At 47.8% G+C, this 144179-nt stretch overlaps 2 protein-coding genes across 9 annotated transcripts in view; both read right to left on the reverse strand.

Moving 5' to 3' along the window:
• Window positions 1-11297: 11297 nt before the first annotated feature.
• On the reverse strand, window positions 11298-97547 carry LOC135904899 (uncharacterized). Of its 4 annotated transcripts, XM_070535922.1 has the most exons (8): window positions 97424-97539; window positions 78302-78462; window positions 35107-35255; window positions 25838-25905; window positions 25121-25299; window positions 21912-22089; window positions 15349-15410; window positions 11298-12485 (listed from the first exon to the last, which is right to left on the reverse strand). In XM_070535922.1, the coding sequence occupies exons 5-8, from the start codon at window positions 25262-25264 to the stop codon at window positions 11766-11768; spliced, it is 1104 nt and encodes a 367-aa protein (XP_070392023.1). In that variant the 5' UTR covers window positions 25265-25299; window positions 25838-25905; window positions 35107-35255; window positions 78302-78462; window positions 97424-97539; the 3' UTR covers window positions 11298-11765. The 4 variants fall into 4 exon arrangements, with proteins under 4 accessions (XP_070392023.1, XP_070392024.1, XP_065291968.1 ...); XM_070535923.1 differs by lacking the exon at window positions 78302-78462 and having other exon boundaries at window positions 97424-97547; XM_065435896.1 differs by lacking the exons at window positions 78302-78462; window positions 97424-97539 and adding an exon at window positions 55321-55608.
• A 10076-nt stretch (window positions 97548-107623) lies between these two features.
• The window catches only part of Tsp74F (Tetraspanin 74F), a 471288-nt gene continuing 434732 nt past the window's right edge, over window positions 107624-144179 (reverse strand). For 3 of the 5 annotated variants that reach the window (XM_065439231.2, XM_070535925.1, XM_065439230.2), the window contains 7 exons: window positions 121110-121180; window positions 115486-115677; window positions 113845-113919; window positions 113103-113198; window positions 112498-112668; window positions 111811-111894; window positions 107624-110657 (listed from right to left, as the gene is read on the reverse strand). In XM_065439231.2, coding sequence (XP_065295303.1) covers window positions 110610-110657; window positions 111811-111894; window positions 112498-112668; window positions 113103-113198; window positions 113845-113919; window positions 115486-115677; window positions 121110-121172 — 729 coding nt within the window. In that variant the 5' untranslated portion in view covers window positions 121173-121180 and the 3' untranslated portion in view covers window positions 107624-110609. Of the gene's footprint in view, window positions 110658-111810; window positions 111895-112497; window positions 112669-113102; window positions 113199-113844; window positions 113920-115485; window positions 115678-121109; window positions 121181-128429; window positions 129170-135519; window positions 135526-144179 lie in introns of those variants that run through there. The other 2 variants (XM_065439232.2, XM_065439229.2) reach the window with 2 other exon arrangements.

Genomic DNA, 144179 nt, shown 5'->3' on the forward strand with positions numbered 1-144179 from the left:
CGAAGGCCAATTACACGTACACCATGTCCGACAATGAGGCTCGTCCCTTTCGGCGCGAACTGTCTCGCATGCGACGGTGGCTGCAGCAGCTGAAGCAGCACGGGCGGTCGCGGCGCTGGCCGTTCGCCCGAGTGCACACAACGGCGCAGAAGCGAGAGGGGCGTCGGCTGAAGGCGGCTGGCGCGTTTTGCGAAACGTCGCGTCGAAGTTCTTTACGAGAAGGACGCGACGCGGAAAGACCGTTTCGCCGGGCCGAACACGCCCGTCCTTTAAACCGCGCCGAGGACCTGCAGCCTATTCGTGTGCCGCTCTTATTTGCTTAGCTGCTCGTTTCCTCGTATTCACTCGCGCCGACCCACACAGCCACGTGACGACTCCGCGATGGTCAGCTCTCACGCAAGAACCCCCCGCGTCGACATTGGTGTTCTCGCGCTGTGCGCGCGAGAAACGCGAACAACGAGTTCTTCGTGGAATCGCTCCTGCGAGAGCGTGTACTCTACCCAAACAGTAACCCCCCCCCCCCCAAAAAAAAAACAACCTTAGAGTATATACACAAGGTTAAAGACCCCTAACTGTGTTTTTACTATGCGCTTTCCCAACGTGGTGCGGCTCGTCCGCTTGACAGATATAATTGCTCGCTTCGATGTTTCTCTCCTCAATACCTCTCAATCGTGCAGGCGCCTTTTGACAGCTAGTAGAGATGTTTTGGCACATAGCATCGAAACTTGATGGCGTGCCCGTACGTAAACACTAGCGTACATTCAGCGGCGATGTCAAAAGCGGCTTTCCATGACATACAGACAAGCGCAGTTTTGCAACAGTCGTATGCTACCGAGAGTGAAATACGAAAACCGATACGTGGACTGCGTCCAAACATCTCTGTCGAAGCAACGCATGTTTCTGCCATTCAGTGCCGAAGTTTCGGCCAAATGGAATTAGCTGAGCGCAACTATTTTAACCACCTTTGCTCCATCGCCATCGCATTCAGCCAAATGAGGATCACTGAAAAACAAGGCCATCTTTCAATCGTTCTCCAAGTACCCATGCCCCCGTCAGTCGCGCCTTCCTATTACCTCTGAATATTTATGTCCCTCTACCAGCGTCTCCGGTGTTAATAACTATTCGTTTCTGTTCCCTACGTGCACATTTTCTTATTCTATGCACAGCCACAGTGCGTTTTCTATGCATAATACATGTCCATACCACTCTCATTTAAACTTTTTCACAACTTCTTAAAAACAGTTTAGTACGTTCATTTTGCAGTATTGAGCCTAACAAGGTTCAAGGTATCAAACACTGTACTAACCTCATGCCATAAGCACCTTCGCTGCTGCACTTAAGCGAACGTGAAGGAACGCCTTGCTGAGTTGGCAGAGCTTCTTACCGAATCTGAGCTGAAAACTTTAGCTCCTACGTAAATTATATTAACTGAGATAGCACAAGGGAAGCATAAATCTTAAGTTAACTCTGAACTAATATGAACTTAATTTTGTACATGCAACAAAAAAACAATAAATTTTAGTGTTTTGCTTTGGTGTAGTCTCTCAGAATTGGCCAAAAATGAAATTGCTGAAACACCTCGAATTGATAATGCAAGGGTGCAATTCTATAACATCACAGCTATAATATATTTCGCGACCTTGAGTATTGCATTTCATTAAGAATATAAACAGCATAGTTTTGAACAATTATTGCGTCATTGAAGCTTGTTTCTAGTTCACTAATGTACGTTTTGTAAAATTCAGCTTACCAAGGTGACAAATATAACTAAACCACGTTGTTACACCTCATTCTTGGAATGAATTTGGCAGTGTGAGGGAAGCTGATGAAATGAAAACGAGACACAATCACGAAATATTTAGTAGGGTTAACATTTCGGCCCCCACACGAGAGCCTTGTTCACAATTAAACATAGGCTCCCGTGTGAACAAGGCTCCCCTGTGGGAGCCGAAAACTTACTAAATGTTTCGTGGTCAATGCCTCGTTTTTATTTCTTCATGTCATTTTTGTTCCCATTAAATTTTCTGCCTGACGCTGTTTACTAGATTGCGATATCTATCTTGATCACACGAAAAACTATTAACGACCTGGATGGAGCACGAAACTGCAAAAGAACTCCGAACAGTTCTCTGGATTTCCGCAGAACTGATTTCTTGTATTATATTAAATTATTGGTTTTTTACGTCCCAAAACCACTTTCTGATTATGAGGCACGCCGTAGTGGAGGACTCCGGAAATTTCGACCATCCGGGGTTCTTTAATGTGCGCCTAAATCTAAGTACACGGAGGTTTTCGCATTTTCGCCCCCATCGACATGCGGGATCTCTTGTATAGAGTGTCTCTGTGTACTTCGAGTTGATGTTGATTTCTTTTCAACACGCCGATTTGCCGAATAATCTGGCAATCTATTAGCCAGCTCCTTTCCACGGGTGGTAGAGCAGCTGCCCCGCACAGACTCTCCCAGGTGTAATTACGCCACTGTAAATCATCAGGTGCCACACAATTTCATAGAGTGTGTGCAGTCTATATCGGATAAGTTCTCAGAATTTTTTAGACACATAGAGGGTGCTTGAGGAATATGAGAACGCAGCTTCGGATTGCCATAGACGCTAACATTCACTTTCTATGCGCCTGGCACTCAACTTCGTCTGCGACAACCCTTCTGTTAGCCATTTAGTGCATTCATTCCGGGTTACCAGCATCGCGTGTGACGGTGGCGATTAAATAGCATGCAGTCCTAGTCGCACTATAAACCTCTATCACAGAGACTTTGAGATCGCCGCATTCTTGAATGCGGCGAAACTATTCGGTTTCGGAATGGCGAAAAAGCTAGTCGCCAATTGGGAAGGGGGGGGGGGGGAGGCATGCAAAGCAAGTTTTGTATTAAAATGAAACGCTTCCAAGCAGCAGGAAAAGTGCTACACGTGACCAATCGATGGACCCGGAAGGACGCCTCTGCTTATCGAATTTAACGCAGCTCGCCGCGTTTTTGTAAAGCTCATTTAACGCCATCCCTTGCAAATGGTTAACCGGCGAGTTACACCACGCTGCACCGCGAGGCTCTGCCTATAAGCGAGAAAGCTGAAAATAAGCAGTCAATGTGAAAAGCGCGGCCGCCGCGGGCATACCGAAGAGTATGTAGCGTTGAATAAGGGGAGGTCGCGTTCTCGCATTTATTCAGCGTACTGCTCGCATAAGTGAAATGACTTCTCATGCCACAACTATCCGGTTGCTGGCAAACTGTATATATGAAGCCGTGATGCCAAACGACGCGGCATCACACCGGGGCCACCCATGCGCACGCGGGCAAGCCGACGGGGAGAGAAAAAAAAAAAAAGGTGCGAGCGCCTGAGAGCGGAACCATCATCGCCCCGGTGAACCGCGTGCCATTCCGAAGCCATTTACTCCCTCGAGCTGTTTTGCGAGAGCGCGTATACGACGCTCCACAAAGGGCGCCAAAGAGGAGACGAACAACGGCGCTCGCGCAAAAGCGCACCCCCCCCCCCCGAATGTGTGCGTGCGAGTGCGTCGAGTTGCGCCCGCGTACACACACGCGCAAGCGTATAGCGCAGAACGGGCCGGTGGAGGTGGGCCCTGCGACCATTGAGCTGAGCTGGCCAGCAGCAGCAGCAGCAGCAGCGACAGCGAGCGCGGCCACTTTTCTTTTTCTTTCTTTTGGCAGCACGCAAATTATCGAGCTCCCCAACGCGCGGCATGCGAAAGCAGCCAGGCGCGCAATGCTAGCTACGGCCGTCCTTACAAGCGCGGCTCGTACTCTCTCCAGTTAACTTGGCTCGCCTTTTTCGTTCTTTCTCGGAAGAGATCCGGAAACTCTCGCCGAGTGCCGAGACAGCAAGAACAGAAAGAAAGCAGCACCCCGCCGCTGGCTCGTCGACGCGAGAATCGCGCAGCACGCCTTTGGGGCCAACGTTGCGCGCTCGACGCAGAGGCGAGCGGCGACGGAGCGCACCCCGACGCAGGCGCGAGCACGCTGCAGGACGTCCCGTTCCCGCATAGCGGGGTGTGTTGCTCGTTTCTCGTTGCTTTTGTCTTTTGCTGCTGAGTAACGGCTCTCGGTGTAGCGGGGTGGAAAAAAAAAGTACTTACTTAAAGAAAGGGAGGGTGCAGGTGTTGTAGGATGTTGCGCAACTATGCAGGGCACCGAGGCAGTGGGACTCGCCAAACGGAAACCGCTTATTGCGATGTGTTTCATGACGACTATAACAGGTTGTAAGACAGAGATTTGGCACCAACCAAGAAGCAGGTATGGAATGCTTTGCCGCGCAAATGAGGCTCGCGATTGGCTCGTCTCCGTGCACCGACCAATCAAGGTAGCCAAAGAAGTTACAGCTACCTCAGTGCCAACCAATCGCGAGCGCTTTTTCTAAGAGCCAGCGGCTGCTTCGTGCTTCAAGAACCTGAACACGAATTCGAAAAGCTTTTAGTTTGTAACTGCCATTTTCCATTGGTCTGCTGCAATCACTGATATGTACAACTTATTGGCTACTATACCTCCTCTCGAAAATAATTCTTGCTTAAGAGGTCTTTTTTGTGTGTGCGTGAGTGAGGGTCCTAGCCGTATTCAAACAAAAAGATATTTATACGCTAGGTTTGTTCATAAGAGCGGGCGTCAGGTATTCGTTATAGTCAACTTACTAGGTTATTAGACAACGCTACCGACCGGTCAATGGGAAACAGCGCTTACACAGAAAAGCTTTGTTATTTGGTCCATTGTTGACTGGTGTACTGGCTCTGTCCATCGCAGCATTGCACCGTTTATCAGTCATCCGCATGCTTATGTCTATGCAACTAAGCCTACACAAAACTTGGATATTGTTGTTTAAGCGAGAGAACAACGTCGCCGCTTCGGTCTCGGTTTTTCAACCGTACAAAAAAGCACACCAGCGAGTCGCACGAGCGCCCGCCACCAGAGCCGGTCGAAGGCGAATATAAATAACTGCGTACGGCTGTGCAGAAGCGGCTACGCGGACGGCTTATTAATTCGACGCCGTGAGGAAACTTTCGGGCGCGCTTTCGCCGTCCGGCCGCCCACCGGTTTATTCTTGGTCACGTGCAAAACGAGTGCCTCCACGGCATCCGCCCTCACTGCACCAAGATCGAACGCCTCGCATTCGCGGCGCGACGCGGCGCGGATCGTTGGCGCAGCTGAACGACAGTGTTGCGAAACACTCCCTCCCTTCTTACGCTTTAGCCCGGCCACAGTTTCTGTACGTGGTCCCCCATCGCCCCCACTCCCGTATTCACTCCAGTTTGTTACTTTGCTGCGGTCTCGGCTTGTGCGCTAAATCAAAAGCGAACAAGGCACGAAGTCGAACAGAATGCTAAAAGAATTCCCATCCTGGCTCGCCTATATATTAACGGTTATGAATAGAACTGGCCACGTGTAAGCGAACGAGTTCCGTATATGTAACAGTTCCGGGCACCGAAACAGCTTGGAGGCGATGAATTAAAGATAGCCTCAGCTTGGAGGACGGAAAAAAACTTCACGAATGATGCGTTCCAGTGAACAGAAAAGTGGCAATGAAGAAAAGGATGGCCATCAAAACAATTAATGAACTTCTTGTTCTCGTTTTCCTTTTTTTCTTTTTTTAGTGCCGCAATAGTTGTGATGTATAAGATGTAGCAGATAAATCTTTTGTCAGAAAACTTGTGGCATCGTTGACAATATGCGATTTGGAGGAATCAGGTCGTCCGAAGCGAAAAATCGCCTCTCTCCGAACAAGGTGAACATCTTTTACTCGACATGAAGCATTCTTTTTTCTTTTTAATTTTGTTTTCTCGATAGAATGCAGTGAGAATAGGGTTCCGTGATCTGGGAAACCCCAAAAGGTAGTAAAATGCCTTCGCCGCCGTCACGGCACTGTATCAAGTTTAGTGCAAGCATGTTACTCGGGAGGAAGTGTGTGGAGATGGCACAGCGCACTTCGCTTTACGTTCAAACTGACAAACCACTCTTTTCCCAAAGCTTGAGGACGACGCAGATAAACATTTGTCGCAAGAGATTACTGAACGACGCATGCACGGGAGTATCCCAGCACAGCAGAAAGCCCTTTGGGCCACAAGGTATGGATACCGTCATTGTGGGCAGCGCAAGAGACTAAGATTAAGAAAGTGAGACGACAAACACGTCGCCGGAAACTGCAGCGTTTGTAGTCTCACTTCCTTCGTCTTAGTTCCTTGCTCTGCCCCCATCCATGAATCAAGCTTAACCAACTTGCCCAATTGTATTATCTGCTTTTCGAAGAATAGCGTGCTCCAGCACTGGAATGCCGTTGAATATTTACAAAATACACCACAGTTCTCGCATCATTGTATGCAGCAAGATTTAGTTGGTCATGCCACGTAGACACAGCATGGAGGTGCCCAACTAGCAATGCGACAAAGTGTACGTTTATGGAACGAAGATGAGCCCCACATTTGCGCTCTGTCTACAACTTTGGTTTTGAGGGCCCACGAGCACGTCAAATTAATGCCAGTGGTCGCGCGTTTCCGGGAACAAAACGCCTAACGACCGCCTAATGTTCCCTTAAATACACTATACCAGGTATCCAGGGCGGCAGGTTCAAGGTCTCGCTGTGCGGAGCCGTGCGAAACCCACTGCGCGAAAGTAAATCATGACGTCTAACACGTGTCATGTGATCCTAATGGTACCCAACTATATGCAGGGAGCTAAACTCTCGAGGGGCAGCCCCACAAGGAAGATGGACCGTAGGGGCAATTTCGAGATTCCTCGAGCGATACTCCTGCCCGTGTGCCCCGGTTATTAGTCCCGTCCAAATGTTCACTTTCGCATGTTCTCGGAAGGAAACGTGAACCCCGCTCGCACCCGGGCGTCTGGCAGAGGTGAACGTCACAGTGGCCGCATGTCGGGGCTTGGAACTTGGGAGAGGGAAGTTCCGGCTCGACCGCAGCTGCGAGTTGCCGGTGGAAAGTTTCCTTTCGAAAGAGCACGTGACCAGCGGCTTGTGAATGGTTCGGTGAGATCTGCCCACGGTACCCTGCTTCTGGACATATGAGGTTCACGGTCATCACGACGCGAGAAAAAGAAAATCGACCCTGAATTGCGAAGCCCCAAGCACGCTTGCCAGGAGGCAGTGCCTTTAGAATAGAGCTCCGTTCATTGCTACCCCTACGGTGGTCCGGCGCCTAGTCGAACCACTTCCTTGTGGTTGGCGTGTGGCCAAGTGTATTCTAGGCTCGTTTGCTGGCTGCACCTTTCAAGAGGCGGCTCATAAACGGCCGGCTTCCCAGTGACGTTAGCACTCGAAGCCATTAGCCGACCCGTTCTGACACCTGTAGTGCCGGCACCTTAGGCGTAAAAGTGGTCACAGCCATTGCCGGATCCCTTGGCCTAGCTATAGGCGCAAGGCAGAAGGCGTTAGCTTTTCATGTCAACAAATTGTTCTTTCATAATATCTATCGAGTTTATGTACGTTTGATCAAGCTGCAATCGTTTCGAATTATTAAAATGAAGTAGAAAGTGACGTCCGAACGTCGGTCATGGGGCATAGAAGATAGGATCTAATATCTTGTATACCGAATTAAATCAGAACATTAAACAAGCGATGAACTACTACTGTACAAGATATTACAACTACTGTACATGTAGTATCTCTTTGGTCAAATATTTTCAACGTCATCATCACTCCCTCCTTCACCTTCACCATCCGTTCATCGAGCTATACCTTCGCTCCATGCAGCCAGCTGTATACTGCCGCCGCGTCAAGACAATGTGATCCTGCAAGGGTCAGTCAAGAATGTTTCAGCGCTCTTTTCGTTTGCAAACTCCTGTTGGCTAATAGTGTCATATGCGCTTTCACCATACAAGGAGGCTATTTCCCATCACGGCTGCGCAGACCTGAACATGCTACATCTGTTTATCTGTAAGTGCGGCAAAAAAATGTAGAGGTAGTGTGAACTCCGATTTACCCGAAGAACAAAAAAATATGTCTGGTGATTACGATATATACTCCCTAATGCAAAATTTGAGCGCAGCTTTATTCGTGTCTTCATTTCGCGATATATTGAGGGAAAGAATTTGAGACTGAAACCCCGCACCGACTGGCTGTGGGCCAGCGCCGTCAGTGCTTTCGCAGAGGGAGGGGCAGTATGGGAATTAATGAATGAATTCTTTTTTTTAAGAAACGGTAGGACCGAAGGTCGCTGGTGGGGAAAGAGGGACAGAGGAAGGAAAGGTAGACACCCACTAAATCGCGCGAGCCCGGCCGCTAGCAACGCCAAAGTGGGCTTACTTTACTAGGTGATCGGGATTTTGGAGAATGTCGTTCTGTAAAACTTCAATATGGCAATTTAGAAAAATATTGCTGTCGTCACGACAATATTGAATGTAATAACCTGAGATGGTGCAATAACTACACTGAGATGGTACAAGTTGGCTTCGCCAACGGAGTAGCACAAGGTGCATATTCGGGGGGCCGAGGCGTCAATGCCTTTTTTTTCGGTCAATCAACGTTTGCCCTTTGTGAATTATGTCAGGGGTAGTGGCTGCGTTGGCAAGTACCTTATTTACGGATATTCTCTGGGATCAGCTGAGGGCGAAGTTCTTAAACATGTGAGGAAGAGTGAGATGTTTGAGTCTTTCCCTGTTAGTGTACTTTAGCAAGCTGCGTATTCATGCCATTTCGAAGTGAGAGTTCGGCGGTAAATCCGCATATAGGGTGGTCACCAAGGTCGCAAGACCCGCTTAAGAGAGGTTGGAGACGCTGGCATGATGAGCGGCATTGGAACCAGCTGTGCAAGACGACGACGACGAACGCGTGAGCAGTGGCACGGGCGTGTTCGTTCGCGTGCTTAGCCGACGCCCACGCTAAACCCAGTGGAAAAACAGTACCATGAAAATCCAATGAAGATCCCATGAGAAAACAACACAATGGAAATACAATGGGGACCCCATAGAAAAACAACACAATACTCCCATGGAAACACAATGGATTCACGGTGGCCACTTTCCCATAACTTCTCAACAAATCCTCCATAAAATATCAATGTTATTTCCAAAATTTTTCTGTTGATGGTACAATGCAATATCGACGGAAAATCAGTGGATTTCCAACAACATTTTTTGTAAGGGAACCCAGGAAGAAGCGCCTAAGAGCTTCGCTCTAAAAGAAATAGAAGCATCGTTTCTCTCCCTGTCTAACTGGCTTGTGTGCACGTGTTTAGTCGCGAACCGGTGCGCTACAGTTTGGAGAGAATTTCAACGATGGAGGAATAAGGTCAGCCACGAAGGAGCTAGAAAATGCATTATGGCAGACGAAATCATTGAGCGTCCACGTGAACTGACCCTTTCAGCTTTTGCACGTTCAAAAATATCGGAACTCTGGTGAAGACCCTTCGCACTTTGGTCGCAAGAATATGTATTGGTCTATATTCAAATTCTACCAAATAAGTCTGCGGTATAAATGTACAGAATTTTTATCCGCTTTTGTATTTTTGCGGAATCATCCAATTTCCATGGGTTCCGTCACCAGGCCCATAGAAGCGATGTTGTGCTTTTGTTACATAATGCAACACGCAGGCTAGTTATAGTTGCACGGTACACGCCTCACTCAAAAATCAAATGACTCGGGTATTCACGGAGCCCAAAGATCAGCAGTCTGCACAATACCACGTGCATAAAATCTGGGTTCCTGCTATAATCTAGTGATTTTAGGCCAAAGAGATATTATGAATATATGTTGGCGGAAGAATAAAACCATTCACAATAATTAATTCAATCGTTTATTCTTTTTTACATTGTCCTTCACTGGCTCACCAACTCCGAGAACACCATGGTAAACGACTGGATTCATTTTGTCGTAGCGAACATCAGGGAACGTGAGGCATCATAGTGTATTGTTCCCAAAAGAAAAAGACATGATTCGGCAGCTCGAGAGTTGGTACGGCTTACTCGATTTGACTAACTCGATGCGGCTGTGTACCGTCCCGGAAAGCAACTAGTCAACTTTAATTGCCGCTTACAATGTTAGGCACATATATCTAATTGTAAACGATACATCATCAAGTATGCTTCATGCATCAAGCACAGGAGATGTACAAGTATAGCATATAAAGCTTCATTGCTAACGAGATGTACCAGTCGACTTTAGTTGTCCATACAATAGTAAATGCAACACTTTGCCCTATTCAATGCACCGTGTAGTAGTGTGTGCATACTATGTGATTTGCAGATAAATGTGTATCGTTTTGGCCATTGCATTGGATGGGTCAATTAATATATTAGGTGCGTGTAAGGCTACATAAAAGTATTCAATAAATCGTATACAAGATACTCCATCACCAGGCAGTGCTCCCGAGCACAATGAACCTGTCTGACGCACCTGTTTTGCTAAGGAGGCCATTTTGCATGTTTGAAAATGAATGAATGAATGAATGAATGAATGAATGAATGAATGAATGAATGAATGAATGAATGAACGGAGCGAGCGAGCCAATTAATACTTGAAAACTCGTTTGCTACGTAATGTCGGCAAGTTTTCGACGAGTGGCAACAAAACCCTTTGTGTCCGCCGTTTTCACCGAGTAATATCCATGCTACTTCAGTAGTTTCGGAACGCATTTACTGAGATTTACTTGTAGTGGGTGCGATGGGGGGTGGTGGGGAGGGTGACTCCCTGGCTGCCCATATTCCTAAGGTCTCTTCATTTAGTAAGCAACATAATTAATTTACTCAAAACATTTGTTAACATTCAGTGCAGTCCTCCAGGGTTGACATTGTTACCTTAGATTGTATCCCTTGCTGTACCAAAGTTGTGGTCCATGACATTGTGAGCCGGTGATGCAATATAGTTACTTCAGGTACGCCGATAAAACGGAGTCTCCGTTTTGATATTGATCTGCGTCTGAGATACAAGTCCGAATAAAAAGATCGTCCCTTGAAATAAATGTTTTAAGAATGTGCCTTAATTTGTTGTACAAGACTCACATAGAGTAATGCTACAGAAGTGTTGCCGGTTGAAAACGAAATTACATAACGTGGTGTCTCTCGAGAACTTCGTGCATTTGTGCGTTTGTGTGCTGCAGAAAATAGAGAGAACTACAAGAGTTGCCCTGTGTCTTCCCACAAAAAGCTCACGCCACCTCATATGTGCGATGCAAAACATTGATCAACAATACCTATAACGACGGTAAGGCATACACGTGCTGTGCAAACACGTTTCTTTCTTTTTCGAATTTTCCTCCCGGGAAATGCTATTTATACCCGGTTTCACCCGCCAAGTAGCGCCACGAGCGAAGTTTGGGGAAAATACAAGCTGGCGAAAGACAAGTAGATTATTTATTGAAGAAACCGCGTGGCGTGCAATGTTTCCTCATTGTGTACGCATCGTTTCCACATGTGTTTCGACACAATGCCTGGAACGTCATTACATATTGAGCGAACAACTAATTCTCTAAAGCATGCACACAACACGCATGATGGCCGTCGGTTATAGGCTTTTGCAGTTACTCAAAAACAGAAGAGTAATCAGCGGGGTAATAACAGTGGTGGGAATTCACTAATTTATAGCAGTGAAAAAAACTTTTCGTCGTGTACTACTTCATTGCTTCACCTATATCCGCACCGAACGTATCCACGGCCACACGTATGAAGTTGCTACTTAATTGTCAGGCCAGGTCGTCCTTGGGGCGTTGGTGAACCGCTTGCATGACGAGATGATGACCGCGAAGACACCTCGCCGTTACTCATAGAGCGCCGCGACGAAGGCCTGGCGGACCTTTCTTGGTCACTGGACTGCTGGCTCAGTCAGCCCTTTTACGGTAGGCGACCGGCCCTTCTTGATGCCGCCGCTGGAGGGGTCCCGTGACGGCACGCTGGGGATCACAGCTCGATGAGCTCCGATGGCTTTCGGGAACCCGGATGTGCCGACGTTGGCAACAGCGCTGTTGGAACTGAGGGCAAGCCTCGACTGCCTGCTCCCGCCGATCTCTCTCTCGCCACTTGGGCTTGCGGCGCCGATGGCTTGCGCTGGACGTGGCCGCAGACGTCGGGAAGGGCTAGAAAGACCTAGTGGTCTGTGGCCTCCGTGTCCGCTCGACTTCTGCAACTGAACTGTGGGTCCCTTTCCTGGGATCGGCTTCGGTTGTAGAGGCGGGGGAAGCGATGATCCTGGTATTCTGTTGCCACCTGTCTCCCTGCTGAGAGCCGGGTGATCCGTGGACGCATATGAGGATGGGCACGCAGCCTCAAGTCTTCCCTGGCCAGCAGAGCCATTTAGCTTTTTTGGTGAGTTCCGAGCATCGGGATCCTTCGCGTTGGTGGCCGAGGAAAAAAACTGCGATGGCGCGGTGCCGTGCTCGGAATCATCGGAGCGCACCAGTTGCTTCTGGATGCCGATGACCACGACCATGGCGTCTAGCTCGGACTTCATGGTGTAGATGTAGCCCATGAAGGTAGCCAGCAGGATCCACTCGGCAATGATGGAGATGATCGTCCCCTCTGGATACTGCGAGGAGTGTGGAAATAGAAAAAAGAAACTATCTGTTTGTTTGCTCATGTGGGCGTATCACTATAGAGTATGGAATTTTGGGCATATGGTACTCGTTCGTGCGTTTGGCTGCCTGTAACACCACTGAACAATTCATGTATTACAAGTCCTGTCGACATGTTTGCCGACTACTACGCCTTCTTTTCCTGCTAAACCGCAACCACCGTAACAGGCGCTTTCAACTTGTACAGATACTGGTACCATATATGCAAGATTACGCCAAACGTTCTAACGCCTCACTCGGAGCACCGAGTACGTTGCTCTTCATTATCTTATTCTCTTCGTCTACGCTTAGTGCTGTCTCGCATGAAGTCTCAGTTGCAATCGCTTTGCAGAATTTTATCGTCAACATGCTTCATAGCCACTTTACAGCGACTTCGATGTAGCTACGAAGCTATTAATATCACTAAGACTGTACGTGCTCGTGTATATCTATTGTGCGTAGTCGTCAAACCATGCAAAATCATGACATTTGTTCAGCCGATACTCGAGTATCCCATATGCACATGTGCAAATGACTTCACTCATTTGTTGAGCGTGCTCACACAGGTGGCCCCAACTGCGCAACCACATCGGCTTCACGTGTTCATTCGTTAACGAGCAGGTGAAGTGTGAACATCAACTGCTCCATCATGCTTTGACTGAAACCCCATCTTCGGACATCAGTGACTCCCATAAACATGCAGGCAGATCTTTCGTAACCGTTTGTGCCACTTTTCTTTTACTCGGCAGTGATGTTTCCTATGCTTTTTTTTCTTGCTTTTGATACAATGTCGCCATTTTCTGCTTCGTTGTCCAAGAAAAATCTACTAATAGAACATGCCACACATTTTCATTAAGCTATAGGGATAGTTTCTATACCTAGCTGATAGTTTGAAGTATAACCACGATTCAATCCCAGCGATTCAGCCTCGATGCAACAAAAAAAGAAAACAAGCAATTTACCTGCACCAACAGCAGGCCTGATAGGATTCAGTTCTCATCTGAGCAATTGCAGTCGACCTAATCAGAAATTCATGTCTAATGAGAAATCTAAGGCACTGCAAAGCCGCTATAGTTCGGCCCGAAAGGCAGGTAGTTCGGCCCGAAAGGATTGCTGCCAAGGCGCAGACGCCTTGGCAGCAATCTCTCGATTGAAGTTATTAATAAATGTCACAGTTATAATTGAATTCTTTTACCCCACCAAAAATGTTACGTGGCAAAAATGAACTTGCCCTGCTCGCATTGATAATACCCTTTCCTTGTGCTTTTAGTTTTCGTACGAACCCCATTGCTGAAGTCAAAATTACAGTTCTGGTTTGCACAATCTTTCTATGCGTTGGGATTCGCCAGGGTAGCGTGGCACAAGGGCCTAGAATTTTGCTTTGTAGTCTAAGCAATACAGATGTAGTAAAAAGTTGGCCCGCTCGAGGTCATCATGCCATGCATGAAGTTATAAGGCAGTCGGACACACACGCTCACGGGAGTACTTGTAGTACAGAAACTGCGTTTATTCTTAGAGGTGGCTGCATCATAGAAGGGATGTAAAAAGCAGAACGAGCGTAGTGCTTTATAAACGGGACCACCGAAAACTCGCGACGAGTCGCTCAAGTGTTCGAATGGTAACCTGCACTCCAGAGTTGCATCGTGCACAGCAAATTCTTTTGTTTTGTTATGCAAGGTTAAAAGCATTTGTTGCTCAATTACTACCAGCTAAATAAGTGATATTCTGTGGTTTCAAGTGTAAAAAAACATGATACGATTATGAGCACGCCCGTAGTGTGGTACTCAGGATTACTTTTGACCACCCGGAGTTGTTTGACGTGCACCCCAATGCACGATGCACGACCGCTCCCGCCTTCCGCATCCACCAGAATGCAGCCGCTTCGGCAGGGACTGAACCCACTACCTCGTGCCGGTGATTACAATCTATGCTTCAATTTATTATAGTTCCTTTCGGAAGGCAAAGTAATGTATTGCCGCTGAGAACGTGGTTGCGGGTTCAGTTGCCGGTCGCGGCAGCCGCGTTCAGATGGAGGCGGAATGCAAAAAAAAGAAGTGTTCTCGCGTACAATATTTAGCTGCACGTCAATGATCCACAGGCTTTTCAAAATTATTCCGCAGCACTTCGTCACTGCGTATTTTATGCAATAAAAGCCTATAACAATCAGCGGACCAATAAACCATGAAAACGAAAAATTATGAAACACAACTTCGATAATAACGGCTAATAATTATGCAAGGTTATCCTCAGATAGGATGTTCTGTAGCTGTGTACATATTGCAATGATAATGGCATGGTTGTCTCGAAAGATTGGTTTGACGCAGTTCGCTCAGCGGAATTTCTTTTCCCTTTGAAACCACACTCAGGTGTTTCAGAATGGCAGTAGCGTGAAGTGTTTCCTCATTCATATTAAAGTTGCATAGAATACACGATATTTTCGTGCCGATACAAACATGATTTGTTATTGTGGTTATCCTAGCGCGGACAAACGCTGCCGTTAAATATCAATGGTTCCCTCCACAAACAGTATCGTGATTGTAATTTTAAATCAAATTTAGAACGAGAATCATTTTGTTTGGAAACAAAAGCAAAGTGTCTGCTATACCGACATACTCGCATGACTATTTTGACGCTAGCGTTTCGTCGTCTGAGTACCACGTGTTTACGTGGGATGCCAGGGAAGTTTAATGCGTACTTAACGATGTTTTACCCGATAACATGCCGTCAGAAAGCGCAGAAATCGTTTCTAACGCGACGATGGTCAGACAAATCATTTAGAATATGCAGGCACACAGCGAACCAGAAACGGTCTTGGTGTTGTTCAGAGTCTATACTTGCCTCTCTCGGGTTGGTCGGATGTGGCTTCATCGTTAGCAGATCCTTGGGGAATTTAGCCGCAGCTAAAGAGAGTCTGGTCAAGGTGAAGTCATCGAGTATTTTCGTTATCAAACATTATTCTCAGTGTTTAGAGGAAAAGCTCCAGTCAAGGAGAGAGAACGAAAATGTGCTCGCAAGGTATTTTCGAAGTCTTCGCCAGCAGGGTATACTGAAGCGGAACTCAACCGAAAACCGAAAAACACAAAACGTCATATCTGCAAAAAATATCTCAATGCAATGCAAACACAATATAGTACATGGCGCATGAACTTCAAAATTTCGAAACGCCATTCTACTGCTGATTATCTGATGGAAGGTATATGACTGAATGCTGGATCTAAACGCACATATCTAGCTGTAGTTCAGACATAAACCGTGCCCTGTCACGCTTACGTGAACTATGCGACAGCGAAGACCCAGCCGAGTAGTAAATTTCTTCCGAGGAAATTTTCGCCATGCGTCCAACAATTTGAAGGGAGCACTCTGTATGAGCAATGTGAACCCAATCTTTGAGTTCGCGTCTGTTGCTTGGTATCTGCTTGGTATCCGGTAACGAAACCATGTGCTGGAGTGGATAAAGTATTGAGCAGCTCAGTTGGTTTCGAGCAACTGCAATATCATGAAAGGGTATTCGCATGTGGTGAAGGCACTCGAATGGCCCTTTGCTTTTACAAAGAAGAAGCAATCTGCGGCTCTCACTGTTCTGCAATATTTCTAACAGAATTTGAATAAAAATGCAAGAATTCCTCTCAGATTCCATTTACGTGCCAAGACGAATGTATCGTGTTCTGAAGGGATGACAGCATAACTGCCGTATGTTTTCTCCCCCTGCCATACAGGAGCGGCATTCGTTAATGGAATGCATCGTCACTGTTCCATCTTCCTCCTTCTTTTTTTACACTTCTGCAAGAAAATGTGTTTCAATATGAAAGCTGATGGATCACCGGTGCAATGTCAAACAATATTGTTCATACGCCTCTCTTGAGCGCACTTAGTTTTGTATCTTATTCATATTGTTTCATTCTTACAATAATGCAGAATTTGGGTGCTGTATGTATTTGCTGAACTAAATAAATAAATAAATATTCTTTGGACGAACTGGAAATTCACCACAACATTACGACTTTTTCTTTCAGAACGGAGCCGCAACATTATGCAGTGGTCCTTGGCTAAGGTTGACAACCTTTCTGTGGAGCTTTTCATCTTTGCATTTCCAACACCTGTAGAACAACAATGTTACTCCATTCGTAAATGGTCCCGAGCTTGAGGCAGTGGCATAGCTAGGTCTTCTGGCACCCGGGGCCCATAGCTCTTCTGTCACCCCCCCCCCCCCCGGATGTAGCCGCCGGAAAGAGGGGTGTCGTCAGACGTATATGACACCCCCCCCCCCCACCCTCTGGCCCCTTGCACCCGGGGCCCATGGCCCCCCGGCCCCCCCTGTTGCTACGCCACTGGCTTGAGGTCATGGTCGAAGCGGCAGCTTTGTTAGTGCTGCTTTCGACGCATTACGTCCGATGAGAGGCAAGCGCGTTACTAATACACTCGTGAGCGTTTCAAATCGGCGACCGTTATAACGTTGTTTGATTGGGGTCTGTTGCTGGGCTGGTGGTGGGCGGTCCAATATTCATAGTATGCTAATTTTATTTTCATGAGAGCAGTTTGCCCGATACCACGTTCAGCTACATATATCTGTCAGGCAAAAGTATGTAAGCTGGTCTTCTCTGTATAACAAAAAGATGCTAGTGAAGCGTACGACGAATTTCTGCCCATATTCAGTCGCCTGTATCATATTCCTTCCACTGTGGGAAGGATGAGAAGTAAATGAACTTGTCTGGTCTTCGTGCTTGTGGATTCAGACGTTCTTGTGGATCAGTTTATGACGCTTTGTATGCCTGTAAATGGAAATTAAATCAGGGGCACCACAGGATAGCTGGGCCCGCTTTTGCTTAATATCCATGTAAACGATATTACTGAAATTGTGATGCATCCATTGTACTATACGCTGACCATACGAACCTGTTTGTCTCTGGCCTTGATCTTGATCTGTTACCGAGATCTTGCAGTATTCTTTGCAATTTGTTGGCTTGGTCTTGTAATAACGCGCTACCAATTAGTAGCTCCAAACTAAAGGCCATATTGTTCAAGGCAAGAGGCAGGCAGTCTTCTTTAAATGAAGGATAATTGGATGCTGCGCCCATTGAAACATTGAGCGAATACAAAGTATTGGGTGTTACGCTTTCGAGTGATATGAACTGAACATATCACAGTGAACAAGCCATGAAATCATTGTCATCTGCCGCAGGTGTATTGTCCTGTTGCCGTCATCTTTTTTTTCCGGAGAAAGTAAAGTTGCAGATATATTATGCCGTGTGTGAAACACATAGGCACTATTATGCGCTTGTGTGGGCTACCACCACGAAACGTAAACTTCGTGGACTTATTCAAATTCAGAAACGAGCACTTAGACATATATGGAATGTACCTTATTATCATTCTGCATCGCAATTTTTTGATAAATATAGCAGAATACGAGTAACTAATCTTTACGTATACCGGCTACTGTATTCTATTTCCTTCGGATGCGAAAATTTAGGACCTTTTTAAAACATACGTCACGACTCGAATGCGAAATAAGTGATGCGCGTACCCACAGCCCAGACATGGGGTTAGTACCATACATGCGCACAAGTTGTCTCATGCAGTCGCTCAGACACACCCTACCTTCACTGTTAAATAAATTTGGGGAATAAAATATTATCGCAAGTACCTTGACTCGAAAACAAATTAAAGTGTATTTTTGTAAACTAGACTGAATACACAATCCAGAGAAACGTCATTGATATTTCGCATTCTTTATTGTACGTAATATTCATTCGCACTCAGTGTTTCATGGTACAATGTACCATAATATTGTATATCTTAGACATGCTGACGGCAGTGCTTGCTTTTGAAATGTGATAGACATCTTTTGGTATGTATAATACACTACGCATCTTAGTTCTGTTACTCACGGAGTATGATCGATTTTTTTATAAATACCATATAATTGTTCGAAAAGATTAACGTTTCTTTACATGTTGCACATTTGTTTTGCTACATTTTAATTGTATATCCTAACAGGTGAGTGTTTCACATATTGTGCACGTGCCGATAGGAGTCTTGCTGCTACCATGTGAGGGCCTTCAGGCTCATTCATTCATTCATTCATTCATTCATTCATTCATTCATTCATTCATTCATTCATTCATTCATTCATTCATTCATTCAAGCCTGGAGTCCCTCCTACTAAGTATGTTGGAAATAAAAGTATTTCTGATTTCTGATTCTGACGACTCACGCAAAATCGCTGAAACAAAAAAGATAGGGCGGCTTCCTAGTTAAGCTGTCGCTTTTGAACATGCTGGTGTGTTAACTGAAGTATATGCCATATAAATGGGCGTATTCCTTTGGAGGTGCGCTTCCACATAGTCATGTTTTATAACTGTAGCATTGCGGCGGAACAAAGAGCACGCGTACTTCTTAAAGTCAAGCTCTCTTTGCGAATCTCTCCGGATTTTCCTGACCGTGGCAGCTGGCTAGGTGCTGCTGCTTGTTCTGTCTTATCGAATAGATCATACTTTAAAAAAAAAATGAAGCACGTGCCTGCTGCTGGAATTGAACGTCAGCCTCCGAGCACAGGAGCCTGATGCTGTAACCGATTAGGCCTCAATCGCACTTTTTTAAAATGTCTTTCGTACGTGTGGTTCTCCCGCGCCAACGCTATTAACGACCTCTCTGAAATGATGTGCGCGTGTTGACGATCATGATTTCCATGCTGTGGCACGTGCGCACAACGGGCGACTGGCCAAGATGCGGACGGTTACATTTAAAATATATCAGAATAAATGGAGAAATACAAGGAAAAGTTGTCACAATGCAGCACATGCGCGCGTGCCACGTAGATGGCTTCGCTTCACATAAATTCCAAGATGTGCGTTAGAAGTAGATAATAGTTTTTTTAAATCTTTTCGTTCAGCTCACGAGCACAGCATATAGTTAAATTAAAATTAAATTACTGGGTTTTACGTGCCAAAACCACTTTCTGATTGCGAGGCACGCCGTATTGGAGGACTCCGGAAATTTCGACCACCTCAGGTTTTTTTACGTGCACGTGAATCTAAGTACGCGGGTGTTTTCGCATTTCACCCCCATCGAAATGCGGCCGCCGCGGCCGGTATTCGATCTCGCGACCTCGTGCTCAGCAGCCCCGCCACAGCCACTAAGCAACCACGGCGGGTACACAGCATATAGTTGTACAGCACAAATTGATGGCGCTTCCCTGCAATTAATGTTAGGTTCGGCAAAAACGCTGATAATTCTTGTTGAAAGCGGTTTCATATGTCATTTTTCGCTCTGTAGGTGAACCGGAACTGAACCATTTTTGCAGAACCGGAACTGCAAGTGAAAGGGTAAAAAGTTTCGGCTCGAAACTGTTCGCGAGTGCAGTTCTTAATGACCTTGGCATTTTATATGATGTGTATAGTTTAGCCATAGAAGTAACATGGTAGTTCACTTGCGCAGAGAGCGTGTTGCTGGCCTAATCCACCGAATGGTTCAGGTCACGCATTGCTGGGTTCGAGAAACAAGTTTGCGTGATCTACGGCCGTTCTCGTCTCCCCAGACCAGCGTACTCCTTTGTTCCTGAGTTACGGAGGATGGAAGTCGTGGGAAAGAGGGTTTTAATGAGGGGGCGTCTCGGAGTGACAAATGAATGTTGTGGACAGAAGGCACTCGAGCCTTCACCGGTATCTGTGTGGTGTTGTCTGGAATACGGACGTGGTACAAGCGAGCACGGTTTGCTTAATTACCTGAATGGCTGCCCATCATATCGTGAAAGTTCGCCTTTAACAAATAAAGGTGCTCGTGTACATCAAACTAATGTGTTGTCTATGACGACAAAAAAAGGGGGGAGGGGGGGAAACTCACTGCAGGAAATGACCAATCTAAACAGGGTGACTATTGTAAACACTAGCGGCCTTCGCGGTGCTGTTTCAAGACAGAGACAGAGACAGATGCTCTTATGATGTGATCCGAATTACACTCGGTAGCAGTCGCACGTGAAAATACGCGTCAGTTTTATGGCGAACTTCCTCTGCTCTTGCCCTCTTTTTGGCAAAGTTAGACATTTTTTTGCGGCATCGTTACCAACACCGACGCTTCCCAACAGGTGAGAGGGAAAATAAAAGGGAATATTGTCATCCACCTGAATGTAGCAGGAAGCTACAAAGGAACCCCGTACCGGTTCATCAGAAGGAAAGATTCGCAATTTAGGAAAAATTCGTCCGGGTTCGAGATGAAATGTCGTTCGCATTAATCCAACATCAGCGGCCAGGAAGGCATCATGCTGTCTTGAGCTTCGACACAGCTATGACAAACTTATACTATAAAATCAGAACCCTATGAACACCAACGCCCAGAAATACCAGCCCATGATCAACTCTCTCTCTCTCTCTCTCTCCATCTCATTAAAGATATGCAGGGCCATATGCAAGGCAAATCTGCTTAACGACCTGTTTCCACACGCGAGAAGAATCGAGTTAAGTTAGGGGCTCAAGCAATCCTGTGAGTAGTGCTATGTTATCTGTTAGTAGAAGCAGAAAAGCTCACTATTACAGACAATGCCTCAGGTAGTACACAGCATACGAAGTTTGGCCGACTGCCTGCTCTCAAGACCAAAATTTCCGCATGCCGAATTGTGCCTGAGGTTTAGTGGATGCTGTACATTGGCCGGCACGCCCAAGCGTGACTGAAACGTCGTCGCTTGGCAAAATAGTGAACGAGTTGGAGTTTCTGCATCTCTGCAAACGCCTATGTCTCAATGCGCAGGCGTTATTCTTTAACAAATACATGTATTTAAGAAACAGCGTTTACGCCAGCCGAGCTCGAGCTATGACGACGAGAATGACACGGCCCGCGCTGATGATGATACGTACCCAGCTGGAAGATAAAATTCAAACCTTGCGAATGATGACGATATGCACAGATGAAGAAGATGAAATGTGTGTACTGTGTTCGCAGTATTAGGTGGTCACTGAAGTGACAAAATAAATTTAGAGCAGAATTACAACTATAGCTTAGCACCAGTGGTCACAAGCGCTGCCGCTATAGTAACTATGTTATTACCATGTTACACGTATTGTAGCCTAGGTAAAAAACTTGTTTCAGCGGTAACACAAGCTGTACTCTAAAAGCTTCTGAGGCAAAATTTTGTTTTGATTAATCAGAAATCTGTGTTTAGGGACGTTGTCATACTTAATAGAACGGCTTCGAGCACTGACGAGACGTTTTGGTTTCCGGAAAGTTAACTAAAATAAACTACTTCTTGCAACCTACAAGATAAAGATGGTGAGGCGGGAGACCTTCCCAACAGTTCGTATTATTAAAAAAACAAAGATGTCACTTCAGTGCAAGCGCTTGTCACAACAAAATGAAAACAGCGTACACCGAGTGAAGTGCATATGGCCACACAGTTTACCAAAGGATACTCAACGTGCAGGCTACCAGGTCGAAGGCGAAGATGACCACGCGAGCCTTGAACACGCCGTGGTTTCGGTACTGGTCGACCAGGCAGAACGTGAGCAGCGCGTTGACCAGCATGTAGCTCAGGCCTGACGCGAAGAGCACCGAGGCCCCAACCACGTGTGGAATAAAGATGGGATTCAGCTGCGCATGTGTTCACAGTTCCATCGTTAAATCCCCGCTGTATTCAAGCCTGGTTAACTAACAGTCTACTTTCGCTCGTTCTGCGAGGGCACGCGTTTCTGCCGAAATCATCCGGGCCATCGATCAGTTCCTTTTTCAGGACTTCCGCATGACCGCCACTGAAAATAGCCGGACCGGCAGCTCGACGATGGACTAGTGACCCGTCTTGCAACAGTTACGCTGCGGATATAGAGAGGTGGCGAGTTCATTCACCATGATGATCCGGCTTCGGTGCTAACACACACCGTCTCTGCATACGCTAATGCAGCCGATGCTATTGAGCTGCAGTGAGACCCAGGTTTAGTCATATAGCACTTTAGCGCCGGCCCGAAGATAAAAAAAAAACAAAGCGTGCATTCTGCACTCATTAATTCAGACCATAGCCTAGCCCTTATCTACCTACCTACCTTACCTTACCTAGCCAAGTGTCACTGACATAGAACTCATGAGATAATTTAATATCTTGAAGAAAAGCGGCACAGGCGCGCTGCATTGTCCTCTCATAGCAAAAATTACATTCCATAAAACCAAGCTAAACGTCCTTTCGAATAGTCGGAAGCTTAAGGGAACTGACTACAGCATTAGTGGGGACATTTTGTTCTCGACATGTTTACAAATTTGACGTAACTATACTGTTTAACATTTCTCGTTTAGTGTGCAGGACCTTGGCTGAGAAGACAATTGTGTAGAAAGCAGCGACGCTTATTGTCAATGTAACGAATATCCGAATGCTTCTTGAAAGCTAGTCGCTTCATTAAAAGGATCATACAACGAATTTCGGACATTGCTCTGCGGCCATCTGTTGAACTTCCCTGCAATGCACCGGCGTAAGTCCATGAACAGCATTTCTTAAAAACGGTATTTTAAATATCCGCTCGAATTTCAACAACTTTCATTCAACAACGTCGAAGGTCGTTAAATAATAGTAGGAAGTGTCTGTAACATTCGTATAACCGTGCTTGGGAACCATACGCTTCTGATAACCTGCGTACTTACGGTACTTGGCCCGTATTCGCAAAAACAACTTACGCTAAAATTCTTCGGGAGAGAAAATTTCAGCCAGTGCTTTTCCTGGAAATATTTTTAGTGAAGGCAGGCGGCCACCGCCAAAGAACACTTACGAACTAAATGAGTTGTGAATTCGGCCTCTTATTCGTAGCGTTCCTTCTGCTCCATAGGACTGTTTTCGTGCTGACCAACATTCCGCTATAACGCAGCAAGGACGTTACGACTAAGTGCCGTAAATGCGCGTGTTATTAAGACGGTGCGTCTCCTCAACGTTTCTAACTGAAGGCTGTCAAAATTTGGGTGGACTTCCAAAATATTATTTCTTTAAAGTTCTGCCCATTGAGTTAGGTTGGGACAGTGCAGTTGAGTTCAGCAGATATCCGACAGGGCAGCGTGCGAAATTCCTGGACGCAGATGCTCTTGAAGGCGTATATTTGTTGCAATGACAATACATTTAAGCAGCGTTTCTTGTTTCATTGCATAATTCCCCCGAGAACAGAGCCGTCAGCCGGCACATCTCCAGCCGTATAGTACATGTGGCTACACACACAATCCCATCTGCCATAATGCGCGTTGTCTCCAGTTGCAAGACCGCCGGCGGGGTAGGCGACTGCCATCCAGCTCTCCCACCTAAAGCCCCTTAAACTTCGTAAAGTAGTGACACTCTCCTCTTCCGCCTTCACTCCTCCTCGTTTCTCCTCTCTTTCACGCTTCCTCCTCGACCATGGCGCCGACTACACTGCTCGAGCGTAGCAACGGCCCCAACATGCGCTCCTCGCTACTCCGTAGACGCTTCTCGAGCAAAAATGGCGCTGATGCACGGCGCGAGGGCCCACGTGATGCTATTAGGCCAATAGCGACGCGGCGTCGGACTCGGCCAGAGCACGCGAGGAGGAGGCGGCATTCTTCAAAGCGTGGCACTACTTTACCAAGTTTAAGGGGTTTTACTCCCACCTATCCCAGCCCTCGCCAGCTGCGATGGTGTAGAGAGCTCCGGCGATGGAGAGGGCGCCGACTCCTACCCGAGTGCTCCCCCACCGCTTCTGAACCTTCACACGGCTCAAAGCTCAAGAGCTATGACAATTCAGGCACGGGGACGAACGCGCCCCATAATTCGATTCGAGTGCATGCGCCCTTTGCATTGGCGCCTTTTGTAGCGGCGACGAAAGTGCGACTATCACCGACCACCACGAAAAAACGGGCGAAAGTGCAAAGTAAAATGCAACAGCAGTCATGAATTTTCTGCTATTTTCCTACCTCTCTGCACACTTATGTTGAACTCGGCAATTGTTATTTTTCTCATTCCGTGCGAATTCAATCGCAGGGTTCACAACCCGCAACCTGTGTTCTGCAGTCGTTACACATTTGGCGACAGCTACGCGCAGCGCCCGTTTCGATCGTCTTGCGCAAGCATCACGAGCGTTTAATAATTTAGCGACGTCGGCCAGGCCGCGGCGCTCCTTTATAGATTATCAATTTCGTGGGCTCATTGCCATATCGTGAGAATCGGCCTAACTAATCCCGCTTATAAGAAAAACGGGCGGGAAAGATTTCCTAATGGTTTTGCCTTACATCAGCCGATCACAGACTACACTCGCATATTTCCTCATCTCATCACTTTATTCATGTTTCCCTTGCGGCTACGACTACGTTTCCTTTGTTTTCTTCTGTTTTCTTTTTCTTTGTTCTTGAAAGTGACCACTTAACAGATACATCCGGTGGCGTAATAAACGTATGCCGTCGTTTATCTGCCAAATCTATACGTCACTTGCAAAACTCCCTTTCTTCCTCTTATCTTCAAAAGGAATATGAGCTACTCACATTTAATTTCTAGAACCCCTCCTGATGTACAGTGATACAGGCCTCGCGTAACTAACATTTTCTGTTCCCATTCCGTCCAGGTACGGCAGGTGCTTCTTATGATTCTTTATTCTATGACTCACTCGCAGCACTTATGCAAAGTATAAGGAGCAATAGTTCCTACCCAAGTGCCATCCCTACGCAGATGGCCGGTAGGGTTCATAGCAACAAGGAGCAGACCGAAGAAGATGCCAATGCCAGCCAGGAAGTTGAAGTAGTTAAGCAGCAGGATGTACCCGGGCATGTTCTTCGCCTTGGAGATGTCCATGACGGTGACGTACCGCAGGGAAAACGTAACAATCGCTGCAGCAGAGCAAAAGGCGGCGCGTTGGACGAACATTTTCCATCTTTCATCTGGGACAGACTGCATCAACTACGAACGACACTACGTGCGTTCATTCTTGCTCACCTTGACGCTGTGAACCACGACGCTTTGTGGCTTACATCGGCAACTGGCATTTCTTACTCGCGGCAGCACCGACAGCATTTCGATTGGGCGAAAATAGTACTACGTCGCTACAGCTCTGTAGCCCCGCATTTGGCAGTATTTGGTCCAGCAGAATTTTGGCGCTAGTGTTTTGCGTTGAGTTCTTCGATCATGAAAGCCCTGTGAACTTCCCGAATTTTCAACGCAGGCGTATCATTTTTTTTCCACATTGTCTTACATCAGTGCATCGTGTCGAGGGCCCGCCTAGTCACTTTAACTTGTTAGTCCTTATAACCATTGTGCTATCTCCAGCGTTCTACCTTATAGCTTAAGTCTTGCGACACTGGTTGCAGACACTGCAGCATGCATACGCACATAACACTCACAGCACGGTTCACCTGTTTGAAAGCGTACCCGCAATTGCCCCTGTAGTCAGACCGAACCCGAACACTCCGCTCTGAGGAGGGTCACCTCCGGAGTCGCTGCACAGAAAGGGTTCACCGTTTTTTATGCACAGTGAAAGCTGTGCCATCTGCACAAACTTTACAATTGGTACACTTGAAATGCTTCAGCCGTGCAATGCGACAAGCCACAACGCTCCTCAATATACGCGAAAATTCAGACCTGTAGCCTAGCTAATGATACTATGTATGCGGTATCCTAAATGTGCCAATATACGACAGTATTTTTAGACGTATCTTTTCTCGCACTACTTGTTGCTGAAAAATCTCAGAAATAGCCAAAACGAAAAAACATATTTTAGCTGTCTATTGGACTAGTTGGTTCTCTTACATGGTAGAACGCAGAACACTGCGCTGCAAAGCATTGCTGTGAATAATGACGTGATGAAGGGTCTCGGTTCATCATGTCTTTGCCTTTAGCCGTGCTGCGCAGTGCAGCGTTCCACCACTTACAAGACGCCAGTTATTATAAACAAATATGTTTATGCACTGCATGTCATGGAATAAATAAGAAAACAAGCACCGCACAGAAGTATAATTCCAGTTAGCTGCTGTCCAGGGTCGGAATAACGTAACGGCTTTATTCATATGCCTTGTCAGTTTACGTGCTTTACCCACTCTAACACCAGAATTGGCGAGCCCAGAAGGGTTGAATAAAGACTATAGGCTTATTGCGATGGAGCTGGGCCGTTTAGCTTGTTTAGGGGAGGTCGTTGAGGGGAACTGAATAAACTATGTCACTGAACCTTCACCACTGTCACATGACTATAGTCTCTGTATGAATGAGGCCACTCTCCCTGGCGAACGCCAAGCAGGAGTCGAGCACGGGTCATCGGTTCCGAGCCGCTGTTGTGATAGAGCTTTCGTAGTCCATGATCGTGGCTACGTCGACACGTTTGGCTAGTACCGCTGCGTGTGCCGGACAATGCTAAATTAGGTGTCGGGCCGTCAGGCGGCATCGCAGCATTCGGCAGTCGAGACACTCGTGAGTATTTGGCTCGTCGTTAGTTGGCTGCTCTGCGTCATCTGTTGTCGCGGGGGCCTGCGAGTCCGTTTTCGTTGTCATTTGTAGCTGTTGTTTGTTTTCTTACTGGTGTAGCAGCTACGTGGTTCGATCTCGTCCGGCGTCGAGGCAAAGCCCGAGTGGAGACGTTGGAGCAAGACCTGACCATCTCTTTAAACCCCTGTGGTAACGAGTGTTCATTGGGTGGTATGCTCGCTTTTATCGCTGACTCGCGTTGCTTGCCTGTGTCGCTTATGGCGTTGCATGGATCGCACAGTGATGATAAAAGAGGAATGGAGTCGAGTGAAACGAATTGTCGAGTTATACTGGCCCAGGTTACATTTCGTCGACAAAACAGAACCCATCTTGTCGTAAAGCAGTTTTGTAACAATCACGCGCCAGCAGGTCCACCTTAGGAGAATAAGTCGGAATAAAAAGAAAGTTTGTTGTGTACCGGTGAGTGGAAAAACACCGAAAACTTCGTAGCACTCTGTGCATGATTTATGAAGGGATTACTGAATGAATTCTGGGGTTTTACGTGCCCAAATCACGACTTGCTCATGAAGCACGCCGAAGTGGGGTACTCCGGAATAATTTCCACCCCAGCGAATGCATAACGTGCCCCCAATGCACGGGACAAGAGCGCTTTTGCATTTCGTCCCCCACCTAAATGCAGCTCCCGCGGCCGGTATTTGATCCCACGACCTCGTGTTTAGCAGCACAACACCATCATCGCTAAGCCGCCGCGGCAGGTGCATGATTTGTGTGTGAACCATAATGGCAAGTGATGCAGCTTATTATAACCAGTGACGTCGCTGCATATTTATTTATAAGAAAATACTTTATAATTATAAAGAACTAGCCAAAGCAATGCTGTAGTCTACATGTTTTTAATACATCTGAGGACACTTATAGGGCTTGTTCTTTAATATTGGTTATTGTTCGCGCAGTGGATGTTCGAAAAAGATATCGCTGAAAAATTGCCGTCCGAGCGCCCTCAGACGCTTTCTTTAAAGTGATAATGCAGTCATGGGAGCTTCTGAACTGACAGCATTTCCAAGCCCACTACATGTGAAGCAGTTCATCTACACTCCTTTAAAGAGATGAACCAGTGTTCCTAGTTAACGCTTGGAGAAGACGTTTATGGATAGAATCTTTAGCTCATTGTGACGCTTGCTTTAGTGCTTCTCATCATGCTAAACTTGCTTCTCGATAAGAAAAGAGCATTACCTATCAAGAAAGAAGTCAGGCAAGTCGAAACAATCTCTCCAATTCCTGCTATAGAAAAAGTGTTCAATCTATTACACTTGGTAGGTTTAGGAGCGGGGGTCAATGGCGAATATCTCAGCAACCTCCGGCTTGCTGACAATGTCATGTTCAGCCCCACTGGGGCCCAATTGCAACAAATGATGGATGACCTTAAACGAGAAAGTGTAAGAGTAGAGTTTTAGATTAATATGCAGAAGACAAAGGTAATGTTCAATTACCTGGCAAGGCAATCAGAGTTCATGATCACCATTCAACCTCTAAAATCTGTGCAGGAGTACGTTTATCTAGTTCAGTTACTCACAGGAGACCCTGATCATGACAAGGAACTTTACAGAAAAATAAAGATGGCAACAAATCCTGACGTAGGAGCTGACCACTGTCGAAGAAAAGAAAAGTGTACAATCATTGCATTCTACCGGTGCTAACATGTGTGGCAGTAACTTGGGAGTTAACAAAGGTGCTCGAGAACAAGTTTAGGACCACACAAAGAGTGATGGAACAAGAAATGTCTTTAAATACCGAAAGAGAACGGTGTGAATCAGAGAGCAAATGGTAATAGTCGATATTGTGGTTAACAACACGATAAAAGAATGGACCTGAGCAGGCCATATAATGTGCATGGCGGATAAACTATGTAATGTTAGATTACAAAATGGGTTCCAAGGGAAGTAAAGGGCAGTCTAGGACGGCAGGAAACGAGATTAGGAAATTTGCAGGCGCAAGGTGGAATCCGCAAGGCAGGGGCAATTGGAGATCGCTGGGGGCGGCCTTCATCCTGCAGTGTACATAAATATAGGTTGTTGATGATGATGATAATGGTGATGATAAATGAAGATTGCAAGAATTCAATAGGGCTGAATATTTGGCACACAGTTTTTCTAAACGGCTTAAGACATGACGGCCGCTTTCGCGAAGCCACAGCATTCAAACCAGATGCCCATTCCTATCGCGCTCAGCGCCATTCGATTCTCCGATAAGAGCGGACCCCATAGACGCCCATCGCAACCAGCGTGCATACATTAAGTGAATTCCGGCATCCCGCTTCCTCTGAATCAAGAATTGCGCAGCCACGCGCAAGGCGACGGCGGTGGGATCATGCATATACGTGCCCCCGGCTGGGTTCTTCGGGAAAGTGTAACATCAAAATTCCGTCTCAGCGGTGAAGCGCGGCTCGAATAAAGAATGACGACGCTTGCAACTGGAGGACGGGTGCCTCGTACGGAGCACGTGCGTTTGCCGCGGCTGCACCGTGCTGTCTCGAACGCGTGACGCAATTAATGGAACCCCCGGCCTTGGAGAAAGCCCCCCCGTCCCTGCTCACCCGGGGCGTGTTCTTCCTCCTCCTGCACGGGGCGTGCACGCATGCCTTTTGCTGATGCAACGCTGGCCTTGCAAGGATGAGCTTTTGCGAGCTCCGGCATCCGTGGCTATAATGCCCTGTTGTCTGCCCAACCCCCTTCCCGAGCTCTCTTACATAAATACGTGCAGTTCAATGGAACCTGTGTGGCTCCGCGCTTGCAGATCAGGGGCCCTGATTCCCTTTTCGTTCTTGTGTGTTAATTAGCATTGGCTAACCGTTTTCACTAATGAGTTATGCATCACAATGAGGCGACTCCTGTTATTAGGAGCCCTTTCAGCGTACACAGGTGTGCTTTGTGATAGAGGCCTAGGGGTCGTTTAACAAGACTGGCGGCAAGTGGTAACGCTAAGTAAACGACTGTAGCAGCTACAGGATGGGCATTAATTGAATTCTAAATGCGGCTTTACCTCTGACACTAAAGCTATTTTAATCAATGCGTTTTATAAGACTAATGTGGAGTATTCAACACAAGTCACTAGGTACGATTTAGGTTCCAATCGAAGCCGTTTTCAGCAATGAAGTTCGGGAAAAGGGAGGCGAGTAAGGATGGTGACCTCTTGTTTAAACGACATATACAACTGCAACATCTTCATTTACTTTTATGTATGAATGTTAAGATGGTGCTGCCGTTTTTCTCTTGAGCAGGCGAGATATATTGTCGCATATGTTTCAGTGTCCGCAAAACGTGTAAATGACAGCAGCAGGAGATCACTGCGACCTACAAAGAGGATTAATTCCATATTCAAAGCCACAATATTCCCGCATGTATTCGTGCCCAAAGTCCCAATCACTAGTCGTACGACAGACTTTACTGAGCCTAATTGAAATAACTATGTAACACTTATGTGAGAGCAAGGGCGGAAACAGTGACGTTAATAACCTTCCTTCATTCTGCAACTTCCCAAAATGACCTTGAAATCCCCAAGAATGACCTTGAAATCATATAGACCGTTTAGACACCGTTGTTTCATCACGTGCAGTGCTGTAAAACTGTGCATGTTTCTGTTGCCACGGGGCGCAGTTAACTTCTCTCTCCCAGTGCCTCATTGGAGCATTCGGCATTCCGTCGTTAGATGTCTATCGTGGTTCCACAGACTAAAGTCACCAGCAAACTGCAACTTTTCCTGCCCATGAATAAATGTCTGAACTCTTCACTCCGGTTGGCTAATCCCAGCTCTCGTAGAAATTAACCCATATTCAATCTGTTTGTGTGCTACAATGGTTGAAATAGACTCCACATGAATTACTTTCTCTGCCGATGCTATTGTTTTTACCCATAATATCCAAACCTACTGTCAACAACAAAAGCTGACTGCAGAATCAGAAAAAAGGCACATAAGATTGTGCGACTCAAGATAGCTGTGCAGATCGCGTAACTGCCCAATTGTGGCAACACAAATTAATAGTTTAATGAATTGTGACAACATAAATGAATGAATTGGAAGTTCGCGAGATCCTCCTATACACCGGCATGTTAATTTAAGGGAAGCGAATTTACGTCACTGCACCATTTTAGCTGGGCAGGTAAAACGTCAGGCCACCTTTTATTTTTCCTGCTGCCAGCAATATGCCCGGTTACGACATGGTCGTTAAAATTACATTGTTCAGGGCACATTCGAAGGCTGTCGTTACCTTGGTGTTGCATCCAAATTATTCCCTTCCAGTGCAACCACCACAGCCAACTGCAGCTGTAACATGAATCGAAGTAGCGCAACATTGGCCGCATGTAGCTGAGATTTTTTTTATTGCTTTATTGGCTTCGTAATCACTTACATCACCGCCATTCAGCGTACTGCCCATGCGCATGATTTCGTTGTCGGCGCTCTACCACTACTTTCACGAAGCGCCCGATTCACGGTTGCGTCACGCTGAATCCCAGAGAGGCAACGACAGCTGCTATAGATGGTGGTCTTCCAGGAAAAGCCATAAAATGGCTGGCCTTTGTATAGGAACGTCATTATTTCGTAGATACAGAGGTTCGTAAATCTCTGCCGGAACTTTCTGTGATGGACAATATAATATACTTCGACGAGAGAATTTGCTGAAACGTCTATACCGCGGCGAAAAATTACACGAGCATTAGTGCTCATTGTACAGATAAGACGCACCTTGCTCACTTGATTTATTTTTCCTCAAAGCAAACTACTTCGCACAATGAGGGTATGACATGTTAAGGAACGTTCAAATGCTTGCGATCCGATAGCTTTAAATTAAGGCCCATATTCCCAAATCATTTCCCAGCTTGCAGCGGCTCACAATAACGGCATTTGGTTAATCGTCATGTTCAACATGTAAGCAGCGATTATTACCGAGATGCTTGCGAAAGAAAGCATCGTAGGTTGGGTCGCTGTTCTTTTGTGACTGCGCATAGGGTGGCCAGATGTCATTGGGCTGTTTTTGATAAATATTTAGGCCATGTATTATACCGATAAAACAGTCCGAAAGGCATATTTTTGTTTGGTGATGCGGTCACAAGTGGGCAGAAAATTTAGCTGAATTTTCTTTTCTACTAAGTGGCACCAGCATAATGAAGTGAATGCACTTGTGCTACACATGGAATCTCCATGTGTTCAACTAGCCTATTTCTTGCCAGGTGGTAAGAGTTCGAACCGTGCTCTGACATTGAATCGTGCTGCTCATAGCACGCTTGGCAGGACGACGCCTTCTAGGCAACCGCCGAACTCACATGTCACGTGGCATTATCTTGGAAAGTGGGCAGCACGTATATTGACGCGTGACGGGGGAAACGCCCAGCCCAACCATCTTTCTCACTTTACGTTTTTTTCTTTTCTCCAAATTACTAGTTATGATAGTAAGCGGAACTGTCGGACATTCTAGGCAGCAAAGTCTAAGCTGACGTGAAAGCCTAGAGTTGCCTAAAAGTCGTTGAGCTTCGATGCAACAGCGACATTTATGCGTTCATTTGCGTCTAAAATAGACAGCATGCCCACTATTGAAACCTTACTCCAGATTTTATTTGGATTAAGGATTACCACAGTATGACATCTTACTGAAATCGTGCTGACATGGAAACGCTCAGAAACTCGCACTGAAGAAACACTAATGCCTCTCTTTATTTGAATTACGACTATTATGGTTACATAAAGGTTACAATGACATTTGTAAACAGCGCCTATTGCGAAAACGCCTGCTCTTTGCGGTTCGAATGAAATTTTAACACTGGAATCTTGAAGACCGACTGCTCCCATTAACATTGCGATATATATATAACTTCATTTTTAGCAGCGGCCAATAGGTGGTGTTCAACAACCCATGCAATGGCTCCCTCGCCATTAACAACGGAAGCCACTCTCGGAGCCTCATATTTTCTTGCACTGCAAGCGCCGGAAGGAATTGTGAGAGCCGGAATATGTCACCGCCCCATGTCTGGTCCTCATGAATGGCGACAGTTTATCCACGGGGTGTTGTTACTGCAACAACTTAAATGTGGGTACCACAATGAATTAGGCGGATGACCCATTTTCATGCATTGAGGTGCCGCTATCACGGAGCATCTGGCGCTTACGTGGCTCATACCACTTTCACCGGTCTGTTCCCTGCCGCAGTTCTGGTTTACCTCCAGCAGCCGTGGCAGAGGCTTTGTAGGACAGCCTCGAAAATGCGGTACGAGAGAACGTGCCAGGAAACCTCTGTAGGGCTCCTTTTGAGATGAGAAGCCCGGTGATCAGCCAAGAACCACACTGCCGCACATATCTACCGATTAAATAAATAGGTCAGTTCCCACCGGTACCTAGCTTCGAAAGCTGTACCTCCAACCAACAAGGCGCATGCTCTAGCCGTACCGTCGCTGCGAGGCTTATGGTGTAGTGCTACAGTGGTGTCCGTGTCCATAGTTGTGACGGCATATACAGTGGACTCTCGTTAAACGGAACCTCAAGGGACCGGGAAAACATGTTCCGTTTATCAGGAGTTTCGTTTAGAGAGAGAATGTTCAAGATTTCGCAATCCGTTCAAGATTTCGCAATCCGTTCCGGACTGCTTGGTCCCGACGAGGCAGGCGTGCGCGCAATTGGCAGTCTCCGCTGAAGCGGATCTCAGATGCAAAATCTAGGTATTAAAGAGGACGGTACGCTATGGGCACAAACTTTATTGCACAAAAGCGGTAAGCAATGAACTTTTTTTCAGAGCACTACTAAAATTTAAAAAAAAAATCTCAGTAGTCCACTTATTCCGCGGAGATCAGTGGGAACTGCGATTTATTGGCTTGTTAAAAAGGACTTTATGTTTGCTTGTTTGAGCTCTCGCAACCGTTTTCTTTGAATGGCACCACTCATACTAGACAGGCTGCTCAAAAACAGTTCAGAACCTTCTTCTCGTTGGAAGAAACTCTTCAGCATTTGGACTGCCGGTTCCGCCTGCGCAGGTGTCACCACAGGATCAGAGTCGGCAGTCTCGTGTTCGACTTCTTCATAGTCGTCTTCGCTTTCATCGGGGGGGACAGACATCAGCTACAATGCTGATGTCTGCTACAACACTTGGCGACGAAATGTCGCAGACGACGCTAAACAGAGGATGTAAGGCTGAAGCCTAACAACAGCAAGCGCACCGTGACAGAGAGCAAGCGATGCGGTTACAGTGTGCGAGAAAGAAGGGGAGACAGTGATGCGTACCACGATGGGGCTCTGCGTGAACGTCAAGTTGTGGTTTCGAGTCTATTTTCGGTTCCGTTTATGCGGTGGTCTGAAAATTCGAGTTCCGATTAACGGGATTTTTTTTACATTGCCTTAATACAAAACCAACCAACTGCGAGGCGTTTGTTCCGTTTAAGCGTTGATTCCGTTTAACCGATTTCCGTTTATCGAGATTCTACTGTACGTGTAGAATGTGCCAAGGTGTAAAACAAAGGTTGTCAGAGATGGCTCGTCAAATCAAAAGTACCTGCCGCAGTAGCCCAGTGGCTATGACATTGAGATGGCGAGGTCGCAGGTTCAATTCTAACTGCGGCGGCCGCATTCCGATGGAGTGGAATGCAAAAACGCTCATGTACTGGTGCGATGAGTGCATTTTAAGGAACCACAGGTGGTCAAAATTAATCTGGAGCCTCTCCTACCCCTTCCCACACGCATATTATGGCGCGCTTTATAATCAGATCGTGGATTCGGCACGTAAACTAGTTCACAGAATTTATCAAAAGTATCCTGATACCAAAGCGTCCAATGGCTCACTGAGCAGTAAAGGCGGTGTCTGTAGTAGTGAAACGGCACCTAAATTCCCATTGGCTGCGACACCAAATCGCGAGCGTGCCTCGACGGAGTTCGCATTGGCTGCGACGCCACTGCACGGGCATGCCTCGGCGGAGCAGAGGGGGCGAAACGAAACACCTGCTGCCGCGACAGCTCGCCAGGTGTTACGTGAGGGGAGAGGGTATCGCCGCGTCGGTGGCATGCGGCGTTGGCACCGCAGGCTGCTGCTCCTCGATGGCTTGCTCAGCACGTACCGCTATGATGCATTACTCGAGGCGCACAACTCGAAGGACCGCTCAGCGGCATTCAATTGGACATCAATGCTTTCGCATTCAAAATTCATAAGAAGTGCTTAGGTGCCCTCCGGGATTTTTTTTTTTGCGTACCTTATATACGGCAGGAAGAAAGTGACGTCCGCGTTGCCTACGGCCCACACGTGGGAGATGGCAATACTGGAGACAACGGGAACGATGACGAAGTACACTATGACGCCGACCCTGACGTACTTTTTCGCTATCCTCAAGGACTGCGACCCCTGCGAAAAAAAGATGCGAGAGATAAAACATGGTAAAGGAAAGGTATCTTGACACGCAATTTCCGATCTGGATCGAAACTTCTACGCGCTTCGTCAAGCAGGAAAATTTCGCGCATGCACCTCGCGCTCACAAAAGAACGGGTGGTGCGTTTGCGAAATAGGCTTCATCGTCCAGTTGTATGCAAATGTATCGCGTAAAACAAAACAAAAAATAGAAAAATAAGAAGTGCGTGTCCGCTCGAGCGGTGGCGCATCCGAGACACTCATTCTCGCGAGTTTGGCGACCCAAGTTTCCTTTTTTTTAATTGGTTTCCTATTGACGCAACGATGCTATAGCGTGTGCCCGGAAAGGTCACATGCTAATCAGGCGCCGCCATTAGTAATTCATAACGCGTGCATCGAGACGTCGCCTATTGATTTATTCTGTTCGGAAGGATCGCCAGAGATAAGAAGTGAAAAACACCGCGATATAGATAAGCATCACCATCCTTCGCCTTGCCATGGGGTAAGTGATTTTTTTTTCATTTGGTTTGAGTTCCAAGCTATCGCAAGAATGCGCCACTGGTTCTTGGTTGTACCAGCTTTCGAATTCCACATGCTTGCTTTTGCAGGGAACTTGGCCAAGTGAACACGACTGCTCTTTTTGGCTCATTGGCTGTATTGTACACGTGCGATTTATGGCTAGCGTGTCTGACGATGTTCTGTTCCTAGTTTCAGCTCACTATCCCTCCGAATACGACCATACAACAACATGGTGCCTACGGTGTGTCTAAAGAACCTGCAGGTGAATTGTAGCCCGTGCAAGATCGTACAACTTTCACACGACACCAACGTTAACCGATAAGTCAATACTATTACCAGTAGAAAAAAACGAATCATGTAATAATGATTGTTTTCTTTCTATTATAATCATTTCTTACCATCCCTCGTGCTGAGTGGCTGTTCTAGATGGTATAATGAGCACACGCGTTTTCGCGCGAGCAATATAATGACTCGGGGCAAGCAAGACTTTATATGAAGGACCGTACTGACAAAAACCTCTTACGCTAGAATTGTTCGCATGAGAAAATTCCAACCAACCCTTCTTTTGGACATACTATTAGTGTAGGCGGACGGCCAATGGCAAATAACACTTACGAACGAAACAAAAATCACCGATGAATACAATACTCCTTAATGCGAAATATGAGCGCAGCTCTATACGTGTTTTGATTTCGCTATATATTGGCTGGCGCGGACAATCTGTCTCATGCGGCACGTTGCAAATGGAGCGAAGTGTGGCGCGACTGCCTCACTAATTGGGATATCGCTAGAGAAAGCGCGTGGGTGACGCCCGGGTGTGATTCACGGCAGCCGCCACAGACAACTGCCGCTCATGCAGCGCTTTGTTTCCGTGCAGACGACGTGTGAGTCTCTGGCGCCATCTCGTAGCCATCGTCGCCGCTATGCCCCTCGTGCGCAGCACTACGCTTTCGCCATACGTTCCTCCTCCGCTTTTCTCCTCGCGCTCTTTTCGCCCTCGCCGCTTTTTTCATCCCCCGCGGCGCTCTGCGTTTGCTCGTATCTTTCGCTGTGCTGGTTAGCTCGGTTACGAGGCAGGACGCCTACGCCGACGCTCGCCGCAGGAACGGGCGCCTAAGAGATACGCTCTATAGCTTTGTGAATGCGGCCCCAGAAGCGTAGTTACGATGTACAATCCAGGGTCGGGATAATGTAACGATTTTACACAAATTCTATTTCCAACACGTTGTCGCCTGGAACATGGTGACTGTGAATTACTGTCGATAACAACGGAATAAAATCGGAGTGAAAGAAATCGATGCATTATGTTGGCCCAGCTCAGGGCCCGTATTATGTAATAATTCTTTTCCCCTTCGGTTCTTATTGCCGTTCGTCATGGTTCGCACGAAACCACACCCTCGCTGTCATTCAGATCGGACACTCAGTGGGACGGATGATAAGATAGTAATAGGATCGGATGAAAAAGCTTTTGCAGGCGCACTTAACGCAACTTACGTGTGGAAATGCGTAAGCATTATACCGTTTGTAGACCTCGCAAGGCCATGAACGCGCTCATGAACGCACGCACTAGGCATACCTTTAGTCAGTAGATTTGTGGAGTCACCGTGGCGTCGGCTAAGTGTGCTCGTCTTGCATCGCGGATAACCTGGGATCTTTCCCACTCAGACCGAAATGTACCACGTTTTCTTTTCAAAGACATTAATTAATTTGCTTAGAGAAACCTCCCTGACAAATTTGTTGTCAATCAGAGCATTCCCTTGGTGTGTTTTTACTCTTTGCGCCTTGGGCCATTTTTGGTACCATTTCTCGGTTACGCCGATGGCGACAGATCCTCGCGTACTGGGGCATATAATGCTTTCGCATTTATTATCATCATCATCATCAGCAGCAGCAGCAGCAGCAGCAGCAGCAGTAGCCGCAGCAGCCGCAGAAGCCTGGTCACGCCTACTGCAGGGCAAAGGCCTCTCCCATACTGCTCCAACTACACCGGTCGTGTACTAATTATGGCCATGTTGTCCCTGCAAACTTCTTAATCTCATCCGCCCACTTAAGTTTCGGCCGCCCCCTGCTACGCTTCCCTTTCCTTGGAATCCAGTCCGTACCCCTTAATGACCATCGGTTATCTTCCCTCCTCATTACATGTCCTGCCCGTGCCCATTTCTTTTTATTGATTTCAACTAAGATGTCTTTAACTCGCGTTTGTTCCCTCACCCAATCTGCTCTTATCCCTTAACGTTACACCCATCATTCTTCTTTCCGTAGCTCGTTGCGTCGTCCTCAATTTGAGTAGAACCCTTTTCGCAAGCCTCCAGGTTTCCGCGCCATACGTGAGTACTGGTAAGACACAGCTGTTATACACTTTTCTCTTGAGGGATAGTGGCAACGTGCTGTTTATAATTTTAGAATGCCTGCCAAATGCACCCCAGCCTATTCTCATCCTTATGATTCCTTAAATATTACAGCCCCAGGAATCACTCCAAGATGGAAGGTAACGCACCTAGAAAATATAGAAGGCGCTTGTTCGTGCCGCGCGTTCAATTTTTATCGGGGCTCGTATTCATAAAAGAAGCTTTTTATGCAAAAATATTTCGTAGGAAAAGGCGTCAGTCAATTACGATGCAGGACATGTTAGCATACACGAAAACAAAGAGCACGTAGGGACGAAAAACTCTGGGAAATAGGCGTCTTGATTCCTGCAGAGGCATCGCTAGCGATGAAGGGCCTGGAATCCCAGGTCACAACCTCGTGTTAGCACAGCCGCCGACACGTATACGCAAGAGCTGCAGACCGAGAAAGACGAAGCAAATTTAGCAACCACATGCCAAGGACGAAGTTTCTCAACCAAGTATTATACGAGGTTAATAAAGGAACATTTGTTGGCTAAGCTATAGCCTAAGATTGATCGGCTTGGAACGGCCCTTGAGTTTTCCTTGCTTTTTTCTTTCGTGTGGTTGCCTTCTCCAAGATTATTCTTCATTACGATGATTCTTCACATCGCAATGATCTGCGTTATTATCCTATCAATTTCAGCCACTCAATTACTTTGAGAACAAACAAAGGAGACATATTACGATCATGACGAAATTGCGAAGAACAGAAGGGCCAAGAAAAAATACCAAGCGAATGCGTACTCCGAGCTAATTTTATTGAAGAAGATGCTCACATTTGTATATGGTATTCCAGCTAACATGAAGCAAGGTTTTAAAACAAATGTCAAATGCTCTTCAGAAGGAACTAAAAAGTCCTTTGTTAGCAACCACAGAAAGAAGCCTACTGCATTTTCTGTCTTCTCCATAACTTAAACAAATAGTACTATCTTATAAGTCAACTTGAAATTAATATCTCTAAATTGGCAATATAAATACTACAGTTTCAGAGGAATTCGAAGACGTCACACAATTACTTATGGCTCGGTGTGCCCCTAGTGTGACTTCATTACGCGTTTAGAAAAAAAAAGTTTCGGGAAATTGCAAAACTAAAGACCTGACCCCACGCATACGTGTCACATCAGTACATTAAAACATATCCAACGATCTAATCCTGTCAGAAAAATGTCCAGACTTGCCCACAAATGCAGTTACAACTAACTACAATTAAAGGCGGAAATCTGCACAATTTATAAGAGAGCGAAGGATAAAAGAAATGAGAAGGCAGAGATGGTAACCAGAAAAGCATCTGGTTGGCTACCCTAAGCTGGGGGAATGGTTGAGGACAATGTTTAAAATGAGAGTGAGAGCGAGAGAGAGATATGACGCGGTGAATGGGATATGTGCATGGACGGCACTATGCAGTCACATGCGTGGCGCCGTAGACTATATATATATATATATATATATATATATATATATATATATATATATATATATATATATATATATATATATATATATATATATATATATATATATACCGCGCAAACAACCTCATCCTCGGCTTCCAGCGTTACTAGCGCGCGGCATTACCCCTCCCTCTCCCCCCGCCCCAAGAAAAAGTATAGAGACTTCGTCTCAGTGCAACTACACGAAACTTAAGCCAAAAAAAAAAGTTGGGGGCATGTTAAATACCACAGGGATAAAATTTTAACAAATGACAAAGACAACGGGCATGAGAACAGCGACCGCACAACAGAGTTTGTAGATGGGAGTCAGCGCGAGTGCTAGGGCTTTATCCATGGGGGCGTGAACAATGTCAGACAAACGTGGTCTACGAAAGTGGTGCCATGTTTCGTCTAGGACAACATCGTAGTTGACAGGACTTAGGCGAAACTATGTAAGGTCCAGAGTAACATCACAGTAATTTTTCTGAGCGGCCTCGCTGGCGTATAGGGGTCCAAACCCATACGAGATCTCCAGGGTTTTATTTTACGTCTCGGTGGCGTATGTTTTATCGACGAGCTTCTTGACTTGTCGAGATAGAATTTCTTGCCGTTCAAGGTGCCATGCTTCTTCGGCACGCTGAACAAAAGCGTCTGTACCTGGTGTGGTCGAATCAGAGGTGCTGGTAGGAGCATCACGTCGAGCATAGTGGTGACGTCACTCCCATAGAGCAGACAAAAAGGAGGAAACCCGGTGGTTTCTTGAAAGGCAGTGTTATACGCAAATGTCACGGAAGCAGTTCGTCCCAATTTTTATGATCCGTGGCGTTATACATGGAAAGCATATCTGCAATTGTTTTGTTGAGACGCTCAGTTAACCCGTTGGCCTGCGGGTGATACGCAGTCGCCGTAGGGTGCGTTGTTCCACTAAGCTGCAGAATATTTTGGACCAACTGGGTGGTGAAGGCCTTACCACGCTCTGTGATGACGACAGCGGGGAGCACCATGTCGAAGGAAGATAGTCTTGACAAAGATGTTGGCTACATTTGAAGCAGTGGCTAGCTGAATGGCTTGGGTTTCGCAGTATCGAGTGAGGTAATCGCTGGCGACAGCGATCTAGAGGTTATCAGCAGAAAACTTGGGAAACGGGCCGAGTAAATCAATCCCGACTCATTCAAAACGTCAGCAAGGAGGTCGTACAGGCTGATGCAGATCGGCTGGTTTCATTGGTGGAACTGTGCAACGTTGGCAATCTCGACAACTTCTGGCGTACTGCTTCACGGTGTTTGAGTTTTCACCAGTAGTACTTCTGCTTGGTCCTTGCCACAATACGCGTGAAACCAAGATGCGGTTCGTCATGGCATGCACGTAAAATGCCGTCACGGAGGGAAGCGGGAACAACGAGTAGGAAAACGGTTTCCGTATGATTAAAGTTCCGCCTGTTCAGGATGTCGCTGCGCAGGCAGAAAGATGACAAGTGACGCGCAAACTGCCGCGGCGGTTGTTGGCGGCGTCCTTCAAGGTATTCAATCAAGGGTGGCAGCTCAGAATCTTGGCGTTGCTCTTGAGCTAGGTTTAACGAAGGAAGCGTTCAAACAAAACCACAGTCCTTGTCGGCATCTAGGGGTGCGGGTTTGACGGGGGCGAGAGAGAGACAGTCGGCGTCGGTGCGTTTCTGACCAGACTTATACACAATTGTCACGTCAAATTCCTGCAACCAAAGGCTTCATCTTGCGAGACGGCCTGAAGGATTCTTGATATTCGCCAGCAAGCGGGAAGAGTGGTGGTCGGTGACGTCCGTATACGTCCGTACAAATATGGCCGGAACTTCTGGATAGCCCACACGACCACCAGACATCTCATTTCCAGTTGCTGAGTAGTCTTTTTTTTTTCAGCAGCAGACAAGGTAAGACTGACATAGGCAATAACGCGTTCAACACCAGCTTGAAATTGCACGAATGTCGCTCCGAGACCAACGTTACTAGCATCAGTGTGCACTTCTGTGTCGGCGTCTGTGTCAAAGGGACCAAGGATTGGTGGTGTCTGTACACGTCGCTGAAGGTTGGACAAAGCGTCGGATTGTGTCGTGCCCCAAACAAATCTGGCTTCGTCTCGACGAGTCGGTGCAAAGATTCGGCGGTCTCAGAAAAATTGAGCACAAAACGGCGGTAGTACGCAAAAATCCTAAAAATCGGCACACATCATGCCTTGTCTTCGGTATCGGGAACAAAGCGACTGCCAAGGCTTTGCCACGGTCATGGCGAACACCGGTTCTGCTGACAATATGACTCCGAAATTTATTTAAGCTCCTCATATCCAAAGTGACATTTTTCAGGCTTCAGAGACAGGCCGGCGGTGCTGGTGACCTGAAGAACCGCCTCAAACCGCTTGACGTGCTTTTCAAACGTGGTGGAAAAGACAACTGCATTGTTCAAGTAGACTAAACACGAGTGCCACTTGAGGTCAGATAAAATTATCCATCATGCGATGAAATATGGCCGGAGCGGAACAATACAAACGCGAGTACCTTAAATTCATAGAGACCGTCAGGTGTTATAAACGCCGTTTTTTCCCTCCGCTCGTCCCGCTCGTCAACTTCAACCGTCCAGTATCCGCTACGTAGAGAGGAAAAGGCAAGCAGTCAGTTCCAAGTGAAAAGTCGTGTAATGTTCGGTTCTGCAGCAGCTACCACACACTTCTGCGTCCTCAGCTTCCAGCGTAACTAGCGCGTAGTATATATATATATATATATATATATATATATATATATATATATATATATATATATATATATATATATATATATATATATATATATATGCGTGTGCGTGTGTGCGTGTGCGTGTGTGTGTGTGTGTGTGTGTGTGTGCGTGTGCGTGTGTGTGAGAGAGAGAGAGAGATTGGACACTCAATCGAGCCGGCGTAACGCGCGTTACGAAGCCAATCCGAATGCGATAGCTCCTCAAGAAAAAAAATGCTTCTTAGGCGAAATTGGTATGAGCATCGATGAGCTTGTGAACTCGATCGTTCGTTCATCTATTGTGACTGCGACTCGTAGAGTGGAAGTGCGGGCTGTCTTCGAAAAAAATAGTTGTTGGAAGTAAGCACTGTGAGCGAACCTTTGTCCTTTGTCTGAGCTTGCGCTCTGCAGGTATTTACGCTGAGACACCACCATCATGGAGTAACCAGTAGTTACCGCGTATTCTCTCTGTAGAAGAAACGACAAAGCATGAAAGTGTCTAACTAGAGAGATCAGACAGAATTCACTGAACTGTCAAAGCGGATCAACAAGGACAAGAACAACGTGTTTGGCGCAGCATAGCCTTAGCTGCTTTTGCGCCATTAAACCCCATTTAAATAACTAACTAACAAGAACAAAGTAAGGAGTATTCGAAATTATAACGTGGGAAGATTGAGGAAGTAGCAAAAACAATTGCCGCAGTTTGAAATCAGTGAGAAAAAACTTGGTACAGGATAAGGTAAACTGTATGCACTGAATGATAAGCAGGGTAATGAAATCAGCAATTTCGATGATACAGTAAAAGCAGCAGAAAAATTCTATACTGACCGGTACTCTGCCTAGAGCAGCCACGAAACCTAGCTTTGTCGGAAGTAGCAAAGAACAGGATGCAGAGGCTCTTTATATGACTAGCGATGAAGTTAAAAGGGCCTTGCAAGACATGTCCCGGGGAAAAGTGGCCGATGAAGATAGAATAACAGTCGATTTAATCAGAAAGATGGAGGAGATATTATGCTTGAAAAGCTTGCAGCTGTTTACACGCAATGCCTCACGACCTCCGTTGTATAAGAGAGCTAGAGAGATGACAGCTATATACTAATCCATAAGAACGGAGACGTTAAAGAATTCAACAATTATAGGCCCATTATCTTGCTTTCAGTATAATATGAAATATTGGCGAACATAATTTCCAATAGAATCAGAGCAACACTTGACTTCAATCAACCAAGAGAGCAGGCTGGCTTCAGGAAGTGATATTCCACAATGGATCACATCCTTATCATCAATCAGGTAATTGAGAAATCTGCGGAGCACAATCAACCTTTCTATATAAATTTTATAGATTATGAAAAGGCATTTCATTCAGTAGGGATACCACAAGTCATAGATGCATTGCTTAATCAAGGAGTATAGGAGGCATACGTGAATATCTTGGGAAAGTTGCGGAAAATCTAGAAACATTCCACAGTGACCTTGTTCCTCCGCAAGAAAAGTAGAAAGCTACCTATTAAGAAAGAAGTCAGACAAGCATAGAGAATCTCTCCAATGCTACTCACTCCATGTTTAGAAGAAATATGCAAGCTATTAGACTGGGAAGGCTTGATAATGAGGTTAAACAGCGGATATCTCAATAACCAGCGGATCATTAGAGTTTCGGAATGGGTGGCAAGCGAAGGGAAGTGCAGTCGAGGGCGGCAGAAAACCAGGTGGGGTGATGAAATGAAGAAATTTGCAGGCGCAGGTTAGAATCAACTGGCGCGGTTACAAGGGTAATTGTATATCGCAGGGAAAGGCCTTCGCCCTGCAGTGGACATAAAGATAGGTTTATGATGATGACGATGATTTTTTTTTGTGGCAGCAATCACGTGCAACCGCAAGTGAATTAAATACAAACTGGAAAAAAATAGAATCGAAGCAGATGGTACGAGAGGCCGCTTAAGGCACGGGTAATAAAAAAGCGCCCGAATTTGTAAAGCTAGCTTTCTTTCGAGGCGTTTTGTCAAAGTAATCGCGGCGTAGTGCTTGTCGCAGCCGGCGCGGAGCGCAGTTTTTCATGGTGTGGAAAACGGCGTGGCTCACGTGATGAAAGAACGCGTAAGAGACAGGACCCATCATGTGTGACTAGCACTACGTCTTCATCTGAACAATGACAGGCGCCATCACTGGCTGGGAAAATGTGCATTGCAGAGAAGCGCTATCGTGAATTAGAAAAAATAAAAGTGTATGTTACAAACCCGTTTCTCAGCCCACCATTTCTTTCTCCACAGGACTCCTCGCAAGCTATAGTTATCTTTCGCGGGAGTGCTCTGTGTCCGTGACAAACGCCCGACGCCATTTGGATGGTGACTCGAATGCTTAGCAGCTAGTTTTGCACCTTTCGTAAATGGCTGGCCACGCTTATCTGTATTCCGGTGTGGCTGTAGGTCCTAAAACGGCCTTGAAACACTACCGTTCACGTTTCCCTGAGTGCCAGTCCAGCAGGAAATCTTGTGCTATATAGTGAAGTCACGGTGTCCGCTATTACTATGAAAATAACCAGTGGTGGGATTGAATGGTTGAGCAGTGCTGTTGTCACCGGGCAAGTGGTGAATAATGAGATGCGATATGAATTATCCGGCGCTGCTTCTGCGACTCTAGACGAATTCATCCTAGTGAGCTTAAAGTAAGAGCTACTAAGGGTTTATGAAACAAAGAAACAGCAAACCCCCGTACCACATGGTGTATCATAATACACATGTAACTTCTTCATCCTTATAGAATCGAAGAGAAATGAGAATATTGCATAGTTACCCCGAATCTGCGTACTGTCTGGTAATCAGTTCGCATAGCTCGCATGTGTCGCATAGCGACCGCAGGTCAGAAAACAATTATTTGCTTTTTTTTTCATCAATGTGCGACAGCAGGTAATCACACAACACGTAGAAAGTTTGTAAATACACAGGTTATTTTCACAATTTTTTTACGCGTGTAATATGTATACAAGAAATAACCAAGTGTTGGTTCGCTATTTATTGACCTGCTGTATTTTTTTTAATAACGGAACACATTCGAGTGGTTCTGTGAGGCAAGCATTTGTTACTGCGTTATATAAGATGCAACATTGCGTCCTGAGCTGTTTTGTGCAGAACAGCAGAGATTAGTTTCCTTGCGAAAGAACTAGCCTTGTAGCAAAATATGATGCATTTACAATCTATACTGCTCCTTATCAGCGTAATAGTGATGAGCACATCAGAACATGGAAATGCTAGCAGTGTTGTTATTCGAATAGTGCGAGACGCCGCGTTCCAAGGTCTCGTGACAACAGCAACAACAAAGAACTCGCTGTAAAAGAGGAAGAAGGCATTCTTTTGTCTCCTATCAGTCTCTTAAAGAGTAAGCTAAGCCGAAATTCACATTAAAGGAAGTGCCCTAAAGGTTGCGGCTTAGATATCAGGGTTACTTATTAGACAATCAAGGACGACGTCATCAAATAAAACAAAATACTTGTACTCGATGAAACTGCGAGAAACTCGCCTCATTTCTTACAGTAACGCAAAGCTTTTTCGCCTCAAATACTTTTGCCGTAAATCTAATGCCTTACTGCGCCATAAAATGTAGCAGTAACTGCATGGTGTATCATATAGGATGCGCCACAGCGTTAGCCCATAAAGTTGTAGCTACGCGTTTACCTAGAAAATTGAGGTTAGTTTGAGTATATCTAGGCTAAACACAGGCTCGTACACTTCTTTTCACAAGAAAACAAGACTTCAGCTAGCAATGAGTCAAGGGAGTGAAGATTACCGCCGGGCCTCTTAAAGAGCGCCACTCCGGAAATAAATGACACACCTGAAATTTAGTTGCGCAGAATGTTTAGAGCAATAATGTCAACTCATTTAAACGACGAAGGCGTTTTCCTGTGAGGTTAGGTCTGATGGTTGAAATGTAGTACGGTATCGCTTTGCCAATTAGCTAGTCCGTAAAGCGTGCTTCACTTCATTTAATGTTATAAATACAATGATTACGTAAGCAGTACACTTACTTACAAGCTTTGACCATCACTTTCATGGCACGCGCGCAGCATGAACCATGCCAGCCCTTGTATTCATGTTCAAGAAGTCCGGCATGCGAAACGCGACTCATAGTGTTACGAACTTGTACCGCTGCACCACTATTACGACTTTGTGGTCCCGTAGCGCTCGTCACCCGTTTCGTGACAGAGCGTTGGTAGCGAAGACTCCGAGCCTGGCGTCGATGAGAATAACAAAAGGGACTTTATACATTATATACAGGTTATCATACAGGACATGAACGGGTCGGCACTGGGGCCGAGTGCTCACAACAAACGCGACTGTTCTCGCACGGCGACGTCCGGCGAAAACGCGTGACACATCTCACCCCAGTCGGGAGCGACACTGTCTCCCGGTGGGTCGGCGGATCCTGTTTTTCAGGCAGCGCGTTGCTGCTTTTATAATCCCCGAGGAACCATTGTCACTCAAACGGCCCAATACAAAGTCAGCACACGACGGTCGTCCGAGGGGTCCAACCAGCGACCGCGCTGGCCACCCGGTTCAAAGTTCGCGCGCGCGGTGACCTCCAGGCAAAGGGAGGTGCGGCGCCGGGCTGTCTGGCACACGCGGACACGTCCAAACATGCGGATCGTTGAGGCTTCTCCCGCAGGAGGACACCGCTGCCCGACGGCTCAGCATCTTGACTTGTGAAGGGAGAATTAGGGCGCTCGCAGGATAGATTCTGCATCTTGCAGATTCGGAATCCGGGCTTGTGGTAATGGCACAACAGCATCCCCGCCCTCAGATGAGGCGCCGGGAAGACGAGCTGCCTCCACGTGGCTCGGATGCCAGGCGCGCACGTTCGTCAGGCTCGTCCAAGTTCACGTCCAGTGTCGGGACGCCAGGTAACTTCACGTGCCCAGGTCCGACTCGCCAGGACAGGAGCTCTGCTCACCGCGTCGTCGCCAAGGCACCTTGACCAGCTCCGCTCGGGTCGTTCCTAAGACCTTGCTTCTCGCCACTGGTCCCGCTTGGTCGTTCTGCAGCTTGCAAAACCGACCGGCAAAAGGCAACACCCAACACGAACAAGTGCCCTCTGTCTCCCGTCAAACACCAGACAAGGCCATAATTCAAATCAACCTAACTAAATTGCTATCCCTCTTTTTGCTCCCGCTGCAACAAGAGGCAGGTGTACGATCTAGCACACAAGGCTCAAACAATCAGTTTTCAAATCAACAACACAACAAAATAGAAACAATTAATAATCAGCAATAATAATGACAAATAGAATGGTCCCCTTGAAATCGCTTTGGACCGAAAACATACTACTGAGGAAGCAAATGAGGTCATTCATTTTTACCCCGATCTCCCTGTGAACAGGACAGGTCGTCGCGAAGTAAGAGAAGGCAAGTAACGAGCAGGAACGAGTAGGCCACTGAAAGAAGCGAGGCCTAGAATGCACGACTTAGAGCATCAGCGTTCGCGTTCAACCTTCCCTTCTTATAACGGACAACGAGGCTGTGCTGCTGTAGGGTCATGCTCCATCTCAGCAAACGGCCGCTTTTAGAGGACATGCTACTTAACCAAGTTAGAGGGCAATGGTCTGTTTCCACAACAAACTTAGAACCGGAGACATAACAAGCCAGCTTCTGAACGGCCCACACAACGCAGGCGCACTCTTTCTCAGAGGTGCTGTATGCCTCTTCTCTACAACTTAGTTTGCGACTTAAATACAAAATTGGTCGTTCATGACCACTAGCATCTTCCTGGCATAGTACCGCTCCCATGCCGCGATCACTCGCGTCGCATTGAATGACGAAACCTTTCGAAAAGTCTGGTGCCGTCAGAACCGGCTTATGGCTTAATGCTCGCTTCAGCATTTGGAACGCATTTTCTTTCTTTGAGTCCCACGTCACCTTAACGGGCTCCGACTTCCGAAGTGCGTCGGTTAGCGGGCTGGCAAGGTCAGAGTAGTCTCTCACATAGTGTTGGTAATATCCAGCTAAACCTAAAAAGGCCCGTATATCCGTCTTCGTGGTTGGCCGGGGATAGTTCAAAATAGCAGCTACTTTGATGTCGGACGGTCTACGCCGGCCGCGCCCCACCACATGGCCCAAATAAGTCACTTCACCGCAACCTAGGTGACATTTAGCTGGTTTCACAGTAAGACCTGTCTCTTTCAACCGGCTCAACACGACTCGCAAGTGCTCCAGATGTGATTCCCAAGTGTCCGAAAATATGGCAACATCATCGAGGTACGGCAATGCGAACTCGCCTAAACCATGAAGCACTCTGTCCATCAGGCTAGAGAAACAATACGGCGCGTTTTTGAGGCCGAAGCTCAACATGAGTGGCCGGAATGTTCCAAGCGGGGAAACGAAGGCGGCATAGCGGCTAGCCCGTTCGGTAAGGGGTACTTGCCAATAGCCTCTCACGAGATCCAGGGTAGAGATATAATTTGCCTTCGACACTGTCTCTACCCTTTCTTCCAGGTTCGGTATAGGATATGTCTGATCTCGGGTTATCGCGTTCAGACGCCGATAATCGACACATGGCCTCGGATCTTTTCCTGGAGCCTGGACTAGTATCAAGGGCGACGTGTAGTCGCTCTCACTTGGTACTATAACCCCCAAGTCACGCATGCGCTGAATCTCCTCAGCCATGATTTTTTTCTGCACGGGCGAACAACGGTACGGTTTACTGCGGATCGGTTGATCAGAGGTTAACTCGATGTCATGCTCTAGGATCGTTGTTCTTCCGGGACGGCTCGAAAAAACCTCCCTAAACTCTGAAACGATTCTCTTTAAATCCTCCTTTTGGGCGGCACTTAGACGCGCTTCCAACGTCAGCTGTTCCACCATTAGCTCTATACCATATCCCTTCATATCAGCCGTCGTCAGGATTTCGGCCCCTTCCTCATCGTCAGCATTTATCGTCATGCTTATAATCGCGCGACGCTGAATGTAGGGTTTCATCAAGTTACTGTGGTAAATTTTGTTGGGCCGTTTCCCTAATTTAACTTCGTAGTTGGTATCGGAAAGCTTAGTTACAACCTTTGCGGGCCCCTCCCAATGAACCTCGAGCTTGTTTTTTTTCGACGGTCGCAGCAACATCACTTGGCTACCTTCTTCGAAGGTGCGTTTTTTTGCTGACTTGTCGTAGTATTCTTTTGACAAGGTTTTCGCCGCCTTCATGTGGCTCTCTACAAGATCTTTGGTTTTCCCGAGCCTCTGGAGGAGGTCGAGGACATACGAGACTACATTTGGGTCGTCGTCACTGCCTTCCCAAGACTCTCGCAGCATGCGCAACGGAGTTCTTAGGCTCCGGCCATATACAAGCTCCGCGGGGCTAAAGCCGGTGCTCTCATGAGGAGCCGATCTCAAGGCGAACATAGCGGCGGGAATGCAGGCCTCCCAGTCACAGTGACGCTCAAAGCACAGGGCTCTCAATATTCGCTTCAGCACCGAGTGCATCCGCTCTACTGGGTTAGATTGCGGGTGATAGATGGAACTGTGCACTACTTTAATGCCGCATCTTTCCAAAAAAGTAGAAGTTAGGCAGCTGGTAAAGACGCTGCCATTGTCGCACTGAATCTCGGAAGGGAACCCGACGCGTGCGAACATTGAGAGCAGAGCGTCCACGACCTGGGAGGAATTTAGCTCCTTAAGAGGTACTGCCTCGGGGAACTTGGTCGCGACACACAGGGCGGTCAGAACATACCTACAACCGTTCGTTGATTCTGGCAGAGGGCCTACAATATCGATTACTAGTCGCCGAAAAGGTTCGGATATGACTGGCACCAACTTCATCGGTGCCTTCCACTTGTCAGTGGATTTGCCGATTCTCTGGCAGGTGTCGCAAGAGCGCACGAATTGTTCGACATCCTTCCAACAATACGGCCAATAAAACTCCTGAGCCATTCTAGCCTTGGTCTTTTTCAAGCCAAGATGCCCTGCCCACGCATTTTCGTGCGCGAGTTCCAGTAACTGTCGGCGATATTTCCGAGGAATCAGAAGCTGTTCATATTTGCGACCCTGCTTATCTGTGTAGCGGCGGTACAATAAGCCAGATTCCTCGTAAAATGAAACCCTCTTTTTTTTCACTCCCAGTTTGACGCTCTTCATCAGATCGGCTATTGAACAATCTTCTTTTTGCTCGCGAATCAGAGTTTCTCTTTGAACTGCAGCCAGCTCCTGCCAGCTGGCGGAAACCGGAGCGAGTAGGGATCCTGCGTCGCCTAACTGCGGCGTCGTGTCCTTATCGCGGCTAGCACGGGACGCGTCACTCCCAGTCACTTCCAGGACACGCTCGACCAGGCCAGCCTCCGAGCTCTGCCTCTCCCGTGCCTGCTCGCCACTCAAGTTACCCTGATCAGTCCGTGTGCCGCACCGTTGTTCGCTCACCGACTCAAAGTCAAGTTCCCTCGACAGCTGGCGCGCTTTGGATCGCGTGAGGGCCATGTACGCCACGTCGGCAAAGAATGATTTGCCCTGATCCTTCAGCAGCTGCTCCGAGCTATTTGAGAAGAGGTAGGGAAAGTGCTCCGGGAGGGCGGCAGACACAGCGGCTTCTGTGTTAAGTTTCCCAAACTCTCCTTCAATGGTAACCGTTGCGATCGGTAAACAGACACTCTCCTCCTCGGCCACTTGCCGTATCCACGCGCACTCTCCCGTAAAATCACTCGAGGAGACGAAAGACGGGTGAACAACGTCCATAGTTGCTGCAGAGTCTCGAAGTGCTCGGCACTTCTTGCCGTTTACCTTAATTTCCCGCATATATGGCTCCAATAGTCGTATGTTTTTGTTAGTTTCCCGTATTGTCGCAAAAGCAATTTTCTCTGGGCAGCTCGCTGCGATGTGCCCTTGCTTTTTGCAATTGTAGCAAGTTAACGGCTTCCGTTTTTCAAAAGAACGCGTCGTATCGTTTCGCTGCTTGGGACCATCGTTAGCATTCTGAGATGCATTCTGTCCTTCCCTTACAGTTTCTTTGGTAAGAGACTCATCTTTCCGAAACTCGCGACGCGTGATTTGCTTCCGTTCGTCGGACTTCCCGGAAAACCCATCTCTTCTATCAGCTTTTTCTACGCGCACTGCCTTGCTGTGCAAGCTGCGGCGGGTGTAATACTCTTCCGCTAACTCTGCTGCCTTGTTTAGCTTAACCTCCTTTAGCCTATCTTGCAGCCAGAGCCGGACATCCTCATCAATGCAACGGTAGAACTGCTCCAACGCGATGCATTCGACAATTTTGTCGCGGTCGTCGTAAACCTCTTCGCCCTTCAGCCATTCCACCAGGTCGGCTTTTAGACGAAACGCGAAGTCAACATTCGACTCCTTACCCTTTTTTGCATACCGGAACCTCTGCCGGAAAGCTTCGGGCGACAATTTGTACTTCCGCAGTAGCGCTTCCTTCACATCACTGTAGCTCTCAAACGCCTCTTTCGATAAGCAAGTTATTACGTCTGATGCCTCCCCAGGAAGCAACGCTAACAGATTCTGTGCCCAAAGGGATCGCTCAATGCTATTCCGTTCGCACACGTGCTCAAATTTCACGAGGTATTTGGCCATATCCTCTCCGACGACAAAGGGTGGAAGTTGATCGCGTATTCTTGGAACGTTAGAAGTGAGACTAGGCGCCGGCGAGTTATTTCGGATCTCCAACTCTCATTTTAAGCTCGTGCTCACGTCGCTCCCTCTCTCTCCTTTCCTCCTTTTCCTCCTCGCGAAGTTCCTTTTCTCTCCTTTCCTCCCTTTCCCGACGTTCATTTTCTTTCCTTTCCTGCTCGCAACGTTCCTTCTCCTCCCTTTCCCGACGTTCATTGATATCCGCCCAGGCCTCAGCGGCTTCCTCAGCCGTTACGTCCCCAGTCCTCATGACCTCAAGGATCGCATTCTTTCTTTTGGTTGAGCCCAACTCAATGCCCAACTCCTCACAAATTTCGAGAAGTTCCTTCACCTTGTACTTCTCCATCGTTCACACTGTCCTCCTGCTGTTTACCCTTTTTGAATATACCTGCCGTACGCTACTATAATGCTACTAGTAAGACATATGCAAGTATTTCACACACTGCCCTGTCTACCCCCTCAGCATCCCCTGGTTTTCAAAACACTCTTACTAGGCTTGAAACACACAAGGTTATCACAATGCAACACCAAATCCTTCCCTAAGCTACTATAACCTGTGTCAGAGAAAGTCTGGTGTTTGAGGTAAACTTCAGGCACTCACCGCGCCGAGGTAGCTGATGCCGGTCAATCCCGTAGCTGCCATCCAGTGTTACGAACTTGTACCGCTGCACCACTATTACGACTTTGTGGTCCCGTAGCGCTCGTCACCCGTTTCGTGACAGAGCGTTGGTAGCGAAGACTCCGAGCCTGGCGTCGATGAGAATAACAAAAGGGACTTTATACATTATATACAGGTTATCATACAGGACATGAACGGGTCGGCACTGGGGCCGAGTGCTCACAACAAACGCGACTGTTCTCGCACGGCGACGTCCGGCGAAAACGCGTGACACATCTCACCCCAGTCGGGAGCGACACTGTCTCCCGGTGGGTCGGCGGATCCTGTTTTTCAGGCAGCGCGTTGCTGCTTTTATAATCCCCGAGGAACCATTGTCACTCAAACGGCCCAATACAAAGTCAGCACACGACGGTCGTCCGAGGGGTCCAACCAGCGACCGCGCTGGCCACCCGGTTCAAAGTTCGCGCGCGCGGTGACCTCCAGGCAAAGGGAGGTGCGGCGCCGGGCTGTCTGGCACACGCGGACACGTCCAAACATGCGGATCGTTGAGGCTTCTCCCGCAGGAGGACACCGCTGCCCGACGGCTCAGCATCTTGACTTGTGAAGGGAGAATTAGGGCGCTCGCAGGATAGATTCTGCATCTTGCAGATTCGGAATCCGGGCTTGTGGTAATGGCACAACAATAGCCACTTCATTTCGCCTTGTGTATTTCACGCCCGAATTTCACATCGGAGGGGTTAGATTGAAGCTTGAAATTTGCGCAATATGTTCTCACTCTTCTCTTGTAACATCCTGTCTAAACCGATATCGCCGTTCAATATCACAGCTCGCAAGAGGACCATATTTATCATCACCACATTTTATCTCTTTCTAGCGGAAATGTCAGGCTCAGGGTGGGGCACAGACTAGAAGCTGCAGCACGAGGCGTTCGCAGCTTTCTGACGCATCCAAGGCGCGCGTTGACCGAAAAGTCAAAGCAAAAGGCCAGAGTGACTCCGTCGCGACGACCTGCGTAGTTCGCTTTTATATCGTGACCCTCGTGCAAACAGCGACCATGCGCCTTCATTCTTCGTGTACATAGTACATCAACAGGCGGCGACCACAATACCCCTTCGTAGAAGAACTCCTCAAGAAAACGCTAGCGAACCGCGAATAGGGCTTCCCTTTGTGTTCTTCATGCCACAAAAGAAAGCGGCGTTTGCCCAAAGGATTGGGTCGCTTCTTTTCTCAGCGCAGACAAAGGAGCTCGTAGGTGCGTGCGACTCTTGAGCTGGGTCGCGCTCGTCATGAGCGCCACCCTCGTGGTCGTGTGTATGGTGCTCACAGTGAAGGCGCCCCGCTTGATGCGTTAGCATACGAAAGGCGTGCGTGATAGCGGGGACATAGCCTACGCTCCATGTATTCAACTTGGAATGCAGGTCAATGCACACTGTTGTCGGTTGAGGGCACGAAACAGCGTTTCAACATGGACTGCAGTTGCGCTGGGCATGGAAAATGCGTTTATAACTTCAAAGCCAACGGCAACATGAAAAAGAAAAACCTCTAGCGGCCTCGTTAAAACGAATGTCATGATGACAAAATTGTGCCGGGTGACGTAATTGTCGTTCTATGTTACTCTTCCCTGAGTCTGCCCATCTCTATCAGTAACCCAACGCGAAAGGAAGAAATCTCCTTGGAATAAGTTGGAAATATAATCGCATTTTTCTGTGTTTGGTTTTCTTATACCCTCGGAGAACATTATTACGGCAGTGAAATTACCCTTGCGTGCTCTTCCCTTTCATTTTCTTCTCTATAAGCAGTTACAGCTGCCCCTATATGATTACCAGTTCGCCTGAAATCCATTTACCCCGTCGCCGTTTTCTGCAGAGCGAGAGAGGTTTTCTCCTCCGTCCTGTCATTTTCCATCAGCAGAGATTCTTTTGTCCCAACACCGCAGGTGCTCATTGTACACTGTTTCTGCTTTCGTTATACGCAGAGCGCTCAGACCAGGAACAGGGAACTCACGGACAAACGAATTGCTCCCTGCAACCGTGTTCGTGGCACCGCGCATGCTCGAAGGCAAAGAATAAGCACAGCCACCAGCTAGCCCCTTTCATCGCTTTCGTGATGCAGCAAGGCCTGCAATGAAATGTGCTCATTTTCCGCGCTCGTAAAATTCTTTCTTTTAAGAAAATTCGTTACTGGGCTAGTTGGTTCATGCTGACAAATGAATACTGGTAAGCGCAGCTTCAAGACGGGACAAGAGAAACAAACCGAGGCGCATGACTAGCGCTTCTCCTGTGCTTCGGTGTCTTTCTCTTGCCCCGTCTTGAAACGGCGCATACCGGTATTCATTTATACGCACGCTTTCTTTTATTCAAGCAGCATGTTCAGCGGGCCCGATAGTGGACAGACATTTCCTATTGCAACACTGGGCCAACACTGGTCCCTTCAAATGAGCGTTGTCTAGCAGGACGGTGTCTCGCCTGAGCGACAAAACAGCGATCGGAGTATAAAGAGCCGGGGGGGGTATAACGGCTGCCCTGCAGCTCTTCCGCCGAGCCTGCATCCCAAAGTGGCGCGAAGAGCGGCCGCACGCGGGCATGACTTCACGGAAACCCGCGCACAAAGACTCGTGTCCAAACACGTCTCGCGGCACGTTCACGCTTCGGGGACCGACTTTGTGCGCTGCACCGTCGTCCCAAAGCGGGCTGCTGCTACCGCTCTGGCTCGCCGCCTCCTTCCTGCCCGCTGGCCCGCCCGCCTTTCCCAAAGGTACCGTACCTGCTGGGTGACCGACTGCATGGCGAGGGACCGTCACGGCTGCACTGTCGTGACGAGGAGGAGACGGGCGAGTCCCGAAAGGAAACCGGCGAGCAGCCCGCGGGTAGGCGGAGAGTCGTGGAGGACGAAGGTCGCTTCCACCGGCGTGAACCAGGAATGGCTCGGAGCGACGCGGTTGCTGGGCCCGCGCAGAAGCCAAGCAGGCTCGCCTCGGCTCGTGACAAAGGATGACACGCGGCGATGCGCTCGTGTCTACTTGTTTGTTGTCTTTGTTCTCTATCGCCTCTCATGGCTTATACCCAGTATGAGGTATGGCTGCTGGGCTCGTCCATCTGCTTGTATGTTTGTTTATTGGTCCCGCAGTACACTTGACCGCGTTTATTGTGCATTGTGTGGTTCATAAACTTGCAGACTTGAAAGCTTTTCTTTCTCTTTCGCGTTGGGTTTGGGCAGGCCTGGTCAAAGGCGCAATCATGACCTGTTCTTTCCCGTAAACGTTTGTCCCAGGCACTCCTATTCGCCGCTTCTAGCTCCGGCCAAGAAAATGCATATTGCTGTTTTCTTTTTCACAAATATGACAGCGTTTGTGGCATAACGTGGATGCTTTCTTAATGAGTGGCTCCAAAACAGAAGCTGAAGGTCTAGGACCTCATCATCATTAGCAAAAAAATGCTATCACCTGCAACGTGTACTTTCTTGTAAGCCTTGAGCTGTGTGCTTGTCTTTAATTTTTTTAATTTCATTTAATGTTTCTCTCCTATTATACTAAATTTGTCACAGCTGCTTTTTTTTACATTGCTACTGGCCTGGCATGTTGCCACATTTTCTGGTCGTTATTCTTTACTAAGCTTTAGGGGCATGTACTGTAGAACTGAACTAGATTAGATTCTTAGGTTTTACGTGCCAAAACCAGGATTTGATTATGACGGACGCCGTAGTGGGGGACTCCGAATTAATTTTCACCACCCGGGCATCTTTAACCTATATTTGAACTAAGCGCAAGACACGAACGTTGAATTGAGCATGAGTAGTAAAGTCCGACTGACTCAAGCCACAGGAGCAAAGACGGAACCGGGACAGCTATCTGCGTTGGTAGCAGAAGTCTGCATACGCAATAACTTCCTGCTCACATCAATACATGACATGAGCGAGGCTCGCTCCATTCGGTTTACTGATCAAAGCTAATGACCGGCAAGAAACGCTGAAAGACAAACGACACTGTAAGCAAAGCGACTAAAGTGCTGAGAGGTAAACAGCTGAAGACAATCTAAAACGCTAAAAGCAGGAAACCATTGAAGTGATGGGACGATATGCACGCAGGATGTTACACTGAAACATCCCTACTAGGACAACCCATGGTTGAAGCTTGCGGCGCTTGCGGGCATCCAGCATGGCGGGCCTTGCTGACAGTTCATGGTGGTTTATACATGCATACCGCACTCTCTAGCAGGTCACATGAATGCGCGAATCGACACACAGTATCCAGGTTGCAGGCAACCTGAATGCGCACATCAAGTGTATTTGAATCTTCCTCTCACGGAAGCATCACTGCTGAAGACACTTTCATGGAAAACGCCGCGCAGTTTCGAGGCCAAGCAGTTCCGCGGTGCCTCCGTTGATCAGTTCGCGTTTGCTATGGGCTGTGATTTCTACGACAGCTATGTTTCCAGTAAGCGCAGCGGGTGCATTCCCCAGGAGGCAGCATTTTAAGAGGGAGGCGTGGCTCCACCGCAGCCTTGCTTCCTTCCATCTTTCTTATTGCGACCTATTTCTGATCGTTCTTCCTCGGTCGGCACGTGCAGACATGTTGCAAACATAACGCGAAAGCAAAGTTCGCGCCCAACAAGGTCGGCGGTTGGTTTGCTCAATCCATCGCAGCCAGCTGCTGCCGCCCGACTCCTGACAAACCGTGCTGACGTGCTCTGAGAGACTACGCAACTTGCAGTCTTCACTGCGCGGTCACCATCACCAACAACATTAATGTCAGTCTATTCCTGTCTGCTCCGAAGGATCAAGTCCTCTCCAAGCAGTCGTCTCCAAATATCAGATGATTCTATGATATGCATGCAAAGGTTTCGTTCCCATCGAACTACATTACCCTCTGCTACTTTCGGTTGCTTTTATTTAACCTCGCCACCTTTTCTACTGTGATAATAGACCAACGACTATCCTCTCCACGCGTTATATGACTGGCTCAACACCATTTCTTTAGAAGGGGGGTTTTCTGGGTGAGCTGCGTTCTGTTCTGGAGGTAAGCAAGAAAAATAACAAAATCCTCTTTATCACCGTAATCTAGACCGAAGCGTCATCTAGTCGTTCGGGACCTATAATCAACACTACCATCTTTCTATTAACGTTTCGCCTAGTTCAAGAGCATCCGAATTGAGTTATGCCCAAGGAGCACCGTCAGCCCCTTCGAGGCCACCGCCTTTGACGGACTTTGTAAGCAGGCTACAGTGACTTCAGTGACTCCGTGCTCTTCTACAGCGACAGCAGCCAGACCCGTATGCGCTGCGATCCCTGATCTTTGTGCAAAAGTCCTGCAATCTTGAGTAAACCCCCTGCGATGATAGCACACGACAACAGCAATGGCGTTAACGGTATGACAGCGAGACAAGAATGGATATTGTAACTATGGGACAGGATGACGACGATATCTTGACGACAATACCATGGCGATTACCACAGTATGACAATTACAATGACATGGTGGAGACATAATGACGACTACAATTCTATGACGACCACTACGATATGACGAGGACGATGGTATATGACAGTGTCGCACGACAGTGCGAACAATGGTATGGCGACAACAGCCAGTGTAAGGTGACGGCAGTGACGACAACGACAAGATGACGGTACAATGAAGGCGGCCTGACAATTTAACTAAAATGTTACACGTGGCATTCATTATCTATAAAAAATAAAGGAATCATGCCACAGCGACGACTGCCACAGCGTAACCAAACATGCCTACACGAACAGAGCAAATCCTGTAACGACCAATGTGACTGCTATCGCATGGAAAGAAATGCATGATCAAGGAGCAATAACAAGCTCAAACAGAGATACGTTGGTAGTACAGGCAAAGTCTAGTTGACAGTTTTCTTTCAATCATGCCACATTTGTGGTCGAATCGCAGGAGCACGGGATACGCAGAAAATCTTCAGCCGGTGGTACAGCGACACATCCGCAGTCGTTTCTCGTCACGCCCTAGCTGGTTCCCAAGTATTCCAGCGCAGTGGTGGGGCATGGTGAGTAAAAATGTCAAAGAGAAACACGTGTGGCATAGATGTAAATTTCCGCGGCGCTCTAGTAAGAGGACGACACTTCTGACCAACTTCTCTTCCACCGCCCGAAGAGCTCGCGGATGCCTTCCCGCCAGAAAGCGCGTCCGCGCAGGCGACTCCTCATCCGCATTCCACTCGGCGAGTGCTTCTCCAGAAGCGCGATGCTCTCAGTCGCTCTTTTTGGGGTTTTCTCGCGCCGACGCTGCCTTCCTGAATAAACCAGGTCATATACGTAGTCGCGCATAGTAAGTCGTCGTCACTGTCACTGCCGCGTTCCAGGGCGGTGGCGGCGCGGTGGCGGAATTGTCTCAAGAGCAACACGCCCGTCTTTTGTGTTTCCTTCTCTTCTTTCACTCGGTGTGTTGTTTCCCGTTGTCATCGTTTTATAGGAAGTCTTTGAAAGAAAACAATAATGCCTTACTTCTGAGCGTTTGTCTACCTCAGGAAGAGTGGCGAAGAAACGATGTCGCAAGTAGAGGCAGGAGTCAGCGAACCTAAACCAATCGGACTATTATGGTCGAGGGGAAGAGCGCACGTAGAAAAAAGGAGCTTACGACACGAAAAATGCACGCAAAGTGATAGTTCCAGCTGCGTTCTTTATTTTTCAGGGGTGCCGTACTTATACCATTACGTATACACGTTTCCGAGTCAACTATGCCTCGAAGACGTACAGACCTCGAAGCTGTTAACGCGCAATAACGACCCCAGTCGTTGTTAACAAGTCTGAAATTTTCTGGTCTAGCCAAAGCCCCTAGCTCGTACAACGCAAATGAGAAAGAAATGACATTTCTCAACTTTATTGAGAACATTACAACTCTTTTTAGACGCATACCCCTGCAGTGCAAGTAATTTTGTTTTGTTGTTAGCGGCAATGTTTACTGCTCGGTAAACATAAGAGCGGTCGGATGTAGCCTGCATGTGCTGCAGCCTAATCTTCCTAGCGTGCTTTAGTGTAGTTAGTGAAGAGTGCGGTCACATTTTCACAACGGGCAGAGACGAAGAGGTGAACGCGATAATCGCTGCTGTACATATATGATAGTATGAGCGGCGGTAACATGACTTAAAGCCTATGTGATTATAGAGCAGGATCTGCTGGACTATGCATCTTGCTGTCTAATGTTTTTCTCGCCGCTTCCATGAAATTGTTACATGGCAGTTTAACTCAGCATCTACACGTTTGCGTGTGTGCATATTGCATCGTTTTAATGCTGAGCTATATGTTGTCGAAATAAGCGCTCCTTTGAACGTTTTTATCACATTACCTGTGCTCACGCAGCCTTCATCGAATCGGCACTGGCGAATGCACAAAGCCCGACACTTGACTGAAGGTGTTGGGAGCTTGGTATAGGCGGAGGCAAGGAATACACGTTTGGACAGCTTGAGAACAGAGTCGACTGGCTTTATTCAAAAGTAAAAGCACATTTGCCGAGTAGCAGTGGTGGCGTCCCAGTCGGGCAGCTGCTTAAGTTCGAGCAGGGGGCAATGGCCCCCGCGGTGAGGCAAACTGGATTCCCGTATTAAGAGGCACTCAGCCCCACGGTGGTGACAACGAAGTGACGGATGGTCACTACAATGATATCTCATTAATCTGCCAAGAAACGCAGTAAAAAATTGTCTTTCTCTTTCTCTCTCCCTCCTTGTGTAAACGCGCAGTTGGTTATAGCTGCATGGTTAACCATTTGATTCGAGTACGTTTCGCTCTCCCAGCAGAAAACGCTTCACAGAGCATACGCACGTCACGCTCTGCCGGCTCGCAGCACCGTCGCTTTCGCCAGGTCAGCGTCGACGATCACAAGTCCGTCGAAGCGTTTGATTCCGATTTCTCACCACCCGATTCCGGCTCACCGAGCGAGCGCCGTACGGCGACCTCGCATCCCCAAAGCGCAAAACAAACGCGCACGCGCACTTTCGTACGGATTCGTTCTAACAATAGAAACCATCGTTACGCCTGCACGTTACCGAGATAAGCAAATCACATTTCCAGTTTGGCCACGAACCAGGAAATGAACTCGGGGCCACGCACGGAATCGTCACGGCACGTTCGGTTCAGACGCGCGCACGAGCCAATACCGCGCGTCAATCGGCGGGACCACTCGAGTGTCCACCGGGAGACCGCGCGATGGTCACGGATGAGTTGACCGTGGGAGCCTCCTCCTGTCCTTTTGTGCAGCGGCGGACGGACGCGGTGCGAAATTGCCTCAAATTGCCTCCCGCGGCGATGTCCATTTGCGTCGTTCAAACAACGGTCGTCCCGCAGTAATTTGTGTCACGCGCGCGGAGAAGCGTAAAGGAAATACATAAAGCGAAAAGGAAAAAATGAAAGTGCGCCGCGCGTTTTCGCTTCAGCAAGACGAGTTCTATATGTGTGAGTCTCTCTCTCTCTCTCTCTCTCTCTCTCTCTCTCTCTCTCTCGTCTCTTTTTTTCTCTCTCATGGTTCCTTTCGCATACAGCGAGGTTACGCGTGGAGGAAGCGAGTGAAAGCCGTTAAATCGTCGAGTTCGCCGGTCGCTGAACCTATCGCGCCATTAGTAGTGTGGTGTGAACTTGCCGGTGGTATAAGGGCGCCTTCAAAACGATGCCGTTGTGAGGTGATGCAACAGCGCCTTGCTGTTGGCTTCGTGAATGGCGCGTTGGGCAGCCGTGACCATTTTGGCGCCCGTCATTTATGCGCTCGCGCGCCCAGCGCTCTAACTTTGATTAGGTTTGTTCAGTGATAAACTATGGTCCTTTAAAATGTTCAGTCATGGTGTTGCACTTAATCACATAACTAGTATAAGCGGGCATTATAACGGGCTTGTTACTTTAAGATTATTTTCTGGGCATTTGTTCTTATAATGCTGGGTTCGCCTTCCAGTCATCGCCATTTGATAAGTACACTCGTACTGCTCGTACTGCATACACTCGTACACTCGTACACTCGTACACGTACACGTACACTGTACACGTACACTCGTACGTGTACACTCGTACACGCATACACTCGTACTGCATGCAACCAGGAATTTCAGTGGTGCGCATCTATACACGCCCTTTAACACAATAAATTCCAGTGGAGCATAAAGCTGTACACGTCTGAAAAGAAGGACATGAACTAATCAAAACACAGCGGAGGCTACAATTATCTTTCTTTCTTTAGTTCTAATCAGTACAGACGCTTTGGTGCTGCAGTGGCTTATAGTAAATTTCTCTAAATGAGAATTCTTGCTTGCAAGCTCATCGTTCGAGCCCGGAAAGCAGAGTTTTCGTGAACGCACATATTGCTTTTGAGGCGTGAATGTGCGAGGATCGCCTTGCGACAGAATGACTTCAAACGGTTTTTTTTTTTCCATCTCCACCATAGTTGTTACAGCGCACGCGGCTTGAGAGTGTCATTCAGATGAAGAGATTACGCTTCGTTGTGCTATTGAACGTTATTCCTGCACAGTAAGTTCTTTCATTCGACTTTCATGAGCTATTTGGTGGTCTGTAGAAGTCCTCAGGCTCCTTTTTTTTTCTTTTAGTTCGCTTTTTTCGAAGCAGGGCACGCATGATGCGTGCCTGGTTATCTGCGATCCGGTCGCTAAACTGTTTACTTGGCTCGAACAATCTGGCATGTTCAATCAGCACGGGACATCTCTCACGTCTCACTCCTGATCAGATCCAAGTGTCGTCGATGCCCAAAGTCAAAGCTCCACAGCTGCCCTTTTTTGTAAATTGTAAAGCCGGTTGGCGTTACGTGCGTCTGCAATGCGATCAAAATGCACGCGCTGCGCCAGTCCATCAGCGTTCTTTCTTTGGTTCTTTAGCGCTGCACATGCAAAACCTCGAGGTCTATGCAGCCAACGGAGGGCACTACCAGACAAAAGTGGTCCCTTCCATCGTGTTTTCATGCGTACTTGCTTACATGGTCCTCATGTTTTTTTTTTTTTTACCTATGTGCTGTCAAAAAAAAAACTGCAAACTCGAGGTATTTGTTCCAATTAGCCCACGCTTGATCCCTGTTGCTCAATAAATATCGTGTTTCCTTACGCGGAAATATTTTATGAGCGACAGCACCTTTTGCGACTGTCCAGGAAAAAAAATTACCGACGATTACGTTACTTCCTAATGCGAAATTTGAGCGCAGCAAATAAGCTGTTTCACCTTTTCGATAGATTGAGGCAAAGAAATCGAGCAACACATGTATGCGCTATCACAGAATTTTTTTTTTATTTTTCACACGTATTCCTTTAACAAAGACTCCACTAACAGTTCTTGACAGTCATGAAGGAAGCTTTGTGGTCGGAGAAATAGACTGATATATGTTCGACTTGGTACACCAAGGCTTGATTCTCAAAGACGTTCACAAAGACGTTCACAACTGGGACCTTAATGCCATATTGGCCTCCGCCGTGCATCAGTCGTCGCACTTGCATGAATGGGATTCGCGGAGATACGAGTCTTACACTCACCGCATTAAGTTGTGGAAGGTGCGCTGGCCTTGAGGGATATTTGTAACCGTTTGTTGTCGAAATAACAACCAAAACAAGCGCGAACGAGACCGACCCAACAGAACCAAACAGGCGCGGGCGAGAGCTGTGGCGCGAGCAGACGATAGTACGAAACGAGCGGATCGGCTGAGACCAGACACGAGTGCGCATCGAGCCGTAAGGAGGGTCCGCATGACACCAGCATCGCGCGCGCACGTCACTGAAGGGGCCGCTCTCATTGGTCTCCGCCATTCGCGGCTCGCGTCCTTCGTCTCCCACTCCAGCGAAGGGGGGCGGAGCTGGTTACGAGGCCGACGACAACGCCGACGACGACGCCGACGCGAAACCCAGGAACGGACGCCAAAGAGCTGCGCTCTAAAAGTGTCGCGATGTCTCTCGCTAGCACGGCAGAGCCGTGCGCTCTGTCGTCCAAGCGCCTCCGGGCTGGTCACGTGTTTATACGCAACAGCTTGCTTCGACCTTCTGCAAACGCCGGGCACTGATAATGCGCTCACGTAACTGAGCATTCCTTGGTGGCAGATGAACATAAGGAAGCTTACGCCCGGGGCGACACAGATTTATCTATGCAGATGCACGTGAAACCGAGAAATTGTCTCGTTAGACTACTGGCAGAACCGCTCAGACTGCAAATGTGTGTGCTTTTTTTTTTAACAAAAGGTTAGGTTCTTTTGACCGTTTCAGGCTGACGTTATGTATATACATTTAAGTGTTCAAAGGAGTACTGAGATAGCATTCTCTCCTTGTCATTTTTTCGACGTCAGAGACCACTATACCAATTGTTTCTACGTCGGGACGGTTTCCGTTTCCGAACCCAGTAGGCGGATGACGTCCGCATACATTGGCTCGCTGCTTTACTGTGGTCGCTGCTGCGGCCACACGCACAGGCCTAGTCGTTCAATAAACGACTCTTCCTAGTCGTTTATTGAGCAAGCTCATCATGCATACGTAGCCCTATTGCGACACGACGTCAGTAAATTCAGCGCTGTCATGACGTCCAGATAATGTGGATATTCTTATGTCGAGGATGTTGAGGCAAGCTTTAGTAACAAATTAAATCATCATTGAAGCGTTTCCCAGCCTTCTTACTTCATAATTGCAGGTGGGGAACGAGCATGGTAGAGTTTCTACGGTTTCGAAAATATGCTTGGATGCTCTCCTTCAAAGTTCTTGTGGATGTTTTGCGAAGTCAGTCAGTTTGAACAAATAGTCACCTGCAAAGTTTCAGATCCCGTAACTTTGTAAAAAAAGCGGACACTGACGCTTGAAAATTGAAACGTCTAAAGAAAACCAGTCCGATATACTTACTTTACACTTTACATTAAATAGTTACCGCACTTTCGTCGGTTCTGCAAGACGTTTCCTTCCAAACCTATTACAATATTTTGTTTCAGTTGAAATATTTTTATGCTTTAGATATGTCTATATATTGGATGCAGCTTGCGTAAATTCATGTATCTTCTATTTATTTATTTATTTATTTATTTATTTATTTATTTATTTATTTATTTATTTATTTAATTATTTCAAGTAAGAGAGTAGCCAAGATGAGGCTCAAGTTTTATTTTAAAAAAATGCTCAACCAATCTTTATTATAAGGATACGGAGAACTAAGATGAATAAAATATTCCAGCACACCATGAACCCTGCGACGTACGTCTGGCGTCATAAAAATCTTAGTCTGAAAAGGAAAGCTTAGCGCTAAATTTCTCTGCTAATAACGAGAACCTTTTTCGCCAACAAAATGAAACTTGACTTACAGCAAAGGTTTGTCAACAGCCCAACATGTTTTATTGGTTTTCTTCAGCGTACCGTTGTGAAAGCGACTTCGGCTCTCGCATATAGGATCGCGCTGTACACTTGGGAGGACGTTTCCGTGGTGGCTTTCGAGATTCCTGGCGAGAACGTTTGTTGCGACAGTTCCTGCTGGTGCGCGTACGCCTCGCAGTCGACTTCAATGGCGGCCAAGTGCACGTGCTGCCGCCTGGCGACGAGCAGCATCGGACGCAAGTAAACAAGCGCGACACCAGCATCTTGCGCACGAGGCTCGGGGAGCCTTGTGCTAGAAGCGCGCTTGCAGCAAGCAACCCGACCTTAGTTGAGCAATGCGGCTTGCCTTGCCGGCTACCGCCGTGGTTTCCTGGCTTCTCGCTGTATAATTAAGACACAATCTGAAAATCCAGCCGCAATCATATTACACAGGGTAGTCACAATTAATCTATCGGTTATTTTAAAACAAGGGCTCGACTAGCTACTTGAATCCTGCGTACAGACTCTCGCCTCTGAATACGTAATTAGAGACGAGTTGAGTGACAAAATGTCACTCAGAACGTTTCGGAACACGTGCGCTTTAGAGGTGCCAAGTTAGGCTGAGGTGTCTTCGAATGTAACTGTCCTCAATTCTCCACCAGAAACATACGCCATAATCGCAAACATCAGGAAAAAAAGTGCTACTTGTAAATTATGCACATGCTGGCTATACTTGTGATCGAAACTTCTGTCCGCCGAAGCGCCTAATGCTCCTGCGCAAGCAGCATTTGTGTACCTGTAGCATAGCGTTCTTATTGAAATTACTCATAATCTTTACGACCCTGTATATTTCAATTTGCGATTTAGATTGAAATTTGCCCTCGTTCTGAATAAAGGTAAGCACTGTCGCGAAACTATATGTCTCATCGCGATTACTGATGCTACACTCTAAGAAAAATCCCGGGGAAAACGGGAGTAACTGCGCCGTTAGTCCTAAAAAGGGCGCTTTCGTCCCTCAAAGGACTAACTGCATGAATGTGCGTGCCGTGTGCAAATTTCGGAGAGTAAGTGTTTAGTCCCTGCTCGAAAAGAGAGCAATGGGAGGACGAACGGCAACAGTTACTCCCCAGGCACTTCGCTGTTTTCGTCCGTGTCGTGGAGCGATGCGGCGAAAACGGTATTGTCTATAAATCGTGAATGGTTCGAAGTTCGTGCATTCTCTATTGAACTACATGCAAAGCAGCACCTTGCCTCTTCGTGAGAAAATTACCTTAAACTTAAAATTGGAATGTGAAGAGGCGTGCCCTTCGTGCGCATCCCATAAGTGAGCGAGACACATTAAACGCGCAAGTCATTGATAGACGGCTAGATTTTCTTGGTCAATAGTACCTAAGTTCCTTCCGTTCCAAGGAGGTTGCGAACTGAAGCGATGTGTAGCTCAAGCTAAGCGACAGAGAAACTGCCCTTCTCTGTCGTCTTCGGTGCCCCGTTTGAGCTCGCTACACGTATACATGGCGTAGTGCCTCAGTTTAAATCACCCTAAGAATACTCGGGCGAATTTCTTTTCAGTCACTTATGGTTGCAAGTACACTCAACGTTAGACCCTCACTGCATAGCTTGCACCAAATACGGAGTCACTTCTATATATTGCCGCACTTGTGTTCCCATGCTTAACCTTGTCTAAGTATCTCATCTTGTCAACCAAGCGCCGTGGTCAACGGCGCTTGGTTGACAAGATGAGATACTTAGACAAGGTTAAGCATGGGAACACAAGTGCGGCAATATAGAAGTGACTCCGTATTGGTCAATGGAAGAAGAAGAAGAGGCTTGTTCGAACGGCCACGTTTGCGATGAGCTCCGCTGGAAACAGCGCATCGGCCCTTGGCCGAGGATCACACCCACCGTCATCTACCGATTCCGGTAATTATAAAGTCGTTCTTCCTCGTCTACCGACTGGCAACACCGTCCTCAATTCAGTTTTCCTGCATGCTGACCTGGCAGGGCGGCCGTATCGAGCCCCGGACTTTCGCGATGCTCTCCTGTCAGTGCTAAATGCAACTGACATACTCGGCGCTGGACAATACCAGATGAGCCATTTGTGGTTGGTGACATGCGTTAATAGCATCGCGAAACAGAAACTTGTCGACAAAGGCGAGTTGTTGGTGAAGGGCCTCAAGTGCCTTGTCATTGACCCTGAATGCAAGAATATCAAGATGAAGCTTCTTTGGCTTCCCCCACACCTCGAACAGAGACGGATTGTTGAAGCGCTAGAGCCATATGGCACAGTGCCGTCCATCACGAGAGAAATGTGGCGGTGTGACGGCATGGAGGGCTGGCAAATGACTAACCGAGACGTGGCGTTCACATTGAAAGATGGCGTTTCTGCCAGTAATCTGCCACATCTGTTGAGCATATATGGCCACTAGTGCCTTATCTTGGTACCTGGCCGACCACCACCTTGCCTCCGGTGCAACAGAGTTGGGCATATCCGGCGACAATGTCGAACACCACGCTGCAGTAACTGTCACCGCTACGGTCACCCTGTAGATGCATGCGTCGGAACCTACGCTGACAAGCTTCGTGGAAATAGACCAGCTGAGGATGATACCATCACCGATCATCTCATGGACGTGACCGAAGTTGTGGATGCAACTGGAGAAACACTCCCTGAGACTCATCGACAAGAACAGATTAAGCCGTCATCGGCTGACATTAGCCTCAGCCAGAAGCCTGCGAGCGAGGATGAGACTAAGGTGCCTGACGACGAACCATCTGTGTCATGGGCAGAATCGCCACCACTTCAAGATCGCCCACCGTCAGTGGAATCTGGATCGATGTGCGAGGCCGCTAAGAAGCGTCCAGCGCCATCTGACAATTCATCGCCCTCGGGAAAAGAGGCTCGCGTTCCCAAGGTGTCAAAGTTGACAAAACCGCTCCGGGGAACGCCTACTCCTGCAGATGTCCCTTGTGTTAACGTGCACCATAAGGCCCATTGTGCATCACCTCATCAAGAAGGGAGTGGTGCACCTCTGGAGCAGTGTTTAGACGCTGCACCTCCATAGGTAATCATGGCGGGCGCTCTTCCCTTCCATTTTGGCACTTTAAATGTCCGTGGCTTACGCAGTAAGCGACGGCAAGTACAGCTTCTTAATTTGTTACGCAATAGAAAATTAGACATTGCTGCTATCCAAGAAACAAAGATTGAATCCGATGAAAACACAGAAGCAGCTCTATCTCCATTCCTATCTGACTATAATGTTTGTGTCAGCCATGCAGTCGGCGTTTCCGCGGGCTGTATGTTATTTGTTAGAAAACATTTACCATGTGATTTGCTACATTTGTTTCCAGATAGGGAAGGGCGCCTAATCTGTTGCGATATGGATATCAGTGGTATGAGCTTTAGATTTGTGTGTGTTTATGCTCCGAACAAGTTACGTGAACGCGAGTGCTTCTTCTTATCTCTAGAACATCATTTCTGTACTGATCGCGCATTGGTCCTCTTTGGAGACTTTAATTGTGTATGTAACGCGCAAGATCGTACGTCACTGAAGCTGAGACATGATCCAAGTAGTGATGCATTGCAACGCCTGATGGGTGATTATCAGCTTGTGGACATTGGGGAAAATGAAAAGGCAGGATGTCGATATACGCACTTCCAGGGCACCTCGCATGCAAGGCTTGATCGAATTTACGTTCCACTTAGCGCACTACCTCTTATATATGGTTACACTGTGCACCCTATATTCTTTAGTGACCATTGCCTAGTCTCAGCATCGTTTGGCAGCCGTCGGTATCAAAGTCGGCGTATGTGCTGGGAGCTGTGGGAGTTTAATAACCAATTACTTTCGCGTGAGTGTTTCTTAAATCGTGTTACTGAGCTTATAGCTCATGCATCATGCCGCAAGGACTTGCCACTATTTGCTGTGTGGGAATTATTCAAACAGGAAGTTAAAATGATAGCTATCGAAGAATCATCAATATTGGCCTTTGAAAAAAAGAATAATTACAAAACATTGTATAAACTTCTGAGTGAACTGCATGAGCTTGAATGCCTACATCCGGGTCAATATATTGATGATATTTATAAGGTCAAGGCACAGTTACAAACTTTGAACGCAGAAAAATACAGAGGTGCACTAGTGCGTACGCGAGAGCAACGTTTCCTGGAAGAACAGCCTTGCAGTAGGGCCCTTGGTGATGAACGCCGACACGCGCTGTCGAAACAAATACTACATATAGAGTATGGTGGAATCATTGTTAATGACCCTACTCTAATAACTAAAGCGTTTTTCGAGCGTTATCAAAAACTATTTCGAGACCACAAGCCATTGGATACAGATGCTGCCAAAAAAATTGTATCGTTGCTGCCCCAGTTAAATCAGGATGATTACAATTACACAAATGAAAACATTGATATCAATGAGGTAACTTCATGCATCGATTCGTTAGCGAAGGGCAAGACGCCCGGCCCCGATGGCCTTACTGCCGAATTTTATCAGTGTTTCCGTTCCCTCTTATCACCATTATTACTTCAGGTGTACCGTGAGGCCTTGGAAGTAGGTTACCTAACCGCCACAATGTACGAAGGACACACCGTCCTTATAGCCAAAAGCGATGATGAGACTAAATTGCAAAAAGTTGACGGATATCGGCCTATCTCCTTATGCAATGTTGATTATAAAATTTTTGCTAAGGTATTAGCTAACCGTTTGCAAGTTGTAATAAGATCTGTGGTCGGTGATCATCAAACATGTGGCATCAGGGGCCGGTCCATTCAGACGAACATTCATGTTGCGAGATCGGTGCTCGAGTGTGTAGCTGAGGGGTTTGGACAGGTGGCAATGGTGCAGCTAGATCTGGCTAAGGCGTTCGACAGGGTAAATCACTCATTCCTGTTTACTGTACTAGAGCATATAAATATCGGGTCCCTGCTCCTTAGAGGCGTCAGGATATGTTATGCTAATGGTTCAACGAGGCTGATAGTGAATGGATCTCTCTCCGATTCGATTAGGCTTGCATCATCAGTACGACAAGGATGCCCTTTGTCACCGCTCCTGTTCTGCTTGTATTTAGAACCACTTTGTATGAGCATTGTTAAAGAACAAAATTTCCAAGGGTTTAAATTACTGACTAATGAGGTTCGGGTTCTTGCGTATGCAGACGATGTGGCCTTTTTTTGTACAGATAAAGATAGTGTGATGACTGCTCTTGCAATTACAGAAGAATATTGTGCGGCTTCTGGTGCAAGCGTTAACTTTGAAAAAAGTTCAGGTTTTTGGTTTGGATTATGGGCCACAATGCCATCACATTACGCAGGCATTCAATGGAAAGAAGATCTGCGTTATTTAGGTGTGCCTCTCTCACAGTATAGAAATAGCAACGCTCATTGGTCGGGAGAAGTTGGCAAAATTCAACGTAAAGTGAATTCATGGCGAGGGCGGAATTTGTCAATGTTCTTTCGTGCTGAAGTGTGTAACGTTTTCTTAGCTTCCCGTCTTATGTATGTGCTGCAAGTACTGCACTGCTCACGGCTTCGCCTTCAGGCACTGCATCGCGTATTTGCAACATTTATTTGGAGTTCCAGTTGTGAATCGATGCGGCGCGACAATCTGTTCCTCCCTCTTGAACGTGGTGGTCTAGGATTAGTCCACCTCTTCATCAGGCAAATTGTTTCACGCCTGTTTTTCTTTCGAGACAATGACCATCCATTTTTGCGTGAAATGTTGCAACTCCGTTTAGTTCATTATATTCCTAATATAGTAGTGTCATCAAATGCCAAAGATGTGCCACAGGCCCCTTGGGGCTTTCTTAAGGAGGTTGTTGACACATTTCTTTTCTTGAAAGTTAGATTCAGCCTGGAGTACGTGTTCACTGCGAGTCGAAAAGCAATTTCTGCGGCACTGGTCGACTCTATTTTCCCAGATCCTTTGTATCGTGCACCTTATTTAAAACGACCTTATCAGGATGTACTTAAGCGCGTCCGAAAAATGTGTGTACATTTTTCTTTAAATTACATTCGGAAACACTCCCTGTTAAGACTTGGTTGAATTCGAGGGGTTGCTTTATGCCGTGGTCAACAAACTGTCGGCTCTGTCCACGTGCCGAAACCATAGATCACTGCTTCATAGACTGTAGGGACGCTGTATTCTTTTGGGACATTCTCCAACGGACGCTCAAAAAGGACATTGACATGACTCCATATACAATTAGGTTTCTACCGTTTAAGGTTACGGGTGGTCCTCCCTATGACATGTTCATAGTACTTGGTTTACATAGCCTATGGAGAAGTAGACTGTGTGACCGCCATGCCGAAAGCCCGCGATCTACAAAGTCCTTCTTTCGCGAAAGTGCTGCTTATGTAAGAAGTGTCTGCGCTGCGCAGGAACCTCCGCCAGACTGGATGCACTTGTTGGATGCATGTGTGTCTTTGCCTGAGTTTTAAGTGTGTAGTGGTGTCCACTTTGTAATACACCTTCAGTTTTCTTTTCCTTGTAATAAAGAAAAAAAAGCGCCGTGGTCAAGTGGTTAGAGTATCTGACTTGTGAGCGAGAGGACGTAAGTTCGAATCCCGCTCTCGGGCACGTTTTTTTTTCTGCTCATTAATTTTTTTTATTAGGGTATATATGCGTAATTTAATTAATTCCACCTTTGCGGAGCATCGGAACGAATTACCGTTACTCCTTTGAGGACCATCGGGCAGGGGCAACTGTTAGTCCCCAAAGGAGTAAGCGCATGGGGAGTAACAGTTCATCCCATGTCAGTTCGTCCCCAAAAGGACTAATGGTTGTGGCAAATCAGTTAGTCCCCAAAAGGACTAACCTCCCTGCCCCTTTTAGTCCTTTTTTTTTTAGAGTGTAGCCAGAAAGCGCTCTCAGTGCTAGCGCATCCCTATATACATAACATATCCTGCATTATGCGTGATGCAGTAGTTTATACGCACATACCACAGCGCTGTGTATTACTGAGCCTTAATTTCTAATGCTCAGTATTTGTACATGCGTGTACTATACTGCGTATATGCGTATACTGTATATGCGTATACAACTATACTATATGCAATACTCGCGTTACTACGGTTCGATCGTCAGCAGGGCAGCACACAGTACTAAGAGCTAAACTTTGTTTTCTCTCACGACATGTATTGATTTCCCGTTTCAGAAACACAATTGCATTTCGAATATATCCCATAGCTTCTTACACGCTGCTAATACACTCTTCTGCATATATATATCATTTCATATGAGGCCGTAAGTAAAAACAAATGATCACCGGGCCGTGTTTCTGGGTAATTCCATGCGTAATATAAGAAGAAACATCAACGTATCAACGTTATTTCGCATGTATGTACATGTTCGTGTTCTACAATTCCCAAATATGGATGAAGCGGTAAGGTGCGTGTCAGTCTTGATTCGCGTATATATGCATGTATTCTGTGAAGTCGAGGGCTTTGGGAAAACTCGTCTGGTCGGGGATGATCACGGTAAAGAATAGCGGACACGGGCCCTGACATAAAACTTTAAAAGAAAACCGACCAGACGTTTCGACACCCTCACGGGAGTCTGGTCTGCTCCCATGCAGGAACCGATAGGTACCGTTTGCATTAATTCGTGATCGTTGACCGGTTTTCCTTACAACGTATTCTATGATGAACATATATGGGTGAAGCGGCAAGGTATGCTGACGGGACTCTCTGAAGCCCCGACTATGTCGAAAGCATCTGTCACGCAATTTCGGCGAAGCAAAGCGCATCGCCCGCTCGTCCACGGAGTCGCCGCGGCTGAAGACGCACTTCACATTCGCTTCCGAAAGTTATTTTTTTGCACCCGAGTACAGCACGGTGGTAGCCCGTCGACCTCGAGTCACCTGACATCGCAGCACTCACAGAGACCACACGTTAGCATCGCACTAATTCGCAATCACACCGCAACCGTTCTATATTGGCCTCGAGCTCCACCACTGGAAAAGCTGGCGCCACCGTCGGCGTGACGTGCTAGGAGGGATCACGTGGGCGTAGCGGCCGCGTCGTCTGCTTCGGGCGCGCCGAAGCGAGCTGAAAACGAGTTTAAATTCCTCGTACGCTGTGGTTTTCATTTAGTGACGAAATTTTCACGCTTCGAGTGTCTCCTCTACAACGCTTGAAAGCACTACAATAGGTAGTGGCTGCCTTTGAAGGCGCGCGACATGGTAGGCTACTGCTCGGTGCCGCAGAGCCGGACGCACGTAACGGAGGCCGGTGTCAGCCTTATTCGCACGTAGCCGCAGGACAAGAAGCTGTGTGAAGCTTGGCTCGCGAAACATAAAACCGGCAAACAGTCATCGGCTACAACTCGGGTATGCAGCAAGCACAGACGCGAGGAAGATTTCTGCTACGGCGCCGGGCCTGCGATGTTCTGGAAACGCGCACTGAGACGCTCGCCCGAGTCCGCTGCCCGACTAATGTCATGACGGTTTAGTCTATGAACTTGTCGATACTATAGATACTGGCAAGTTCAGTGGAGTGGAAAGGCAGCGGTAAGAAGCACATTTAAAGAAAGCATGGCATATGGTCATGTTTGTGTTATGAATTAATGCACTGGATTACAAAAAAAGGAGCAGCGGGAAATTGCACGCTGAGAACGCCGATAAACATACAGTGCGACGCAACTAGAGAAATAGTATTGAAAGGTCAAAGAATTTAGAAGAAAAAAAGATTGAATCGTCGCGACGGCACATCACAGTCCCGTAGGCGTCGAAGTCTCTACAATGAAATTATTTTTGAACAGCTCTGATAGCGCCCACGCAACAATGGTTGCTTGTATACTGTCAAATGCTCATATTCTGCGGCCTTAAGCTCATGGCACGGTGCGAAAACGCGCGCGCGCAGAAAGCGAAACAGTGCGCGGACAAGCATGCAGACGTGCAGTCGGTCGCTGCGAATCTGCGCGATCGCTGCATTGAGGCTTCATTCTATTACGCTCCATTTAGTTATACAAACACTATAAGAACATATTTCACATAGTTTGCTCTCAGCGTTTACCTACCTTTCACGCAAGAAGCCGGTTCGGGAGACTCCATCGCGGCGACCGCGCGCAGTGGCGTTCACTGTACGTATTCGGTAAAGAGATAGCGGCTGTAAACGATTGTGTGTTTTCAGTTTGCCCAAGATTATTATTTAGACAGTAAGAAACTTCTCTCGTTTCGAAAGTACTCACAGAAATGTTCGGGAGAGCTCACGCGTGGTGTTTTCAGTGAGCGCTGACAGCAAAATCTATGAGGAACGCGCCACGTGATCCCTCATACTACGCCAGCGAGGCGCTTCCGATAGAGGGCGACTCCGTAACTCCTCGCCGCCAATATGCTGCCGCTAGGGAAAACGGCGATCCGCACCTACCAGTGCGAGGGTGAAAGTGGCGCGGCGCGCTGGTTCGAGGCTATACATTACTCCTCGCCGATAAAATGGTCTATAAACTTCACGCGAAAACATGTCAAATTACATACGTCTACATAGATCATCTGCGAAAACGTCAATACAAAATGTCGTTATTAAATGTCCCTATAAACTGCTCAAATATTAAAGAAATTATGCAGCTCCTAGGCAATTTGGCAATCGATATTGTGCGAAGCGTTTTGCAGAAAGCTGGCTATCTAGCACTATCTATCTATCTATCTATCTATCTATCTATCTATCTATCTATCTATCTATCTATCTATCTATCTATCTATCTATCTATCTATCTATCTATCTATCTAGATTATCTGGCGTTCTGCAACGCGTTAAGGGTGGTCTAAGCTGTTTGTATAAGCCGAGTAAAGCGAGCGTGGCGCTTCACGGCATGTGCACAAGGGGCCGCTATTAGGAGGTGAAAGCAACTCAATACTGATTTGTTGTGCTGCGGCGAATAAATTTTATGATGTTTTTTCTCGGCCGCCTCAACATTAATCACATTTCATGTGTGATGTTCCCGCAGCACACTGCTCCCGACCAAGGAAGTTTATATGACAAAATAACAACGCGAAATCAGGCGGAATCACAGTGTGAGATGCCGACGCGTGGATGAAACGACGCCAAAGGCGATGTCTAGCGGAATATTTTTCTTTCTTTCCTTTTTTTTCTTTTTCACCAATACTCCAAACGTTTCTTGCTTACCTCGATGGTTAACTAGCTAACGCTCGAATCTGTCTAGGTTTACGCCGCCATGTATGGGATTGTATTTCGCTCATGACAGTTCACGGACGCGAAACGAGAGAACTTTGTATTTTATTTTTTTACACTTTTTGCCTTGAGCGAAATTGATGCGTAAGATCAGCCTTGACTGGTTATGACCTTGACTAGCACGTAACGCGAACCTACGCCAAACGAACTATCTCTCGCGTCGGTAAATTGAAATGCGTAATGCGCACCCGGACACGAGACTTACGTGTCACCATCACGAGAGTTGCACGTGATACAGAACCTCCGCTACGGTAAATTCCGCTAGCGGCTTGCTCTAACGGAAAGTCGCCCATACGCAACACGTGAGAGAAACATTAACATCAAAAACAAAAGCGTGCAGGAAGTGCCAGGGAAACCGTGGGCCGAAACAACAGTATTTCAAGATTCTCACCATCTTCTTTCCTTCTACCTTTACTTATTGTTCATTTCCTTCTTTCCTCTTCACTCTCTCGCTCAGGCGATTAAAATTCGAGCCAGCAGGAGTTAATTCGCTTTGCCTTTAGTACGCGTACTTAGAAACCTTAAGGAAATCGGTCACACCAGAGAGATGCCCCTGAGAAACGCAAGAGGAAAGAGGAAATGAGTAATGAAGTAACCTTTAGTAAGCTGTGCATACAAGCGCGTACGCTTACTCTCATTGGCGCTGCCGTCACTGCGTTGAATAAAGAATTCGAAAGAACACGTAACGGCAATAGCGACAACATCTTCATTAAACGCGTGGAAACGATGGTGCAAACATTAGTGACGAAGATGCTACGTCATTGTTGAGCTACGTGCTTCGCGGATTGCACAACCATAACGCATGTCCACCATCATTTGTATCAGGCGCGTCTACTCGTTGGAGCGCCAGCGCCATCCATGGACGAAGAAGGCATTTGTTGTTTCTTTCAAAGCGGAGCAGATGGAAGCACCATAGCAAGTACGGCTCCGCTACGATCAGCAGCTCTGCTACGACGAAGCAGACCCACAGAGTGGCAGACCTCGTAACCACGAACGTGTGTGCGGCATGCTGCTGCCATCTGTGAGGCGTTGCGAAAACCTTCTCGTCAGCGTTTCAAGTCACGCTCGCTGTTCGTCGCGCACGTCGCCGCGCCAAATTCGAGCTGCCGTATTCCCTTCTAAATAACGCTTCTAAGTCAGCTAGATGTAAGATGTTACATGCTCAAAACTGAAACGAGAATAATAATAACATTATATACGCCGTTTGTGCGTAAGAAGACAAACCACATTAATTTCTAGTGTTTTGAAGCGGCTTGCATTTGTTTTCTTTTGCGTCTGTCCGCTCGTCCTAAGGCGGTTATGCCTTTTTGCGAGGTCATGCAATGATCACCTATTTTTCGCTCAATGGCGTCCACAATGTCAGTCTTATTTTGTATATTAGTTAGTAATGGTGGTGGTGGAAGTACTAGTAGTAGTAGTAGTAGTAGTAGTAGTAGTAGTAGTAGTAGTAGTAGTAGTAGTAGTAGTAGTAGTAGTAGTAGTAGCAGCGGCGGCAGCAGCAGCAGCAGCAGAAGTAGTAGTAGCAGTATAGTAGCAATAGTAGCCGTGTTAGGAGTGATTCTCGTTGTTTCCGTTGTTGTCTTCCTTTAGCTGTCATTACCGATGTCTTTACTCCTGCTGCCTTTGTGTCCCCGTCCCCAGGACCGCCGTCGGGCAGAGATTAATGAGCTTATTTTCAAGAATGATCTGCAAATACTGAATGGCATCTTAGTTGCATGAATAATGACATCTTAGTTGAAATCAAGAAAGAGAAATGGGCATGGGCAGGACATGTAATGAGGAGGGAAGATAACGGATGGTCATTAAGGGTTACGGACTGGATTCCAAAGGAAGGGAAGCGTAGCAGGGGGCGGCAGAAAGTTAGGTGGGCGGATGAGATTAAGAAGTTTGCAGGCACGGCATGGCCACAATTAGTACATGACCGGGCTTGTTGGAGAAGTATGGGAGAGGCCTTTGCCCTGCAGTGGGCGTAACCAGGATGATGATGATGATGATGATGATGACGACTGAATGGTGGTTCACCTGCATTTATAGGCAGAGGAAAGGAGCATTGCCCTGTAGACCTTACGATATCAACGAGAGATGTCTGCTTGGCATGGTCATGCGAAGGTAACCCGTGGGGCTCAGACCACCCATGACCACCCAGTGAGAGAAACATTGCAGTGTGTTGGTCAACACCAACACACTGCGGGCCGCCAGACTGCCGTCTGTCGGTATAGTGACACACTGGGGCAAGTTCCGTCGGCTGATCTCAGTGGCGCATCTCAAGACAGTCTGTTCAAACTGAAGAGCGAGTGCTTACGACGGAGCTACAGCACAACGACGACGAAGTGTCGGCAATCCAAACCCCAATCTTAAGTGCCTGCAGCACCGCGCATGTCGATGCCCTCCCCTGTCCCATTTTTGCTAAATTTGATCTAGGTTGTCTTCACAGTTTTGTCTACTATTTTCATACCGAAGACATTTTCATAAAACACAGTATTATTAAGGTGAATTCTAGCACTTATAATTTGTGTCGCCAGTACAAATTTTGTGTAGTCAGCAATACTAACGGACTAGCAACGCTACCTGGGCTTGAAGCCAACATAACAAAATATGATACACATAAACCGGGGAAAATGACAAATAAAAAGATACCGCTCAAATTATGACAAGCACATGCTGCAGTTCTTGCTGCGCACATTATTAAATGCAATTAGAACAAACAGCTCTTTGACATCTCGCTAGCCCCATTCAAATAACTACAGGGAGTATTACTGAAAGTAACACCTTACTCATAAACTCATGCACGTTTGTGTGAAATTCTTGCTGATTGTTTATTTACTTGCATTTCTCGCCAGTACAAATTTTGTGTAGTCAGCAATACTAACGGACTAGCAACGCTACCTGGGCTTGAAGCCAACATAACAAAATATGATACACATAAACCGGGGAAAATGACAAATAAAAAGATACCGCTCAAATTATGACAAGCACATGCTGCAGTTCTTGCTGCGCACATTATTAAATGCAATTAGAACAAACAGCTCTTTGACATCTCGCTAGCCCCATTCAAATAACTACAGGGAGTATTACTGAAAGTAACACCTTACTCATAAACTCATGCACGTTTGTGTGAAATTCTTGCTGATTGTTTATTTACTTGCATTTCTCAAAGTGAAATGCGCCAGAAAATTCCTAAAGCACGACTTACACGCAACATATAGATACGATGCCGCCGGTTTGTAATTTGAATATACGAGAAAGCATAATGCTGTTACGCGAAAAGTCGAAAACAAACCCGTTTTCCAGCTGTCGTTTGCAGTCTGTCTTAGTAGGAGCGGCGCGCCCCCTCGGTTCCTTGCAACAACATCCAGATGGCGCTCGCCTTCACGCATGCTGGGTAGCGGCGGCAGCCACCGTGGGGAGGGGTAAAAAAGAAGAACCAGGAAGCTCACCTTCCTGCAAGCGTTCGCCGAGCGTTTCCAGGAAAACATTACGGTTACATTAGCTGCAGTTGACAGGAAGCGTGGGAAGCAGTCATGCATCCTTGAATGCTATCGCATTCCACTCTTAAAGGCGAAACTTAAGCGTTCTCCAAATTTTACTACACCAGGCAGTGCCAACGTTTTGCTGGCGGTTTCAGTATTACGCCACGCCTGAAGGTGGTGGCGGGTTGGGGATAATTTACCATGTCATAGACAGATGCCGTTTCAGTTGGTTTTACGCATGTCGCAGACCAACTAGTTAGATCAGCTTTCTGCAAACAACTAAAACTTATCTATCGGAGAGCAAAAAAAAGAAAAATGTCTGTGTCGAATAGTATGCGTCAAGTGCAGCAACACCGATTTTCTTTTGCGATTGGTAAGATAACTTCGAATATATAGAAATGTATACCAAACAACCACCGACCACTGCTGCATGTACAGTCGCGGACAAAATATTATGGACCATGAAATCTAAGAAAAAGCTGAATATCTCCGCAACCTCACAACGCAATCTGGTATTTGCATTTTGGACCTCGACTAGAATATGCTAACAACGTTGTCGTGGGCAGTTTTACTGGTTACTGCTACAGGCTGCTCGGGAATTGAACGTTTTCGGAGATCCCGTGGTCCATTTTATTCTGTCCGCGACTGTACGTGCTTTTACTTCTATTTCAAAAACTTATTCTGGTTCTTTGCACACATCAACACACATCCAGTATTTATGTTCATTATAATCTCGTCAAAGGAATACATGGCGCATGAGAGCCCACTTATTGTATACTGTTTGCTCACGGAAGCGCCGATGCCAGTATAGTGGCCTTGCAACATGTAGTACTCACACCTAGATTGGCAAAATGCAAATACCGTGCACCAGGGAAATTCAACATTGTCTTAGTTGTGTACACAGTGTACCAATCGACACGTCTGTGTATTCACATGTTTCAGTAAGAGAAGCGGCGGTGCAATGGCATACCAATTATTTATAGAGGGGGAGGGAAGGCTAACCGCTAACGATCTGACCTCTCTCTCTCTTTGTGTTTATATTGCCACCTGGTGTTTTGAGCCAGCGAACATTCAGCATTGCGTGCCCAGCAAAACGGCGAAGAAGACGACAAAGTCGGAGATCCGGCGCCAGCTGGAGAACCATCGCTCAGTGCTTGGCATTTTTCATCTCTGGCTGATCCTACTGTCACTTATTCTTGTGTTAGATCGTGACAAACTGGTGGAGGTGCGGGGTAATTTAATCTATGCACCACACCCCTCCGAGCAGTAGGAGCTCCAGCCCTGTACCGGTGGTTACGCCTGTACACCGCGCCAGCAGAAGGATCCGTGGACAAGCCCCTGAGTTTGGACTCCTCCCAGAGAAAATGGCAGCTCCGACCACGCCAACAGGTATGGAAGGCCCAACGCCGATTCATTGTACGCTGCTGAATCCGCGAACGCCAAATCCCTTCCACGGCGCCATACATGAGGATGTTGAAGACTGGCTGGTCCACTATGAACGTGTTGCCGCGTTCAACAAGTGGGATGACGCAGAGAAACTGAAAAACGTATATTTCAGCCTTAACGATGGTGCACGTGTTTGGTACGAGAACCGTGCAGATGCCCTAAATTCATGGGCAGAATTCAAACGCCGGATTCTTGAGACGTACGCGAGCCCTGATCGCCGGGAGCGAGCTGAGCGTGATCTTCAGTCCCGTATACAAATGCCGAACGAAGGTGTCGCAATGTATGTCGAGGACATGACGCGTCTCTTTCGCCGAGCCGACCCCAGCATGTCGGAAGAAAAGAAGGTGCGGTACCTGATGCGCGGAGTGAAAGAGCAGCTGTTCGGCGGTCTCGTGCGCAGTCCTCCCAAAACAGTGTCAGAATTTCTTTCCGAGGCCGTCACCATTGAACAGACGCTTCGGCAGCGGGCACCATCCTACGAACGCCAAGTGAACGCTGCCTCACCTACGGACTTCTCCGGAGCTCTCGGGGGCCACGTCGATTTCTTTCGAGAGCTCATTCGTTCCGTCATCCGCGAAGAACTCCAGAAGCTGTCGGTACCCTCACAGCTGACGCTCAACTCCTTGTCCAGCGTTCTCCGTGACGAAGGCCAGCAAGCGCTAAGAGAACCACCCTTCAACACCGAAGCTCGACCACTAAGCACTGAGAGCCCCCGCATGTCGTATGCGCAAGCTTTGAGGCAACCTGCCCCACCTCCCTCCCCGCTTCGCACCGCGTGCCCGGCCATGCTACAGCCCGTCCAAGCGGCCTCGTATTACCAGGACCACCGACAGGCCCCAAGGAAATCAGACGTGTGGCGGGCACCTGATCGCCGTCCCCTTTGCTTTCACTGTGGCGAAGCTGGGCACGTCTACCGACAGTGCTCCTATCGAGAGCTCGGACTACGCGGATTTTCAGCAAACTCGCCGCGACCTAGGTTCGGCCAGCGTCCTCCTGAAATTGAACAATACGTTGCCCAACAGTGCGGATCCCCATCAACTCGACACCAGTCACGCTCCCCTTCGCCGCGGCGGTTTTCTCCGACTCGCCGTACGTATTCGAGTGTGGTGCGGGGTCGGTCGCCCAGCCCGCGCCGGGAAAACTAACCACAGCGACCTTCGGGGGCGAGGCCGCTCAGTCTGGACGTGCTCAAGGACCCCTACTGACGCGTACGCGGACCGACGATACATCGACGACGACGGTACCTGCTGATTACAGAAAAAGAATTTCCTTGGACATTCCTGTACTCCTCGACGGTCGCGAATTGACTGCTTTAGTGGACACTGGAGCGGATTATTCTATAATCAGCGAAAAACTGGCCACCCTTCTGAAGAAAGTGACAACGCCTTGGAATCAAGCGCCAGTTCGTACAGCTGGCGGGCACATCGTCACCCCACTCGGCATGTGCACGGCAAGAATACAGATTCGCGGCTCTACGTTTGTTGCAAGCTTAAGCATTCTCCCTCAGTGTTCTCGAGACCTAATCATCGGCATGGACTTTCTCCGGGAGCACGGAGCTATCATCGACATTCGCCAACGCCTCGTCACTTTCTCGACAAAGAGCGCGGCAGCGACGACCAACACCATCCACCCTCGAGCACCTCTTCGTGTCGTCGACGACGCTGTCCTGTTACCACCACGTGCAAGTGTCGTGGTTCAGGTGGCATGTGACAGACTCTTACACGGTGAAGCGGTCGCAGAAAGCAATCACTCTCTGCTGCTTTCTCAAGGTGTTTGCGTAGCAAGAAGCCTTATTGATCTCCATGATGGCCACTGTGAGGTTCTTGTCACGAACTTCAGCTACGAACACCGGCACCTTTTCCCCGGTACTGTCATCGCCTACGCCGACCCGATCGCTGACGTCACGGAGTGTTTTGTTTCCGAGGCAATCGACAATGCTGAACCATCTATACGCAACGTCGACATTAGTCCTACGCTTCCTGAAGAGAACAAACAACACCTCCGTGAGCTGTTGCTCCAATTCCACTCTTGCTTTGCACGGTCGTCGAAGATACGTCAAACGTCGATTACGAAACACCGTATCATCACCTATGACGACGTGTCCCCCATACGGCGACTGCCTTATCGTGTTTCCCCGACCGAACGACATGCCATTCAAACGCAGGTGAAGGACATGCTTCAAGACGGCGTAATACAGCCTTCATGCAGTCCCTGGTCATCGCCAGTCGTTCTCGTTAAAAAGAAAGATGGCACGCTTCGGTTTTGTGTTGACTACCGGAAGCTAAACAACGTCACAAAGAAAGACGTGTACCCGTTGCCTCGTGTCGACGATTCTCTGGATAGATTGAGGCGCGCGAAGTATTTCTCCTCTATCGATCTGAAAAGTGGCTACTGGCAAATTGAAGTAGATGAGCGGGACCGTGAGAAAACTGCGTTTGTGACTCCGGACGGCCTTTACGAATTTAGAGTACTCCCTTTCGGCCTCTGTTCCGCGCCAGCCACATTCCAGCGAATGATGGATACAGTTCTCGCTGACCTCAAATGGAAAAGCTGCCTCGTCTATCTCGATGATGTCGTTATCTTTTCGGAGACTTTTGACGAGCACCTTCGACGGCTTCGGAATGTACTCGAAGCCATTCGATCGGCTGACCTTACACTCAAGCCAGAGAAATGCCATTTCGGTTACGAGGAACTGAAGTTCCTTGGTCACGTCGTGAGCGCGGCAGGTGTTCGGCCCGATCCCGAGAAGACTGATGCCGTAGCTGCTTTCCCCACTCCAACCGACAAGAAAAGTGTCCGACGGTTTTTGGGCTTGTGTGCCTACTATCGGCGCTTCATTGAAAATTTTTCGAAGATGGCAGAGCCGCTATTTCGCCTTACACGTGACGACGTACCATTCCTCTGGACTGATGAACAACAGACTGCCTTTGCGGAGCTACAACGTCGATTGTCTTCTCCTCCCGTGCTCGGTCATTTTGATGAGGATGCTGACACAGAAGTACGCACTGACGCCAGCAATATCGGTCTCAGAGCTATCCTGGTGCAACGGCAAGACGGAACTGCACGAGTTATCGCCTACGCGAGCCGCACTCTGTCACGGGCAGAGTCAAATTATTCCACCACAGAGAAGGAGTGCCTTGCGGTTATTTGGGCTACTACAAAGTTTAGGCCGTATCTCTACGGGCGGCCATTTAAAGTGGTGACCGATCATCACGCTTTGTGCTGGTTGACCAACCTCCGAGACCCTTCTGGACGATTGGCACGTTGGAGTCTGCGACTCCAGGAGTTTGACATCACCATCGTATACAAGTCTGGTAGGAAACATGAAGATGCTGACACGCTATCACGAGCACCTGTTGCATCTCAGAATCCTGACGAGGAAGACGACAGCGCCTTCCTGGGAGCCCTCAGCAGACCGGACCTACTCGCTAAACAACGATCGGACGCTGAGTTAAGGCCCATCATTGATCACTTAGAAGGCGGCATCGCGCCCATTCCTCGCCCACTTTCGCGACGGTTGTCGTCATTTTGCCTTCGAGAGGGTATCCTATACAAAAGAAACACAGGTGCCGGCGACAAGCCACATTTTCTAGTAGTGCCTCAAGCCCTTCGCGACGACATCCTATTAGCCTGCCACGACGAGCCGACATCTGGTCACTTGGGTTACTCAAGGACTCTGGACAGGGTACGGCAAATGTACTACTGGCCTGGCCTGACTGCTTGCGTCAAACGCTACGTGAAAGGATGCCGTGAATGCCAGCGCCGAAAGTCACCACCCTTCAAGCCTGCAGGCCTTCTGCGACCCATCGACCCTCCGCGTACGCCGTTTGATCAAGTTGGAATGGACCTTCTTGGACCATTTCCCTTGTCTTCCTCCGGCAATAAGTGGATCATTGTCGCAACTGATTACTTGGCGCGTTACGCTGAGACGAAGGCACTACCACGCGGGACAGCATCGGAAGTTGCCCAGTTCTTTATGCACCACATTGTGCTTCGGCATGGCGCACTATCATTCATCATCACTGACCGAGGGACGGCATTTACGGCGAAGCTTCTGGACGACATCTTGAAGTTGAGTTACACGACTCATCGAAAGACCACTGCATACCACCCTCAGACTAACGGCTTGACAGAAAGACTAAACAAAACACTGGCAGACATGCTCTCTATGTACGTCGATGTGCAGCACAAAACGTGGGACGAAATCCTGCCGTACGTAACGTTTGCGTACAACACTGCCACACAGGAAACTACACGATTTACGCCGTTTCACCTCGTTTATGGTCGAGATGTTCAAACTATGCTAGACGCCATGATTCCGTATGAAGACATTGATCAGCTCGACCAGTTAGCTCCTGGCGTCGAGGAGTACGTTCAGCGTGCCGAGGAAGCACGTCAACTGGCCCGTGTCCACATAAGACAGCAGCAGTGTACAGATGCCATAAGGTACAATCTTCACCATCGACAAGTTACCTATGAGCCTGGTGACCAAGTTTGGGTTTGGACCCCCATTAGACGGCGAGGCCTCAGCGAGAAACTCCTGAGCAAGTACTTTGGACCATACACAGTATTAAGGCGTGTAAGCGACGTGAACTATGACGTGATTCCAGACGGAGACCTACCATCGCCCAAGCGCCGTTTACCACGCGCAGAGACTGTACATGTCGTCCGCCTCAAGCCGTATTTTGCACGGTGATGTTAAGTCTACTGGTGAAACAAACTCTTGTTTTTTGCTGTCGTCGCGTCGTCCTCCAAAGAACTGCGAAGTGATTTTTCTTTTCTTTTTTTGCTCCCGCCGACAGAACCCCTTTTTTTCCCCTCGTGTGCATGCCCGTATGTGTGCTAGCGCGTTTTCCCCCCTTTTTTTTATGTCCTACCTAATGCGCGTACCTTTCGTGTACGTCTTGTGTTTGAGCATCGAGTCGATGCTTCATAGGGAGGGGGAATAATGCCACCTGGTGTTTTGAGCCAGCGAACATTCAGCATTGCGTGCCCAGCAAAACGGCGAAGAAGACGACAAAGTCGAAGATCCGGCGCCAGCTGGAGCTCCAGCCTACATGTCCCGACCTCTAATCCTCTTAGAAAGAGAAGCATTACGTCTGTGTTTAGGTCTTCCTAAATTTGTTGCAAATTCTATTCTTTATCTAGAATCCCGTGTTCCGGCACTTTCGTGCAGGTTCCGGCTTTTGACGGTGCAGACGTTCTTAAGGATTTACGAATCACCACTGCGTCATTCCCAAATAATCTTTATTTCACAACCTGCGTTGTTTTTCGGTGTCATCTGGCCGCGACTACATAACCCCCAAATTATATTCGTGCAAAAATTACTTGACTCTTTGGGCGTGCGCATATGCGATGTTCTTCCTATTACCGACAGAGCTGTTGCCACGGATATTCAATTTGATGACATCTTTCCTAATAATGCAAAATTACTTCCACACCGTATTCTAGACGGTATATTACAAGATCACCTGAAAAACCTTCAAACAAACGTTGTAATTGCCACAGATGCTTCAAAAAGTGAAGAAAAGTCAGGTGTAGGAATATTTTCCCCGATTCTCGATTGGACATTTTCTCTTCGGCTGCCAGATTTCATACCGATTTTTTTTAGCCGAATTCATGGCCGTGGTGCTGGCATTACGCAAATTAGGACCATCAATTACGTCAGCCGTGATAGTTACTGATTCTTTATCATTGTGCTCATCCCTTACTGCTTCTAGTGATTCTCGCGTGATGAGGACATTTCAATCATTGGTACCTGGTTACTTGAGAAGCGTGCGTTTGATTTGGGTGCCCGGCCATAAAGGACTAATCATTAATGAAATTGCAGACTCTCTAGCCAAGGCATCGATAAGTGGCCCGATTCTTCCTTGCTGCCCTTTGACTGCTTATGTAACTGCAGCTAGATTTAGCAGGAGTATCATTCTACAGTCAATATCAGGCTCCGCAATTACTAATTCTGTGGATTACGGACATCTCCTGCACCCTTGGAACAGAAATTTTTGCCGAACGCGGAAAATTGAAGTGTCCATCACGAAGCTGCGCTGCCGTATACCTGCATTGAACTTCTACCTTTACAGGTCTGGTCTGGTCCCCTCACCATTATGCTCATTATGTGGCGAAGCGGAGACAATCGATCATTTCTTGTTGTCTTGCAGACGTTTTTCTATTATAAGAAAACGACTACTCGAAATCCCGCTTCGCTCTATTGGTCTGACTTTATCAGTGCCTGTGATCCTATCTTTTGGAGCCTCCATTGTTGGGTTCAGCCACAGAAATGTTTGCTTGGCGATCCAAAATTACCTCATCGAAACTAATCGATTTCCATGTTAGATTGATCGTTCTCCCTCCCAACCATAGCTTTCTTTTGTTTCTTATCTTTTATTAATTATTATTGTTATTATTATTATTATCTTATACCCGGTTTTCATCTGATTATTTCCTTTTTTTCTCCAAACACAAAACGTTTACTTTTAAACTCACACGCCCAAATTGTTAACTCCCTTGTTATCATTGTTATTTTAGGCACCTAATTAAACCGCCCGATTCTTGGCCAATCCCCCACTGTGGGTATGTGCCACGGCCACTCAGGACAACAACAACAACAACAAGAACCATCGCTCAGTGCTTGGCATTTTTCATCTCTGGCTGATCCTACTGTCACTTATTCTTGTGTTAGATCGTGACAATATATATATATATATATATATATATATATATATATATATATATATATATATATATATATATATATATATATATATATATATATGTGTGTGTGTGTGTGTGTGTGTGTGTGTGTGTGTGTGTGTGTGTGTGTGTGTGTGTGTGTGTGTGTTTATATTACGAAGGCGATTCCGAAAGTAATCTCTGCAAGCCCACTGCTTTGCCACTAGTACTGCAGACATTTTGAACTTTAATCATGAATGCACTAAAGTTGAAGCGGTAGAATGTCACTTGCCTGACGTTCCTATCGTTTCTCGTTCCAGAGTAATCGAGAATCCATGGCATCCAATGGTGACATCCGGTTGAAACAGCCGGCGATTATTGAATTTTTGACTGCGGAAGGTTGTGCGCCGATTAACATTCGTCGCCATCTCACTGCAGTTTACTGGGATGCCTGTGTTGGCGTCAGCCCTGTGCTGATCTGGGCAAGGACTGTGCAAGACCAAAAGCCAGCCGCATCAAATCTCCAGGATCAGCGCTGAAGTGGACGGCCTGGAACAGCCTCTGATGAGGATCATTAACATCAGGTGGACGAATTGATTCAGGGCAATCGGATGATCCAGCAACACGAGATCGCAACAACACTGGCCCTGTCCATTGGTTCAGAGAAACACATCATTAAGGACCTCCTGCGTTACAAGATGTTTGCACTCGTTGGGCACGCTTCCTCGACCCTTTCATGTTAGTCGTCAATTAACGGAGTACCTACCCTCTACCTCATTTTGTACTCGTGTTTCCCTGTGCTCAACCACCTTTGGTCAGTATGTATCAACAAGCCTACATTGCCACCCTAGTGGAATGACATTCGCTATGGGCTTCAGCTCCCTAATGACTGTCATGTCTCGCTTCTCCCTGGCAGCTCACTCTTCTTGTCCGGCGGCCTTCAAGCGTAGCTGGCTGTGCTCCATGATGCAGCCCCACCCCATTCTTCGTGAAGTGCCGTCTTTTCTGCACACTCTAAAAACTAGGGAGGGTATCGCAGGAGTGAAGTGGCCGATTTACTCTTAAAAGCCTTGTTTTATTCTCGCAGAATGTCGAGTGGAGTGAAATGCATTGTTTACTCCATCATCAAGGAGAGAGTGAAATGCGCTTTTCGCTCTGCCCTTCTGAGAGAGAGTAGAATGCCCGTTTTAATCTTGCGGCAGTAGAGAACAAAACGTAGCGTAAGCTTCTACTTCAACTGTAGGAGGCAGGCCCTGAACATGGTCATGTATCACTCACGCACGCTGAGCAAAGAACACACCGTTTTGCTTCCAAGAGAATAGGCAGCCAAAGTTCAAAGGAACGCGGAGCGAGCGCTCTACTTGTTCACTCGGCATTGCTCCACCGCGCGCGCGCTCAACAACGCGGAACAGCACAGCGCCGGACAAAAGTGATCCGTTGTTGCGACGCCGTTTCTCGAACCTCGACCGGTGTTACTATTGGGTAGCGTGCCGTAATCGGTGAGCTGCAGGCGTCCGGTAGACCATGGCGACCAGGCAGGGACGAGACAATTTCTAGTCCAAAACTTGCACTGTTTATTCAATGGATGGTGAAGGATAAGAAGAAGAGAATGAATAAATTAAAGAGTACATTGCGGGTCCCCTTAAATAGGCCTACTAAAATCGTAGGCGGGATCTTGCTCACGTCAACGTCACGTGACATGCACTGAGTCTAGTCGGGGATGGCCGGCTGATCCTTTCACCCAAGGGACGTTGCACGAGCATGCCTCGTCTGGCGGCTACCCGCGGGTCCTGTTTGGTTTGCGGAAAGGGTCTCCCCTAGAGTCGGACACACAAAGGGGCCTGTAATCACTGTGGGGCGCCTGCCAGACCAGCAACCACTCGAGACAACCATAGCAAATTATGAATCCATCCTTCGTTTCGATTAGGCATGGTCTTTGAGCATCCTTTTTGCCCGGGGTGTTACACGCCAACGGTAACACCGTCCAGCGAGCAGCAACGAAGGCCCTCCATGGGAGATCGTGTGTCAGCCATCTCGCGTCACCGCGAAAACACGACAGTCGTTCTTCATTCGTTGGAAATAACAACAAATCCTCTACGGTAAGTGAACTCTAACTTAGGTGCACATTCTGCGTATATGACATGCTATCGCCAGGAAGTCGTCGCGGCGCTTAGCCAACGCGATTGACAACGGACTAGGCAAGCGCGCTGTGTCTCTCGTCGTCAACCGAAAAAGCCAGTCGTCGCGATAACTGCGAGTAACTTTATCACTTGCCGCTATCCTTAAAAGCTTTTAAAATCGCAAACACTGCCAGAACCATGGCATATTCTATCATTGTTGTGGGAGTCTTTGCACGCAAGCCATGCCTTTCATGCTGTGGTTCATCAAGCGTTAATAAATGCGCGTTTCTTGGCGGTGTGGCTCTGGGTTATTCTGTGCACCATGTCGAAGATTCGACGGAGTTAATTGTTAGCAAATCATCGTTTCATGCACTGAAGCACACAAGTAACTGGAACGCCAATGCATTTCACCGCAAAGTTCGGGAATTTATATCTCGATACTGGTGTCGTGCTGAGAATTCGATCCTAGTGGATCTGCCTTGCGAAGTCCACTGCTAGAATTTGTAAATTGCAATATGGGTCATAAGGTAATTAGCTAGAGAAGTTAATTAGTGAATTCTTGTTAATTTGTCAATTTCGCATTTATATATTTTTTTGCAGTATAGCGGCTAATAAACTAGAATTCAGTTAGCTGCCGCCGGCAACCTCTAAAAAATTTTGAGAGTTTTATACCACAGATGGCCACATCTAACACGGGGCAAATACAAAGGTATGACACCATTGTCAGAGTTGCTTTGATAAGTGCGGAGGCTCAGCGTACGGAGCAGCTTGCGAGGCAAAGATAGCATTTGCTGTTCTTCCTTATCTGTGAATTAGACCCATGCAGGATTAACAAATTTCACGAACACTATTTTTCCATCAAGCAACAGTCATCAGAGGCTTCGGCCCTCGAGCCAACAAGACTCCGTGGGAATTTGTTTGTTTGAAAAAGTGCTTATTACGTTTGTTAATGGATACGCCCACTCCTGACTATCCGTACTGCACCGGGATGGGACGGGGAGTAGGGTGTCAGGATGGGGTACCTTGGTGGTCAGAAAGCGATGCAGGAACGAGGCTTCTCTGCTGTGGCCATGATGGTGATGGAGCTATTTTTCCCACTGGATATCGCAAAATGATGCTCAGACAGAAATGAGGATCGTAGATACAACTTATGAGGGGCGGTCATGTCATCATAAGTTTTTTCAAAAAACTGTTCCTCAGTCATATTAGGCTGGCAGTCTCTCCTCCGCGTGAAGAAATATGCAAAAATGTCCAATTTTCATATGTGTTCAGCAGTTCTGCTAGTTCATCGAGGATACCGTAGAAACCTTCTACGAACATCGTATAACGAAAAAATAAGCGCCGGAAGGGAGAGTTCAGTAATTATTTGCAACGCTTCTAATGTAGCCCAGAAAGTAAATGTTTCGCCGCACATTGCACCGAACAGGACCCCCGTTTTCAGTCAGAATATAGCTGGTATAAAGTACAGTTATCCCGCGTTATTGGGAAGCGCATAGCTAATGACGACAGTATATGACACGTTTTAAGACACGCTTGATTTTTAAGCGAAAACGGTATTTATTTAACACGCATTTAATTTCGCGCAAAGATTTGTTGTAGCTTTGCCACCATTTTCGCTTAATTTAATCTCGATGGCATTTGTTGTACCACCAGGCAAACGGACTAAAATCTACGTTCTGGTAAAAACTCATAATGGTCCGAAACGCTTGTATACGCAATTTCTTGGAAAAGACGCAGTAATACAATTCTCTTTAAACTTTGCCTACAAATAGTTCATTCGTTACATGGCCATTTTACCCACCAGAAACAAGGTGCTTCGTTTAGTTGACCGATGGCACCGGGTGAGCGTCGTATAACGCAGGAAAATACCGAACAATTGAGCATTACATAATTGTTTGTCACGTTTCTAAGTAATCCACTAGCGTTAAAATTTATGTGCATATCCCGCTTAAGATGCCCCTTATTTCTTTGAATACAAATATTGCGTCAAGCAGAGCGCTTTCCAACACAGCGAAACAACGGTGATAACGGGAGCGTGACGCTTGCGCACACTAGATCAGGAATTTTTTTGCAGAAGCTGTATTTGATCCGCACGCATTGAACTTCAACAGATATGTCATAGAGGCCTGTCCGTTTTTGCTTAGCTTGATCTTGGTGGCATATGTAGCTATGTGATGGCAGCGTGCTAAGTTTTGCGTCGCTTTTAATGCACATTCGTAAAGCTTCGGAGGAGTTGTCTACATAGCTTATTGAAAAATGCGAAACTAACCCACATATATTGAGGTTTGCGTGCAGATTCGGCATAACCTGCCCATTATTCTAACTGAATATAAACAAGGTGCCATGCATAGAGTCGCGTACAACTTAGTAGGGCCGGAGAAACCCCGCCCAGATGACCCAAGTGCGGCAGCCAACTGCCTCCGCGACTATAGAAATAGTGTCGCTCAAAAGTCCCACCCAGTTGGAAGCGCGGGCGACTATGATCTCCGTCGGCGTGGTCAACGGCCGTCCGGCTCATGATGACAGTCTAGAGTGCGCGCCCTTTGGTGGAGGCTCGTGTGCATCCGCCTTTGAGAAGCAAATGCCACTGCCTTCTAAAGTTGCACCAGGCTATAATTGACTAAGGACACCGGAGAAACCAAGTGCTATATGATACATGAAAATAAAAAAATACAAGAAAATTGTGTTCAGTAATTTTTGCAACGCTTCTATTTACACCAGGAATACGAAAATTTCGCCACAGATTGCACTTGACGTACCCATTGGAAGCTAGTGTCTTCTGCACTTGCCTAATGACTTTGGGAAATAGGGCGAACAACGGTAGTATGACACTCTGAAATGCTTGATGAAGTAACTTTCAGCAATGGCTGCAATTAAGTTACAGATATTAACAGATATTAAACAGTAATCACTCGTCACTCACGACATGCGACGTGCTTGCGACTTCAATGAACGCTAGACGCCCTGCATATATATATATATATATATATATATATATATATATATATATATATATATATATATATGGGTTTTTTCTTTTACTAAAACGTAAATACTACAGAAAATGAATGGGAAAATGGAGCCGCGTTTGCTCAATTGGCAAAATCATTGCACGCGTAATTGAAAGACGTGGGTCCGTATACCACCTGCGGCCAGTTGATTTTTTCATCCACTTTCATTTCCGTTTATTTATCATTTCTTTAATTCGTTTAGTAAGCACAAGTAATTTCCCATATGTTGTCCTTGCTAGCTTCTTGTGATATATATATATATATATATATATATATATATATATATATATATATATATATATATATATATATATATATATATATATATATATATAAAGGAAAGATACACATTTTTTATTTGTTTGATCCACAATTATCAAATATGCTCTCGCGATAACGAAATCATCAAACAGCGTTAGTTGGTGCAATTGTTCTCGGTGCTGCGGCGTTTCGGCATTGCGGAAGCGTGAGCAAGCGATTTTTCGCTGTGCTTGATAGTGCAAAGATATTTGGCTCACATGTTCGCAGCCGTCTATACGACAGATCAGGAATGTTTTCATAATATGTTCAAGTAGTGTTTCAGGGTCCCTTTAAGCTAGGGTCCAGGGAATGTAGTCGCGCATGTCTGAAGTTTGGCTGGTGAAGTTTACACGATTGTCTGAAGAATAAACGACAAATATAAACAGCTTCGAAGTAACTTCATTGACACAATTAACAAGCTTGTCGTGAGCGTTAATGATTTAGAAAATCGTTCGCGCAGAAATAGCATCACCTTACATGGATTACTCGAAGTGCCATATGGTATAACGATCCTGATCTCAAACATGTCCTTGTGCTTCTCGGATATACTTAAGGTGCAGTGCCCGTGTTTTGAAAGGTTGCACAGAATTGGTAATAATTGCGGAACTAACGCATGTCCTGAGATAGCCAAATTATTAGATTTCTCCATAAATTACAAGTACTTAAGAATTCAGCCATACTCAAAGACGGCAATATTACTCGAACCGTGTCTACCCAATTCGTAAGAGACTGTGGGATTCCAGCACATTCTTTAATGTTTCATAAACGATTATTCTGTGCGGATACGCTTTAGCCATGCGTTTATTGATAATGTATGGTATAACTAACATGAATACACTAAGAAGCTTACCAAAGCAAGTGGGTTAGGTGTTTTCGCCCTTGTTCCACTCGTAACACTAGATGAAACCTTCTGACAGAAACATAAGAGAGAAAATACAGAGAGGTTAACCAGACGTACGTCTGGATTGCTACCCTGCGCTGGCAGAGTGGGGATACGGAGATCAAAAGAGAGAGGGGGGGAGATATATAGCGCAGTTTTGCGCACATTGGAAGGTGCGCACCGAGACTATAAATGGTCGCAAACACCTGTCGACTTAAGGTACTGCAATAACGCTTTCGAGGCTTTCTGTGCCATCGACACGCACAGCCATGGTTCAAAGATCTTCATTTCTGATAAGGGTCTACAGTCCAGCCGGTTCGATGCAGAGGTTGGCGCTCGACGTTGTACTGGGGCCACAGGCACAAAATTCGTTCAATAGTTTTGGTTGTTCACAAGAGTCCCACAAAGGCGTTTCTCCCATTCACATGTGCAACGAGTAGGCCTTTGTGAACGTCACCCGCAGCCATAGGATCAAGTGTACGAAGATGAAATTTCTGGAGGTTGGGTCAAGACCAATGTTTGTTTGTCGTCGCTTTAGCCACAAAACGAGTTTTTCTTGCAGCGTCGGTTCTGGATAAGGAGATCGCCACAGGTTGCGCTCTTATATGGGTGGACCGGACCGTTCCGTCGGCCGTCCGGTCCACCCATGTAGCAATGCCAATGTGCCCAGGCAGCAACGAAACCTTCTGAATTCACGTAGCACTGTACAGGTGCTCAATAATATTACGAGATGCCTGCTGAACAAGCTTACTGACGTCTTCATGCTCATTTCTTGTCACCCTCCTCATATTATATGAGTGACCGAGACATGACTACACGGTGAACTTCGCGATGAGTTAATAGCACCCTCCGGTTTTAACTTTGCAAGAGTTGACAGGAAACACTGCCGAGGAGGCACTGTGGCCCTCTTTCTGAAAGCTGACCTCATTATTCTCTGACTGATGCTCCGATCGAATTAGAGACACATTGACGCAAGATTTAACTCGAAAGGAAATCAAATCAGCAACAATCGGCGTCTTTTATCGTCCTCCAGGTTCGCCTCTTGCGCTATTATATAGAATACGCTCTTTCAAACGCGCATATTCTTCTCCTCAGTCATACTGATCATGGGACGTTCTAATGCTCCAGGTAGATCGTAGCCATCACTAGCATCGATTGGTTATGAAGTCTGCTAATCGAAGAAGCTTTTTAAGATTTCAAACTCTACTGACCTGAAACAGGTAGTAGAGGAATCAACCATAAGTCAGTCAGTTCGATATCTTTCTTAGCCCCTGCCTCGTAGTGGTTTTGGATGTGATTTTCCTGAAGGTATTTGGGATCATAAAACGGATCCAGTTTGTATTTCCTTTCCTGTACCTAAGCCGAGCATATCGCACACCATATTTCCCAGTTTTGCCCACACGGATGGTGATTCTATTATTGATGCACTGACTGACTCATATCGATATGTACGACTGAGTGCTGTCAATTATGATAATGACTTCCTTTTATTTCTCAAAAAGATCATTGGCTGTTTTGTTGAGCGGTTTGTCCCTGTTAAAATTATTAACAAATTGAAGCGGTCTGCGCTTGAGTACGGTCTTGAGAAGCGTCGCCTATCGTATTCTGCAGAACCGAAGCTGTTATCTCCTGCTGTTGCAGCTGTCATAACGCAAGGGTTGTGTATCGAGATCCGTATAGACATGTCCAGCTCAAAAGTCCAAGGACATTTGATGACCTTCTGAACTTTCTACAGACCTCAGCACCAAGAATTACATCGAGAAGACAGCCAGGTGGCAGAACAGAGCAGCTTGATTCTCGTAAGCTGAGTGAGCATCTAGAGTCGTTGCCGTCATCTGAATGTGACGATAGCTTCATATACAAGCCCTTGGGAACCGTCAATCATGACTGTGAGGATGGTGAAGAGCCAATTACCACTGTTCACGGCAACCTACTTCCGCATAATCTGACATCTGACTACCATGGATCACAAGTCCCAGAAAAAGAGCTTCAGTCAAACAGCGCATTTGGTGTCGTCAAGCTTATTGTATGCCCCCATTAAGGTAGGTGGCATTGAAGTGAAGGCTCTCGTTGACAGCGGAGCTTCGGTATCAATTAACAACAAGACTCGAGTGGATGGAGGTCGCCTGCACACTGGTAGAACATTGCGTGTCCAAACCTATGGTGGGTCAGTGACCAAGCATTTTGACCCGTTTTCAAATCTGGTGATGCCTCTAACCTGTCAAATTACAGAACAATTTCGCTAACCAACATCAGCTGCAAATTGCTAGAACACATAATCTCATCGGCCATCATGAGCTATTTGGCGAAGCATAACTTCCTTTTGCGAATCAGCACGGCTTCTTCCACGGTCGATCTTGCGAAACACAACTCTTCGAATTAATTACTGACCTTAATCGCACTGTTCATGCTCACTCTAAAATAGACGCCGTATTCCTAGATTTCGCCAAAGCGTTCGACAAAGTTCCACACAAACGTCTAATAAAAAAACGACAATCTGAACATTAATTTGAAGGTTTTTTGGATTAACAATTTCTTGGCCAATCACTACCAATCAGTCTTTGTTAATGGCCATTCATCAACCCTCTCCCACGTTAAATCTGGAGTACCACAAGGGTCTCTACTCGGACCTATATTATTCTTAGTTTATATTAATGACATAAGCAATAACCTGAGGGTTATGGTCAGATTGCTTGCAGATGATTGCGTGATATACAGGCAAATAATTCAACCTTCTGGTTCACTTCAGTTACAATCGGACTTAGACAAGATTAACAATTGGTGCACGCAATAGCAAATGCAAATTAATACCTCGAAAACAAAAGTCGTGACATTTACCACAAAAACTGACCCCGAACCTTGACATTCCATTCTAAACGGCATGACCATAGAATCGGTACCTGTCATAAAATATTTAGGAATCCATTTAGCATCCGACCTTTCCTGGAACATTCACATAGATACGGTCATTAACAAGGCTTCTAAAACACTCGGCTTTCTTAGACGCAATCTGCGTTTAGCTAATGAAGACACTAAGTATTTAGCACACATCACATTAGTGCGCTCGCAGTTGGATTACGCCTCTTTGATTTGGAACCCTTACCAAGCATACTTAATAACAAAATTGGAGTCTCTTCAACATAAACCCGTTCGATTCATATCGAAGAACTACTCGCGTACGGCAAGTGTGACTGAAATAAAGGAAGCTCTCAAGTCACCTCTTCTTGAAAGACGTAGAACGCTTTCCATACTGTCCTTTTTCCACAAATTATATCACAGCCACTCTTCCTTTGCTATATCCCGTCTCACGCCAGCGCATCGCATATTCCCACGCATTGACCACCAACTCAAAGGCAAACCCATCTTCGCTGGCACTAACCTCTTCTTTCATTCGCCGCTCATCCTATCCATCCGTCAATGGAATCTTCTGCCTAGCACCATTGCATCTGTCATTGATTACGAAGCGTTGGTAACCAGCCTGAAACGTCACCTTGAGCTGTAACCTTCATCCTTCCCCTCTCCCCACTTTATACATGTGTGTGTACATATAACGCTACTCTCTGTAACAATTGAATGTTTGTTGATCATTGTTGCTATTTGTCTTTATATATTGTTTTTCTCTTCAACATGCTGTTAACGGTCAGCGACTTCTGTACACATCATAGTACTGCGTTGCTTTGTACTTACTATTGTTCCCCCCCTATGTCATGCCTGCTGGGCCTTTAGGGTATGTGAAGAAATTGAGTAAATAGTGGATGGGTAACCCTGGCTATTGAATTTCAAGGACATACTATTACCAGTGACGTATTGACAATTCCCAACGTCACCTATAATTTTCTTTTGTCCCGCCCAGACATGAAAAAAACTTAAGATAAACCTCTACTCGGACGACAAAGTAATGGCCGAAGACACGAAAAGAACAGAAGATGCTGGTGAAGAACCTAGTGTATCAAGGGTAATTTTTTACCAGGAAGACATCAAGGCAAAGTACCCAGAGCTTACATCCATGGAGAGCTAGCCTCCAGCAGTGAAATCACATGTTGTTCCTTTCGAGCTCGCAGATAAAACAGTGGTTCGTAGACCCTCCTATAATTTGCCCAGAGGTAAAAATGTGTGGCTGAAAAAGGAGATGCAAGAAATGTTGGACGCAGGTATCATCCGGCCTTCTGTATCCCCATTTGCTTCTCCTACAACTATTGCACAAAAAAAAAGACGGGACATTTCGCCTCTGCACAGACTACAGGGCTCTCAATTTGTCAAACTGAATTGACACCTTATCCAATGCAGAGAATCGACATCACTGATAAAACTGGTGGTTGTCATTGTTTTTCACGAATAGATCTCTGCAAGGGCTTTGCATGGCAAATTCCACTGAGTGAAGAAACGAAAAAGTAGACCATGTTCATAACCCCATTTTACTGGTTTGAGTACAACCGCCTACTATTTGGTTGGAAAAACTCCCCTGAGTGGTTTAAGAAGATTATGACCGACATTCTGAAACCTTACCTGGGCACATTTTGCAATGTGTACATCGACGACGTCATCATCTACTCAAAGCCAAAGGAAGAACACCGTAGTCATCTTTCAAAAGTTCTTCACATAATCTCAGTGAGACAGGTGTCGTCCGCCATTTTATTTTAACTTCTTCGTTCTCACTTCTCGTCTGGCCCACTTCTTCATCTTCTTTCACACCCTGAAACCCACTGAAAGCAATTACTCTACCACAAAAAAAGGAAGCTCTGGCCGTCTTAAAAGCTGTGCAATACTTTCGTACTTACCTGGAAGGTGCAAATTCATACTTTTCACTGACCATCAAGCACTGACTCAACTTCTGAGCATGACCCAGCCAAGAGGCCTCCTTGCTAGATGGGTGAACTATCTACAACTATTTGATTTAGTAATTTCGCACCGTCCTGGCCCACTCTTTACTGATGCTGACGCACTATCAAGATTACTTGTACACGAATCAAGCAAGAATCCAGAGACAATCAATCATATTAAGCTGTTGGAAGGTACAGAAGAGCTCTAGTTTATCGATGGAAAGTACCACGTGCCACCAACTATGGTTCCAAGGATTCTTCATCTGTACCACGACACTCCTGGATTGGGCGGACATGATGGATTCTCATAAGAAATTGGCCATGAGATTCACCTGGCCGGGCATGAAAAACGACACCAGCCATTACATCCGCACCTGCCACCTCTGCCAGGTGAACAATGTTAAATGCAAGCAATCGACAGACGTTATGACAAACGCTGAATATTCAAGCGTCCCATTCGAAGTAATTCACTTGGACTTCGCGGAGCTCAAAAAGAAGGGGTAAGGAGTCAAGTGAACTCAAGCTTTCTTGTTCTCCATAGATGAGTGCAAGATATATATATAAAGAGGAAAGGCAAGGAGGTCAACCAGAAATCGGTCTCCGGTTTGCTACCTTACACTGGGGATGGGAGATAGGGGTTATAAAGAGGACAGAGAGGAAAACGTTAAAGAAAAGAAACACAGGCACACACGGAGGCACACACACACAAGAGGCGTTCCAGTTAAAGTCGTTCACATAGGCCGGTAGATCGCAAAAAGCGAAATAGTGCTTGCACGGCCTTCTGTGACGGTAGGTCCTTTTGGTGGTGTAAAATTCTTTTTTCTGATAGCGGTTGGTCGTCCAGCTGGTCAAGTTCGTGGCGAAGGCATTCCCTCTGTAGACTGTACTGCGGGCAGGCGCACAAAGCATGGTCAATTGATTCTTCGTGGCCGCAGTGGTCACAGGTAGCGGTGTCGCTCATCCCTATGCGGAATGCATAGGCTTTGGTAAAGGCAACGCCGAACCAAAGTCGATATAAAACCGTGGTGTCTCTACGGCGAAGCTGTGATGGCGCTCGAAGACTTAATGAGGAATCAAGTGAGTGCAGTCGTGTATTTCTTAAATGTGGCTCATTCCATTGCGACGCGGTGCACTGCTGAGCAAGTAGGTGGAGCTTCCGTGCTGCATCAGTTCTAGAAAGAGGAATTGGGACGTGGTGCTCCTCAGTATGGGCTGAGAGGGCAGCTTCTTCCGCCTGTTCATTGCCGATAATCCCGCAGTGACTTGGAAGCCACAGGAAGGTTATTTCATGGCCTGCATCACTTAGGTGGTGTAACGTCTATGTAATAAGGAATATTAGATGTTCGTGCGATCCGCGTCGTAAAGGTGACAGTAGAGACTGCAGTGCCGCCTTCGAAACGCAGAATATTGTCCACTTGTGTGGCGGTTCATCACCAAAGTGATGAAGGGCAGTAAAGAGCTCGGCGAGCTCTGCTGCCGTCGATGTTGTCGCGTGGGTCGTCTTAAATTTGATTGTTGTAGCTTTCGCTGGTATGACGATTGCCGCCGCGGAGCTGCTGGGAAGGACAGATCCATCAGTGTAAATATCCGTAGAGTCACGGTAGTTCTCGTACAAATATAGTAGCGTGAGCTGTTTAAGGGCTGATGATGATAGACCAGCTTTTTTCGAGATACCAGGTATTGTGAGGTTGATTTTTGGCTGGGCGAGGCACCATGGAGGAATCCAAGGTCTCGCAGCCGGAGTGAAACAAGCTGGCAATGATTCATCATATTCGGTTATTGTTTGGCTGAAAGATGTGTGTGGTCCGTCCGCTGGTAGAGAGGCTAAGTTGTGACGAGGAGTCCTGGCTGGATGCCTTATATAGGTCCTGAGTACTTCAATTTAAATGTGGATCTTGACAAGATGGTCTCTAGCGATTGCTATCGTAGCCACTGTTGAAGCACTCTGAGGTAGGCCCAGACAGATCCGGAGCACTTGAGCCTGAAGACTTTGAATTGTGCGTAGAGTCGTTTTACCTGTGTTGTTTATTGCTGGCAAGCTGTATCGCAGAAATCCTAGAAAAAGCACCCTGTACAGTTGTAACATGGCACTTGTCGACATTCCCCAGGTCTTGCCAGCAAAAAACTTGAACAGGTGGCAGATGCCTGTGAACCATTTTTTCACGTATGATACGTGAGGACTCCATGACAAGTCCCTGTCGATAATGACACCTAGAAACCTGTACGAACGGACGCGCCGTATTATCTGGCGATTTATAATTACCCTGTATATAGTTTGCCGTGCGTTTGCGCGTAAATGGCACTAGTGCGCACTTCTCAGAGTAAATTTCCAGGCCTCGATTACGGGGGTAGATAGCGGTTTGTGTGGCGGCTCTCTGAATTCTCGCTCGCAACTTTAGGCGTGTTACTGCAGACGTCCATATGCAGATGTCATCTGCGTACATTGATAGCGTGACTGTGGTTGGCATGTGCTCAAGGCGAGCAATTAGTGTAAGATTAAATAACACTGGGCTAAGTACATCGCCCTGGGGGACGCCGCGGTAGCTATAATGTAGAAAAGTATTGCTTTCCTCGGTGCTTACAAAAAGGATCGCATGGAGAGATAGCTCCGTACCATTGAAACATCCGAACACCCATTCCTACCTCTGCGACAGCAGAGAGGGTGGCTTCATGCTTAACGTTGTCATACGCCCCTTTAACGTCGAAGAATAAAGAAGCGCAGAGACGCTTACGGCATTTCTCATGCTGAATGTAGGTAACCAGGTCGACGACGTTATCGATCGATGATCGACCACGTCGGAAGCCCGCCATGGCATCTGGGTAGGTGTTGTGGTACTCCAAGTACCACTCCAGGCGTGCTAGGACCATCCTTTCCATTACTTTGCCCACACAGCTCGCCAAAGGGATCGGACGATATGATGAGAATTCCAACGGCGACTTGCCAGGCTTCAGCCGTGGAACAAGGCGACTTGTCTTCCAGGTTGTTGGTAGTGTGCCATCTCTCCAAGATTCATGGTACAACTCAAGGGGAACTCATCTCGCTCGCTCCCCCAGGTGACGCAGAGCTCGGTAGGAAATTCCGTCAGGTCCTAGTGCTGATGTGCGGGTACACAAAGCTAATGCTGCCTTAAGTTCGTGGATTGAGAATTGTAGATGCATGCGGTGATAACGTGGTGGCGGAAAGCTACTCGAAGGCGATGGAATGTTGGTAGCTGTGAGTTGGCTGGATAATCTGGCGCAGAAATCCTCTGCCACTTCAATCTCCGATCTCTTTTAAGAGAGGGCAAGCGCCTTGAATGGGAATCGCTGTACTGGGAGTGTCCAGAGACCGCGAACCGTTCTCCATAGTTGCGATAAAGGCTTGCGTGCATCTAGCGACTCACAGAAGGCAGTCCAACGTTGCGATTCGAGCTTGTCTAACCGTCGCTGAATCTTCTTTTGCGTGAGCCTGGCAGTCCGTAAATCGTCCATTGTCTTCGTACGTCAGTATCTTCGTTCAGCACGTCGTCTGATTGCTCGAAGTCGTTCTAGTTTCACATCAAATTCTGTCAGTTTCGAAGAGCATGTTAGAGTATGCATAGTGTCTTGCACCGCGCTCTTGATTGCCTCTTCCAAGCCGAAAGACGGATTGACGTCGCAGTGTTCTTCCATAATAGAATGAAATTTAGACCAGTCCACTCTTTGGATCGTATCCCGTATTTTGGAAGGGGACAATCCTCTGATCGTGATGTACAAGGGGATATGGTCGCTTTCGTACGTCTCTATGTCCGCAAACCACCCTGCACCTCTGACAAGGTTTCGTGAGAAGAAAGCCAAGTCAAGACAACTGCTGTACGTGGAGCCACGCAACAACGTAGGAGTTCCATTATGCAGCAGCCAAAGTTCATTACTGGAGGCGAAAGATACCAGAGCTCTGCCTCTTGCGTTGATCTTCGGACTTCCCCAGAGTGTATGATGGGCGTTGAAATCTCCAGTGATGACCCAGGGATTGGGAGTTGAGGAAAGGATGTCTCATAGTCTTTTTAGATCAAATCGACTTGACGGAGATAGGCGCCCACAAAAGTAAAGGCCAAATTCTTTTTCCTTAGGTTTAGCCATATATATTGATTATTGTCATTAGGTGGTACAGGCTGATGAATGTAGGTGAGGACACGGCGAATAGACACCAAAACCTTACTGTTTTCAAAAACAGTTGACGACATAAACGATTCATATTCATAAAGCGTGATCGTGTTTGATAAGTTCGGCTCGCAAATGACGATAATGGGAAACATATTGGCGTACACGAAGCAACGGAAATCCGAAAGACGCGCTCTGAGTCCGCGGGCATTCCACTGAAAAATAGCTGCTTGTCGGACCTCTTTTCTAAAAGACCGTGGCTGTGGAGCCAAGATCTACTCAATGGTTGCCAGCACCGGACTCAGAGCGTCCAGTACTTGGAGCGCACTTCTGGCAGACGGTGTGTGCATGTTGCTTAGCAACACGCGAATGGCATTCATTAAAGGTCTAATAAGAGCTATCACTTGCTCATCTGTTTTCCGCGACTCCTCGGATACAGCACCTTGCTGTACTGAGGGCGGCTTCTTCTGCGGCTCTTCTGGCGGTCGTGTACGCGGAAGTAGCGGCCATTCTTTTGTGGAGAGCGATCTGGCAGTTTTCTCCCTTCCAACATTGGTGTTCGGAGTGCTGGAAACTTCCGCTGATGAGGCTGCTTGACGAGTTGACTTTTCCTGAAAGCTTGATGTTTTCCGTCGTGAAGGCCTTCGATGGTGACGTCGTCTTCGCCGTGCTTTCACAGCGGCCCCTTTGTGGGCACAGTTGTCTCTCACCATTTGTTCAAGAATGGTGATCTCTTTCTTGATCTGGGGACAGTCTTTGGAAAAGGCGCAGTGATCACGCTGACAGTTAGGACACTTCAACGTGGTTGCGCTGCAGTTGTCTTCTGAGTGGGGTTCGGCACATCGAGGGCACACGGCCGAATTTCTGAAAACACCCTTCACATGGCCAACCTTCTGACAATTGAAGCATTGCATTGGTCTTAGAATAAATGGTCGAACCTGGTGGCGAAAGTGGCCGCTCTTCACGTAGGGTGGAAGGCAGTCGCCTTTGAAAGTTATCCTCGCACAACGTGTGTTGCCGAGGCGACCAACATGCACAATGACGTTGTGTGTTCACTTGCTGGTTTTATGAGAACTGGGGTGTCGGCATTGGGTATTTCATTGTCGATGTCATAGATGGCACGATGGCTCGGACCTTGATGTTTCCCAGCTGCGTTACATGTTGTAGTATGGTCAGCGCGTTCAGGTTCATCACATCGATTGCCAGGATGTTTCGCCTAGTGTTTGTCCTGAGATCCTTGGTCTCGTTCGGCACGGTGTGATCTAGATATACGGAGAGTACTTGCCTGTTGAGGACGCGCATGTTGTCGGTAGCTTTCTGTGGCACAAACAGGATGGAGTGAGGCCATCGTTGAGGCGCTGTTTTCACAGCGTTCGAGCTGAACGCCAAAGATGAGTTGATAATTCTTCGTTTGGCCTTGCGGTATTGGACAAGTGGAAAGCTGTTTTCCGAGGACTCGTCACCTGATGCGGAGTACAGCTCTGTGTCCTCGCTATCACTCGACGTATTTCCTCGCTTCCTCGAACTGATGTCCGTGGGTGAATGGGAACCGGGAGGGTCCTCGGGGTGTTGTACATCCATCACTGCGATGGAGGGGGTGGTAGACCCCACAGGTGCAGTGAGAAGTCCAGAAAAGCACAGAGACGGGAGAGATGTGTTCCGCAAGAGAAGCACTTCGTTTTCCTGCCAAATTATCAAAGTGGGCACAGGAGCACGGCATTTTGATCAAGTATTCTTCTCCGTACCACCCGGCAGCAAACGGCCTATTGGAACGTGCCATACGAGACGTCAAACAGTGTCTGAAGATGTATCCAGACGTTGCCGGTGGCGGGAAGTGCTGTCTCGAGGCCGCTGTGAAACATCACAACAGATAGTTCACCACTGAATTAGGCAGCAGCCCTCATTTTGCAACTTCGGGTACAGTGCCCATACTTCCTGCAGATCGCGAGCTAGGCCTCCTAAAGAAGATCGAACTCACTGAAGTAAGGAAAACTGTCAAAGAACAGGAGGCCTACAAGCGCCGCATGAAGAGAAACTGATAAAAGGCACAGTAGCGAGATACCGGACACACAACCTGGAGACTATGTCCTTGTAAGAGGAAAGGAGCTGTACCTTCAAATTCTAAATCTTGCGGACCTATTCAAGTGATTAAGGCTGCATCCCAGCATGGAATATTGAAGAATGTCTGGTACACAGGATCCTCGGGTCAAACGGAGTGCGCCTCTATTGGAAACATATTCAAGTATTACGCCAGGAGGTGTAATCAAAAGTAGTCCGGAAGAGTGAAGTGGTCTGCGCTGGATGCACGAAAAAAGACGAAGAAGTGGGCTAGGAGAGAAGTGAGAATGAAGAAGTTGGAATAAAATGGTGGACGAGAGCCGTCTCACTGAGATTATGTCATTTGTACTGCCGTTTTAGTTAGGAGCACTACACAAATAATTTGACGGAGGCGCTTCAGATTGCTTAAATGTAGGAATGCGGAAGCATTTAACCGTTTGTAGACCTCGGAACGACATGAACGCACTCATGTTATACACTCATGACGGGGCGCCACCTCCTCCCCATTGGCTGCACCGTCACATGCCCAATGATGGACGCACTAGACACACCTTTAGTCGTCTAAAACTGTGCAGCCGCCATGGCGTCGGTTGAATGTGTTCGTCTCGCTCCCCAGAGGCCTGGGTTCGATTTCCGCCCAGACCAAGATTTGCCGGAGTTCCTTCTTCAAAGCCATTAATTTACTTTGTTTACAGGAACCTCCCTGAGAAATACGACGTCTACCCGAGCATTTTGGACGTTGTTTTAGTCTTTGCGCTATCGGCCATTGTTGGTACCATCATTAGCTCACACCAACGGATTTTCGCGTAAGGGGCATATATTGCTTTCGCTTTAAAACCTTCGCGTAATTGTACGTGACAAGAGATGTTGTACATTTGTCACAGCGTGAGGAGACTAAACCACTACCAGCGAATTAGTGATCGCGTTACATCTGCTATTTCCAATAAAGTGAAGCAGGAATTTCGAGCTCGATTGAAATAGCGAAAGACCTCTATTTTTGGGTAAAATTACTTCAGCTTTCTAAAAGCTATGGTGAAGTCTTTGTGCAGTCAATCTTATCAATGGACCTAATAATACCACTTTTTAATTAATGAAGATTCGACTAATCAGTGGTACAATTGTACCCGTCTGTAACTCATATTGTCAGTCAGTTTTGCTTAAGATAACCTCCAACTTCCTCCATTCCTATATGGCGTAGCATCAGCAATTAATGATATATCTGTGTCGCTTGATGGTGTTGTAAACGCAGTGTTAAAACTGGATAGTAAGAAGTCAAGTGGTGCTGATGATATTTGCAGTACATTCCTTTTTCGTTGCTCCATTTGTACAATTTGTTATCTGACAGCTATATTTAAAATTAAATTCTGCGGTTTTACGTGCAAGAACCACGGTCTGATCATGAGGCACGCCATAGTGTGGGACTCCGGATTAATTTTGACCGCTTGGAGTTCTTTAATGTGCACCTATAAGTCTAAGTACACAGATGTTTTTGCATTTCGCCATCATCGAAATGTGGTCGCCGCCGCCGGGATTCGATCCCGCGACCTCGCGCTTAGCAGCGTAACACCGGAGCCACTAAGCAACCACGGCGAGTGAGACAGTTATATTTAATAAGTCATTGCAACTTTATATGCTGTTTCTTCTTGGCAATTTACCAGAATTATACCTTTATACAAGTCCGGTGACAAGCAGACATTCAATAACTACCGACTGACCTCTCTAACTTCTCACTCTTGCAAACTACAAGAAGATTTAATTTATAAATATAGACTGCCTAGACTGCCTGGAATCTAACAACGTGCTAAGCAAATGTCAACATTTTTTTCATCGTCGTCTCAGTGCCATAACTCAACTGGTTTAATTTGCGCTCGACATTGTTCAAGCATTAGATCTTGATGTACAGGTTGAGGCAATTTTCATAGATTTGTCCAAAGCAGTCGACACTGTGGTTCACCTTAAACTGCTGGGCAAACTCAGCCTTATCCTCGAAAATCCGAAGATTGTCGACTGGATAGACCGTTTCCTGTCTGATATCGCCCCCAATATGCGTATTATAAAGCTTTTAACTCTCGTTTTGCTCCCGCCTCGCCTGGTGTACCCCAGGTCACTCTCGTCTCCCCCCCCCCTACTTTTCTTTATACCTTACTTTATTAACTTGCCACAGAATATAACTGCTAATATACGTCTCCGCACTCCCGATTGCAGGCTATACCCTGAAATAACCCTCCTGGAGATCATGTTCTTAACGATGCATTCTCATTGTTTTGTTCAGGGTATGACAACGTAAGTATTAACTTTAGCAAAGTTACAATACTTCCTATACATCATTTACTAGATGTTCATCTCCTTCCCTTCTCTCGTACTCTTTCACTAATTCCTGCTAATTCCGTGCTACTAATTCCGTGCTACTAAAAGTACCCGAATATAAATACCTTAGACTTCACTCACAATTTGTCTACGAGCAAGCATATCGCAGTAATGGACCAAAATTTCCAAAGAGACCTGGCTACCTCCAATGCACTATTCGTGTGCCTCCTCAGGAAGCTAAACTGCTAACATAGGGATAACTGAATCCTCGAATATGCACCTACAGTCTCGAATCAATTTCAATAAAATAACACGAATAACATCAAGTCCGTACAAAAGCAAGCTGGACATTTTATCATCTGTAGATAGAACAGGGACTTTTTTCACCTTCATATGACCGATCTGAACCTAACACCTTTGTCAACGTATCGCCCCATTAAAAACTTAACATTTCTGCAAAGTCTAAATAACTCATCTGGCTGTATTTATTCATTAAGATAAATACATCAAGTTCACTGAACCTTCCCGTCCCGTAGCTCTCACAGCCTAAACGGTTTAACGTTTTAACCTAGAGCCGACGTGCACAAACACGGCTTTTTCTTTTTCTTTTAGCAACTTATCATTACAATTTTTTGCCTAAACAGTTGTTCGTTCATTGCCATTGACCGTATTTTTTTGTTTGCTTGGAATTAATATGTGACGTTATCTCTACTCCTACGAAATCCCCAGCGGGGCTATAGTGTGTAAAAATAAATTAATTAAAGTGCACGAGTATTCTTTTAAAGCACTTCACCGCCATATAATTGCTGCAGCCACAGCAGGCAATCATGTCGCCACATGCTCCGCAGCAAAACACCATAGCAGCTGCGTCACCGCCGAGGGTGAACGAAATTATCTGCGAGCTACAGTCTGAGCCAATTGAGATGGCAGGTCGCTTCTCAGATTCTGGAACCTTCCTTTAAGTTTCCAAGGGGTAATGCACAAGTCGACAGGAGGCTACAGCGCTTCTTGAACGCTGCGAGCGGCTGTTACACTGCCACAAGTCTTTTTCCCCTGCGGGTGTGTGCTCGCCGGCACTTTTACAACCTTACCTTTTTAGCCACATTTGTCCTTTAACAATTGTGGGCTAACCAACCGGGCACTACTTGTGGTAAACCCCTGCTTTTTTCCCTCCTTTTCTCCTTCTTTAGGCGACACCGCGGATTTGACTAAAGGCTTAAAAAGCCACATTACTGAGTGTTTGTAACCCGTCTGTACTCAACAACTTTCATCACTATTTCCTCCCTCTTTCGTTTTTACCCTATCATACCAGCAGGCATACCATCCGCATACTGAGCCTTGCCGAATTGTATCACATAGTGGACGGTAAGTGATCGCCCTCTGTTTCAGACAAAACAAGAAATCGCGCTTTCGAACTGTTTATTTCTGAAATAAATATTCAAAAGACAACGCAAGATAATTTACATTGCCAAGAAGTGACAGAGTGTCGAGAAGAAAAAAAAAACACAACAACATAGCGCTCTCGCGCCCTCTGACCAGTAGGTTCTGGGCATCATACATAGTACATCATTAATACAGACACAAGTTGGGCTATGGGAGAGCACAGCTACATATTTTACACTTGGAAACATCTAAATCTAGTACATTGCTTATAATGCTTATATAGACAGAGCAAATGGCACTTCTCAAGGAGCGCCTCAACAGTAAATGCTTGCTCAATTAAGGCAAACTACATTGATGGTGTAAAGCAACACTGCATTATCATTTAATGAAAGAGCATGACATGTGCACATACAATATTTGAAATAACAGTAGTGCGATAAGAAAAAAAAAACGAGGAATCCCTACACATCTCGCGAATAATATTCAAACCGAAAATGATGTAGCTTTTCAAAACACAAGGTAACAAATTGTACATTGCGACAGCCATCACACTTAACGTCAGCGGATGCACACTTATCCGCACCTTGGACACAATGAAAGATTTTAGGCAAGTGTATATAACATCAAAATTCACTTGTCTTTACACTTCGACAGCGACAGTGACACAGCAAATTACACGTTTGCGTTTGAGAAAGAACACTCGACTTCCATTTTCTGTCACGCGAGTACCTCTAATATTTTTCAAGGATCGTAGTGGCCAACGTAGACAACTGTGGTTATCAACAAGACTGCGATTTGGATAAAGCCACAACAGCTTTTACACGAGCAACCGAAAAATGAGACACACATACGTTTTATTCGCAGACTGTGATTATATTTGACGATAAGAGCACGAATGAGGACAGACATCGAGTTCGAGAAGGGTGAGCGCGATTGTGCGAGATTTTCTCTCTCGTCTCGCGACGTGACGTAACGAGATATTTGTGAGGACGTGCGCAAGTGCCGCGTCTCATAATTGGTCGACGAACGCGGATTTTTTTTTTCTTTGCACACGAGGAGGTTGTGGAGAATAACTGACGTTCAAATTCACATTATTCACATTTAGAGTCATACACGTACGTGCGTATTCCCCCATGACGTCATTCTCTGCCATGATTCCTCGATCATACAACGAAAATCACTTATAGTGAACCCGTTGCGCGGCTGGGTCAATGGCTCTTATGCGCTATGCTTCAGCCATAGGTAAAGGAGCGTGTGAGAACATATCACTTTTTTTCGGCATGGGAGCCCTGGTCGCTCAAGGGTAATGTCTACAATACAAACCGTCCCGGAAGATTTTAAACATTGCGGTATGTTTGTGTATTGCGCTTATCTATGTCCCATGTTTGCATGGGCCGTTCCAACTGCTTCCCGTGTTGTCAACACATTTGATACGTAACAATGAACTTGCGTAAATGTACAACACATTTTAACACCACCAGTGTTTAGGAGCGTTCAATGCGTAAGGCAGAGTACGGTACGGGTTATCGTGCATTGGTCCCAGTGTTTTGAAAGGCTGTTTTCATCCTCCTCTGGACTGTTATATAACTGCCAGATGACAAAATATGGCATATCACAAAACAAAAACTCATTCTTGTTTTCGTGTAAACGATATGTGCAGTGCCACTCGTACGTGGGCAAAAACGCACAAGCATAGATGAGATGTGTGCAAGCTGGCGAATAAACAACTAGACTAAGGCAGTGCAAAAGGTCTTGTTAAAACATGAAAACACTACAGACATGCCTCGAGTGATACAGAGAGGCAAGACTAGATGAGAAACACATTCAGTCAGATCTTAGCAGCGCAGTAAGTCTCTCAAAGCACTTTCGATAAGTACAAATATCGAACAAAATCGACCTCATTATGTTAACGTACAAATTCAATGAACACTGTTAATTGAGTTTCAGCTGATATGTTTTCTCTTGCCACATAGACTGGCTAACATTGTTAAAACTTACAGTCGTAGCATGCATTCAAATGATAAGAACGTGAGAAAATGAACAAGATGGCAACTGTAATGGTCTCCTAAAAAAAACAAAGGAAATAATGCGTGTATCGATGTATGACGTTGTGTTTTTCTTAAGGATTCGGATCCTTCAATGCAGCTTTATTGTCAGCGCAAGAAACGTAGCTGCGTAGAGAATCGCGCATGTGGTGTGGGGATTATTAATGCTTACGGTGTGCTGTAGTTCTCCATAGTACTGATTCTTCTGTCTATAACACGATTATAAATGCAAGTTATTATGTTCAGAAAAATAACCCTTGTCCACTAAACAGGCTCAGGGGCATGGTCTAAGAAAGCTGTACAAAAGTTAATAAATTACAGAAGGCTTGACAAGCAGGAACGGCGTGAAAAAACAACGCGAGTTGACGACACAGCGATACACACAACCAAACGCGCAATGCAGGAGATTCGAGGAAGTGTCTCCGCACTCCAGGCGCAACGAATGTAATAGTCCATACACAATTTAAAAAAAAATGGCGGGGTGGAGGGGGAGTAATAATTGCGCAACAAAAAACACCTTTAACAGAAACGGCGCACTTCTCACTGGAATGGCAAGAAAACAAAGCCCGCCTTGCTCGTTTAAAAATGTCCGTGCTCCAGCATTTTTCTCTTTTTTTGGTGAATTCCAGTATAGGCACTTCTAAAGCGGTGTCCACTCATTGTAAAGGCGGCTGTGGCTGCAGAAGCTTCCCTCCTGCCACCAGGAGTTCTTCCAGTCTTGCTCGTCTTCTTTGTCGTCGCGTGGCCGGACCGGGGGCAAACACTAAACAAAACTCAAGGGCGAAATCCGCTGTGAAACTCAACAACGCCAGCGACGTGGAGAGCCGTCGTTGGCACCTTTGGTTGAAGGAGGAGCGAGGCACGCGCGCACACACACACGCGCACGCGTGTGCACTGTAGCGAGGAGTAGGCACCAGGTCGCCTCCGGATATGACGTCATGGATAGGCTCCGCTCGTTGCTTAACGGATCATGAGGAACATGGCGCACGACAGGACCATCCCGACAACCTGCGAGAAGCAAAAGAAACGCCATAGCGTTACGAGCTGTTCTTTCAAGTGCGCAGCATACACCAGGCACGTAAAGAGAGAAGAAACGTGGGAACAATGTATTGTTCTGCAAAAGCCTGGGCGATGCAGTAAGAGGAATGACCAACTATTAGCGAACTAAACGATACTGAAACCGATACTAGAACATTATGAGCACCGGCCTTTTCAAGCAGACGTGTATCACACTTGTGGCATAGAGCGCAGCAGACGGTTAGTTCAACTAGAAGCAGCATAGCCTTACGCGTACAATACACCTAATAAAACAAGGAATGGACTAAAAGGGAACAAGGCAACAGCATTTTTCGCCCGTGTGGTTTTCTACCGCTGGTGTCGAACTTAATACCTATCAGGCCAGCAACAGATTCAGTTTCCAAAAGAGGTCGAAGTCGAAATTTGAGAGCAAAACGTTGGGTTCGCGCCTTGCCACGTATAAAATGAGCTTTCCCTTTTGTTCTTTACATTGATATCACTTCAACTGAGCCTTTCTGTGCTAAACTGACTATTCGAGAGCGTGTTCTTACAGGGTCGTTAGCAGAATATAACGAAGTAATTTAACACTCCCTTTGCAGCAAATCGGGTGAGATTGTTAGGAATACGCGTTCCTGCACCTGTGGGATTTAGCCTGGCTTAAGAGCTCTTCTGCCATGTAGAAACAAGTTCGAATAAAAAGAGCATTGATGAATTACATACGGTGTGTTGACATTTCTCTGCTTTCGTGAAGCATGAACATCGACGATTGAGCGAGCATTCACAAACGAGTACCGCTGTGTTAACTCCGTTAAACAAAATGTAATGTTTATTCTACATGTTTTAGAGTTGCTTTTGATGACTGTGCAACTTAAGTGAACATTAAACGTTTAATTCGATCACAAGCAAACTTTGGTGCTCATTTGGGTAATAAACAAAGGTATTCAGCTCTAAGGAATATTGCGTGTAGCGCAAGAAGAGGCCGCATGAAAAGTCGTCACCATGTTTCGTGCTGGACTATCAGTTGAATTATGATATGAGAAAGCCTTCTTAATCAAACCACAGCTTTTTCTTTTGCTCCATTTCATTTTCTTATTGCTGAAAAAGGAACAATGTGTTCGTCTGAACAAAATAAAGAAACACTTACTAAAAGGCAGGAGATGCCGATTCCTATTCCACCTACAATGACAGCGTGTCCCTTGACGAAGTCCCGGACTTTTTCGTGACAGCTCTGTAAAAGTCAAAGAGAGGTAAGTGGATGTGAGTTTTGGCATTGCAAAAAGAACTTTACCAATTATCTACCCGGTGCAAGAAAAATCTAAATAAAGTAGCTTGGAAGAGGGCCTCACAAGTAGCCATCTAAATGCAATAACTGACAGACAAGCTATCACTGGTTTCCAAGGTAGACGATGCTTGCGTCAGCGTTCGTGGCCCTGCTACCCATTTTGTCGTATCCACAATATCATGCGGTTTCTGAAAGCATTTCAAAGCTGTACTCTGTTTCTCAAGCACTGATCGGCAACTCTCGCCCCATGAGGGTTTATTTTGGAAGAAGTTGCACAACAGACGACGACACATAGGACTAGACAGCAGGACAGGTGCCAGCATTATCTGTCATCTTTCGAATAATCCCTTCAAACTCAACCATGAGAGTTTATTTTGAGAAATGCGATTCTAATACATCCGGAGCCTGCGAAAATAATCTCCTGTGCGACTGCTTGAAGATGCCACAACTAAAGAAGCACAGTCATGACATCTAGCATGCTCTAGAGGACTGACGTTATCTTATGCAAGATACTTGGTGCGATAAGTAAGCAATAGTGAAGACACTCACGTCCATGTAAGTGTCCCGGTCCGTGGGATTCTTGGAGCAAGCATGAAGCCACTCCTTTTTCATGCAGCACGACTCCGGCACTTGATGGTTCGCGTTGAAGTGCGAGTTCTTGAGCTGCCAGATTCGGTACGGTTCAGTTTTCGCTTGTAGTCGGACGCCACAGCATTGGAACTGCAGAAAGAGAAATCGATATAATGAGTTGACACCCTGAACTCGCCTTCAGATGGAAGCAGTTATGCTTGGCAAAAGTTATTTCGTTTGATGTTGAATTCAGAAATAGCCGTAAACACAACGAAATATCCTAGTCCTAATGTGTGCTCTGAATGCGACTCATGTTCTGATTACTATCTGGTCAAGTCGTCCGAGTTCTATATATTTCAATTTCAGACATATCGCCAATGATTCCATTGCTCCGGCGGGACCACGTGACCCCGTCGTTAGCCTGCCCTTGCAGGAAAGTATGTCATAGAAAGTGTAACTTTCGGCATCGCCTGCGAGCACAGATTCGCTGCTTTCTGTTCGTCTTATGCCTTTAATTCTTGATTCCTACACACCGAGATATTGGCGGTCACTTGGAAGGTACACGTTTCAAAATCTTAACTTACGTGCTGCTGCACTGCGTCCCATGCATCCGTGACGACGGAGTCGTTCTTGTAGGAGGGAATGGACATGACCATTTCTTGGTACATCCGGTCGTCCACCTGAAAAGTACCAAATTGAAGGAGAACACATGAAACTGCTGTAGCTGTAGAGGATTACGCAACCGTGAAAGCAATAAATGCTGCACGGCAGTACACGCTCGCTTATCTCAGTTCATTTGCGTATAAGAAGGAGCTGGTAACATTATGTTACTCGTGACATTGCTAATTATGCACCTACCTGGCACTATAATTTAGCGCTGGTATAAGGTCCCGAGATCACTATATCCAGCATGCATTCCCGGGTCAGAATTTAATTCCCTTGGATAACTATGGTAATTCTGCCTAAGCTTTGCACCAGTCCCTATGCCCGTCTGTCATCTGCCATATTTTGACATCCTCATCTTCGTGCTCACATACGTTTACCTGAGTAGGATTTAAATGTAGAATATTTGAGCAGCGCTTGCTCTTGTGAATAAAGTTCTCGAATAAAGTTCTCGAGTTGCTGGACTAAAACAAAAAAGACATTCTCGCTAGAATGAAGTTTGCCATTCATTAAAAGTGACCGTAATTCACTGCCAGATAAACAAAACGAGAAACTGTAATCATGTGCTCTTCTATGAAGGCTTCGCGTAAATAAACACACTATAATATTAATTACTACCTCTAAGTATGGCTCTTGCTTACGATAACCACTGATATTGCTTACCTCATTCCTGAAGACGTATCCTAATATGCCTCCGACGAGCATTGTGATGAATATCATGAAGAGTATTATGAAGTACTGGAAAGAAATGAAAAAGGAGACAATTAACAACGGTAGGCGACGGACACTGGGAAAGACCAAAAAAGCAAGAATGTGTTCATAAAGTGAATGGCTATAAAAAAGACTCTTTGTAGCATTTCAAATGCTATTTGTTAGCCACCGTACCCTTTTCTACACAGTCGTGCGGGACTGTGTGCTAATAAAAGCCACTCCGTGCACTCACACTAGGATTTACTAACACTGGTTCCCATTTCTTAAAGAAACGTACACGTTCTTGTGAATTTTTGCGCAATTCTACAAAACTATAGGCTGTTGATATCGTTGGACTTACCGATCTAACCAAACATTTCATGTTTACGATCGAGGCATGTTTGCTTATTCATTCACTGTAACATACTTTATTTCCCTCAAAGGCAGTGAGCATCAGGAATCGAAGTAACATGTTGTTGTTGTTGTTGTTGTTGTTGTTGTTGTTGTTGTTGTTGTTGTTGTTGTTGTTGTTGTTGTTGTTGTTGTTGTATTGCGGCACTGCCATTTTTCCTTCCTGTCAAACATACGCTTCGCATGCTATTCTCCATCCCCGAGGTTCCAATGTTCGTGGAGCATCGCGAACACACGTTCAGGGCGAATGACATTGCTCATTGTCCCCAATCCTGCCGGCGCCGCACGTAGCAGTTTACGGCGGCAGAGCATTTCGCTATAAGACAAGGGCGAGCAATTCAAGACTCGCTGCTCGAAAACAATAAGGCAGAAGGCGCTCGAGACAATAAAGAGGCATGCCCACTCGCGCTGGCCATTTGTTGACCGCGTCTCTCAGTTCGTTTCCATGTCGACAAAGGTACAACAAATAACTCGGCGTGCCTGCACGAGTTCGAGCACGCCACCCGCAGCCTACGGGCTCGGGCAGAACGAGTCGGGAGCATTCCCAGATCAATATGCGAGCACGATTCCGAGAAATTACCTCTCCGTGGGTGGGCGCGGGTCGATGCTACAGAAGCCGTTGAGGCCCGCGGATTTCGGACCGCGACCGCACGCTGCCATTGGTCGCTTGCGCCGCAAAGTGTTTCGGCCCGCGGCCTGCGATCGTTTCTCAAAGCGGCAGGACGAGGAGGAAGCGGGGGTCACCGAAGGACGATGCACTCATTTGCCGCGTCCCGACCGAGGCCATGTCGCAACGAACTTTCTCGGATACGCAGAACGCGCTCGTTCGATAATCGCTCGATTAAAGACCACTGGCCGCGGAACCGTCGAGAGTGCCGTGACGGCGTTTCACTCTCCTTGCAGAAGCGTTACACGCATCGGAGTTGTTTGAGGCAAAGCTAAGAATAGGTTGTTGTTTTTTTCTCGCTGCGCATGGTAACACTTATACACTCGATGCCCAATGGGGAGCCCTCGCTGACAAGGTCAAATATCGCTTACTGCAAAATGAAAAAAAAAAACGCAAGCTGGAGAAAAACGTTTCTTTTCTTAACCTTTATGATGGTATGTTCTGGATCAACACTGCCGGAGAGGTCGTTTGCGTGACTCCATGCATTCAGACACTATCTTTGGCGTACGGACATGTGGGTCGCAGGGAAAACTTACCGTGAGAAGCATGCACTTGATCTCCTTGAAGGCGCCGAGGCAGCCGAGGAAGGAGATTATAGTGACGACGACCCCGGTGGCGATGAGAATGGACGCCGAGCTGACGTACAGGTCCGTGCCCAGGAGCCGCTCCATGAAGGACCGGTCGGCCAGGGTCCAGATGCCCACCGCGAACACCACCACTCCGCCAACCTGGGTGTTTGCAAGGTGGTACATGAGCCAAGTGGTTACACACTTGAGCGCTGCGTCTCTCATTGCCCACATCTTTGCCTATGACTTTGGCTACGCAGTACTTTACAGGGAACATAGCTTTGCCACGGAAGATTCATTCGCTGGGAACATCGACAGCCCCTCCAAAATGCTTTCACGTCAGTTTTATTTCCTAGGGATTAGCGCAAACTAAAACAGAGCGAAGGGAAGACACACACCAGCAATTGTGCTGCATTTTATCCGTCTCCCATTGTGTATTTATCACCGAAGCTGGATTCCTCAGGACGGAATACTATAAAAACAATGAGTGGTGACCCTGCTGCAAACTTGTACTATGCATTTTGCTCGGTGCCTCGAAGGCCATGCTAGAAATCCGGGTGGGTGGCTTTCTACAGTGACCTACATGCTATGTGGGTCATGGCAGAATGCCATTCATGTTAATTGGCTTTATTTCTGTTGCGCTAAATAAGTGCAGGAAAAGCTCTCTTGTTTGTCAATACGAACCTAGTCAAGGCAACAAGCTGTTTAAGTTGTGAAACATTACCCGCAGCCATGGTGCCCTCTCCAGTAAGCTCGAGGAGCTTAGTAATGCTGTGCGGGCAACGTCCCTAATTTTTAGAATGAGCAACGTTGCGCCGATTGAAACAGAGCAGAATTGATTGTGCACAATTAGCGAATACCTTCCATTCCCCGGCCATTATGATCCCTTCAAACGACCTCGAGCTTTACAAAGCGCTGTACAAAAGACTTGCGTCTGCGTCGGCTTCGATGCTTCACATTCCCACTGCAGAATATACCACCCTGAAATAAATGCGTTTTTAATCGCTAGACGTTTATTTCGGCGTCATGTATTCCATTGTCAGGACAGTTCTTGCACCCTGGTGCTCGGGCAGTCTTTCCTTGCGTCTGACTCAGTGACCCAATTTACGCACCGGTGAACGGCGGCTACGGTCGACTTTTCGCTCGTGATTGTTTACCTGCCACGCATCAGTTCGTGTGTAAAATGACGCCAGTTTGGCCAAAATTAAATATGTAGTCTATTATTCATGCCACTTATATTACCCGTTAAACCGCACTGCCACAGTACTAATTTCGGGTTCAGGCAGTACCGTTATCATATTTATTATTGCGTCTTTGTATAATCTAACCAAGCGCGCAGACAAGCCGTCTACAAAGTATACGTTTACAGCTTGCAGTTGTGCCATTTCGCTTTCCCATAAACACCTCTACTTAGGTTCCTCTGCTTGAGTACAACCACGCTGACCTTTAGATCGCCGTATTGTTCTCAGCCACCACGAAGATCAGGCTCGCAGACATGTGGGACGCAATGCCACTACAACGCTCCCTTACTGTGCAAATGTTCCGACTTTGCGACGCGTGGACCATGGCCCCTCGCGTCACAGGCTTACAAAGCGACGCGGGCACTGCTATGTTTCATGAAATCGAGTAGCCTCAGCGACCGATTATAGGCGTGAAGTTATGGACAACCGCACATATTCACACTGATAGTACCTTCTTCTCTCCCTCTGCTTTCTTTTCTTCTCTTATACCCCTTCCCCTTTGTAGGGCAGCAAACCGGACGTGGGTCTGGTTGACCTCCCTACCTTTCTTTCCTTCTTTTCCTCCTCCTCCCACTTTGCCTCACACTATCTTTCAATTCCTCTTTCCCCACAAGAACCACTTCTCTCAATGGCGGCGCGCTGCCATCTGCCCGCCTCCCAAACTTCAATCCTAAAGATGTTCCCATCGCCCTGCCGAAGCTGTTCCTTCTTATTTTATTTCTCCTCTTGCACCTACTCGGCGCCTCTGCGGTGGGCATCGTCGCAATGTGCATCGACAGAGACCACGCGGCAGCAACTAGGAGAGGACAGACATCACTGAACGGGGCCCTGCAGTACACAGGCCCAGATAGTTGGCGTCTCATCGTCTGCTCCTTGGTCTATAAGAGCCGCCTCATCGAAAGAGCACGGGGGCGCCAGCAGGGAGGGACGAAGGCACAGGCATGCCCATCCCCGGGACCCCGATCACTCCATTTTTAATGTCGCTTGCCCGGGATCGCCGGGCCAGCCAGGTCGGCTCGGCTAGGGGACCACACCCAAAGTAAAAAAAAAAAGGAAAAGAAAAACGAAGCACACGACGTTGGGCCCACATCCACGAGTAGCACGCTCTCGCTCTCGCTCTCTCTCTCAAACCTCGTCATCGAATCTGCGCCGCTCGCTGTTACCCACGGCCCGCTCTGTCCCCCGCTCCGAAACCGCATGGCTCGCGTCCTCCTCCTACAGCTGGGCCCGGCCCGATTTCCCGGCGCGCAGGTACAGCCTCTCGCTTTCGCAAAGCCCTTCATTACGCCGGTGTCGTCCCAGCCTCGGCTCTCTTTCCTTCTTTCTCACCGCGTCTCGCTCTCCGGATTTGCCTTTCGACAAGCTGTGCGCGAACGCGTGTGCTGCGCTCCTTTTATAAGCCGTTTCAAAAGGGCACGTTCCTTCGGCGCTCCGCGTGGAAGATCGCGCCCGTGGCTGACCTTTATTAACTGGAGCGCTGTCGTGGTTTATTTATGCTTTGCCTGCACGCGGGCTCGAACGTGCAAAGTCGTAATCAGGACCCGGACGGTATCGCGGAGACGTATATCAATGGAACATGGGCCCTGTGAGGGACGCCAGATGCGCGCACACATGAAGACTTGGGCTAACGAATGTGCAGCGCTATTCTTTCGCTGCGACTGGGAGGGCGTGGGGAAAGGATTACGTCTGATTTTCCAATTTTTTTTTTTGTCTCGTGTGCATTCTAACGACATCGTGAAGCGAAGCGAACTGGTTCCCTCTACAAAATTAAATGCAAAGAAAAAAAAAACACGCTCCACATTAGGCGCGAAATGCTCGGCAATGACGACAGTCAACACCGCGCTGCAAATGGCCCACAGCCACTTACTTTTATCCCATCTTTATTTCTCTTCATTACACTTCTCTCGCATACCTCGCGTTCCGACCATGTCATATCCTTGGGTCAACAGTTCTCAGGGGCTTCGACTTTCATGTGCGCAATTTATACTGTTCCCAGCTCAGCGCTTTGACCAGACACGGCTCGAAGTGTTCACTTTATTTACCTCATGCAATAAACTGTTCTCAAGGGGCCTGATTTCTTTCCTGCATTTCTTTCGAATGCGTCACGGCACGTACGCCGGTGGTTTTTCTCTTTCGTTACGCTCCCTTGACTCAAAACCAGAGTCGAGCCAACGACCTCAGAACATCTCGTGATCCCCTATCGTCGCGGGGTTTACACTCGCTTCTTGATCGCAACCTCGACTGCCCCGTGCGGGGTAATCGAGCGTGCTAAAGCACCTGGGTGTCCCGAAGCAACATGTTTCATTAACGCTCTTCTATGGTACGCTGGCTTTGCGCAACCTTCGGCACGACAAAACGGTGATTTATAACCGAGTTTACGCGACGACAACGCGCCGACGTTTTGTACAGTCCATAACCTTCACCGATCCACGCGCCGAGCTCAAGGGGAAGGATACCAAAAAAAAAAAGATCCTAATAAATTTACGAAGGCCGGCCGCTTAAAAATTAATCCACATACACCCCGAAGACGCAGACGTTCCTCCAACGTATCGAAACATGCATATTTCCTTCGAATCGGGCTTTTTTTTTTTTTGCCTCATCAATTCTACGACGACATTTCGACACGTGTTTCTCTCTTCGAGCCGTTTTTCTCATTCTACTCGTGGCGATCGTACGCGGGCTATAGCAGAAGACCGCGGCCTCGTCGCACCAACAGCGATAACAGAAAGGTCGTTCCTCCTTTTGCAAGAAGAAAATAAATAAATCATTGTATCTGAACACCGACGATCATGTGTGATGCAAGAGGACCCCGCGCCATCGCATCACGCAGTCCCTCAAGCATCCTAATTGCTTCGAGCGTCGTCGAGCACGTCTTTCCACGGGGAGATTCAGTATAGTAATACCGGCAGAGGGGGTTAGCGCTCTCTCGCACCAGAGAAACGAGAGACAAACAGCGGGACCACGAAGGCAAAAAAAAAAAAAAAAAGTGGGGGAAAGAAACACACAAAGAAAAAAAACAACGAAAGAAAGAAATGGTAGGAGGAGACCTTAAAAAGAAACAAACAAACAAAAAACGCGATAGTTGGCGATACGGGGAAGCAAAAACAAGTCGGAAAAGAAGTTTCGCGTGTCGAAGGAAAGAAATAAACGTAGAAGGAGGATCCGTCGGCCTCTTGATTACGTGGGAGGGTGCCGAATAAAGTGCCGAGGTGCGCGCGTGCCTCTTTACCCTTGAGCGAAACGGAATCCAGCGCATATCGCCGATCTCTCTCGGCCAAGCGCATGCGAAGTTGAAGCGGCGTGAATGAGGAAGGGGGGGGGGGGGGGGGATAATGCAGCCGGCCAGTATTTCATTTTTTTTTTTCAAAAAAAGTCAAGGTCTCCAGACGCGTTCGCGGGTCGTCCTTCCGGTTGGCGGCGCAGCGAAAGCCTGTGCGTCGAAGAGACCCTTACAGGGGCGAAAAGCGGCCGCTCGCACTCATGCTTTCGTTTAGGCTTCCTCAAATTTTTAGAAGCTAAAGAGCCCCGGAGACTGAGAGGGCCAACGCTTTTTTATATCCTGCTCTTTTGGCGCCAGGATTTAAAAAGCGGATATATATAAAAGGATATATATACTGCAAGGGCACGTATATACCCTTGCAGTAGCTTTAGGGGACACCTACAACTCACAGAATGCCTTAGAGGATTATGACAAAAACTGCGCAGGCACTATTGAATTTAATAAAAAGGAGGCGGGCGGGGGAGATCACATTCATGATTTATCAACCCTTTAGCTTGGTTTTCTAGCACAGATGAAATTCCAAAAGCATGGCGACAATACATGTCAGCGCTAACAAGAAAGCTGAGTGTACTTTGTCTATACGACTTCAACCCAAAAGTAAAAGAAGAAATAACACACTGTGCAACGTAAGTAACCAATACTTCGACGTTGTGAGTTACAAGCATTGCGAGAAAGCCTCTTTACTTGGCGAAATGGTTCTGCACTGCAATCTGCGTGTCAGAGCCGCAAGGATTCTTTCAAATCTTTTCTGCTCACAGTGAGGGAAAGAATCCCGATGCTGCCTTTATTCCCCAATCTTTTCTGAGCAGGTAAACGACTCTATCGAGGGGCGGCACGGTCTCAAATTTGAAAAGCCGGTGTGCTGATAAAATTGGCATTCAAATAACTTTCCTAAGTCATTCCTGCAGACTACCTTGCGATCGTACTCAAGGGTATCTCAAGCGACTAACCGAACTGCACCTTACGCATGTTTTTTTTTTTTCAAAGAAAAACAAGGTGGCGCTCAAGATAAAATATAATGTTGCGGTCGTTACAGTAACAATGTCAAGGATCGGGTGAAGAGCAGTACTCACCATGATGATGAAGTTGGCCACGAAGAGTGCATACTTGACTACTTTCCCGCACCCCTCCAACATTCTGGTATCTGTGAGACAAGGCAAAAGAAAGAGGCAAGATTTACTCGGCACGAAGTCACCACACCCTCCACTCGCTCGAAATCGACTTACAAAACAGATCGCATTACTCTTGGCTGCGTAACTGCTTATAGAAACCCACGAAACATTTTGACAAAGCACAAAACAACACTTGCTCAAAACGTCTGGCAAATAATACGGGATTGGAACAACCCCGAAGATAATTTGTTTCCCCGTCCGAGTTTCCTTCAGGCTGAAATTGAAATGGACGGAGAAATTTGAGGGCACAAAAAAAAACACGACAAACAGAAACATATCCTTGAACAGCCTCAAACCGCACAACGCGGCAGGAGGTAAACAAAGGATGACACCGTCGCTGTTTCCGCGAGATAGAGAGTGACGTAAACAGCGGGACATATTAAAGCGAAGCAAAACGCAAGCGGAGGAAACGTAATCAGACCGATATCGTAATGCGATGGCCCGGTATTTTTAGCCGCACCGCTCGTCGCGGCACTCGGGCGTGGTCCTTTCCTGTGCGAGGAAGGAACAATCAGAAACGTCGGGGACCTCCGCAAGTCACAAAGATTGATGCCGGCTTCGTTCCCCCCCCCCCCCCCCACAGCCCCTTCGCCAAGCTCGACGGCCACTACAACCACCCTCCCACCCAGAATAGGAAATGCGGCCATCCCTGGAATGTACGCGTCGGCGGAGGCCTGCCTGCGACAAGGTCTCTCGTTCAAGGATCGTGCGCTGACAAGACCCCGTGCGCGGGAAGATCGATGTCGGTGAATTATGGCCACACCGTCCGAGATTAGCGCGGGGGCTCGGCGCGGAGCTTCTTGCGGAAGTGTCTCGAGCGAGCGGGATACAGGAGAGGTTCATTTGGTTTATTGGGCGACGGACGGTGATGAATGGAAGATGAGATACGTCTTCTTTGTCACTTGTTATCGGTGAGTTCTTGAGCCAAGCGACGGGGAGCGAGAGCCCGTATTTATCTAATTGTGTATATGAATCATTAGCGCACAGCTGTCAAAATTTCTCTTTCCAGTCTCTCGTGTTTGTAATGTCCGCGCTGCCATCAAGAATCAAATTCAACGTAACCCAGGCGGCGAGTTCTTATACTAGAAATGAACGAATATATTTCGTTGATTATACGAATTAAGAGAACAGACTGGCGTCGCAGGGCCAGCAAAAAAAAGAAAAAAAGAAATGAACCCGCTGAAAGCACTCAAATGTACTGAAGATTGGCAGTCTAAGATCACTTAGTCATGCAATGATCTGCATTCGGTTTTGGTTTGTTTAACAACTGCATTTATAACTGCACTTGGGGCATAAAAGAAAACACATAAGATAGAATAGACAGATATGCGCAGCTGCGCAAAGTGAGACTTGTATCCACTATTTCCAGGCGTCTTGTATTAACCGTAACACTCTTGCGTTTTCGTATTAGTGTTCTTTTCCCTGAATGTCAACAAAATGTATTTCAAAACTTCGGGGTTTCTTTAATTATTTTTATCGAATTCTAAATGTACGCGCTGTCGAAATCTAACGGTATGAAGGTAGGCGTCAAGTAATCACACGCCAAAACGTATACATCTCGTCAAACAAAATATGAATGCGAAAATATTTGGAAAAAGTGCCAGAGAAGAACTGCATTTTTTTTTATTTATGCCACCACCAGTACAACCAAACTGGTTTATTTAGCCGGCGTTCAAAAACGCCGCAAGTGACTGTCGCCGCCATTGCGACAGTAATGTGGCCTTAGCTGTGTACGACAAACGCGACAGCTAGGTTTCCCTCTTTCTATCTTTTTCGGTGCATAACGCAAATAAAATGGCACCGATATGTGCACTTGGTGTAGAGCTGAGACTTCTAGCGGCAGCAGGTACCGCATGAATTGTCTCACTCAAGTAGGGTGTGTTCCAATGGAACCGACCCCTGCCACTGAAAGGTTGGCTTCCTTCACTGAGGCCGAGTGCCGTGGCAGAGTCTTACTTACGGTCGCTTTACTCCCACCAGACTTACCGTATTAAAAGTTTAGTAAACGCTTTAATAGGGAGATGATATATCTGTCTTGCTAAAATACGGTGCTCAACGAAGGCTACCGTACATTTTCCTGCTGCAGCGTGCGAATCGTGCCAAGAGGCCTTGAACCCGGAAGAAGCCTTCGAAGGTCTCACTCTCGAAAACAACAGAAGTAGGTAGACGTCTGCACGCAGACGCTGTCACATCCTCCATTCTTTCACTGTTTTCTTGTTTGTCTTTAGAGACATTTAGCGACAGCTATTCCGCTCCTATTTTATCCCACCTTCTCTATTTCTCCCTCGCTAGTTTCTAAGAGACCCTTTCTCGAAATTTGAAGAGCGACGCTGTTTTAGGGTGCGACCGTCTTGAACCCCAGACGAACAAACACGTGTCCTGTCGTCGTATCGTCGGGATTTCTAGCAATAAATAACTAACCACTTAACGACTTTATGACTGCGTTAACTCGGCATCGCAAAGAACGCCTGTGCAACCAAGCTTTTCTAGATATTGCATGAGAAGTCTCTTCTCTCTTAACAACTTGCAGCTGAGATGATCATGCAATGTATTCAGCCGTAGGGCTAAAGATGGGAGAGGCAAAGGGTGATTGTACAATTAACTTAACGCTCACCCGTGGCAGAAGAGTAAACAGCGATAAGTATAGTGCGTACTCTAGCTCGAAAAACGCAACAGGTAAACACATCCACAGCAGAGACATCTGCGTGTGCTGGCGGTACACGTTCCCGGCGACGTCGTTCTTGGAGACCGTAGCAAAGAACCCAACTGGTACGCCCGTTCGCGCTCAGATGAAGGTGCGCGCTTTGTACTTGCAACAATTACTCAAAGCTTCACCACCGCCCCCCCCCCCCCCCTCTCAGTTAAAGGTGACTAATAACGCACCACTTTCGCCGAAGAAAAATAATTCCGCGAGAACGCGCACCCACGTGTGATGGTCGCTCTACGGGATATCAACTCACACTCCGCCCGACGGCGCTCAAATTACAGGTTTCGCAGGTCGCCGCCTGAATAAGTCAGGAGCCCGCAGAACTCTGCTCACGTGTTTCCTTTCCTCGTGGCGAAAGGCAGGGACCGAAAGCCGCAATTAACCTCACGCTCCTGCCCTCGCAGGTGCCGCAGAGGTTGCCAGTGTCGCATTGCTGAGGAAGTTCTTACGAAGTGTGCCAGTAACGCGAAGAAAAATGACCCCCCTTCAGCTAGCGAAGAAGCTCCAGACACGATGACGTCGCAAAAGAGCCATGCACTTACAAACGGCCATATTATAATGTGCGATATCCGTCCACCCTTAGCCCCCTCCCTCCCCCCTCCCACCACTAGTCAAAGAGGTAACTGTGTGGAGCAAATACCCAGAACGCAGACACGGCTGGTGTGCTATTGAGTCTAGCTTAAGACTGATATACATAGTTGGCTGTGTCTGGGTGCAATAGATCATCACCTATCGGCACAAGCTCCTGCCCCTTCCCTCTAACAAGTTGCCTATCGACTTGCTCAACGAAGGCTTTATGCAGGTTCCTGGCTACTACGAAACACTTGAAGACACACGCGCACCGAGGCAACATAATTGGGTTCTGATGACATGCTTATAGTCATTTTGCGAGAAATTTGCTCAGCGTATAACAACTCTGATGAAAGGCCACCAGATAAACACATGGCACAGATATCGGCGGCCCAACGCAAATAACACTTCTCGACTCACCCACATTCTCAACCATAGCATCGAGGAGAAGGTGGGCGGAACAGCCCAAGTCGACGCGACTTCCTCCGCCGGCCGAAGCGGTATCGCCGGCACGAGAGAAACGACAGCCACCAGCCAAGAAAACTTCGCGCGCACGCGCGCGCACTACGGGGGCGCAAGCTCGCCCAGCGCCGTCGAATCGACGAGCGACCAACCCGGTGTCGAAGCGCCCGCAGCACTGACCCCAACCGGACGCGACGGACTCTCGACGAACAAAGCGCCGAGGGACCGGCGACGGCGACGCAGTGCAACACGCCGGTGCGCGACGCGTCACCTTTGCGCCGTCGGCGGCGGGAGGGTCGCGAGGGGATGCGAAGACCGGAGCCCGAGCCCGAGACTAAAGCCGGAGCTGAACGCCGAGTGAAAGATGTCGGCGAGAGAGAGAAGGCGTCGCGAAAGAGACGGCGGGCATGTGGTACGTACGCGGTCGAATCTCGAGATCGACCCCGCCTCCGTCGACCCCGTCACCACCGCCGCGTTTATCGCTGTTGCCGCCCGCGCCGCCGATCGACCGGCGCGAGAGAGCAACACCTACCCAATCGCGTGCTAAGCGACCGGGACAGACTCGCGTTCGATGAGGGTGCGACTCCATTTGGCTGAAGCATGACCTCCGCCGGGAAAAAAAAAAGAAAAAGAAAAAAAAGGAAAGCTTTCAAACTCGAATGAACGAAACAAAGAACGAAAATGAAATGCTGTAAAAGGATGAAAGAAAGTGTATTTGCAAAGATATGCAGTTAGTTTCGCACACAGCTGTACCACGGCAAAACTTCGCCCTTTCCGCCTTCGGGAAAGCTTTCAGACGTACGGTCTGCCGACGACGGCCGATGCGGTATCGCTTCCTAACAACGCACGCGATAGACGGGAGTGCATAGCGCGCTCTCGAAACTGTGCACGTGTATCCAGGCTGTGAAACCGGTCGTAGACAGCTCGACATTGTATATTACACTGCAGCACGTGCAGCAGTCACCCTGGTACAATATCTACTGCGCCGCTCTGTGAATGCATTAAAAGCTTTGGCATGGAGCACGGTGTGGGTTTGTGCGTAGCGCGTCTCTGCTGTGTGTGCGGCCTTCGTCTCAGATAGAAGCCGCACGGGGAAAAGCTGCCGCAATACCGAATGCGCGAAGAAATGAAGATAAAGGGGGACTGTAGCAACCTGGATTCAACTTGACTTTTGCTGTTCTTTTCCGATAAGTTTGCATTGGGCGGCCTCAATGGAAGAGGAAACTGCAATGCCTCTTGGAAGGTTTCTTCCCGCAATTAAGAGAGTGGTGCGGACTGATTAGATTGCTAACCATCGAATGCTAACGCGTTCGCAACGGTTAAGAGGGCATCGTACGACCTGGATCTCGTACGGCGCAAAGAGCGAGGCTGCAGTGCTTTCCTAAGACCGTTCACCCGTCGCGTCGCGTTTTTCATCAGAAAGAGGAACGTCCCTCGGCGGCCACTGCACCAAGATAAGTGCGGGAGAAAGAACACGAGCACGTTGTGCGTTACTGGTCTGGAATCGCTGTCGTTGTGAGAACGAATGTTTTTTTTTTTTTTTTTTTTTTACCGATCAGTAATGGTCAACACCGAGCTTTGCGTCTGGAGGGAAACTGTTGTTTCAGAACAATATCTCTCTGTACGTGCCATTACCACGAAGTTTCGATCCGATTAGGCCTTCGGGATTGGCGAAGTGAAATTCGAAAAGTAATAACTGTTCGCTGCGAGACCAACCCACACTGAGTATGAGGGAGGTATTCATCATGGAGCTGTTCGTCGTACGGCACTAAAGTTTCATTTGTGGCCGTACATTTTTCCGGTCCCGTGGTGTCGGGATCTTAAAATTTACAGTCTTTTCTGAGAAGCATGCTTCGATCCACAACACCTGGAGTGTCAGTGTCACTAGTCAAAGGGGCCACTGTCACTTCAATGACGTATGTATGTAATCTTTCGTTAGTGCACCAAGATAGCTTGTAAATATGACAGAATTGAAGAATTCTCTGTCTCTCATCCACCCTGGCTGCGTCTAGGACATTAGGTTTCGATAGAAACAGTTTGGTCACGTTAGCTTCTCTTCTAATGCAAATATACCACAAGGCGAACACGATCCGGGGCAGAAAATTGCTTTTGGGCTTCTACAGGGCGCTTAGGGAAAGCCTGCCGGATGGGAGAAACAATATTCCGTGATATCGTCAAGAAACCTGATTCATCGTGAAGCACTCCAGGCACATGTGCCTGGAGTGCACATGTGCCTGGACCGCGGAACGACTGCAGTCCTTCCGCGGTAACTCTCATTAAGTTTCCTCCAAAAACTACAAGGTGGCTTGGAGACTACATTAGAGCAGTCCAATAGCGAAAACCTCTGCTCCTCCTACGTGACAAGGCTTAATGTAAGTTGCGACGAACTGCGGAAATCCGACGATCGCATTTCTTTTTTTTTTTTGTCAACTACGTGCGGACACGCTCCTCCGATGGCGTCCTACGACATCCGCCATCCCCGTGTTCAGTACACGAAACATTCTGTTAGCGGCGAAGCGCGGACAGGGGGGAATCCCGCATAGGACGAAGGGGCGCAATGTGCTAATCGGCCTCTCTTGACACTTGCCCCCCGCGTAACGCTCACCGGCGACGACGGCGCGGAGCGCTGATCACGTGCTACCGACGTGGCACGCCGCCATCACGGCTGATATGTGTCGCCCCCCCCGCATGAGGGGGGCATTTCCGCGTGCCAGACAACGCATACGCCTCCCTTTGATATCTCCATCGCTGAGCGCCGCTCCTGCCTATACAGCGACAGGTGGCTTCGAATTATGGGCTATCCTCCAAAAGCAATTGAAGCCTACATCCGTAATCGAGCCAGTGTGAAGTTTCAGGAGTGGCAATTATTGACCAATCGCCCGCCGGCATGTAAAGTATCGTTTCATTGTGTGCGCCGCGCCAAATTGCTTTTTCGATGCCGGCGCGAGATATTAATCTCGCTTCAGGAATGTGTGTGTGTAGGGGGGGGGGGGGGGGGGGGGCCTGTCGCCGATTGGAAAATACCATGCTCCTGAGGAACAGTTAAATCTGTCCTCTGAATTATGCCTTTAAAGGCGCACGCTGCACCGCGCACGTGCTACAGGGAGACGCCCTCTAACAATCATTACGCGCCTATATAAAGTGCAGGCTCAGACGTCGCCCCTTCTCTGGAAGCCTTCGAATAGGCCAGAATATTCACGCTATGCCCGGCGTTACGATTCACACAAAGCATGTATATGAGCTAGAGTGCCCAAAATGGCACCCTCTGGTGATTCAAGCGAGTGCTCCGGAGATGACATCAACGCAGCTCGGACAAGTACAGTTTATACGCCCTATAGAAACTTGGACATTGGCGCGAGTTAACGTTCGATCAATGCGCGACACACCGCATCACATCAAAAAGAACTGGTATGGTTTGAATCATGCACAGATGGAGAAAGTTGGGAACGGGGCACTCGAGTTGCCGCGATCACGGGGCCTACCCTTGCGACGCCTGTGCTCGTCCATCGGCGAGGAGGCAAACGTCTCGGAAGGATCGGCGAGCCGACAGACAGTTGGCGCAGCAGTGGCAACGTAGCCGAGAAGCCTGGCTCCTTTTAAAAGCGTTCGCGGAGGCAGACGTCGTCGTGAGAGCAGACGAAACGCGGAATGGAGCGTGCGGCGTCGAGTCTCCTGTTGACGTCTATAAGCTGCAGCAGCGTCCGTGTACGCGCCACGGAGAGAGGCGTTGCGACGCGAGCGTGCGTGGCGCCAGGTCGGGTGTTGCAACGTCTGCTTCGGAGTCTTCTTTCTCGTCCCGTGGCAAAGGGGTGGGAGGGCGTAGGTTTTTCTTGCCTTCTTTTCTCCGGGAAGAACAGACTTCTCTCGCTGCGGCCGACACGTGCGCGGCCCCAAGAGAAGCACACGACGACCGCGTTGACGGCGCCGACGGTCCGAGACGAAACAACAGTGCGGTCAGCTGTCCAGTTTGGAATACGACCGGGAGGTGGGGAAAAAAACCGGCCAACCGCGGTTGCCGTGCGAAACGAAAACAACCACCTAGGGTGCGCGGGGCGGGCGGCGAATGCAACGCTCCCGGATGACGACGATGCCGTGCACCGCTCGACGGCGACGTCTCGAGCTCCGTATATGATCTGCCAGCGGCACGGCGGTTCGTTCGGACTGGTAGGGGGGTGGCGGCTGCGGGAAGGGGACGGAGCGAGTCTCGGTTGCGTCTAACGCGGCCTCACGCGCGAAGCACCACTGCTATGGTGCGCACGGCAGGGCTTCTCCTCGCGTTGGCGGTTTGCGTCCCTGACGCGGAAAAAAAGAAAAGAAACGAAAAGAAAGAAAGAAAGAAAAAAGCGTTCGCGTGGCGCACGTCGAGGCTGTTGTACTGCCCGCCGCGTGCTGTACGGCCCTCGTCGTCTCGTTCACGAGTCGACGGCGGGCTGTACACCGTCGTTTCTTGAAGAGCCGCCGCTTGAAGGAATGACGACGCCGACGACCCCCAAACCGAAACGGTTGTGTGTAGCGGGCCTGCTGCAGAGTTCGGCTCTCTCCACATCCGCCGGCCTTGGCTTCCGAGGGCAACTGGCAATGCGTATACTTGCACACCTGAAAGTTTATGGTTTGGCCCTTCTAGCTAGTCGAAGTAAAGGCAGCAGGTGGGGGGGGGGGGGGGGAGGCAGGCTTGTGTGCTTGTACTTCCTCGCTTTTAAATTGTGCGCACAGACGGGCGTTGCATCACCGACAGCGGGGGAAAAGTCATTCACGAATTATGCGCGCGAGCGAAGGCAATCCACGTGACTGGATCAACACGACGACGTATGCGTGTACACCTACACGCAAGTAGTAGTGTGCAATCCTGGCAAGCCGCCTCCAAAACACGAAGCCTATGCTACGGCGAAATGAGCGAGAGAACGGGCGAGGAGAGGAGCGCATCTCGTCTGGAATTCGCGAGGGGAGACGCAATCCATATTCAGGTTACGAGCAAAGCGGAGTGACAGTTCCGCTTTGCCGTATATATATCTGTATACGAGAGAGAGATCGCGCGCGTATAAAGCGAAATACGCATAAACAAACCTCCGGTGCCATTTCTGAGCGACGCCGTCAAGGTTGGAAACAAACGCAGATAAGATAAGCATTAGCCGCTTACTTCAGTCACTTAGCATTTTATACGCGGTAACAAGCAGCCGCTGAAAAGTTCAGTCTGCGGCAAATTAAAAATCGCATTTCCTTTTTTTTTTTTGTGCAGAGCTGTCTTTAAATAAGTTAAGATTGGTGCGAATGTGGCCTTGGGGAAGAGAACGTAAAAAGGAGTATCTCTTTGAACGACGGAAAACCCAGTGGACTTCATAAAAAGAAGGCCAACGATAACTAAAAAGAGCGTAGATTTTAATGCGAGACAAGTTAAGTGCACGTATAATGAGAATAAGCCGAGTTCATTATCACGAGATACGGTGTTTCAACACGTATTCAGAAATCAGCTCTTAGAACTCACAACGGCAATATTTTTTTTGTCTTCGCAACAATGCGGTCGCACCTACGACAAAAATTTCTGGCGGCGACAAATCAGACTGTGTCGTAACGAAGACAAAGCGTTAGGTTGGAAAACACAGGGTTGTGCTGCTGCTGCGAGAATTTCATCAAAAAAAAAAGCAATATTGTTTCAGCGACCACAACAGAAACTTTCGTTGTCTCCGCTATGACTGCAATGATGCAGTTGAGATTATCCGGATTCGCTTGTTTGTGTTCTAAATCGAAGGTGAGAAAGGCCTGTCCAACTCAGCTGTGACCGACAAGTGTTCATGCATAACTCACTGCATCATACGGATGATGAATGCAATGCCGTCTAACATGCGTACGCTTCTTTCAAGCCTATTGCGTTGCTTGAGCAACGAGAATGCGCAATTTCTACTCACAATTGAAGACAAATGAACGCCCTCAATCCGCCTTCCTCGATCTATTTGTCTTCTTTCATGCCTGCGAGCAAGCCGGAACAACAAGTACAAGCGCGGCAAATGTGTGGAAATCGACCAGCAACGTACGGTATATCCTGCTTCGCGAAAATTTCCCCGGGTGGTCGCCGACGGTGTGGACAAGTTGAAAGGATTCGAACAGGCGCTCAAGCTTTCACCAAAACGCATTCTCGGCGAGCAATAATGTAACGCAATAAATTATAGTCTACGCTCGTATACGCGAAGTACGTCATTTAACCATGCAGTCTATCAATCTTGCCCGGTGAGACGCGAAGGATCTCCAGTGAAAGTCCCACAAGCTGCTTCGTGTTGCAGACATAGCAACTTTAAAGGCCCACATACTTCACCCGGTGACAGTGCTCGCGCCGTCTCATTTGTAAGTCTAGTGATCTATTGTTGGCACTGTCGAATGAATGAAGGCGTTAAACCGTCATAAATCCAACTACGTAACATATGCCTCGTACGAACACGTCCTCTGGCAGTCCTTCCAGTTGTCGAAACGCTATCGCGCTCTGATTCCCAACAGACACAAACCAACGTCTACGAACTGCAAAACTCCATTCGCGGCCACCACTTCTACGGAACTTGCCATATTGTAGTGAACGATTTCCATGCGCCATTGTAACAGTTCCACTGTTTAATGCACAGGCTCTGTTGTTGCTCCCGTGTAACGACCCTCTCGAGACAATCTCAAATTCTTTTCGTTTTGTTCATGACCTCCGAGATAGGGGGTACGTGCCGTTAGCGCGCCGCCCTATCTCAGAGGCCATGTCTCACAATTACACTGGATTCTTTCCTAACTTGCTACCATTTTTTAAACAAACCAACGGCACACATAGCCGTGAACCCCGCGTACATGTGACGACCAGGCTTGTGCCAAGCCCTATGATTACGCAATCACCCAAGCAACCAAGGCCTCCCCTTCGCTTTCTTCCTTTTATTGCTCGTGCGTTGCCTGCGAGAGACAATGGGTTGTGAGCGCCCTCCACGCGTGATCGCGGGCCATTGCTTTGCTCACGGACGGCCTGTCCGTCGCCGGGCGCACATACCGGCGACGAGAAAACTTATAGCACGGGCCTGACAGCGAGTGTCGTGCTCTTCTGACGCCTGCATGTATTAATACCGGCAGCCGCGTTTGCCTTTCTTTCTACATACATGGTGGAGGCGCGAGCGCCACGCTTTCTCAACGCAGCGAGCGCCTTTGAAGTCGCAAAATACAGGCGGCGGCCAACAACGAAGACGTCTTGCTCGTGCACGCGCCATAGTGAAACGGGACGCATCAAGTCTCGCGCCATGGAACAATGCGCCGTCGGCCGCGGCGTGACGTGGATTGCTTGCGCGCTGACCGACGGTGTGTTCGGCGCGCGGAGGGAAAGGGAACGAAGCGAGGAGGGGAGGGAACTAACGGCCGGAGAAACGGGCGAGCGACCGGAGGAACGACGTTTCGGCCGCACGACTGCTCTCCTGACCTCTGCGCCGCGCTGCTCTTGACAGGTGCTCCGCTAGGTAGCGACCAGGTGCCTCACGTCGCGGTACGCGCATATTATTATGGCACGCGGCTCCGCGTAGCAGCGCCTTCCACGACGAACGCGAGGAACAAACAGAGACCGATCGAGGGTATCCTTTGTTTCTTTTCTCATGCACTTTTTATTTCACTCTCGCGAAGCTCAGCGTAAGTCGTGAACGTCACTCAAGCGTTATGGTTACGACACGACGCGGCGCGGCATCGCACACGTACGCGCCTCAAGCTGGGTATAAGATGGAAGTATAAGATGAATTTTAGACCGTCTGGTACAGCGCGAAACGGGACAGGGAACACCGCTCTGCGCTGTACCAAACAGTCTAAAATGGAAAACCAACCAAGCCAAACCATTACCCTTATAAGATGAAGACTTCATCTACGCTTTTGGAGTTGCAGAGGAGAGGCGATGTAACTTAACGCCGGACTGTTACGTCACACGTTCTACATCCGCCGCCACGGCTGTGGGGGGCGCTGGCTAACACTCCAAAAGCTAACCTTTTACTGATAAATAAATGCTGAAGAAAATTCGGGTTCGGCTCCCACCTCCCAAGATTCGGGTTCGGCTCCCACCTGCGGCAAGTCATTTATTCGGCAAAACTTGATTTCCCTCTTCATTATTATTTATACCCCGCATTTCAATTGAACATAACAGTCAATTCCCGCTTTGCCTTCCCTGACTTCGATGTCTGTCTATGTACTGCGGTTGTAAATAGCAAATTATCGAGCCCCTTGATTGCGCGTATTCCTGCACAAGCCATTTCTGAGAAAAATATTACGCAACTGGGTGAATTCCCGGCGAGCGAAACTTCTGATCGCTGCCGAAGGCCGGATGAAACCGGCGTGAGACACCGCTCCTCTTCCTTGTCACTTGTGACCCCGACACTTGTGACACTTGTTCCGTTCATGCGGCGAACGTAATAGCCAGATCTGAACACGACTGGCGAGTCGTTTTCTATAGCGCCCCGCATTCGTTAGAGGGCGCGTCAGGCATTCCGGAATCCGCAATGCACACCGGTGTCTTCTTCAAATGGCGAGTACTGCATCTCGAATCCACCCTTTGCAGCGAAGCTCTGTGGCAAACAACTTGCCGACGTATTTCATCCCTGATTCCAGAAATATCCCAAGCTATCTGCGCGTTTTTGATGAAACGACTGTCGCATAAACCAACATGTTCTTTTCCAAAGCAAGATGTCGTTGACCCCTGTCGTTCGTACCGAAGCAAACATGTAGCGCAGAAAATCCGCGCTTGTACGCACCTCGAGATAAGTAGCGATGTGCAACCGCCTGCATGTACGACGCAATGAAACTAGATGCAAGTTCACCTGTCGTTTGCCTCAACACTGTGAATAAATTAGCCGTAGACCTTGCACAAGGCCAAAAAGTCAAAAACAAAGCTACTTCTCAAAGTCATTGCGTCCATTTCTCGTAATAAATCTCCCCCCCCCCCTCTTTTACAGCGTTACTCGCGAGTAGTAATAGAGTGGTCGTTTGTCGTGCTACATTGGTGAAATGACAGCAACACTCTTCATCGCACCCATAGCCTTGGCTTTGCCACCGGGGACTCGCACGGAGGCAGGCGCATGCATAACGGGGAGGCGGATTCCCGATGCTCTCGCAATCGAGGCAGCCCCACAAAGAAACGAAATAAGCGACGTCTCCAGCTGCCTCCCGCGAGGGCAGCGATATATAGTATGGGCGATCAAAGCGCGGTCAACCTCGTCGCGACGCCTATTACGGAACGATCAGCCTTGAGAGAAACCTGTCTCGGACGCGCTCTGAGTCCATATGTCTACGCGGGCATGCGAGCGCCGCGTGTCCCCATATAGACTCTCCGAGGGAAGGCCCCGCCGCGAGAAACAAAGAAACAAGAAGCAATCCAGAAACAACGGAAAGAAAGAAGGGGGGAAAGGGTGCCAGTTTCGCTTCGGGGAGACCCCATTCTACGCGAGTCACCGCGAAGCTATATCTCATCCTCAGGCCTTATTACGGTTCTACGTGGAGCGCGCCGCGGACTCGCATGTTCGCCCAAGTAACACGTCGTGCGCATACGTCATTCGGCGTAGTTCCGGGTGGCGCTGGTGACGTCGCGCTGTTGTCGAACAATAACGCCGGCCGGTGAGACGGACGCTCGGACGCCGTGACTTTCTTTCCTTTCTTTCATTCAATATTTCGCGGTTGCTTCTTTTTTTCCTCGTGACGTATATAGACGTACACACACCTGCGATGACTGGAAGTCCTTGCTCTCTCGCCATTTCGCATAATTTGGCCGACGGGTAACTCCCTGTTTTCAGCGCCGTCCACGAGGTAGCGGGGGCGTATGCAGGTAAGAATGGGAGACGAGTGGGGGAGGGGGGAGGGCAGCAGAAATGCTGGCGCGCCTCCGAGAAATTCCGTGATAGAGGAGAACGGGGCAGTAAGGCATTCCGCGCAGATCGCCCAGCGCTTGCGAATCCAGGGCGGTGGATGACTTACCCTTTCTGGCACGCTCGAGCAGGTGACGAAGACGCCTTCGCAAATACGAGGAGAGAGCCGTGTGCATGGTAGCATCTGTCTACGTCGGCGAAGTCGACGAAGTTCAAGGAACGGGATGATACGCTATGCCGGTTATTACGCAGGCTGCCTGTCCGCAGTGATCGTTGCAGACAGCGCGCTATTAGTGGTGGTTGCTCAATACGGACGGGTCGCTCAGTAGTACAGCTACTGACTCCAGATATGCGAGGTGCTTGCGTGGTTACTTAGTGCGACGTCATAAGATACGAACGGCAGTACACATTAAAGCGTTGAATAGTAATCACGCGATTACTGCACCGGCACAGCCCTGGAACAAATCGGGTGCATTTTAGGCCGAACGTGGCAACACGGCGCCAGCGGCTAGAGAGTTCTCTTAAAATTCAGAAGCTAGCACAGTGTAAGCGTTTTATTGTATGACTTATGCGGCCAGTTATAATAAGTCCAAGTGGCCCTCCCTACCACCACAACCGTTCTTTGTTTCTATCACTCAAGCCCAGTTCGTAGTATTAGAGCTGCTCATTTACATAGAACGGGCTGCTACACCGATGCCGCTTCTGCCAATGACCTAAGTAATGGCGAACCTGAGGTACAAGCAGCGAAAGCACGCAACCGCTAATTATGCACATTTTCATGGCCGACAGAGAAGCCTCCCGGATGGGTGCTGCTCCGCAAGCTCTCTGCGCACGGCCGAGTAGTGTCGTGACGCTACGCAGTACTATAGAGACCACGCAGTCAGCCCCCGCTGCGCTTAGCACACACCGCGTTATCGGTCAAGACGGGTATAACAATACCGGACAATACCGGAGTGGTGGCGGAACGCACGCGTTTTGTGCAGAACGGAGGCCAATGCCTCAGCTTATTTGCATATGAATGGTCGTGCATACCCACGGCATACTGCTTGCTACTACATCCTCAGGCATAAGAATGGCGTCGCAATCATCACCGGTGTCCCATATACGCTCATCAGCGATATCATCCGTATCACCGCAGCCTTGACGCTTGCCCTCGAAGGGTTTTGCAAATTTGCGTCCGGATGCAACACGCGCTGGCACGACCGACGCTTTGGCTGCGGTCCCAGTTTCTAAGTGGCGCATTAGTCACACGTCGGGTCGCCCATTGTGTTGTAGGAAACCCGAATCTGCGTGGCGCGTATATTCAAATGGACGAAGCGATTCCAGCACGGCCCTCGAGGAAAGCGAGCGATTGCCTCACGTATCATTATCTCAAACATCACGAAATGCACGAACCGGTCGACTTGTTTTACGGGGAAAGATGGCCGAAGAAAAAAACACGGCTGGCATGGAGGGACGCTTTGCCACCGAGGTCCGTGCCTCACGACTTCGGTCTTTCGTGGAAGTTACGAACGAGGTCTGACATGGCCCACCACTTCGGCTTAGAGCTGCCGATGTGGTTGTACACAAAGGGACCACTACCACGACGTGTAATGGAAGAGCGATTCAGAAAGATGGCTCGCAGATGCTGAGTGACCGCGGTTTCTCGGTCAACGCTTGGGCTTTGCTGCAATTACTCAGGCCAGTAAATACCGTTGCTTTCGACTCGGAATGAAGGAACTTGTGCGGTTGGCAGGCAGTTGTGGCACCTTGAGCAGAATCTTGTATTTTGGGCAGATACGAAGCAATCGCCAGCTGTGGTCAAACGCTGCGCGAAGTATATAAACGGCATAATTTTCTCACGATTAACACTAATGCATGGTATTTCCGTCTGGCAGGCGTTATCTGTGCGCTCCAATCAGAGGCTTGCGAAACATTTACGAGTCGCACGTATGTTATACAAGCTACGCAATAATAAACATTAATGAGGGAAACACTGGGCTTTTTTTTTTACTTCTGTTTCTTATCGTACGAAATGCCAGTCCGACGACGCAGAAACTTCCGACATTCCGCTCAGAATAGCGGTCTAATTCCTGCCCTTGAGATACGTTCTTCCCCTACAGCTGTCCGTAGAAAAAAGAAAAGAAAAGAAAAGAAAGAAGCGAGGCTCGCTTCTCAACGAGGAATCAAAAACAAAACAAAAAAAATATCGTAACCAGATGCCAGCAAACGACAACTCTGGCTACACGTCTTTCTCCCTTTCCCTCTTTATCTCCCTCTTATTTTGCCTGCATTCCTTTCCTTCAGCTGACACAAAAGTATAGCGAACAAATGCAATGTCATGATCATGTCTCATTAGCACGACGGCGTGGCGTGATGTAGAGAGAGCGTGCGCCTGTGACGCGCAAAAGGAAAGATGGAGAGAGAGATAAAATATGCCGCTTACGACCGAGCGACTGCGGTGGCTACAGAGCGAAGTCGTAGGTGAGAGGAGAGGGATAGGAAGGACAGGCCGCGGAGGACAGTCGTAGCTCGAAGCGAAGCTAAAAGCGGCCCGCTCATTTCCATGCAAATTGCTCTCTCCCCGCCGTGCGTCCACCCGCACTATAGCCGGCTCGCATGCGATCGCAACGAACGAGGCAGGACCGTCGGCGCGAGGGCAAATCTGTTGTAACGCATTACGCAAGCGCGGACGGAACAGAAATAACGGTAATTTGAGAATATAAGTTTATCCGTGCAAGGGGTGGGTGTGTGTGTATAGGAAATGGAGAAGGGGGAGGGGGTGGGAGGAATGCAGAACAGTCGAAAGAAGCATTTATTACGTGACAGGTTCGCAAGCGCCGTCGCACTGACAGATGACGCGGAAATGACACCGCGTTCATGTACGCGCGAACGTTATCGTCGCCGATGACGGACAGCTGACTTTCAAGGGCGCAAAAGGCCAGTGTGCATATGGTAAGGTCTTAAGCGTGGAGTGCGCATGCGTAGAGCACTCTATAAATGCGGGTACTGCAGCGGATACACAATATCGCCGCGCACACGCATGCGCTTGAGTGTCGCGCAATAAAGCGCATGCGCATACGTACCGCTGCATACTGCGGGCAGCCTTGCGTAAGAGAATTCACTCGTGCCGCGCCAGCTAATTTCGAATTAAGAGCGAGAGAGACCCAGGCGAAACTGTACCGCAGCATTTGCTGGAGGCGACCAGCGCACTGTCACCTCCCGCTGCGTTTCCCTTTGCGGCCGCCAGTCGCCGCCCCAAGCAGTGACCAGCGCGCACGGGAATCGCCACGGACCATGCCAATGTGCCAAACGAGCACCCACGGCTGCACAGAAGGCACAACGCGAACAATTCCCGACTCCATCCTTCTCTTAAGCGGGGCCGCCGCTTTCTCGTGCCAGAATTAGCTCCCTGCTGCATAAGCGACGACCGGATCTGTCTCGAAAAGTGTGACGCGCAGGAATGTCACCCGCCGTTGAATGAAACAAAGGGAAAGATGCAGTGCGCAGATTACAAAAGAAAGTGGGCACAGTCCTTGCCACACCCAGGCGAGCCTCGTGAGAGCTGCACCGTCGCGCGCGTGTATACCGAGCTTCACTACGCGTACTGCGAAACGCGATGCCCGTCTGGAGGAAAAGGACAAAAACGTGTTACGGCGGGGCGTATCAGAGACAAAACTAAAGGCTGCCCCTCCGCGCGGACTGTGTTGGACACAGTCCACCCGGTCCGCGATGCATCCAAGGCCGCGGCGCAGGGATAGAAAAGAAACGCCGCCAGAGCCGGCAGAGCGCACGCAGTCGCCAATGGCCTGGCAATCGGGCCACGTTATGCAAATCGTGCAGCGACTATGAAACCGACCGGCGAAGTTGCAGAAAGCGAGCCGACGGCACTTAGTGCCAGACGCCGGGCGGTCCATCTGAGGACAGCGCGTTTCGATGTCATGCAGAGAGCGACTCGCGCCTGCTTACACGCAGTTTAATCGCAGAATCCGCGTGTTGTGTTTTTATCTCTGCGAGAGCGACCTGCCCCCCCCCTCCCTCCTCCACCCCCACCCTTACAGCGCAAGCAAGCCCGTCGAAAGAAAGAGAAGTAGATACACTTCGCGAATTCGAATGCGGTGATTGCGAGCGTCGAGGGCTGGTAGTAAACGAGTCTCCAATCACGACACTATCTCGCCGAAGTGTGCATACACGTAGCTGCACGCCGCAGCACGATAACAACACGAAGAACTCCAGGCTTTTAGCCTTTCGCATTCTGCGCTGGCACAAGACGGGAAGTGTGTGTGCGTGTGGGATGCAGAAAGCGGGGGGAGGGAGGGGGGGCGGCAGTCGAGTTCACGCGGGCAGTCGAACACGTTTCGAGAGGGCTCTCCGACGCAGGAAAGTTGCATACCTGATTGGAAGACTAAGAACCGGGTCATCAGACTGTAGTATTCGTTCGGGGTTTAGTTAACTTTCCTCCCGTTGAGTGACTGCCGATGTCGATAAAGGCATTGCTCGTGGAGGTATACCTGATTGCTGCCAAGAGAGTGAAATTCGCGGAATTGTTTTTATTTATTTATTTTTTTGCTTGCACAACGATAACATGCCCGGTTTTCAACGTACACAAAAGTTTAGCTGAAACTTCAGAGCCTATAACTTGAGCAATGCACTAGCGATTCTCGTGCCGGCAAGTTCCGTTTCAAAAGAGTTCATAGGATATATATATATATATATATATATATCTTGGAAATTTGTTCCTGCAAGCGTGAATAAGACTAATCTTACGGGTTGATCTTGGCTGCTCTTAGACCAACCTAGGAACGGTAGACCGTTCCTAGGTTTATTTCCTAGGTTTTTTTTTTAATACTTATTTCTTCCTGTCTTTCTTTCATTTATATTGGCGCGTTCTCTTAAGGGTAAGTAGGCTACAGAACCACTTACAATGCCCAGCTCATGTGGTACCTTTCCCTGAGTAAAAATAACCTCGCTCCAAAGCTGTCTTAAACCGGCACATGCGGCGGCTGAAAGCCTTCACTTAATAAGGCGAATAGAAACGACTTCGCGGTATGTCACTTTACTTTGTAATTAAGGAAACGTTGGCCGGTGCGAGATAATCTGAAACAGGCTTACAGACATGATAGTCCAGGCACACGTCAGTGCAACTGTAAAAGCAAAAAACAAAAACAAAAAAAAAAACAAGCTATAGGGCACGCAGTGCCGGACACTACGGCGAACTATACCCGCGCCACCCTGCTCTCTTTGCTGTTTCGGAGTCGCGGACGAAGCAGCGCGCTCTTTAGTGAGATGACAGATCACGTAACCGGCGGCTTGTCTATAGTTGGCGGTCGACCTTCGAGAACCACAAATAGAGAGAGAGAGAGACGGCGGCTGACCGACTCACTTTGGTGTTCGGTTCTTTTAATAGCCCCAGCTCAATTCGGAACTGCTCTCCTTTTTTTTCCTTTCTTTTCTCCTGCTGATTGCCAGGGGCAGCGATTGCCGGCACGAGCAAGAACAGGCTCTCTCTCTCTCTCTCTCTCTCTCTCTCTCTCTCTCTCTCTCTATATATATATATATATATATATATATATATATATATATATATATATATATATATATATATATATATATATATATATACGTATGTACTGAGCACCTATACCACCGTCTCTCCTGCCCCCAAGGCAGAGGAAAAGATAAGCAACAACCACGAAAGAAAAAAAAAATGGCAAGTCAAGAAGAAAGGCGGGAGATTAGGGCATACGTGGCGAGAGCGCGGCTGGCTGCTGGCGGTCGGCGGCCTTGCACGCGCAAGAGGCTCGGCCTTGCGCAGCCGTTTCCGCCGCCGGCCCAGCGCGAGGGTCCGCCGTCCGCGCTGCCCGGCGGCTCCCTTCACCCAGCTGCCAAACCGTCCGGAACTGGACGCGTATTAACGCGAGGACGATATGCTTGCGCGCCACCACGTGCACTGCGCACGCTTCGGCGCCTTCGCTGCAGCGCCGGGCACTGCGCCGCCCAAGGCAGCCTTTGTAAAGGGGGGCTCTTCCTTTCCTAACGCGCAGGCCAAGGTCGGCTTAAGGTAGAGCTGAGACGGCGCCGTCACGTGTCCCATTCCGTGCACACTAAACCGTACAAGAAGGCGGCACGCGGCGGCGCGTGCAGCGCTGTTGATGGATGAAGAACGCCGTCCACGTGGCGAGATCGGAGCCTGCCAGCGTCGCTGCTAATGATTTAAGGCATGCGGAGAGCTCGCTCCTGCGCTCTGTCGATCTCGCGAAAGGGGTTTCGTGTGGTTCACGCAAGGCACAACGAAAGCAACAAAGACGAACATTTCTTTCCCGCTGTCTTTTGCATTGAAACACGCGCAAGAAACGTAATGATATCGCACCAAATAGCCCCGGGTTGAACGCCTCATTTATACGGCGCGCGTGCGACCAGGCGCATCCGTCACCCACGTATCGCCTCGAAGTGTGTGAACATGTACCCTCGTGGGCATCGCTAACGTTTCCTTCCTTGGGGCCGGAAAGTTGTCTCAACTGTCGCCTCAGTGCGCGCAACCGACGAAACGGAGGCTAAGAGTGTGCGTGAAGCCACCTTCCCGGCTATAGGGGGGTGGAGGATACACCAGGGAGCCCGGCGCGATGTCGTGTCGGAAGGCCGTGGTGCAAGAAGCGAGTCAAAGCGCGTCCGGCGGTGCGGAGCCCATACACCGAAGGATGCGGTGCAGCCACGGGTGCAGCTGAGCGGAGCGGCGCGGCGTTTGCTGTTTCGCCGGCCATCGCGACCCTGAAAGCACTCGTGGGTGCAAGCTCGCGCGAGTGGGTCAGCGCGCACGCGCCCGAAGAGATACCTAGTTACGTACCGCGGCGCACGCGAGAATGCAAGGCGCGGATAAAGAAAAGCAAAAGATCGCTCAACGCTGGAAGGAGGGGGGAAAATTGCCACGCGATGCGTGAAGCGGAGGAGGCGCTCGTGTAAAGAAAACGACTTCCTCGCACGGTAGCTTGCAAAGGTGAGCAGGAGGTCAGTTGTTTGCTTGCTGTAAGAGCAGCAACAAAAAATTAAGCCCTGCAAGAGTATGCCACACCGTCTTATGAAGGTGTGCCGTTGCGTCAATAAGTATATCGTGGAACCCGAAAGAGAGAGAGAGAGAGAGCAAGGAGATGAAAGGCAGGGACGTCTAACAGACGCTCGAGCAGCCGGTTTGCTACCCTACACTGGGGGTAAGGAAAATGGCGAATATAAAGAGAGAGAGAGAGAGCACTGAGTGCACGTGAGACGATGCATAAGGACACTATAGGCGGTCCCTTAAACCGGTGCACTTCAAGTAGTGTACTACACGTCAATTATACACTTGACACCCGGGCAAATAAGAGAGTACACTTCTGCACAGAGCCTGCGGGGCACGGTTCTCGACTTGACATATTCCTCACGGGAATAACTGCGCATGCGTGTAGTTGAAGCGTAATAGTCAGTTAGCAGTCATGGTGTGTGCTTGACGCGGTGACTAGTGTCACTCGAATTCCAACTCACTCTCTACTTTGCTTGAATCTTTTGCCGCGGAAAGTATATATGATTTCGTAGCAAATGCGAAGTTGGCGATAAGCGTGGTATAGCTGCTAACGAGCAAGTTATAGCGTAGTTATAGCGGTTCTACTTGAGAGTTGAGGACAAGTTCACGCCTATTTTAATACCCATTTCAAATAAGTTCGCACAGTTCGTGGAACGCTTAAACAAAGGGTTCATGCAAGATTGAGCCCGTGGGCTGCAGAAAAAAAGCCCGAGCGCGGTTAGCGACCGCATACCTGAGGTTTTTCCGCTTATAGAAAGCGCCTAGGGAGAACGCCCGGATCTCTTTCCTCGTAGAGAAACAAAAACAAAATGAAACCGTCATGCTGCGCCGCGAGGAAGAGAGAGGGCATTGTTTCCCTGACTAACGACCTCCGGATCATTTGGCGGGCTGCCAAAGGTCGGCGGCAGCAGAAAAAAAGAAAAAAGACAGAAAGAAAGAAACGTTTTACGCTCGTTGGCCGGCCGTTCCTTGCCCCGCTCAGCTCGTCGACGCGTCATCCGAAGCCACGAAACGAGAGGATGGGAAGGATATATTAAAAAAAAAGAAAAAAGAAGACGAGAACAGCAAGAAAATAACTGACGCGCAGAGGCAAGCAGGACCGAGTGACGCATAATAGGTCCCTAATGTCTTCCGAAGTCGGCGGAGGTGGGCACGTTCGCGCCTGTTGCCGCCGTGCTTCAACGTGCAAATCAACAACAAAGCAACCACAACAACAGCTACTACTACAGCTGTAGCAGCGGAAGAAGAAGGCTAGGAAAGACGGCAACGACTCTTGGGGTGTTTCTTTGCAAGGGTGTCGCGGGTCGTTCAGATGTAACGCGTGCCGTAATCTCGACGAGCAGTGGCACTCAGTTCTTGCAGGGCAGTTGATATCCTTTCGGCCGACATGCCACTTCGGCAGCGGGAATCACAGGGCGGACGCGAACACCGATGCGGTGTCGCGACGTTGCTCGGCTTTTATTGTGTTGCGCAACGGCATTAGTTTTGTCCGGTTGGCCCGAAGCCATCTCTCTCTTTTCTTGTATTTTTTTTTTCGACATGCCGTAGGCGAGAATGCGTCGCCTGCGAACCTAACATGGGGAAGTCGTGGTTCGCCGCGCGCTCAACATTCCGCTGCACAAGTTTATATATATGCATGCCTATCGGCGTGTCCCCACTCTCGCAACATTGCTGCATGCGAACGCGAGAAAAAAAAGGGGGGGGGGGATTCTGGTACCCGCTGCCAAAGACCACGCTGGCGATACGTTGGCTCTCGACTAGAACTTACATATTTACTACTAACCGGTTTACAAACATTCCTCGCGCGGAATGTTCCTTTCGTCTAACAACGGCGGTCGGTCGTCCCTGGCTAGGGAGCAACTTCTCGAATTTGTTGTGACGCGTTTGTTGCCATGGAAACTCCCAGCCAGCGACGCGCGTACACACGCTTTGGTTAAACTTTGTTGTTGTAGGGTTATCCCATCTAGCAAAAAAAAGCAAGTCTTACGTCTTGCATTAACCGCCGTTAGAGTTGGCCCCGCAAGCGGGAGAAAGGAGTGAGTGATTTGAACGCTACGGACGTGGCACGATGACAAAGACGCGACAAGCAATTCGCTCCTAATGGGCTGCATTAAAGAACCGTCCCCGCTGCCGACTTTCCGAACGCGGATGAAACGTTGCCAAAACATGAGCGGCGTACATCTGTCCTCGCAAAGCTTTTCTTCATCGGTACGCGAGCTTTCCTGCCTCTGTACACTTCGATTCCTGCTTCTTCTGTTTTCGCTGCGTCAGCCGGATGCCAGCCTATGGCAGGAGCCCATATGTGGGCTCCTTACGCGAAAAAATTTTAAAGGCAAGTGTCGCGAGAGGATATA

The sequence above is a fragment of the Dermacentor albipictus genome, chromosome 3, assembly GCF_038994185.2.
Source record: "Dermacentor albipictus isolate Rhodes 1998 colony chromosome 3, USDA_Dalb.pri_finalv2, whole genome shotgun sequence".
In the NCBI taxonomy this organism is placed as follows: domain Eukaryota; kingdom Metazoa; phylum Arthropoda; class Arachnida; order Ixodida; family Ixodidae; genus Dermacentor; species Dermacentor albipictus.

Excerpts from the sequence above, each read along its gene's own strand:
- LOC135904899 (XM_065435896.1), bottom strand. The coding sequence starts at position 55,341 with ATGCAGTCGGTCACCCAGCAG. Across the intron at positions 25,906-35,106 it reads TTCTTCCTGCCGTATATAAG|CGACTCCGGAGGTGACCCTC; the intron begins GTACGCAAAAAA and ends CTTTCTGTGCAG. Across the intron at positions 12,486-15,348 it reads ATCCGACCAACCCGAGAGAG|TATCCAGAGGGGACGATCAT; the intron begins GCAAGTATAGAC and ends CACTCCTCGCAG.